The 143,138-nt window shown below is 46.6% G+C and overlaps 9 protein-coding genes and 1 non-coding gene across 13 annotated transcripts; 5 read left to right on the top strand and 5 right to left on the bottom strand.

Moving 5' to 3' along the window:
- The first annotated feature begins 9,350 nt into the window (after positions 1 to 9,350).
- Trnap-agg (transfer RNA proline (anticodon AGG)) lies at positions 9,351 to 9,422 on the top strand. The gene has a single exon. It is a non-coding gene; the product is annotated as a tRNA-Pro (tRNA).
- Positions 9,423 to 19,487: 10,065 nt separating this feature from the next.
- On the top strand, positions 19,488 to 20,561 carry LOC131262076 (cell cycle control protein 50A-like). Its single transcript, XM_058263996.1, has one exon. It carries the CDS (start codon positions 19,488 to 19,490, stop codon positions 20,559 to 20,561), a length of 1,074 nt encoding a protein of 357 aa, XP_058119979.1.
- An 8,480-nt stretch (positions 20,562 to 29,041) lies between these two features.
- On the top strand, positions 29,042 to 32,168 carry LOC131265535 (uncharacterized). The gene is made up of 5 exons (XM_058267817.1): positions 29,042 to 29,085; positions 29,675 to 30,464; positions 30,970 to 31,344; positions 31,423 to 31,547; positions 31,641 to 32,168. The coding sequence occupies exons 1-5, from the start codon at positions 29,042 to 29,044 to the stop codon at positions 31,855 to 31,857; spliced, it is 1,551 nt and encodes a 516-aa protein (XP_058123800.1). The 3' UTR covers positions 31,858 to 32,168.
- A 252-nt stretch (positions 32,169 to 32,420) lies between these two features.
- On the bottom strand, positions 32,421 to 33,442 carry LOC131263418 (large ribosomal subunit protein uL10m). The gene is made up of 2 exons (XM_058265614.1): positions 33,346 to 33,442; positions 32,421 to 33,267 (listed from the first exon to the last, which is right to left on the bottom strand). The coding sequence occupies exons 1-2, from the start codon at positions 33,365 to 33,367 to the stop codon at positions 32,537 to 32,539; spliced, it is 753 nt and encodes a 250-aa protein (XP_058121597.1). The 5' UTR covers positions 33,368 to 33,442; the 3' UTR covers positions 32,421 to 32,536.
- A 343-nt stretch (positions 33,443 to 33,785) lies between these two features.
- Positions 33,786 to 35,068, bottom strand: LOC131263790 (uncharacterized). Its single transcript, XM_058266048.1, has 4 exons — positions 34,726 to 35,068; positions 34,438 to 34,648; positions 34,024 to 34,369; positions 33,786 to 33,950 (listed from the first exon to the last, which is right to left on the bottom strand). Exons 1-4 carry the CDS (start codon positions 34,783 to 34,785, stop codon positions 33,806 to 33,808), a joined length of 762 nt encoding a protein of 253 aa, XP_058122031.1. The 5' UTR covers positions 34,786 to 35,068; the 3' UTR covers positions 33,786 to 33,805.
- Positions 35,069 to 35,968: 900 nt separating this feature from the next.
- On the bottom strand, positions 35,969 to 125,544 carry LOC131262068 (protein split ends). The gene is made up of 13 exons (XM_058263983.1): positions 125,409 to 125,544; positions 58,416 to 61,768; positions 57,666 to 57,920; positions 57,596 to 57,611; positions 54,993 to 57,538; positions 44,751 to 54,944; positions 42,281 to 44,407; positions 42,057 to 42,193; positions 41,791 to 41,874; positions 41,520 to 41,599; positions 41,263 to 41,405; positions 40,297 to 41,174; positions 35,969 to 40,223 (listed from the first exon to the last, which is right to left on the bottom strand). Exons 1-13 carry the CDS (start codon positions 125,489 to 125,491, stop codon positions 39,936 to 39,938), a joined length of 20,184 nt encoding a protein of 6,727 aa, XP_058119966.1. The 5' UTR covers positions 125,492 to 125,544; the 3' UTR covers positions 35,969 to 39,935.
- Positions 125,545 to 130,244: 4,700 nt separating this feature from the next.
- On the bottom strand, positions 130,245 to 131,699 carry LOC131263955 (uncharacterized). Its single transcript, XM_058266241.1, has 2 exons — positions 131,564 to 131,699; positions 130,245 to 131,501 (listed from the first exon to the last, which is right to left on the bottom strand). The coding sequence occupies exons 1-2, from the start codon at positions 131,638 to 131,640 to the stop codon at positions 130,280 to 130,282; spliced, it is 1,299 nt and encodes a 432-aa protein (XP_058122224.1). The 5' UTR covers positions 131,641 to 131,699; the 3' UTR covers positions 130,245 to 130,279.
- Positions 131,700 to 132,066: 367 nt separating this feature from the next.
- Positions 132,067 to 133,789, top strand: LOC131263956 (inhibitor of growth protein 4). Of its 4 annotated transcripts, none has more exons than XM_058266245.1 (5): positions 132,067 to 132,238; positions 132,320 to 132,679; positions 132,758 to 132,924; positions 133,353 to 133,505; positions 133,577 to 133,789. In XM_058266245.1, exons 1-5 carry the CDS (start codon positions 132,202 to 132,204, stop codon positions 133,676 to 133,678), a joined length of 819 nt encoding a protein of 272 aa, XP_058122228.1. In that variant the 5' UTR covers positions 132,067 to 132,201; the 3' UTR covers positions 133,679 to 133,789. The 4 variants fall into 4 exon arrangements, with proteins under 4 accessions (XP_058122228.1, XP_058122227.1, XP_058122226.1 ...); XM_058266244.1 differs by having other exon boundaries at positions 133,350 to 133,505; XM_058266243.1 differs by having other exon boundaries at positions 132,758 to 132,963.
- A 535-nt stretch (positions 133,790 to 134,324) lies between these two features.
- On the top strand, positions 134,325 to 136,541 carry LOC131263954 (serine/threonine-protein kinase RIO3). Its single transcript, XM_058266240.1, has 2 exons — positions 134,325 to 135,920; positions 135,993 to 136,541. Exons 1-2 carry the CDS (start codon positions 134,466 to 134,468, stop codon positions 136,368 to 136,370), a joined length of 1,833 nt encoding a protein of 610 aa, XP_058122223.1. The 5' UTR covers positions 134,325 to 134,465; the 3' UTR covers positions 136,371 to 136,541.
- A 414-nt stretch (positions 136,542 to 136,955) lies between these two features.
- On the bottom strand, positions 136,956 to 140,314 carry LOC131263953 (zinc finger protein 227). Its single transcript, XM_058266239.1, has 4 exons — positions 138,995 to 140,314; positions 137,468 to 137,744; positions 137,290 to 137,390; positions 136,956 to 137,225 (listed from the first exon to the last, which is right to left on the bottom strand). Exons 1-4 carry the CDS (start codon positions 140,312 to 140,314, stop codon positions 136,956 to 136,958), a joined length of 1,968 nt encoding a protein of 655 aa, XP_058122222.1.
- Positions 140,315 to 143,138: the final 2,824 nt, after the last annotated feature.

Here is a 143,138-nt window from a genome sequence, read left to right as displayed (position 1 = left end):
CGCAAGGTGCAACGCACATCTCGATGTTAGTCGATGCGGACGGGGCGATTAGAATATCCGCACAACCCGAAAAAGGGAAAACCCAAAGGGACCGAGGCGAACCCGGTGCAGGCTGCATCATTTGCATCAGTTTAGAGTGAAAATTAGAGGCACGCCGGGAATGGTTGACATGTTTTTGCAGCCGGACACCGTTCCGCACTAAGTTACGAACGTCAATTAAAATCAATTAAATTGCTTGTTCATGGGGTAAACGGGGCGAGTGATTTTTGGGTGGTTAAAAATCAATTACGTTTTGGTTTGTGATCAATTACTAATTTACTGTGTGGCCTGATAATGAACCCTGGACAATTTATATACAATTTTATCTTCGCTGTTTTGCATCGTATCGATGCGGTCACCTTTGAAGATTTAATATCATCTGTAGCTCATGACTGATGACAAGTTATTTTTCAAAATTCTTTTCTGTAATGAATGAAAGACAAAGATTACAATGACAAAGAAAGAGGTTTACGTAGGACGTAGACATGGCAGCATGGAACCTTAAGCGACACTTGTAAACTCAAGTTACCATAGCAACGAGAAAAATGTTTCATTCGTTTCCAAGTTTCGATTTTTAACAGGTAGTTTGAGGATCAAGATACGTTTAAAAGTTAGCTTTATGTGAATGTTTAAAAGAAATTATCATACAATTGTTTTTTTCATTTGAAACTCATCTTAAATTTCGAATATTTCTACTAAACCAAACTGGTTATCACTGTCGAAAAAACTTGAAGACAGCATTATTAAACCATTCAACGTGATCCTATACAGAGTCAAATACATTTTCCTCCTTCTATCGGAGCGGTTTCCAGATCTCTAATCGATTTTTAATATACCAGAAAATAAGGCACCTAACACTTCTCAGTGCGCTCATAACTCGTAATTAACCAAAAATCTATCATACCACGAAACAGATGCACCCGGCAGCGGCCTGTCAGAGCGGGTCCTAACGCTTGCTTATGTTTTTCTTCACTTTCATCATACTAAGCCGATGATAAGCGACTTCGCGTTCGTAAGCAGATGCTCTCGGGTTTGGCGTGTAAATTGCGTGAGAAGTGTTGTTCCTGTATATTTCTTTTCTCCCTACCCAGTATCGTGTTCGTCGAGCAGGATAAAAACCATCTGCAAGGGGTAGGAGCTGCACAAGAGTGCCTTCTAGATAAGCGGTAACGGCGAGGGTAGGGAAGATAAATATAAAACTTATTATTTTTTACCAAACTCTTCAGAGAAGTAGCACATCCTGGGGTGCGGGGAAAAAAGCATGCACCTCCGAAAAAACAGACAGCATCGATGGGCACAAAGCGTAACATTAGTACGCAGGCCGTTTTACAAGTTTACAAGCAGTAATTGGGTTTCATTCATCACCGGTGTCGAGCTCCGCGCGACTCGACCTGCATCGGCGAGGGAGACGATCTACGGTCCCGCCCAGGGCCTCCCTACACATCCCTGCCGTCGGTTACACATTCCAGACGCTTTGTTACGAACCAATTAACGCCCGAGGGCGCGAGATGCAGTGTTGGGCAATGTTGGACCCGCTAACCACCCGCACGAAGCCGCGTGGAAAATGGTTTACGTCGAATGAAAAATGAACCGAGAAAAGCGATCACACTCGTTCGAGGGGGTGATGATGAGCCCTCGTCGGAAGCTGCCAACAAGCGCGAGGGAAACGCAGTTTTCCCCCGAGGAGGAATCTAAGAAACCGTCCGTTGAAATTTCTGATGAATGGGGTAATCGATCCTACGAGACATCACTACCGAAACCAGCCTCCAGCAAACACACCGGGCAGCCATGTGGCGGCATGGCGTTTCTTCCTGTTGTTTCGCTTCCTTCTTCCCGCAAGGGAAAAACAACCTCGCCGGAACTTGCACGTTTTCCTCGGCTCGCGCTCGGAAATCTCGGAACACTTCTCCGAAGCACGGAAGTATCGAAACACCCGGGCCCAGCAACGTGCCAGAACACCCTTTCGGCGCGGTAGTTTTCCGCGTTTTCCGATCGACGGTCGCAGACGAGGAGAAACATCTGCTAAACATTTCACCGCCCCGCACAGCACCGTCACCACGATAAGGTTGCACGGGCGGCTGCACTTAGGGCGGCCAGGGCGTACTATTTTTATGGCGCGCGTAGTGTGTTTCGAAACATCCGAACGACGAGCCGGCAGGGAACACCCTTTCGAATGGGATGCCGGCATTTTTTTTTTACTACCATTCGCTTCCTCTAGGTTTTGTTTGAATTATGCTCGTTCCTCGGAATGATGGAACTACCATGTGTGTCATGTGCGACGTCTCAGAGCGTTGATCTTGCCACGTTCCAGCAAGGCGCGCACTTGCTCCGCGGACGAGGCGATGGATGACGGCCGGGAATAGGAAGGCGCTTGCCATCGCCACTGAAAAACAAATAGAATACACCATTAAGGGTGAAACGGGGATTTGTGGTTAAGGGGGGAGGGGGGGGGGGGATGGGGGAGGGATTTGTGGTCGGGCAGAATAACATCGCGGTGCCAGACGCGACGTGTGATTATGATCGGCACGCAAGATACTCTCTATGGCGCGTTAGAAAGTGCAGCCCTCCAAAATTGGTTCCCCCTTCGAATAGGGGAGGAGGAGGAGGAAGAGGAGGATCGGTGCAAGTGGCGAGGGGAAGGAAAACACTCAGACACCACTTCCTGTCACGAGAGTACGGTTCCACGGACGACCCATCAACCGTCGAAGGATTTTCTGCTCCACGGAAACCGGAGGGCTTGCAGTTTAGTACAATTTAGTACAACCATTCGGAAAAGGTGAAAGGTTGAGAATCGTTTTGAGAATCTTCCCAACAGATGTTAGATATTTTAGGAAATCTATTTTTCATAGATTAGAAACACCAGCAAATCAAAGTGAAAACATCCATTCCTTCGTCTGAATGATCTTGAACCCTTTAACGCCCAAACCACATCTGCTCAAACTCCTCCTTGGAGTGAGTGTCATGATCCCATAAAAACTCCAAACTACATGCTTCCGAGCGAACTCCCTCATGGGTGGATCATTGGCGGGGTTCATTCATTCAATGCCGGTTTTGGTAAAACCAACAACAAAAACCCGCAGCTCCGAAGGCAAACGGCGGAAGAAATGCGTGTCTAAAATTGGCGTAAAACAAGCGACCTCCACCGGCGGTCGAGGCATGCGGCCTTTTCGGCCGGTTTCGGTGGCGACTTTTAATAGATTTTAATGAATAACATGTTCGTTCGGTCGGTTCGGCGCACGTTCCGGGCTAGTCCTGGCTGGAAACCAAGGGGGGAACTCAAAGGAAGAAGGGGAGCGGGAGAAGACATCACCCGTTTCAACAGCCGGCAGCTGGCGGTTTGAACTACATCCGTCACTACATCCGTGCGGTGCGCCGGCCCTGAGGTCGGCTCGGATGACGACTCATCCACGGTGTGCGACCGCCCAGAAGACTTTGCCTAGTGTGTGCGCCTTGTGTGAGTGCCTTATTTGGTGGTTAAATATAAAACGCAACCCACCCACCTCGAGCCTTCCCCTCATCTGCTAGGGCAGCTGAAGGTGCACCGGCGCATACACGAACGTCTGGCCAAGCACACGCCGCCTGTGCCTGGCGCGATGATGGATATTTCCAAACCGAGCGAACAGCGATGACTATGACTGCAAACCATCCGTGCGGGATGGGCCCCCGGGTTGTAACGTTCGGTCCTAAGAATGCAATCCTAGAAGTGGCGACTGCACTGTGGTTGCATGCGTCTCATTTTATGGTCACAAAAATATCTCTATGCGGATTATCTCATCAAAGAATGTTTTATCTAGCAGGTGAAGAATAGAGGGTCATAAACTTGTTCACATTACTGTCGCCGAAGAAGCAAATAAGTGAAATAAGTGAACGATTAGACAGATGAAATGGTTGAAATACATGAAATACGGTCCACTAGCGCCAGGACTCACCACCTCGACGGCGTGGGTTCGAATCCCAACCGAGACCGGACCCTCCCCTGTACGAGAGGGAATGACTATCCACGTACTCAAAGGGAAAAAGGCTAGTAAGCCCTTAACGGGCAGGCACGACCAACTCGGGGTCGTTACGCCAAGAAGAAAATGTTATTTGATTGAATCTATTTCTTCACCTTGTTTCTTTCTTTTTGTTTTTCCTCTTTGAATTCAAACGAACATTTTACTATCAAACGATCTGTTTTATTCAAAGCAATTGTTGTGCATAGTAATGCTTGTATCAAACTTTCTATAATTATTTTAATTTAATAGAATTTAGGGAAGAGAAGGAACAAAGATGCTGCAGCAGATGAACATCTTCACTGTGAGGTAATCGATTTATGTTTGCGTTAATTAATGATATCGCGAATCATCATCCGCGAGTAAGACAAACCACGCCTGTCGTTCTTGAAATAGTACCACATCATCGCACTACCATCACCTGTTGTGTTCTGATAACGTCCGTTCAAATTGGAATTGTAGCAGCTATCGTACCACCAGGCTCCGTGCCTATGCTCAGCACAATTAATGCCATCCCATTCGTCATTGTCGCGATCGAATGTGCTAAACATTTCATCCTTGTGGAACTCCATCGAATCTCCTGCAGTCCCTGAGTATGCCCCTAACTTCTTCAACAAATACAACTCCGATTCGTCCCCTATCTCAAACTCTCCATACTTAGCGTATCCGTAGTTTCCATGAAAATCTTTCATTTCCACCAGCAGTTCATGCGGTCGGTTTTTGGTAATTTGATGCACGTATTCTAGCCCGAGCCAGAATTCGCCATTTACATTCCCGAATCCATTACGATACTCCGTCCAGTTCCTATAAAAGTCAACTGAACCGTCATACCTATGCTGGATTACTGTCCAGCCACCATCGAACTTAGGCATTAAGCTAAGCATCCTAGTGTTTAATTTTGTTTGCGTATTTATATTGCGTACCGAATCCGTCAACATGTCAAGAGTTTTTTTGTTCTCTCCAAGTTGCTTCAGCTCAGTTTGGGTCTTTTCCTGGATGGTTTTTGTTTCAGTCATCAGTTGTAGCTGCATATTGTCTATCCTGGAAATCAATTGATTTTTCACTTCTGCTAAGTTGGTTCGTGTATTCTCTTCGCTTGTCTTAACACTCTGCAAAAGAAGCAAACATCAATTTAAATAAAATCGATCACCTGGATTTTATGGACTGGATCTCCAACACCTAGTGGACGCTTCCTTACCTTTTCCAAAGAGACGATCTTTTTGTTAATAGTATTTTCGTGCTTGGTTAGCTTCTCCTGTAGACGATGCTCCGTTTCCTACAAAGAGTCGATATTTTTCTCCATTATCATCGTATTTTCACTAAACTTGTGCTAGGTATTCACCTTCAGCGAACTTTTCATAGTTTGCTCCACCTCTTGCAATTTGTCTTGCAAGTAATCGAGCTTTGTCATTAAAAGCTCCATCTCGAAACCTCCTATTGCCATTGTCAGCCGGGATGATAAAACTACACCAAAACACAGCACCAGTATAGAACTAATATTATTCATGACTTTCAAATTGCTGTAATTCAAAGCACTCAAACGCACGGTCAGAACGAAAGATGAAAAACGACTGAGCATCGTGGGGATTCGTTTGGCTCGGAAAGGCAAGAAATACAAAGAACTACATCTGATAATGTGTTCTGAGTGATAACGCGTGCACAATCATCACCAACACTGAGCCAATTAATCGCAAACATATTTTGCAAAAACATAATCATCCTGGGTAACCCACAGTTGTATGGTACACATCAGCTCGCCTCACAAACTGAGGCGAGAGCGTGAATTGATTATGTTATCTCGAACGGCGATTCCAGGGCTTCGCTTTCTGACTCGTCAAACGCTCAACACTCGTTGGAGTTCCGCGACTGCCGAGCGGTTTTTTATATATTTTTCAGAAGGAGCCGAGCGGTTAGAAATCTTGAAACTTAAAAAAAAAATCCAACCAAATTTTGAATAGTTTGAAATTCATCTCTTCTCTTCTTGTTCAGATGACACTTGCGGAACCAAAAACATGGTCTACATATTTACCTACAACTGTCCTACAATTTGATCGGTCTTTGAGAATTCCCCATCGTGCGTTGAATGACGAAGATAGAAGAGCGAGTGGTTCAATCGGCGTAAGGTAACGGAAATATCAATGGTCCTCGAAACGTGCCGTAAAGGAAAAGGCCCACGGAACCAATCGGTGGATCCTGGTGTCGCGTGCCCCAACTGCAGCGTGTCCCCTCCCCCCTTATGGATGAGTTGGAGAAACGGATGAGCCACAAACGGTGCACACTTCCGTTCTGGTCGGAGACCCCGGGGTTCCAAAAACAGAACAAGTCTGTAGAGGCACAACTCCATGGTTGGAGGTGAGCGATCTTGAGGAAAATGGAAAAATCATTTAAAACCCGAGAACATCGGTAATAGGTTGTGTAATAAATGTAACGACAGAAATATATTTATACTTACCCGCTTTCTTCCCCCTCCCCTCGGGTCTGAGGACCCCTTGACTTAAGGAAAGGCACATGGCAACTCTCGCTTCGGATAGGGACCTGTTCCGATGGGACCCATTTGGTGCAGTCGAGACGGTGGATGTCGCAATGTCGAATGCAGCGTGTGTGTCCGAGAAGAGAAAAGAGAAGGAAGAAATGACGTCCTGCAGTAACCTCACACCCAGCACAAAGAATGCATCGTTAAATGCACCCGGGGAAGAAATAAAAAATAATGGATGGCCCGAAGCACTATACATAGACCGCTTCCGAATGCGTCGGACATTTGCTCCGTAGTACGCACGTTGCTCGTTAGGAGAGTGAGGTGTCTTATGGGAGTGGGACAAAGGTGGCATAAGCCCCGAGGGTTGGGCACCACCCGACTCGATGTCTGGCGTGTCTAGGTGCCGGTAGTCGGTCAGATTAAGACATTGTTTCCGGTTCCGGTTTGGTTGTTTTTTCTTTCGCCTTGTCGTTCCGTTTCAATCGGAGCTGTAAAAATTAATGTAACCAGCACTAGGGAGGCATGATTTACACCGGTCTCGTGAGGTGCTATTGTCCTGCTTCAAAGGTTCCTGCATGCGGAGGAAGAAGACATTCCGGAACCTCATCGAAGGAAATTCCAGCAAAGCTTGTAAAAAACACGTTACAACCGTCGTTATGGGAAACGAATTGTTTTTCTCTCGTTTTGATATTCAATTCCCGCATTGCGGAGCTGGGGTTCCATTTGTATGGAAAGGGTTCCTTGTTGTAACGATCTAATGTCGCTGTAATGTTCTCTACCGTCCATAAACTTTCTTCGTTTTTGGAGTATGCGAGTGAAACTTATCTTAACAAATGTTTCGTTCTTAAAATGTTTTGTTTTAGTTGAACTGAACGTTCCAGAGTAAAAAACAACACTCTCAACATAAATACATTTTCATACACCACAAATGATTCATGGTGGCCTTTAAACTGGCAATTTAACGAATCATAAATGGCGACGAACTTTTTTCCCCAATTTCACCTCTTGCACCATCCGACCGCATATTGGCGAATAATTAAACCATTTGGCGAAAGAACCGATAATTTACGGCTCCCGCAGAGGGTTTAACCTTGACTTTCACTCGTCCACAACCGCAGCTGAAGCATCCGCACCGAAGAAAAATCCCAAGGAACAGTCGCGAACTAGAACCGAAACCGCTTAAGCCAACGCTGTCCAATTGGATCGCCCCGGGGGTTTGGCGAAGAAAGCAATTGGTGGCGATGGTGTCGCTCGATGTCCTTCCGTGCCAAACCTCGAACCTTCGATGGAGAGGGTGGAGGAAGAGGGCTACAATTTGTCGGACAAACGCGGGCACACACTCGCGCGCACATGACGACGGCGACCATCTTTACGATCGCCATAACTCATCCTGTCGACGGTGATTAAAATTCACTTAATTTATCAAAACGGAAAAATAATGATCCATTCGGAAACCGTCGGTGTGGGGAAAGGTATGGGAGGAGGAAAGTTGAAGGAAAACAGCGAAACACATCGGGATGTCGCCAAGTGTTTGTAGAAGGAGAAAGGCGCTTCACGCCGATGGGAACTCTTGCACGAAAATTCCCAACATGCGATAGACGACAGCGTTTGAAGTCAGTAACCTGTCCCGCGGAAGCACCAATTTGGTTTTCCCAATTTTCCACGATGACGGAGAAAGATAAACGTTGCATCTGAGGCAGAAGAGATTGCAATGGCAAGCGCAGAGATGGCGAAGTAGGGGGGGGGGTTTATTGAAAGTGATGGCAATCAACGCGTTGTGATAGCGATGACGTGGCAGCCCGAAATACAGAAAAAGGGGGACGCCGAGCCGGTTTCCAAATTTAAATTAGTATGTTTATTTAACAACATTTGCGACGCATCACCAACCCGTGGTTGGGCGTTTCAGAAAAGACAGACGTAAAATAAAACCCCATCGAGCGTACTACCTCGATGCACCGGGAACACACCGTACGCCAACGAACCGAACAGTGACTCGACCCAACCCGAGGGGAGGCTGCGAAACCGAGCGGAAGAATAAGGACTCACTCCCCCCCGGAAGGATCCCGGCTTTCGGCGTTGCGTTGGCTGCACGCGCGAAGTGCATCCGCGACACTCTAATGGCTTTTCACTGCTCTTATTAGCCTACTTACGAACCCGCCGAGCCGTGAAACCGCCGTCGGCCGGTTGGGAGGGCCCGGGTGTGCGTGCCGCCGTCGCCCGCGGATACATTGTGCAAATAACAATCTCACTTTCCACAACGTCTGCAATAGGATTGCCGGCACATGTACGGCAGGATGGTGGCTTTCGGGGGCCGAATTTTCGAAGACAGTGTCACACGGGGCGTTTTGAGTAGCGAACCGTTGACAAATGATTTGCCGAATATACGGTTACGGTATATAAAAGTGTCTAGCGGAATTGTCTTACACTTCATCACGTTCGGTTTGGATGCAAAAATAATACATTTTGTTAATTTAAGAGGGGGGAAGCGTTCCAAGTTGAAAGAGATAGAGAAAATATGTGTATAACCAGAGCAAACATTTACTGATAAAACTCTTTAATCCTCCAATCACAATTTTAATAGGTGTAAGAATATAATGCACCATTTTTCAATTAATGACAGCAATCACAATCGTTCGAAAAGATTCATTTCAGAAGAATTTCTCTACTAAAAGAGCATTATTCCGGTTGCTAAGATGTTAAACTTGAGATTGTTAACCTGTTTTCCCGCCGGTCGATTCGGTTCCACTTCCACATCGCATGTTCACTTTCACTGGAACGGTAAAGCTGTCGCTCAGCACTTGAAACGAATACCTGCACGCAACAAGACGGTCAGTAATAGCACGGGCTCGTTGGTCTAGGGGTATGATTTTCGCTTAGGGTGCGAGAGGTCCCGGGTTCAAATCCCGGACGAGCCCACCGATTTGGAATCTTTTTAGTCGACATTTTGGTTATTCGAAGCCTTATCCCATAGTTCTGATATAGTTGGTGTACGTTCAGCTGTTTTAGACCGCCCGACCACCCCTCCTCCCGTTCTCTCCTTCATCTTCTGGCTACCATTGTGTAAAGTTTTATTGTTTAATTTAGTTTACTTTAAACTGGATCACTTAACCTATTCAGTTATTAAATAACATTCTAATTATATCGTACATTCAATGTTATCTAAGTTTGATTGAACTGATTAAACTGTTATGTTTTTTTTCATTACGTCAAATGATTCTTCAAGATTTGTGGATCATTTTTACACCTTCAAACGTCTTCACTTCTACTCCTCTTCTACACTCACTTAAACGTCAAACGTCTGAAGGTGTAATAACGAACCATGGTTTAGCATGGGGAATAATTCTGGGCTTAATCACTAACCCCATCCACGGCGCGACAACATGTATTTAAATTTACAATGCAATTTCGCTCGCTACAACTTCCTCAATAACCACGTCCACGCCTCACTGCTTCCCGCGCCGCTCGACATCCACGCCGACATCTGCAGTCAGTACGCCAAAATCACGCCATTGCCTGGCACTTACGCGGGCCGCCCACTGCCACGCCTGTCGTTAACCGAGTCTGCCACCGCAACTCCCCATTCCCATCGCCCTCCATTCCCTCGCTCACCCCACCACACCATTGACCATTGCAGCTGACTTGGCGAACCGTTAAACATCTGTGAAAAATTTTATTTTCGTTTCGAATGAAAATTTAATTTACTGAATCCGCTACAGCGGGGCGGCCACCCTCCCGAGTGTCATCCTCGCCTCCGGACTCCCGCCCACCCTCCAACAGGCCCACCCAGCGGGGTGTCGTCATGGGTGTGTGTATGTTCGTTTCGAGTATGGTGCGGCGCGGCGGTAGAATGGTTTTGTTTTTTAATACATTTATTTTCTCGCCATATTATGTGTCATTGTCGTGCCGGCCGGGAAGTGAGGAGATGATGGGACCGGATGGGTACGTTGTGACAACTGGGAACTGTCATCGTGCGTATTTTTGCTGTCGCGCGTCGAACAAACCCGCCGCCCAGACGGGCATGTCTTCACTTTCGCTTCGCACAAACGTTTTGGTTGGCGCGATGTTGTTGGGCAACACCCCCCCCCTCCCGTCGTGAACAGTCCGGTCAACACCGGCGCGGTGCTGGCTTACAACGCTGTGAATTAACAAGCGGTACCACCTCCGTAAGACAATCTCGTGCAACGTTGAACGTCGCTTTAAATTAACGGCAACGATGAGCCGGTGGAGGGTATGGCCTCCAATATCCGAGTTTTCACTCACCTCGGTGGAAAAACGCGGAAGAAGGACAACCGTCAACCGACCATCAGCCCTCGAACGGGTGTTGTCAATTGCTTGTGTCGGTCGCTGCATCGCCGGCCGATGGGGCGACGAAAAATATCACCAGTACACCACAACAGCACTTCCTGTTACCCTCTTCGCCGGGACCGGTCATTTCCCGACCGAACTGCACTGATGACCCCGATGACAGCATCTTCGAGCCTTTAGGGGAGACCTTCGCGATGATGGTGTGAAAGTGAATGTGGCCAGATCGAACGATCGACATTCCGGAGCAAGGTAATACCGACGACTCCTGGCGAGGTCGGAGCGGGGGCCAATGTGGGTCGCGCGGGACGCGTCACTTACTGGCGGGCGGGCGGTAACAGTTGTCATTCGAGACTCACTTGACAAAACATGGTCATTTGATCCGAGTTGGCGTAATCAGGCGTAAGGAACATCTCTTCCGACCATTAGAACATTTAAAAGCTGGGTTTGTTTCTCATTGTAAGATAGTTTAACTAAAAGATCTAAGTAGAAAAATCCAAAATTTTGTGTTGCACACCTTATAGTTTCTTATGGAAAATTTTGAGTAATGATGTTAACTAAATAATGAACCAAAATAAAACTTAAATGTTTGAAAACCTTGGTGAAATACAATGAACAAAATTAAAACCGAATGTAAAGATAAAAATAGTAGAAAATAATAAAAGTAGATGGTAGAAAATAGACATTTAGCTACAAGTACCAACAATCTTGCTACAAGATGTTGAGGCATGCTTAAAAATTCCAAACTGAACTGTAATATTACAACCAAATATTAGAAAATTTACCTAAAATTAACTGCATTATAAAATATTCGATTATACGATTTTGCTCACTGCTCGTTATTTTATTCCAACGTAAAGTAATTATCTTGTTAGCGATAAGTGGCAATATATTGCATTTAATAGTGCTGGTTTAATAAGCATTGCAAATAATTAACAACAAAACTAAAAAGTGTTAATAACATGGTCTCCGACATGTTAAAAATTCTTATTCAGTTGTCCATAGTTTGTCGGCCGATTAGATGCAATTGTTTCAACGCGATGGTTTAATTTACCTTCCCATCACGCCAGGCGCATGTTAGACTCTTTACTGATCCGTTCCAATTACTCGCCATTTGCCCGCCATAACCCCATCATGTTGCTCTTCCGTCGGTGGACATGACACGTGCATAATTCGTCCATTTCGTTGCACAAAACGACGCACCCGGGGTTGCAATTTATCCCGAATGAGATCAATTTAAGCTGAACGAAACGGACACGAAACGGCCACTGATGGGCTATCAAGAAAAACCGGCGCATACCTTTTTTTAATTGCCGAAAATCTTCATCACTCTGCAGGAGCAAGTGTCGCACTCGTTCGGTTTTCCCCACTGGGTGCCTTCGGGTGTTACCCATTTCCCAGATGGATTTTACGATGTGCATCCCAATGGCATCCCCGTCCCCCTTAAACGACCGAAAACGCCTCGAAAATGAACGCAAACACACATCACCGGCTCATCATCGGGCATCACCTGTTTTTTATGTGTTTCTTTTTTTTTTTCGAAGAACGGAAAGGGGCATCTCATTAAAAACACTTAACCTTCGCAAACCGCCGCGTACATTCGTGCAATCGCGAGTGTCGGTGAAATTGTCCGGCGGTTTTTTTTTGGTTTCTTTTGCTTAAAATGTGTATCATAAGTTCGAATGTCGGTTCGAATTTTGTCGGGAGGGTGTATGGAAAGGAAAACTCGCCGTGCGCGCAAGTAATGATTATCATTATCTGCTAACAAATGACCGTGTGGTTCAGCTGATCTCGGAGCGACCGGTGTGTCCGATCCGCGCGCACGATGGCGGATCTCTAACGGCGGAAGTAGGGACAAAGCGAACGAGGTGTACACGCGCCCAAGCATTAGAGCTTCCATCTCATCATCAATCGGCATCGGTTTCTTAAGCGCAATCCAACCTGAACGTTGCAATTACTTCAAGCTGGAGCGTTTCAATTGCCCTGTCCCCGGTTTATGCAGCCCGCGACGTCCTTGCGCAAGAATGCACGTGGTGTGCCCGATCATGACGATGATGATGATGTGTTCCATCTATATTAGAGCCCTTTCCCGAACCCCTTTCGTGCACCTCGTCCTATCACGAGACACAAGAACGGAAAACGTCGCCTCTTCCTTGACGATCATCAAACTTCCGCCGATCGATACGCGCCAATTACTTTGCTCCTGCCTTCCGGGGGAATTTTCTTCTGAGGGGGAGCGGGCGGGTAGAAGACTCCCGGAGTGGGTTTCCCTTTCGCCCAGCGTAACGTCGTGTTCTGGAACCGTTCTGGTGTTTGTGTGCGATGGCCATTTGCAACCTGCGGCGGCTGCAACCGTGTTCGTAATTATTAGGTTATCGAAAGGAAAACCCGGCAAACGGGGACGAGACAAACGACTGGCGAGGGGGAGGAGGGGAGTCGACCTCCCTTCCCACCCCGGGAGGGGAAAGCGGAACCCATTGGTGTGTGTGTGCGCAAGCGGGGAAACATTTTGGGCAAATGTTGGCGAGACATTTGCGAGACGGCCTCGAGGGTCTCTTTCGCCGCTTCTTCAGCCCTTCGCCGGACATGTCGTACGCCCCGATAAGTGGTGGACATATTTTGTATGGCGATGGTGAAAAATTCACTTTTATCCCTGCGCCCAGCACAAGTACCAGATGCTTCTTAGCAGTGGCCCGGGTGCATGAAATTGGCCACGTTTCATGTCACGCCGTTTGATGCTGGCAAGTGGTTTTTGATCCACTTTCCACGCGTGCCTGTGTCTGCGTGCACATGCGCATCGGGTGTGTTTAATGCCCCCCCCCCCCTCCCCCCGCCACCCTCTTCAACTGCCATCCAACTCGATCCAGGCGCTTCCGATCAAACGACGATCGGGACACTTGAGGTGATCATGATCTCACGCCCAGCACGATCGCACCATTCGCAATGGGGTGTAATTATTTTCTCGCTCAAACATTGGGCACACATTTGGAATTTGTTGCAATTCTTTTTGTTTTTACTGTTCCACATCCTAACCTTCCACTTGCAGCAAAATACTACGTGCATGTCGCTACAGCTGTCCCTTAGGACGACCGAACCGGGCAGCATTGGTCTGAAATTAAATAACGCCCTACAATGCACCAGCTTTCTAACACTCTAATAACGCATCAACGGGAGCACATGCTTGCACCAACAACGGTGAACGCGAAAACAATTTGCCACGCTTCTTAGAAGAAGTGCAGCTGCAATTTGGGGTCGTGATAAAGTAGAGCGAAACGGCTGCGGTCCGAGACAAATTGAACAACAAATTGAATTTACCAAGCGCAGAATACCTAACCATCTAATATGTTCATTGCTGATCAAATGTTTGATTTGTTTATATTACATTTACGGGTTGGGCCCATGATACTAAGAAAAAACGTACAACAAAAGTTTATTGGTTACTGTTGTGCAATCTTTGAACGGAATCATATTCATTTTAAGAATGAGTAACATATTAGTTGGCGAAACAGTCAATTACTTGGTCTCATTCCTATGTCCAATGCCCAAAGATTTAAGTAACGCAAAACGATAATTGAATTCCATTCATTAAAAAATAACTTCCACTAGTCTACAAATTAAGAAAAATCATCTCTGGAGCCATATTGAAAAAAACTTGTGTCAAACCAATTCATCAGATAATCACACTAGACTAAATGTCAAATGTAACTTTGGTATTAAGAAAGCCAAGTGTTGATGTTTCCAATGAGATTCTTCTCTGTTTTTCACTTCGTTATTCCAAACACATTCTTTAAAATTAAGTTTATTTTTGTTTTATTCTTCAATTATTTATTGCAAAAAATTTCAAGCGATAGAAGTGCTTGAAAATTTAACAAATTTAGATAATCTAGTAATCTATGCTTCCTTCTTCTCCCTGCAAAACAATCTATCGAAAGAGGGCAATACAAAAAAAAACCTTGAGATACTTAAAAGTGGTTCCAAAAAAATGAAAAATTTAAAACAATTCCCATTATTTACCCTTCGTACGATCAAAACCGATTGCAAAACGTCACGATCCTTACGATGAGTAACGTCTTTCCATATCCCGAACCGCGCACCAACGAAACGTTGACCCAATTAATGCGTCCCTCTCTTGTCTCTCCAACGCCTAACGGATTGGCCCCTTTTCCACCTGTGGAAGTTCGCGCTCGGAAAATGGCACACCATGCGCACATTTCGCTTCCATCCTCCCTTCACGCCCGATCCCCCAGAACCACCCGTCGGTAAGTTATTTCGATAAACAGCGGATCAGTTTGCTTGACAGTTCGGCATGACCCTGTTTTCTTGTTTTCGGTCGCAGCTCAAACCGAAATGACCAAAAACAAACCATTGGGGAGGTGGGGGGGAGTAGAAAAAATGCGTCCCCAGGCGTGGAAAACTTCGCGCGGCTTGTGGGATCGTGAAAATCAAAACCGTCCCATTTGTCACACCCGCCGCGTGAACCGCTTTCAATCCACCAATCTGTGCTCGCATCCGAAGTGGTAATATTTTCGATTCCGACTTGTTTAAAATATCATAACTTTTCCGGACCGCGGCGCGGGGTTGTTAAGCGCGACCGCTTAACCTTGCGCCCTCCGCGCGGAAAACTCTTCTCGAGGGAGGTGGGAAAACTCGACGACATTGGCCAACATCGAAAACGTCGCTTTCGTTTATCACTGACAGTGGGTGTTCAGTGACCCCCCCGGCCCACCCCAATGTCGCGAAAGGAACGAAAACGCGCGATTGAGAGGAAGATATTTCATCACGCAACTGCATCGCCTTCCGATGGGATACCGATTTCCAACTGCATCGCAAATAAATCGTTCCCATTGTGGAAATGCAAGTTCCGGCGGAACGTACGTCTCCGAGGACCAATGCGTCAAGATTCTTTAGCGCAACGCCGGTCGTAAACTGTGGCCCGTTTGGGAGGTGTCAAAACAAACGAAACTTTCTCACTTGCATGAACGATGTGTGTGTGTGTGTACTTGAAGAATTATTTATGCCACCGTCACGAGAAACAAATTCTGAGCGAACCGTAACCGATGGAGAAGCAAAACAAACGGCAAACAGGGACATCAATTTAAAGCTGTTTTCAAACTTCCTGCAGTTGCAGTAATTACTGTCACCTTCAGAGAAACACCTACAATTGAGCGCTAGAAATCGGAAACGATAGAGCCAATTTCGCTTCGCAAGTAACCACTTCCTGCTAATCAATCACCTCTACAACTCTTTTTCTATCTCCAACACAAATAGAGAGAGAGTCCACCACCCAGTTGCGGAACACTTAGGAAACTGTGGAAGGACAAAACACAAACAAAGTCTGATACAACACAGTCGTTGAAAATAATGCAAAAGGACAACATGTCAAAGTGAATGCAGATGAATTAAATTAAGTTATTTCGCCATTCGCCTGTTTCCTATTGCAAACTGTTCTTGCGCGATTCGTAATGGGAAAAGTGACGTGTTTTATTTGATTGATATGTGTTTTGAACAAATTTTATTATTTGATTACATTTTTATATTGCCAGACCTTCATATTTGTTACTTGATGATCCAATGTTCCGTAGCATTATTGAAATTTGGCTTCAGGATTGTTGGTTACTTGTTTGCGCTAATGTGTATTGTATAGTTTGAGCACAGAAAGAGGATCAATACTCATCGAAAACACATAGATGACTTATTAGATTCAAGAGATTTTACGTACTTAGATTGAAGAGGTATAACAATGGATAAACATATGATCACATTTAATTGAAGAAAGATAAAACTTGAAAAGCATATCTAAGAAATGTTGGATCATCTTTCGATTCTAAATACTCTTCCCAGGACATATCACTTCATGACAGTGGCCCCGATTTACAGCATCATAGCGCAGGGACGGAAGTCCCCAAGTCGGAGACTTGAGCTCTCCCTCAAGGAGAGCGAGTGGAGGACGAAAAATTGCTACATCAAGTCTCCCCCACGGTCCTTCGCCATTCCCCCGGGCCCTAAGGCAACTCTTCTGCTTCCGAGAGTGCCAACAACCAGTATAAGAACACACACAAAAAAAAACTACAATATTAACGTCTTTTTAATATGGCCATTTCTCTTGGCTTATTACTTTATGCAAATGAAACAGATGTGCACTTCATCAACCGGGGGGGGACCGGGTTTACTGCCACTGGCGCACTAGCGCTGCGGTTCGGGCCTTCGCCACGCCGTTTGCGATGTTCTATTGCGATTTTGTACCGTTTGGTTTTATTTTACTATAGTTTTACAACGCGCCCTGCATCGAACGCCCTGCGGTCCAACGAAGAGGAAGGAAGGGATGCACGCTGTCGTTGCAAGAGAAGAAATGTTGAGGCATCTTGTGGTCGTGTTCATCTGGTCGCGGATCTGAATCTCACTCTGGACAGTACGAAATGGCGAATTCCAACGTGGAGGAAAACAGGAAAGCATCTTCACATTATACTCGCAAGAGATTTAAATTACAAATTCTGCGAAAGTGTCGTTTAGGTTTGAATTGCTTACAAGAAAAATAATTGTAGAAAAAGCGTTCCTATTTCATAAAAATGGACACGTGAAAAACCTATTCGCGATGCAAAATAACTAAGTTTTGTAAAACTACTTTAAACTCTCAATTATTATTTGTTGCCGAAATTAGGTAACATCATTTAAGTAAATAATTTAGTAAAATTAGACCACGATACCGAAAACAAGTACAAATTGAGGGCCGCGACAAAGTTGGGTAGAAATCATTAGACAAATCGCTCCGGTAGCACTCCCAGAGCTAATAGGGCTTTTCCCGAGTGGTTCAATCTGGCGTCGTTCGCTCCATTAGACATCCGTCAACGTCAGCTGGCACTGTTGTTGGCCATGTTTTACGCGGGGCCGCTTTACGGACGCTTTACGCTCCTCAATGTGTCCCATTTCTATTTCGTTCGTCCGCGGGAAACTCCACCGGGACCGACGAATCGGTGCGGTACGCCACGCGCATCGACACCAACTGTAAATAGGAAGGAGAATAATTGCACAACCCAGGACAGCAGCAGTTCGTCCCCCAACCCCCCACCCCGGTTTGTCCATTGTTCGGTGGCGGAGGAAATTCAATTTCGACAAAACTGCAGCGCCCCGGGAAGACGCGCCCAGGATGCGGCACGGCTAACAGATGCGTTCCGTCTGGTTGGGCATGCCGTTCCGGATGCTTCCCGTGCCGTTCCGAGCCATTCCGAGCCCTTATCGAGCCACTGAGTCGGACGTGCTGTCGGACGAGGAAGCCCGCGTAGATTGGTTGGTTGTTTCACCTTCCCCCCCTCCCTCATCCGACGGGGTGCCACTTTGTAGCTACAATGTAACAATTACTTTTGGACTGCCTTCCATCGCGGACTCGCCACGGTTTGTCCTGCAGGATGCGCAATTTTGGCAACCGTCGCGTTCACAAATGCAACGCAATGTCCTCGATGCAGTAACCCGGTTTTTATTCCAAAATTTGGAAGCAAACACTTACAAACTCTCCAAAGCCACTCAAACTATTCAGCAAGAAACGTTCTTTTTTATTTCACTTCTTTACTCTAGTTAGCGCTCAGCAGTCAAGAATTCCGCATCGGACTTTTCCGACTGAATGTACATCATGCGAAGTTTATGAGTGTGCAGCACATAAAACAGAAAATAGTAACGCGTTATTTCCGCTCCTGCTGCGTCTGGACACCAGCGGACATTTTTCTCTCCCAGTTCTGGTAATAATTTTTCAATTCTGAATTCGAGCCTTCATGGCCTTCTTAGGATCCAAACAGAGATTTTTAAATTTAAACTTGTTTGAAACGCAACACGAAAATTGGTTTTTATTTCTCTTTATTTTGCAGTATTTTGATAAGCTATTTCCTGTATAATGTTTTCTAATATTTCGAATTGGCCTTTTTCGCTTGTTTTAGCTTAAACATTTTGTTTAAACTTTCCTCATTCAAGGCGAGTCATGGATTGTTTATGGCGACAACAGTACGACAAGCATGTTCTCGGAGAAAGCATACCGTTGTGAGTAAAAACTAAGTTTCTAACCAACATTAACACTAAGACGTATATAGGAAAAGTACTAAATTATTTCGATGTAGCTCACTAACTGGAACTGTAACTAACTGTAGAGTAACTTACTTGCTCCGCAATCTAAATCCAACTCACAAACGAATCCAAAACGCTTGTTGCTAGTATAACCCTTATCAAGCAACCATTTCGTTCATGAAGAGACTCAAAAAGATGAATTCAGTGGTTCATGCTTCAAAAACAAACATGGCAGACTCACCAGAGGGGTTCAGAAAAAATGCGAACTGATAATCTTCACCAGCTTCGTACGCACACGCACACTGGCATACTTTTGATTGGCATGACAATTTTAAAAGCCTTCTGCGATGATTGGAAATCAGTCACAAATCAAACCTCATACAATACAGTCCGTGCGTCCCGCAGAGCGAACCGCTGTTGTTGTCTAATCAGTATTTGTTTACGGACATTTAGTGAGGGGTTTACTAATCTGCTTCCAGTGTGACAATTCGCTTCCGCTAAGTGGTTTTTTATTTGTTGGGCACACCCATTCGCAAGCCGGAACGAACACAACTGCATTCAACGGCTTCAAAGATATATTGTGTTAAATACTATGCGATTAAGTTAGCGATTCCCAACCCGAGGTTGAAATGTCTCGTATCGAAACGAATCAAGAAGCAGGTCGACGTATCGGACGACGTCGTCCAGCCGAAAGTGCAATCTACCAGCAACGCCTGCCCGCCTGGAGCCCAAATTGGAGTCCCCAAGCCGTTTGGCCTTTTCTGATTGGGTTCGGAATTGTGTTTATTGCCATCGGAATGTCGCTGCTGCATGTGTCTTATCAGACGCCGGAGTTTACCCTCGACTACACACACTGTCCAGCATTGGACGATCGTGCGAATAGAAGTTGCGCTGAAATCATCAACCTACGACCGGGCGGCTCGTGCAAGTGTGTCGTGAGTTTCACGCTGGATCAACCGATGCCGCGGGCCGTTTACTTCTACTACGCATTGAGCAACTTCTACCAGAACCACCGGACCTTCATGATCTCCCGTGACGATGGCCAACTGCGTGGTGATGTAGCGAAGAACCCGTCCCCTAGATGTCATCCGCTGACACACACCGTGCGCGACAACCGGACGCTTCCGGTGGCACCGTGCGGTCTGATCGCGAACGCCATGTTCAACGACTCGTTCGTCCTGGAACTGACCGCACCCTTCAGCCGGGTGCCCCTGGTCAGCGGAGGATCCGCTTGGGCGCACGAGCGTCGGCTCAAGTTTCGCAACCCGCCTGGCGAAGACCTTCGCGCTGCGCTGCAGAACGTCTCCCGGCCACCGGCATGGTCCCGCGAGCTTTGGGAGCTAGATCCAACCGATCCGGACAACAACGGCTTCCAGAACGAGGATCTCATCAGCTGGATGCGCTCACCGGCGCTGCCAAACTTCCGGAAGCGCCATCGGCGGGTGGACCACTCCGTGGCCCCGTTCGAACGTGGCCTGCCGCCGGGAACGTATCGACTGATCGTGCAATACACGTACCCGGTGGCCGCCTTTGGAGGCGGTAAATCCATCGTTCTCAGCGCCCCATCGTGGATGGGCGCAAGGAATCCGTTTCTTGGCTTTTTGTTTTCCGTCATGGGAATTATCAAGCTGCTGCTAGGTTGCATACTTTGCGTCGTGCGATTTTTCTTCAGCAAAAGTGACCCCATTCGGGAACGAGAATAAATTATTGTGAAAATTGAGAAGAAGAAACCCGGAATGGGGTTGATTTTTAAAAACGGCTCAGAATCCTAACTTACTCGCAGCTGATTTCATTCATAAATTCATACGCTAGTTCCACTGATCAACGATGAACTGGGTTCGATTTCGGAAAGAACCGGAACTGGTAGGGGAATTTACAGGTTCGTGGTATATTGTTAATTGTTTGAAAAACTAAACTTCGAAATTCACAATTTTACAATATTTTCGATTCTAAGCATTTCTGAATAACGAAAAAATACGATATGAATCGCCAGATTGCTACTAACAACTCTTTTTCGTTCGAAAAATGTTCAACACAAAATCGAACGACCCAACTCTCCTTCACTTTAACTCCCACCAATGAGTAAGCAGGATGACAGTATTCCCTTGTTTCCCTTTCGTAAACAAACTGTCTCTCTTTCTCTCACACTTCGCCGCGAACGTCATCCGGGTACCTCCTCTTCGCTACCAGTCGCACCAAAAACCGTCTACGCCATTGGCCGCCGGTGCGGATGTATTGGAGTCCTAGAAAACAGCGCGGGAACGTAAATCGGTCGCGCGCTACCTGCTGCGGTCCTGCGAGCCTGCTGCAAATATCGGTAATATGATGCAGAAAACTCGATTCACTTCTCGAAAACGAGGCCGGTGTCCTAATTTCCCGGCCCGACTGGGGGGGCTACCAGCACGATCGCATGCTCTCCCGGTTTATTCAGTCAAACAGTTGTATCACTTTCGTTTCGAACCTCGCCGGCGATGTGGATGAGGCCAACGCAAATGTCATCATTTCGACACCTATTCAAGAGATTGCTGCCATGCTATCCAAGAGATTTTCTGTGTCATCTCAAAACATGAAATAATATTTAAAAATAAGACAGCTGTATTAAATATTTTGTAACTTTAGTCTGGAAAATTGTACATGTTTTATTTTATTTTCGAGTGGTTTCAATATTTTCATGCTAATTTATAACAATTATTAAAATTACCATGAAAATTATTAACCGTCCTTGCCAAACAATAACTGAACAACAAGCATAGAACAGTAAGGTGGGCATTTTCACTCAAAAACATTTAACAAAAAAGTGCCAACTGAAATCGATTTGAAATGAATTTCGCAGCACAAAACTAAGTTTCAACGTTGAAAGATCGGATCGCAGTGGGCAATGAAAACGAATTGCCTGAAAACACCGTTCGTTGCTGGGTTGCGGGCTACAAAGCAATTTGGCGCGAACCGTACAACCCGTAGGGTTTCGTTCACACGTGTAGCGAAGCCGACTCTGCACGCTCCTGCTACCCTGGTTGAATTTGTGTCCGAATCCTGCCTGCTTCACTCAGCGACTGCGGAATATGCTCGGATTGGTCGAAATTCGCCTGAATCCGGTAAACAATCAGAAGGGTGAATTTAGCGTAATCTGGTTGTTGATTTGATTGATTTTGTTGATTTTATTTGTATGGTATTTTTGCAAAGTATGGCAATTTATTAGTTCGTGAAAAGGTTTATTTTAGGGGTAATTTTAATAAAATATCCAAATTTGCTAGAAGTTTTGAATAATCCGACCATTGATTATACCTTGATGACAGTTGATTTGTTGGAAAGAAACGTCATTTCCAATCGCCCTAAGTTCGGTTACCAGGAAAGCGTTCTCTTGGGGGGAACGAAACCGCACTCGAATCTTGAGGAGACTGCCACAGGGCACTGCCAATGTCGGCAACCCTCGGGTAGCCCCAAAAACCGGATGGCCCGTCCCGAGGTGCACATTTGGCCCGCTGCCGGTCCTGTGCTCCGGATACATTTCGTCCCATTGTCCCGATTTTGACGTCATTTGAGGCCGTCCTGTCGAAGGCCGATGGGGCAAAACCGGTGAACGCGACCATCGCGAGCATTCGACGGCGTACTCGGTTTTCGGTCAGTGTTATCCTCCGCTCCGTCAAACGCAAACCGATTCCACCACACACGACACGGCCGCCCATTTCGATCGTAGAAATCAACAACGACCGCCGCCTCCTGCCGGTGCTGCCAGCCTGTTCAGTAATCGAAACCATTTTCCGTCTACGTGTCTACATTCGGATCGGAACCAGACCCAGTCCAAAGTGGGGACACGTTGGACGAAAAGCGCGCGCACTTTCCATGCGGAACACACATCCCCATCGGCAACTCCTGGTCGCCTGATAGAAATGCAAAAAAACTGTTGCCATTCGCTGTCTAGGCGCGTCGTCGTCGTCGGCGAGAAACGTCAAGTCCATCACGTTGGGGCTTTCCGGTTTTTTGGCGGCAAAAACACAGCTCCTGGTAACCGACACTCCCTCCATCTCACCATCAGTGAGACGGAACACGCATGACCAATCAGAGAGCTCCGTTTGTTTGCGTCTTCTTCACTCCACGAGACGCTGAACAGTGGTTGAAAGCAATCGAAATTTCCCAAAATAAATTGGTTCTCGTTGCGCTTGAGAAATGCAAATATGGTTAGACGAAAGCGTTTAAACTTTGGGAAAAAATAAATTACACAAATATCATGAATTTTATTTCCTTGAAATAAAATAAAATCGGCCGATTATGTCCGTAAAGCGAAACCCATCAGAGAGATTCTTATTTTGTCCATCTATCGCAGCGTACGATTCGTAGTGCCGCACACAAACGCCCCGAAGCAGGCAACCTCCTAAACGTCATGCCGCCCGGGTAACGATAAAAAGAATCCGATCAGAGAAGGCACACAATCGGGCCACAATCGTTTCGAACCCGGGCACAACGGCACCGTCCCGGTGCGGCCTTCGGCGCGAGTCTGCGCGCTTGGTGGCAAAGGAAAAGTTTTGAAAGTATCCGCCGTGCGACGAACGCCCGCACGTCGGAACGGTACTGAAAACCGGAACCCGTGTGCCGCCTCTGCTGTGTGCGTTAAGACACGCCTCGTCTCGGCGTGCGTTCGAGTGAGAGCGAGACGTCACCCACGGTGTGAACGAGAGAAATGGGCAAACACCACGGCGGGTATCCTGCGCCGGTTGCTGCGATCCTGGTAGAGCACGAAATTGAAATTGATCACGGCAGAATTTGCCCGCGAACCGATTCCGGCCGGCCGGGGTTTGTACTAAACGTAGCGCGGGCCCCGGGTTGCCTGCCGCATTTGCTGCGACCCTGTGAATAAAAGGAACCTAGAACGACCAATGTGGGCACGAACGACGAAAACTCTCTCTCGAAAAACGCTTTATGTCCCTCGACACGATGGCTGGCTGGCTGGCTGGCTGGGCGGCCCGAACAAATGGCCACACACGGGTCCCGCCGCCAATGGATCCATTATTTCCACCTTCGCAGCATCGCGATGGAAAATAACATTGTGTTTGCCCGCCGATGTTTGCTGGTTCGAAATTGAAGGATGAAACGGTCAGGGGAACAGCTTCATTGGAACCACGAGCGCGCGCTTGGAACTGGCGCCAGGTTGTCAGTTTGGCGAATCCTCCATTGCGTTCCGGCGACCCTGCTCGAAGCTGCACGTCGAACGAACGTTCCGCAACGATCGACGAGCGATTCCGGGGAACGGTCGTTCCCGTGGACGCGCCACACTGACACACACAACAGCGGGCAAAAGCGGCAACAGAGCAGTACCAGGCGGCGCAACAAAGCTGTCGTCCCGTTCACTCGCGATAGTCGACACCCAGCGGCGAGAAAGGGATGGCAAACACGTGCTTTGGTCGACGAGTTGTGCTACCTCCTGCTGGGTTCTGGTCGCCTGGTAGAATTGAAGCTTGAAAACTTCCGATTTTTGACATTTCGTCGTGGCGCATTTTTCAATCGGCGATGCTCGCTCGTGCGGGCGCTAGCGGAGTTTTTAATAAATGTTTTCAGATATTTAGACGAAACAAATGGATAATTATTTTTAAAACGCAACGTTTGTATTGAGAAACCTTTAAAAATATTTTATTATTCGAAAGAAACTTCATAAACCATAGAATATATGGTTCATTGAAATCTTTCGCAATGATTTATAATTTATCATTTTTAATTTATCTTTACGCAAGTAGCACACAGTTTTCAGCTAAAAAATCATCCATATTTTGTGGAACATTGAAAATATTATTTATTTATTTATATACACATTACATAACTTGTTATTAAAATAATTTCGCGAAGACCAATAATACAAACCAAAAGCTATCCCACTCCGGTAAATTTTGTGATATCTTCTTCTTCTTCTTCTTCTTGGCGTAACGACCTCTTGGTCATGCCTGCCCGTTAAGGGCTTACGAGACTTGTTTCCCTGTTGTACGTGGATAGTCAGTCCTCTCGTACCGGGGAGGGTCCGGTCTCGGTTGGGATTCGAACCCACGAAATTTTGTGATATACGAAAAATATATAAAACTTTCGGATACAACTGAAACTAACACTCGTCTCTTTACTCTTTTATAATGTTTATTAAATATGACGTTGCACTGATTTTAATGGAAAAATGGCCGCTAAACGATTTGATTATGCTGCCTCGAAGAGCAAATTTCATAACAAGGTATGTTACGTTGCTCCAAATCGCAGAAAAGTGTCCTGTCTTGCGTTTTCTGCTCCTCAGGCGATCCCACGGCAAATAGTATAACCTACGTCAGAGCAAGATCAGCGCAAACGGGAATGATCGACGCTTGGATGACGCTCTTTTCCCCACCCTTCGAGGCAGCGAAACACATCAGGAGGACATTGACACAGATTCTTGAGTGTTGGGTGACTAACAATGTTTTGAACCCATGCTGTGAGCGTTCTATTTTGAGCTTTCATAAAACTAACGTTACATAGAACCAGCTTGTTTTTTGTTACCATCTTTCCGAAACAAAAATGACGCAAAAATTTGCAAAAATAAGTCCAGCACTGTTTGCTTAAACAATGCTCCGATGGTGTTCTTCGGTGCAAAACATAATATAACATAAAGAGATAAAAAAACATACACCCCGATCCGAAATGTCGCCAAAAAACATGATCATGTAATCGTCACGCGAACCAAAACAAGACAAGTAGCCAAGAATACACCATATCAAACATCCGGGGAAGCGCATCCATCGAAGCAGGCGATCTCGACCATCTTCTCTTCTCGCTTGATACACATATTTCGCGCGCACTCTATATTTATAAACCACGACCGACGTGGGAGAGGCGCTAACCACCGGTGGGGGTTGATTTTCCTCCTCCTGCTCCTCCTATCCGATCTATTTATTTATTTTCTCAAAGTCAACGCGAGTGGTGGCGCGCATGAGCCGAGGACGTAACCTGCGTTATGATCACAACGATCGTTCGGTCCCTCACGCCTCACCGTCCATCGGATAAGATCGCGCAAAGGATCACCTTACTACGGTCGGGAAAATGACAAGCACTCTCTCTCTCTTCCTATCACTTTCTCTGTGACCCATTGTGGCCTTCTCACATTTCCCGAAAGGATCGTCGCCGAGGAGAGGGTCTTTCGAGTCAAGTTCAACGCGGGGAGAATACTGTCCGTACCTTTTTCTAAACAACTCTCACTTTTCTCCGGTTCGAAAACCCCCGGTGGTGACGGTTAACTACTTGTTTTACTTAGTCTATAAAAACCCCTAACCGAGCTGCGGCCCATACGGGGAGGATCATTAAGGGATGATTTACTCTCTTTCTCTCTCACGGTGTCGCTATGAAACAACTGTTGATCAGCCCCAAAGTATGGCGCACAGCTGGTTCGAACGAAACACGTCGTGACGCCGCACCGAACTACGAATATGTACCACCGATAAATATCATGTTTTTAGTCGCCCCGCATCAGACGGGGGCTCTTGAGAAAGCACGCACATGTTTTCTCCTAACCCGCGGAGAAGGCTTCTCCGATCTCTTTCGACACACGAAAAGTGTGCGAGGGGGACGAGGGGGCGGTTAGAACACACAGTCACGGTACGGAAAACGCTTGTGTCCACAGATAATCCGACGCACACAACCGAGAAACCTCCGTGGGATTCGAACCAAATCGTTTTGGCGCTCCTATCAAAAACGTGCGGTGGGGTAAGTGATCATGGGACGGCCCGATCTACCCGATGGTATCCACCGTGATCATCTTTTCGCTCTCGCTCGCCGTGAACCGTATGCTTCTGTATGTCTGTGTGTGTGCGCGATGTCGTGAAAGATGAGCACGGACCGGGGCCCCCACTTGGTCAGATGTTGATCAGATTCTCGCCGATCGTGCAGAGGATCGTTTCTGTAGTTTCCTGTGCGTTCCCACGGAGTCGGGTGTTTAATCGTTGTCTAGTGTCATCAAAAAACGAGCTCCTGTCGAATCCTTCCAGCAAAACAACACTACGTGGTACGTCTTTACAGTGGGCTGATGTGAAATTCCGACCTTGGTAGTGCTCCCGGAGGGGTTCCTGTTGGCCTATTGCAGAAAAAACGAAAAGAAATAAGCTGGTTAGCTACGGCTATGGTGTGAAGAAAGGACTATTTTTATCACGACTGTCGTGTGTTCCCTTACCTTCAAGCGGCACGGTGGTCCTTGCGCGAACGTCACTCAGAACGGCCTTTGAACAGGTGTTGGTGTTGAAGGGGCTGCTGCAAACGATCCGTGGGATGGTTCGTAGATACCTGACAAATTGATCGTGTTTGGTGTGGTTTACCCAAAACAAAAACTGTGCTAGATTGGGCCCCTCATTGAGGATATGATAGACATAAATGGAGGAAATCTAATGCCTCTTTTTATGGCCCGTGCTATGATACGAAGCTACTGAGCTGAGAAGTGCAAAACAAACGAATCCTTCCCGCAGGGGGTGGCCTTTACAAGATCATGTTTTTTCCTCAAGCTGCCATTGACACAAGAACTCGCTTGGCCACATAATGATGATGATGACGATACTGAGCCCATGGTGGTGGAAGTGGTGTGTTGCGTCGTTCCGTGCTAAAAATAATAATGCCACCCGCTCTCGCGATCCGCGTCGTCCTCGGCTTCCTTCACAAATGATCGTGATCCGCCAGGCGCCTCCATCGTCTCACAAGAAAGGCAAGATTCTTCCCGCTCCCGATGGAATGACCCATCCTCAAACGAGGGGAAGATGAAGTGGTGAATCTAAGAAACATGAAATAAAAATAAAGAAGATTTTAAGAGAATTATAATCAAACTAAAAACAAAACAGTAGATCGGTTTCCCTCTCCCGTAGGGTGAATGCCGTCTGCTCTCTACAATCATCGGATGGTCGTTGCATCCGATCATTGACGCGCGGTTGGCGGTGGTGGTAGAATCTATCTTTATCCGCAAACACTCTGCTAACACCTCTGACCACCAGCGCAACCAGCAGACAACACAGAAGACACAACGGTCATGTTTTCTATACATGTTTTTTGGCTTTCAAATCTTTTGTCGACTGAAAGCGGACGGAAGTGCTCACCGACGGATCATTGTCGGAATAAGTGTTTTTCCCTCCTTGTGGACGTTTTTAACCCTTGTTGGGAGGGTTAAAATTTTTAAACTCAAGATTCACATTAATGGTGTCTGTTTTTTGTTTATAAAATTTTGTCTCAACGAAATATAATTTTAAACAACATCTATATCAATTGCGTGATCTTTTCTAATAAAACAAAATATTTTAACATGATGAATCGATTCGACTGAAGAATGCAAGAAACTGTGTTCCATTCTTCCCCGAAACTTAAAAGAGTTCAATACCATGTTTAACGAGTGTTAGAAAATATTGTTCCTCCAAAGGTTAAACACGTCGCGGTTTAGTTGTACAATTATGCATCCGCTCGATGATTGATGAGTACGCTACGATAAACTCTACAAACAGACGAAAGACTTCTGACTTTCAGCTAGCCAAGAACCACCATTGCGAAACAGTGCATACACCTGCCTCACAAAACTGCTTATGATTGCCATATTTATGAGGCAAAGAAAAAACAAATCAGATGCAATTTGTCTCATAACTCTCAATGAAGCAAACCCACACGTGTTACTGGGTAGCGCTATTTTTGTACAACACTAAAGAAAAACGTTTACCTTTGCTTGTTAGAAAAACAGGACACAAGCCACACACAAAACAATAGTGGATTTAAGCAACTAAAAATATCGCCCGACAAGTGGAAGGCCGCCAAGGTTGTATTCTGCCCCCCGGGATGCTGTTAAACTCTCACAAAGACTCGTTCGTACCCGAGTAGGCTTACCAGAAAGGACTACATATCTGTGCTGGTTTACTGAAGAAGAATTCTTTTGGAATGATTACATAAAATGGCTTACAACATGCGCGAACAGCCGCGATCCCGTGGCTCGGTCGATAACAATTGTACAACCATGTTTAAAGTGTTTTTTCATCTCTTTTCCGTTTGCTCTTTGCACATCTCGAAAGGTACACATACACTCGCGGCGACGTTGACCAGCGTGAAAATTCACACGGAATTCGGCCACCGTGGGGCGGGACGCATCCCACCCGACGAATCAGTAGCACCCGCCCCCCTTTGTGAATACATCGAATTAGCGCCATCGAAGCGACCGAAAAACATGGACAAACCTTCGCGTCCCGTGCGAAATCGTAAGCGTAGTAGGTTCGTGACGTGATGTGGTTTGCCCGGTTCGTGTGTGTTTGTGTGTGTGTATGTGTGCTTGTGTTCTTGTACGTGCTACACAGCCGAGCAAATGGGGAGAGAAAGTTGTGTTGGCAAAACCCCGTGAAGATTCGCTTGGTGAAAAACAAGGATGATCATGAAGAACCTAACGCGATCTCACCAACGCCATGTGTTTGAAATTGTGTGTTTTCGCTTCTAATGTGTGCGGCATGCTATTACTACTACCACATTCGATAATTAACACCAACAAAGATCATCATCATCATCATCATTAGCGTATCATGCTACATCCTTGTTGTGATCGTTGGTTGTTCGCGAAACATGAGACGTTGATCATTGGGAAATGCTTCTGTCTGCGTCAAGCGTGTATTGTGTAGCGATCCGTTGCTGGTCCTTGGATCTCTCAAGTGAAGACAACAATTACACATCACCGAAGACAGGGTTCCACAGTGTGTTATGGTGTCCTTGCGTACGAGCATGACGTTAGTGTTTAGCGCAAGAAAGAAAAAAAAGCGAAAGCATCAAAGAATTAAATTATAATTTTCTCCCGCATCTCTCTGGTCCACAGAAAAGCATGGCCACCGGGGGACACGCATCGTCCCGTCAAACGCCTCTTCACGCCGGAGATTAAGCGCATGCTAAAGGATTGGCTGGTGCGACGGCGGGAAAACCCGTATCCAAACCGGGAGGAAAAGAAACTGTTGGCCCACGAGACGGGCCTTACGTACACGCAGATCTGCAACTGGTTCGCTAACTGGCGCCGGAAGCTCAAGAACTCCGGCAACGACCCACCGACCCGCAAAACCTGGGGCAACCTTATCAAAAACTACAACACCAACGCGCGCGGGAATGTGGAACAGTTTAGCATTTGCTCGAGCGACAGTATCTGGGGAGAGCATGGTGTGGGGGGTGAGGACTCGCGTGATTCACTGTCGCCGGACTCATCCGGGGATGAAGTGAGTGGACGGCTTCGACCACAACAGGGACCGCCGGTGGGTGGGGGTTACGGTGGACAAGTAACGTACCTAAATTATGCACCCCGGGGAGGAGTTGGAGGGACTGGGACACCGTACGAGGTGTATGGTAGCGCCACTGGAGCAGGCCACAGCATCATCGTCAACAACAACAACAACGAAACGTGTCACAATAATAATCTCATCGAAAGAAAATATGTAGACTACGTACGATTGAGCGAGTTTGAGCGTTTCAATGAGCGCACGGAGAACGGTGGGGGATCATCCCCTCGAGAAGACGTGCGGGAAACCTATCCGGCCGCGACTTTCTGCTTCGATCATTGCTACACCCCACGCAACTATGAAACCGTGTTCGGCATACCGGAAGAAACAAGATGCTATAAGGTAAGAAAGCACTCGTCTCATCAGACACTTCAATTATTTGGGATGGACATTTACAATGTGTAAGACTAAGGCATTGCATTAAATTGGATCCTGAATGTTACTTCCATTGTAAAAACATCATCGGATGGCTCCGTCCTTTAGTGAAGTAGCGTTGATCGTATGAAAAGGATGTTTAAAACTCTCCCCCAAAGTGTAGATATTAAGCGCATTGATATGCGACAGTTAGTTCTTCTAGTGAGGATTCTTAAGACGTAGAACTTTAAGTTGATAAACTTACCAAGCTGTAGAGGACCAACATTCTTTCACGGAACAGTTCCTTATTTGGCTTTAAATGTTGTAGTTTTCTCAATTCAAATGCATTGAAATCCAGATGACCGCAACTAATTTCAAATATGATGATTCTAATCCTAAAAGTAATTAAAATAGTAAGGGTAAAATATTAATAATAATTCGTCAAACGATAATGGACATCATCTAATCTAGAGACTGAATTTTTTTCCCAAAGGTCACCCAAATCGATGGAAAATACGTTCCAGAAAACGGAACCACCTTGGAACCACTGATACTCACGACGGCGGCCACTTATACCCATCCTTACGGCAAAGAAGTGCAGACAAATGGTACGCTCTATCTAACCCCTACCACCACCCTATCGCCGGCGGTCGGACCCCTCGTGTCCGCCGTTCCGAACGCACGATCATCACGATCGAGTAAGTACAAAAATAGCATTATGGAAAAGTACCTGCGCGATCTCGGCGAGCTGGAGGCGGCCAAACAGGAACGCCCAACCGTTGTGCCGGTCCTGATGGCGGCAATTCCGTTGCAACAGGCGCACTATCACCATCACCATCCGCCCGAGTACGACCAACAAAAGCATCCTGTGACTCTTTCACCATCACCACCTGCGCAGCAGCATCAGCATCAACATCAACAACAACACCATCATCTGCACGATCAGCCACCAATCCAAGTGGGCTGTGAGGGATCCGTTTTGCGAGGGCCTCCGTCGCTTTCAAAGTGGCTGGAAAGTACCGCCAAGTTTACACCCTCCAAGCACAACTACATCGATTGGGATAGTTCTGGGTAAGAGTGTTGCGAATTCCGGCATTTGTTCTATTAGAGCATATAAAGAAAAGGACTTTTAGATTGCATTGAACGACCTTCGTTTACTTCCAGAAAACAATCGGCCAACAAAAAGCGGTGTGATTCGGGTGGCACATACTTTGGCATTTCCGGTGGACCTCCGGACTCGACGCGCGAGGACTCTCCACCAACCACCAGCTACGGTGAAATGGCGGAAACCGTTCCCCCAAGCCATCAGAAGGACGAAATCGACGCCGCCGAAGCACTGACCCGACTGGCCAATAACTTTCGAACAAAGTTCTCCACCTAGTGACCGGTGCTGGGGGAAGATGGGGGGAAAGAGTTAGAAGTGAAGTGTTTGCTTTTGTCGTTACAAGTTGTTTGTGCAAGTGCATTCCTTAATTTATGCAAATAGTTGTAGATCGCGAGGAACTAGAACCGGGCGGCAGAATAGTGGCGTACTCCATCGAGTCATTGACCCTTTAAAGACTTTTTAGACACTTTGATAGGTAACACAATAGAGGTATACTGTTCACCAATGCTCAGGGCTCAGGTCTAATTGTAAAGAAATGGAATATTCTGTACTGCGTTGAAACGATCGCCTAGTCAATGAGGGTTAATACTGTTACCGTAACCTTTGAAAACGTTAGTTCAAATGGAAATAAAAATCAAATACCAAAATATGAGCTGTTTAAGGGTTACACCATAACGTTAGTACATATTTATCACAACCACGCCACCAAGGGATTCAATAAAAGTTATGCTTCGGATATTTACCAGGCTTTGTAGATAATACTACGCAAACCTCCAACAACTTAAACCGAAGGAGAAGTATACACAATTATTTAGGGACCACTTATTATCTGAACGGTGTGTGATAATCACCACTCTTGGTAAATCAAGTATAAGAACATATCTTTTGTATTAACCCTTTATATTAGGACTTTTTTGCACTACTTTAAACTTATAGCCACACTAATTTACACGGTTCAGCTTTCCACTTTCTCGCCAGCGTCAGCACTACTGGCTGGATCCTTCTTTGCGTAGGCATCCAACAAATTCACCAGCTGACTTTGGTGACACTGCAGATCGGCCACAATCTTACCACCGGCACTATCGAGTACAGCGGCTAGTTGAGCTCGTGTCGTCGTCAGATCGGGCATGGTTGCGTACGACACGAACTCGTTCCTGCTCAGCAGCCGACCCTCGACGATTCCGGCCAGCAGAACAAGCTGCGGGGTTTTCTTCAGCACACTCAACACCTGCTTTATCTTTTGCGGCTCGGGTGCAAACACAATCGCCGTCTTGGCTTCGAAGAGTGGCAGAATCGTTTCGAACTTGGTGCCAGCGAGCGCTTTCCGCATGATCGACTTTCCGTACACTTTCACGGAGATGTTGTGACGATGCAGAACCACTTGCGCTTTGAACATGTCCTCCTGGCGTATCGAGTTGACGTGCAGGAAGGCGACCAGGTTGCTGTGATCGAACCAGTTGCGTGCCTCTCGTGCGATGATGGTTTCGTACGGATTGTCGAGATTTTTGCTTTCATTCGCTTTCTGCGCTTCGATGCAGGGGGCATTGAATTCGGGCCTTTTGTAGACAGGTTTGATGACTTCAAGCACCCGTGCTCTTTCGTAATGCGGAGCTCGCGGGCGCTGGATGTTGATCTTCCCCCGGAACCGGCGGAATGTGAGCAGTGGGTTGCGTGACTGCAGCAGACCTGTGGAGTAGGATGATTTAGAGCCTCGCAGGGTCTAGAAAACCACCGATTACCGATCTGCAATCATTCACAACTTACCATTTATAACAAAATTCGACATTTTTGCTGCTTTTACCACCGGCAGGCTGTGTGTTTTGCTTTGCTAATTTTGACAACAGAAAAATGACAGACGTTCTTCACAATTTATTATCAAAATTGCGGAACGGTCGGACTTACTTAGTTCAATCATCCACTTGGAACGAACCTAGCGTTTGAGCAAAGAATTTAAAAAAGCTGTTATTTTATAACAAATTCAAACACTAAATATTTACCTAAGTACTAGTTGATTTTTTAGCACAAACCCCTCAACTCTTACCCTATCTAATAATAGAGTAGAACAATTTCGTTGGTTTTTGTTCAATTTAAGTTTTATTTTATTCAATTTATTCCATAAATGCACCTTATAACTAGCCACTCATTGTTAGTTTATTATAATAACACTCATGTTTTATTTTTTAAAAAATCTCGACCATTTAAGAAGTAGTCGCGTAGTAGAATTTTATTCACTTTTGGCTAATTGCTGGTCCTGCAGCGCCACACGGTTGGTGAACCCGTCCAGCTTTCTTATGATGTATTGGAAGAAAGCAAGAATGGAGAACGACATTCCGAGCGGCATTGAGGAAGCTTTAATCCAGGCCCACAAGCTACCAGAGGAATGTACCCATTTATAGTCAGATCCAAGTTAACGAAGATCACAAGCAATCGACTGCTACTTACTCGTACGGATCATCCGAAACGGTGAACGGACTGAGTACCGGAACATCCCCACAGTCGTCGATGATGACCGGTTTCACCGGATAGTCGTCAGTGTCCGTCCGCACCTGTTCCACCTTGTGCACCACGCCATGGCCGTCCATCACCTTACCGAAAATAACATGCTTGCCGTCCAGCCAGGGTGCGGGCATGGTGGTGATGTAGAACTGGCACCCATTGGTGTTTGGGCCACGGTTTGCCATCGCAATGAAGCCTGAGCTGGTGTGATTTATTTTGAGATTTTCATCATCAAAGTATTTCCCGTACATGCTGATCGCTCCGTGTCCGTTACCCGACTCCACGTCGCCACCTGCGGGAAGAAGCGCACACAAATTTAAAAAATCCTTTCCGATCCTTTCAGGGTACCATTTCATTCACCTTGAATCATAAACTTTGGAATGACCCGATGGAAGCGACTTCCCCGGTAGCTGAATCCGTCCACGCTAGCGGTGCACAATTGGCGGAAGTTGGCCACCGTACGTGGCGCTTCCTCACCGAACAGCCCGATGATTATCTTTCCCATCTTTTCGCCATCGATCGATATGTCCATGTACACCTCGGACGTGACGGTAAAGGTGGCTGCATTTACCTATGAAAATAAAGCGAATAATCTCCGGGTGCTTTTAGTATAGATCCCTAGCACTTCTAACCCATACCGAAACTTACGCTTCCCGGGAACCAACACGTGCTCACCGATAACAGCAATAATCCAAACCAGCACCGCATGTTTCACGATTTTATGAACAGTTTCCGAAACTTGAGTCTTCTCTTCTGGTCAAAAATAATGCGCTTTCCGACGGCGTGCACTCACAACTGATCGCGAAAGCATTCGACCGTCCAATAGAGTGGTTGGCCTGATTGTTTGAATTTCCTGCGCTAGCACGTAGATAGAAGGATACCTTAAAAGTTCTTTTCACTATTGATTTTTCCTCGACAAAATGGGGATGCGCCCTTCGGTTTGCGTTCGAATAAAAATTCAGCGCAATAGGGACACACAATTACATCACCTTCGCGTGTTTATATCGCCGAAAATTACATCAGAAACACGTGGCCGCCGTTGTATCGAGGGGAGTAAAAGTAATATTTGCCGAGTGTATGTTGAAGCTATTCCTTCGTAACATATCAGAAATAATGTTTGTCATCATCGTTTCCGCATGCATTCGCGTTCATTCGTTAATTCGAGTAATTTGGGTTACTTTTATTTTTCTGCAATTATCTCCTAATCTATATTATTAATTCATAATCAATCTGTTTCCCTTTTTTGTATCTTTGCTGCATTTCCCATACTTGTGCTCTATTTTGTAGCAATCCTCCTCCCTCTCGGTATGGTTTCGTTTTGCTAGCTTTTGCTCTTGTTTGTTTGTTTGTTTGTTTGTTTCGTTTTTGGTAGCAAATACATACAGCTTCGTTATTCTTTATGACTCTATTTTTGTGGGATTTTTCTCTCATATTTCTCCAGCAATCATTTATCTTTTTTCCTTTTTTTCTCTCATTTTTAACCTCTTTTCCTTCGTTCCGTTTTTCAATCGGCCTCCCGCGCTCTTAACGATAGCTATATACAGAATATACAAAAAAAGGTACATTTTTTCTCTCTCTTTAATTTTTGATGATCACAATTAGTTAATAATAAATTTTAAATCTTTTTCGCTATGTTGCATTGGTTGGTTTTACTTGTTTCGTCATTTTGTTTGTTTGTTGTATTATCGTTTAGTAGTTTATTAACCACCGTTAGTATTCAATGTACTGCTGCTTTTCCTCAGTTCCGGGTAGTTAGGGGTTTGCTATTACTACTACTCTGCCATCGTGCCTATTTTTGTCAATTATTCATTTTTCATGTGAGGAAATCCATTCCAGACGAAGAATTTCGTTCTCGATACTCAACGGTAGGATTGGGCAGGTCATTCCTGCATTTAATTTTTATTTCGTTTTTCTTTTTTTTTTTTTTTTGATTTGCTAGTTGCGCTACTTTGAACCATTATTGTTTGATGAACCCTTAGAAGGGCGAGAGCATGAATCCTATCTTTTACATTGGCCGATCTGCTTTACCTTTTGTGATTGGGTTTCAACACTTTCTAGTTGGTATTAGAAGGGTTTCAATCAGCAAATCAAGGAAATTGAAAAAAAGAACCTTTCACCAAACAGTGTCGTGAAATTGGACACCCATTACATATATTAGTAACTTTAGTGCTATTAATGTGGCAATTATGCTATCTAAAATGTCCATATTAATATTCACTATCCCTTGCGTTCCAATAATGCACCGTCGTACAGCGCGCGGGGATTCCATACTACCTCGGCTTGGTTTCCTGCATAAAAAAATATAACTCTTGTAAGACCCTTCAAGAGCTTTCTTCCGCCCTCGATTGCGATCGTGGAAATCGATCATTGTCCAAAAAATTAAACAATGGAACATCATACCCTTCCGTTGTCCAACTTTCTACCATATATCTCATACGATCATGTGTCGCATCTCGAGAAAAAAAAACAACGTTAAAATTCATTTCCACCATGTGGAACTCCATGATTTGGACTTTAATTTCTGTACATACTTAGAAAGAGTGCAGGACAAACAAACAGAATAAACAATGAAAAATTACATTTTACGGCCTGGTACGTGAACGGTGAAAACAAAACGAAAACAAAACAAAAAACCAAAAATTTTCACATTCTATGCCCATCAGGCTTTGCCGTATTTTAAGTCGGTTATTTATGCGAACAATCGTTCTTTAATCTGTTTGTTATTTTACACAGGTAATTTATCTCATTATTCATACGCTTTATTTAATTTAGTTTCGATTTTTACGCACCGTTTTGTTTCACCGTGACGTATTATTCAAACATTTGTATTGAGTCACAAATCAAAAACAGCAACTGAAAGCAATAAGAGAAGAAAAAAACTTCCGCGAGGGCAGGGGGGGGTTTGATGGTAATTCGCAAACCTTACTGACGATTACTTTCTTTCAGTACCACAACAGTTTTGCTTGATGCCTTATTTTCGTAGTTTCAATAGCTGTGAGTTTTAATTTTTGTGGGTTTGGATTTTTATTTATCTCATCTTCTTATAAAGTTTATATGTACAAAGATTTTATCGATAGTCATTTAAAGTACTTACACATATTGAAAAACAAAAGAAAAATAATGATAACGAGTAAGAATGAAAAAAAAAACTATCGGGGGAGGGGAGTTGTTTAGTGAACATGCCCAAAGGAAGTGTAAAAAAAACGATCACTTCCACCGCTCCTCCTTAGGGGGAGGCGAGTGCGTGGGGAAAGAAAAGCCTGCGCACAACTGCTTCTCTTCTTCTTTTTCATCGCCATCATTTTCATCTTCGCATGCAAACGGGTCAAGGGTGTTGCTCATGACAAGGGATTTTTTTCTGTCTCAATCGTGTCGTACAGAGATGCTTTGTTTCGTCGAGCATTTTCACCCCACACCCTTTTTCGTCCTTCCCGTTCCATTTGCCCACGTTTTCCCCGCTATAGGCGCTTAGTCTCTAGCTATACTACTTAGTATCGACGGAGCGGAGGGGCGGGATATTAGTAGATTACGTCGTGGCGAACCGTGTCGAACAGCCCATGGCGCGCGCCATGCCAAAGTCGTATCCTTTGTCGTTCTCGTGCGTGTCCTCCCGCGCAAGAAGCTAGGATCCGACAGCGGGTGCTATTACGCATGTTCGCCTACTCTAAAGTAACCCCAAATATTTCTCTTTCTCTATTTGTATGTGTATATATATATATGTACGTGTATATATATAATAATGAACGTGTGTTTTGCTGTTTGTATCGGATCGTTATTGCGTTAATAATAATATTACTAATGCTCTTCAAAGTTCGTACACCTTCTTTCGCTAACTTTTCTCATACACACACATACACACGCACATACTCGTAGGTATGTGGTATACACAACATATCCCTAGAACTCTCTCTCTCTCTCTCACTCGCGCTTACCGTCGTGTGTGTATTATTTTTCCCTTTTCTATTAACTTTTCTCGCACGCGTAAGTCTAACGCTACACAACATCATTATATCGAACCTTAGACACTAGGTATATGTTACCAATGCATTTGTCTCTCCCGCCCCCACCTTCCTTCTTTCTACTTTTTACAGCACATGTTAAAGTTTATTTGTCTCCTTATAGATTACTTTTTGTTTTCCTTCTTTCTGTGTGTTAGTCCTCTCATACGTGTGTTTATATTGTTGCTGCGTGTGTTTGTTGTTTATGTGTTGTATAATAAATTTGCCTACCATCAACCTGTTCATAAGAGCAAAGGTGGTGCTTTGTTTTGCTCGCTATTGATTTTGTCCTCTTTTTCTCTTCATGTTCCTCGTCGTCTTGATTCATTGTCGTGTCCATTAGTAGTAGACGTAGCCAGTATTAATAGTAGTAGTAGTAGTAGAAGTGGTCACCGTCCTCAGTAGTGATTAATTAACTGTGCTATCGATGATTTTGTTCGACCGTCGTTAACATGTAGCTTTACGTTGTACAGTTGTACCTACTATTGTGACGTCCTCACAAGTATACTCATACATACACACACACACGCATACATTGCCAAAAGAGGTTGTCCTTTCCTGGGGTGTAGTCGTCTCTGTGCATGTGTGTGAGTGGGGGGCATTTCTCCCTTTAACATTTAACTCTACCTCTGAGATAGAGATCGTTTTCGTTCGCGCAAACAAGCGGTAGACCTTTCTCACTGGTTTGCTGTGTAGGTATTTCTACATTCTTTCCCCCCGCATTACTATTATAAAACCAAGATTTACATGCAACAGCCAATAATATTCCGCATTCTATGCGAATGTATCGTGACAGAGCAGCTTGGTAAGCGCGCGTGTCCGCCTCATTTCTCTGACAAAAAGAAGCAGAGCCTATCGTCACAAGGGAAAGAACCGCTTTGCAATTGGGTTAGCATTACCGCATCTCGTGTGTCACAACAAATTGTGATTCGGTAGGAAAACCAAAGGCAGGCAGGCAAAAGAGGGTTGATGACTTTAATTTCTGCCTGACCTTAATTATTAGGCTTGGAGTTTCCCGATGTTCCATTGTCACTTTGCTATCTGATTCTTGCAAGCTCCGTCTGTTCACCCCCATTACGACAATTTTGCCCTTAACACGGTTCGCGCCTACCCTCTCCTTTCTATTTCTCTCGCTCCCACTACCGTTTATTGTTTTTCATTAACGGTTTCAAGCGTATTACGTTTTTAAACTGTGCTAACATTGGTGGTAGTGCTGGTGGTATCCTTTCAGAAGTAATACTTAAGAATATGGATAAATCACAGTTTACACCTTTTTTGTTTTTGCTTCATACCTTTTCGCTCTTACTATGCATTGTTTGTGGTTTGCCTGTGTGTTTTTTTTTTATTACTGTACAACTAGTTTCTTTTTTTCTTCTTCCATTCGTCACTTTGCAGATGGACACAAGTGGCATTCCCATTTTGGGGGAGAGGAATCCATGTTTCTATCTTTTACTTCATTGATGAGATGGCATACACACACACACGCGCGCGCGATGTAAAATAAATATTATTTTCTCTCCATTGCCTACTACGCCTCCCTCCTGTATATTTCGGTTTTTCGTACCGTTGCAGCTTAAGCAGTAAACATTATGAGTGAGTTTGTGTATTTGGTTTGGTTTTGTTTCAATCCAAACTGACCCCTAATCTGAACTCCATAACCTTTCGAAACAACCTTTTTCGTCTTCTAGTGTTGAAAATGGTGGTGGTAGTGTTTTAGAGAAGTAGAAGTAGCAACAATAGTAGTAATAGTAGTTGTAGTAGGTAGGCTGGTTAATGTGTGAGAGTGTGTCACATTCGGTATGTACATACATCGAGGTCACCGAGGTTGGAGTGGCGGCTTGGAGGCCCCCACACATCATCTTACACCGTAGCAATGACGATCAGCAGGTACTGGATGTTGGCCACCCGGTGCATCAGATCCGGTGCGATGCGGGCCAGATTCTCGTTGGCAAATTCGCACGACGGAAATATGTGGACCACATAGGCTGCCTGAGCGCTGCCGGGAGCAGCAATGTTGACGATACCGGCCGCCTGTTTCTGCTGCAGGTAGGTGATGAAGCCGGTCTGCAAATTGTTCTGCTGCTGTAGCACATCCATCCGATCGCGACCACACGGCAGCGCCAGCAGCATACAGTGTTCGTTTACCATCTGAAGAAAGTAAAGAGTGTGATTAGGCGCTTGTTGGAAAGGAGAATTGAGAGTATGTCGCAATGGCACGTACCTGCATCTTTCGAGCTACCCCGTCGATCTGTGCCGGTTCCAAGCGCATACGCTGGGCAATGCGCAACGGGGGCGTCGTGCCATCGCTGTTGCTTGGCAGCGAACTTCCTGCCACGTTGGGATTACCGTAGACGAAGTGCATCTGCACCGCGGCCTGGTCGTTCTTGAGCGCGAGCAGTCCCTGCCACATGACCGGATAACGCTGCAATAGCGCCTCCAGTGAGTCCGTCTGCAGCGGCGGTCCGGGTGCCGTTACAACCGGAACAGGCACGGGCACGGACATTCCTGGCCCTGGTGGGGTGGCCACCTGGATGCTACGACCGGTGACAATCGGCACTCCCTGCGAACCCATCACCGACACTGGTAGCAGGCCACCCGTGTGAGCCGGTAACGGCGCTGAAGCGCCCACTGACGACGATCCGTGACCTAGGGCGACGGGATGAAGTTGCTCAGTTAGCTCGTGTTCGCCGTCGCCGGTACGATAGTAGTAGCTGCTACCTGGCGGCGGCGGCCCGGACGACACGACCCGGTCGCCTACGAGCCGCTGGCCAGCTGCTGCCACTAACGCGGCCGCTACGTGCTGTTGTTGCTGCTGCTGCTGCTGCTGATCACGTTCACGCTGCAGCTGGAGCATGGTGGCGGGCGAGGCCGATGGTGGTGGCGTTGGGCTCGGGGTGACCGAGTACGGAGCGCCGGTGTACGGTGCAGTGGACAGATTGTGCGGTCGGTGCGCTGGCGGTGGTTCCGTGCTGATTGCACGAAGGCCTCCGTTTGGACCACCGATCGTTGGTTCGTAGTAGCGCGCGTTCAGCGTATCCGGAGGATAGGGATGCGGAATCCTTGCGCTTCCCATGTAGACCTGCGCTCCTTGCGGCGAATCTGTGGAATGTAAAACGAAGCAGGTAACACCATTAGGAAATGTATGCTCAAAAACCGACCGAATTTGGTTTGGAAAGCAACAACTTACCGGTTACACGATCCCCTGGACTCTGCAGACTGAGCGGTACGGCCGTGGTGTGCGGCGGGCGACTGGATGGTCGGCGCAGCTCGAGCGGCGGACTGGCGGCCACCGTTTCTTCCATCTCCGGCAGCTCCCGCATGGGTGACCTGCTGAGGGAGACAACAGAAAGATCGATAGAACCATCGTCCGACCAGCGACGACGAGTGCGCGACTCGTCATCCGGATGTTGCTGCTGCTGGTGTTGGTGGTGGCCGGTGTCATACCTCGGTATCGGGATGTTGCTGCGATATATGTACTTCACGTAGTCCCTCGGCATACCGCCCCGGAAGCCACCATCTGGGCCCTGTTTGTGTCCATTGGATAGGGTAGATGACGATCGAACGAGCATAGAGATGTGGAGAAAACAAATATCCAACAAATGAATTAGTAAAAAGCACATAAAAACGAAACAAATATCAAACAGAAAACCATGAAAATTAGTATGAAAACTCAAAGGAGAACAACTTGAAACTCTGGAACGATCGGTGTTCGTACGTGAACTGGCGTTATGGGCGACATTTGTTGGTGTGCCGGCGGAGGACTTTGGCCACGGTTGATGAATCCACTCAGATCTCCACGCTGTTTGGTAATCGAGGTGGAAGACGAAAGAGCAGCGTCCAAGCAGAAGGAGAGTGCGAGTAAAAGCTTGTGTTATTGGACAGCGTGGTGATCTTAAACATTCGACAGTGTTCTTTTATACGCGGGAAGATGGGGAGGAGTTTTGGTGTGTCAAAGGAGAAGGAACCAGTTGCATGACTTACCAGGTTGGTCGTTTCGTAGACGGTACCCTGCGGTGTGAGAATGTGCCGTTGAATCGATGCCTGCGGTGGATGGGGTCCTTGCGGCGACGGACCCTGGGGACTCATCGTTGGCAACGCCACCCGTGTGCTGCTGGCTCCTGTTATGTGTTACAAAGGAGAGTTAAGAAAACAGATGTTAATTGTCTCTGTGAAGGACGTTTACAAGCATGCGTAAAAGGTCGTACCTGTCACGATCGGTTGCTGGCCCTGCAGATGCGACGGCTTCAACGGTGGGCTAGCCACGGCACCGGTCATGATTTGCGGAGCTTGGTGCATCGGATGCGGCGACATTCCCTTGATCGGGGGTTGCGGCTGGTGTTGCTGTGCCGGAGGAGACGGTGTCGAGACGTGATGATTGGATAGCTTCGTCAAGCCGACAGGTTGCATCAGCTGTTGTTGCTGCTGGCTAGGCATAACATTGGGGTTCGATTGGATCTGCACAATTTTGCCACCTCCCATCGGCACCTGATGGATGATGGGAGTCTTCCCACCGATCATGTGCTGCATCTGTTGTTGCTGCTGCTGCTGCGAGTGCAGGAGGTGCTGTTGTTGATGTTGCTGCTGCTGCGCGTTCACCATCTTCTGTTGCACGGATGCTATTGGACCCTTGTGCAAAATCGGTTGCTGCTGTACCGTTTGGTAATGCACAGGAAGCACTCCGCCGGGACCAACACCACCACCACCGCCACCTGCGGCTGATATCTGTATCGTCGTAGGGTGTCCGGTCGTAGGGTGTTTGGTGATGATCTGCTGTTGCTGCATTTGCGATAACATCGAGCCGGGTGGAGGAGGTGCCACCGTCGTCGGTGTACCGGCTTGTTGTATGATTTTCCCTCCACTCTGCAGGACGGTCGTGTAACGGTCGTGGTGCTGATGCAATGGGCTCGAATCGCCACCACCACCACCACCAGCCGCCGTTGCCTTGCTCCGGTGGATGATGATCTGCTGCGGCGGTGGAACTTGCTGCGGTTGTTGCTGAGGTTTCTGTTGATGTTTGCCCGCATTGGTAACGATCAACGGCTGCTGCGGTTGTTGGTGTAGTCGTGGAGACATTTGGACCGCGGTCGCCGGATGCATTCCTGGCGGGATGTTCAGTAGCAGATTTCCCGTGCCGGTGTGGTGATGCAGCTGAATTCCGCCCGTGGATTGCTGTTGTTTTCCACTAACGATGGTGGCTTGTTGCTTTCCAATAACCATCGGATGCGGATGCTGCTGTCCTGAGAGTGCATTCTGTATGTAGATGGGCTGTTGTTGTTGCTGGTGACCGTGCAATGATGACGAGGCGTTGGTGGTCAATTTGAGCGGTGTCGATATGGACGTAACAGCTGGTACCGCCGATGGGTGCACGGACGACGCCTTGCTGGTGATCGTTGTCGTCATTGTCGTTTGCATCGGGGGCGTGCAGGTTGCGGCCGCGTATACTTGCTGCTGTTGCGACGTGATCACACTCGGTGCCTGCTGGTGTTTTATTACAATCGGTTGCTGCTGGAGTACCTGCTGAGAGTTCAGAACGTGCGCCTTCAGCGGGTGTGGTTTTGTAGTGGTCTGTTGTTGATGCACGACTATTCCACCCGGCTGCCCCACTCCTGCCATCGATGGGATTGTGGTCGCCTTGCCACTGCCGATGATGATTCCACCGGACGATGTTGGGGTCGGAGGGGTGTTACGGTTCGGTGGTGTCGGCGAAGAGCCAGTGTTGTTGGGAGGATTGGGTAGTGTAGATGAGGCGGAGGTAGCGATAGCGTTGACTGACTTCAGGTGTTCGGCAGCGGCCGCACTTTGTATCGCCGCGGCAGCAATGACCTTCTTGAGCGGTTGCGGTGCATTCGGTGCCGGAGGAAGCGGCACGTACTGGCCATCCTTGGTACTGTGGCGCATCAACTCGCCCGTCACCGGATCGATCAGCGTGAGGGCACTCGGTTGCGGTAACATTTCGGCCACCGGCGCCTTCGCTTCATCGGCCGTCGGTTTGGATTTTTCCTTCGCTTTGTCCGCTAGCGATGCTGTTTCGTTCGGGCGTGTTATCTGCACGCTCGGTGTGACCGGTGTCGTTGCAGACAGGCTTCCTCCACCACCACCAACGGCTCCTTGGGCTACCGCCGCCGTCGTCTGCTGTTTTTCGTCACCCTTCGTCACACCAAGTGGATCTTTCAGACCACCCACCAACGTCGAACTGCCAGCGGCGTTTGCGATACTTGTCTGCTGCGGAGGAGGTCGCTCGTCACTGCTATCGGTGGATGTTTCGGAGATTTTACGATCCTTGGCCTTCCTTGTACTGCGTGGCGATTTGCGCATATCTCCCGGTCCGGTAGCTGCATATGATGGAAAAATCGGAAACAGTATTAGAAAATGCTATTGAAAGAAATTTGTATGATAAACTACAGGATGTGGGATGAATTTTTGCAGTAAAAATGAGTACCAATACCGTTGGCCACCGCCATACTATTTTCCACCAAGTATTGAAACATTTCAACAATTCTTTTTCGAAATTCCTGTTACTCGAAAAAAACCTATAACGACTATCAAATTTATCTGAACATTGTAACGCAAAGATGTGGAACAAACGTTTTAAAATTTACTGTAAAAATTCATCCCGCACCATTTACAAGTACAACAACGCGTGAATATGGACAATTTCTAACGAATAATGAGAACAATTACCATTCAACGTAGTGGCATTTTGGCGTGTGGTGCGACGAGTTGGTGCAACCTGCAAGGTCTGCTGCTGTTGCTGTTGGAATTGCTCGTTAGCTCCCGTCGGGGAGGGTACGTGTTGCTGCTGTTGGTGTTGAGGTACTACCAACTGCTGCGAATGCATCGATCCTACGGCACCAGCACTTGTAGCCTGCTGTACGCTTACAACGGATGGTGGTTGTTGTTGCTGCTGACTCAATGCGATACTATTGCCCGCCTGAGAACCACCTTGTGCAGACAGAGGAGTCGCCGGTTGTTGCTGGGGTCCAACAATTATTGCTGCTGCTCCTCCGGCAACCTTCGGTGACGGACCGTTGCGGATGACATCCTCAATTATATCATCTACCGTGCTGCGGCCATCTTTCTCCAGCAGACGGCGGGATTTCCGTGTATTGGCTGCCGCAACTGCTGCTGCAACTGCCGCCGGTGACATTCCAACCACCGACGCCGCCGTTGGATGAAGTACGCCCAGTTCTTCCTTGCCAACCACCATCTCCAGGACACCGGTAGCTGCTGTTGGTGGCTGCTGCTGCTGATGAACCGAAGCAGATTCGCTGGCAGGGAGTGACAATGGCAATGTAGGTGCCACCGCTGGTGTTGTTGACACCGTCGTAGTTTGTTGGGGTGTGGACACCGTAGAGATGCTTACCACCACTGACGGAATACTGGTTGAGACGTTCGCCATCGCTGTGATCACCTGCTGGTGGGTAACCGGGACGGATGTTGTTGTCGCAATGGTGCCCGATGGTGTCGCTGTTGCGATCACCGTGGTCGGAGTTGTGTTGGTCGCAGGGGCTGTCGTTACGGCCGCCTGGTTCTTGATGGTCAAAATTAACCGTGGGCGAGCACCGTCACCACCGGAAGCCGGTGACAACAGTTTGTCGGGATTGGACACATCCTCACCCGAGTCGTCATGGAACTCGTAGATATCGGACGACGATCCCCCAACTCCGGCAAGAGCCCCCCGACCAGCGGCTTTCGGGGTGGAAGTGGCCGCCGGTAGTCCTGCTGACGAACCGGTCGACGATAATGCTGCGGTCGGTCCCGGTAGGTTCGGTGTAGCAGCAACATGTTGCTGCGTTGTACTGACCATAGCTGCACCACCTCTCGCACCACCTCGTCCTCCACGGCCCCGCTTGCCACCACCGGGAGTCTTTCCTCCACGGGTGCGTGTTTGTATTCCGGACTCAACCGTCTCGGCCGAGTTCTTTTCGACAACCGTCGTGTGTCCGCTCTCCGAGCTCTTGCGTCCACCTCGACGTCCTCCCCGTTTTCCCGTACCACGGCCAACGGTTTCTTTTTCCATGGACTCGATCGCACTGCTTCCACTCGACTGTTCGTCACATTCTTCCTCATCCATCGGCAACGGTGTTATTGCTGCCGCAATCGCTGCGGACGTTGCTGATGAAGGTAACGTCACGTCTGCACCGGAGATAACGGCCATCGGTTTCACATCCGTCACTTCCTTCTTGGCAGTACTCTCCTTGGCGATTGGATCGAGTTGTTGCTTCACCTTGGTCTCCTCCAACGCACCGACCGTACCCTTGGCCACCAGATCGATCGTGGAAGCTTCCTTGTCCAAAGGTTGCGAAACTACCGATTCGTCCTCCGAGCAGAGCGCATCCACCTTCTTGATCACCGAGTCTATGTTGATTTCCTTCGCCGACCAACAATCGCTGTCCTCTTTCGAGTCCGTTTCCTGCTCGTCTAGCGATGTGACCGTGGTTGGTTTACCCTCTTCCTTCACTGGTGTCGATGATCCTGGTTGCTTGCGCGATCCAGTGTTCTCCTTGCCCGCGTCGGACTTCAATGCAGTCAATTGTGTAGGACTGGAGGACGGTTTGCCAGATTGCACCACCACCGGGTCGACAACAATCGATTTCGCCACCACGACGGTCGGTTGGTGATTCGGGTTGGACATGATCGTGGAGATCGTGTTATTTCCAGACACCGCTGCCGCCGCTGTTTTTGCTAGGACAATGTTAGGTGAACTGATGGTTGTCGCCACCGGTTCAGTTGCCATCGATTTCTGATACACAGAACCCACAGGACTACTGGTGGTTGTTACCTGTTTGCTAGCAGCAACAGGGGGGATTACTGAAGGTGATGGCTGCTGTTGGTGAGCCAGAACAGTTGTCTTGACAGGAATCGCCGCAGGAGATGCTGTACCCGCTCCTGTCGATGTCACTACAGCCGGATGGATGGTCTTCATAGACGATGGATCTAGCGGTTTTCGTGGGGTTGAGGTTTGCATGAGATACGTCGACGGTGTAGTGTTGAGTACGATGTTCGGTTTGCTTGGATTTGGCTCTTGCCCCCCAACCATTGCTGCTGCAGCACTCGCGGTGATGATACGAGCCACCGGATTACCCCCTCCTTCTGCCGACGAAGGACTGTATTGGTTCTTGATCGATGGATCGTTTACCTTTCCGGGAGTTACCAACGCCGAGGGTTTCAATGGTGTTGTACCCGCAGCATGAGGCATTCCCCGTTGCGCGATCGAAGCCGGGTGTAGATGGTGTGGATGGTAATGTTGCTGCTGTGGCGATATCACCTGACCACCACTGCCAGGACTCGACACTGTCGGCTTTTGATGGTACGGTGATTGTCCACCACTCGGTGTGGAGGAAGAATTTGGCGAGTGCACTACGATATGCCCACCATGGTGGATGATCATAGCCGCCTGAGGACTTCCTCCTCCGGGTGATTGTTGAACCACAGGACTGAGCTGCTGCTGCTGCGGCGAATGCCGGTTGTTGGTCACCATTATGGGATGAGGCCGTAAGGTCGTGGTAGTTGGTGAGGACGTTCGCCCTCCTCCGAACGGTGAGTGTGGTGAGGCTATCTGCAGCTTTGGAGATTGTAGTCCCCGCGGGGATGACGAGTCCACTGCCGCCGATGGCATCGCATGATAGATGATCGGATGCTGCTCGGGAATGGTGATCGTCGGCGGTGTCTGCACAACGTACTGCCGATGAACGGTGGTTGTCGCGGACGTGGTAGTGCTGGTGGCGATCGCTGATGGTGGTGTCGTTGGGATCGAAACACCACTCCTTACCACGGTCGATGGTTGAGACGCTGGCTTAACCGAGGTCGATATCTGAGGTGCATATCCGACGGTGATCGGTTTCAACTCCGTTTGCGGCACAGAGGGCACCATCGGACGCAGCTGTTCCTTTATGATCGTGATCGTCGACGCTGGAGTTATGATCTTATGATGACTCACAACGGACGGTGCACCCAAAGGAGAGGTTGACACTTTCGTCGACGGCTTCGACTGTGCCGTCGTCGTTGCGTCCGGACGATGGGAAGGTGGTTTAACGACGACACTACTGCTCGTGGCTTCATCCGCCGACCCTTGTGACGGTGAGTCGACATTCGCCAGTGCCATATGCTTGCCGGGTGTGTCAGGCATTTCCAACCTTCCAAGCGAATCGTCCTTCTTGCCGCCTGCTGTGCCTTCCGCCACCACCAACTTGTCCACCTTATCCGCTTTCGCACCCTCAATCAACGGTTTGCCGATCTGGCTGAGGTCGACATCGGGCGTTTTCGGTGGATTGTCGAACCGCAGCAAATTACCACCGGTATGATCGTCATCGAGCGCATCATCCGTGTCGGTGTCGATCTGCAAATCTTGCTCCGACTGGGGTGTGTCCGGTTTCAGCTCCTCCGCGTTCAGGCTCATGATCGCCTTCTTCATCTCTTCGTCGTCCTCCTCCGGGATCTGCGGTGGTTCATCTTCGGTGTTCGGCGACTTGAGCTGCTCCTCCTCGACCGGATCGCTGTACATGTCGGAAAAGTCGGGCGTATTGGACGTGCCGAAACTTTCACCCAGCAACGCCGCCACGGCGTCTTCCGTTTCCTCCTGCGAAATGACGACACGAGACTTTTCCTCAAGCAGCAGCTTGGCGGCCGCTTCATCCGCTTGCCTCTGTTTCGCCGCAGCCGTCAGCTGCTCGTCATCGTTGGAACACACCGTATCACCGCCACTGGCCACCTCGCTGCTGCTGGCCAACATCTCGCCAGAGATCGACATAACGGCCTTCTCGTGTAGCTGTTGCGTCTGTTCGTCGAGTTTTTCCGTGCCGGACGACGTCGTTTTCTTTCGCTTCGCCGTACTCTTGCTGGATGTTGTTGTTTCATCAATCGATGCTTTCTTCTCGAACTCATACGTTGGAGTGGAGCAGGTCAGCTCACGCGTGCGTACACCATCGACACCCGCAAGCAACAGCGACGAAGGCGACGATGACCGTTCCACCGGGGCGGCGGTTGTACTGGCGGCCGAAGATGGTGGTGTGCTCGTCGTCTGTGCCGTCAGCTGCTGTTTGTTCGACGGTGGTGGACTTTCGTCCAACAGACACGGTAAACTGGGCGACGGTTTGCTGAGGTTGTGCTTGGAGTCCTCCTGCTGTGCGGAGATGATGTCCAGCGACAGTTTATTGATGGAAGATGGAGTAACCGGAGTCGTGGTCGGAGGTGGATGTCGGTTTGTGGTTTGCAGACCACCACCGGAATTTCCACCGATCGGCGAGAGAACGTTGCTACTGATGCTTCCGGTGGCGGTATTCGTTAGAAGGGTACCGGAGGATTTCGTCACATTTTCGCTGAGAGATGTCGTGGTAGACACACTTGGGGTAGTCGTTCCAGTGGAATTGACGCCTCCACTGCTGCTTCCACTGTGATGGTGCTTATGCTTTTCATCCTTACCACGCTTCTTTTTCTTCTTCTTCTCCTTGCGGCCATGCTCGGATGATGACGCACCCGTCGTGGCGGTGATCACAGAACCCGACAATGGGTCTTTCTTGTCGCCGAAAGACATCTCCATACTATCGTCACCGTCCGTGTAACGGAACACGTCCAACATGTCGACGGACGTGCGCTTTTCGCCAATCAGTGTAGCTCCTCCACTGGCCACAGCCGAGGCGGGTGAAACCTCCACTTCCTCGTCCTTCTGCTGGTCGGTATCACTCATCAGCTGCGCTTCCAGTGCTCGGCCGGCTTCATCGAGATCAACACTGTTTTCATCCTCCTTCAGTGACGCTGCGGCAGCGGCGGCGGCGGCCATTGAAGCACGCTGCTTCTCCCGTCGGCGCTTTTCTTTACGTTTGCGCGACTCTTCCTTGCGCGCCAGCTCCTTCTCCGTCAGCTCACTACCGCCTCCAGCGGCCGAAGTCGATGATGTGGTGTTCGACTGCTGATCCGGCAGCTTACCAGCGTTGCGAAGCGCGGAACCGAACGATTGTTGTGGTTCTTTTTGTGACTCTTCCATCGTGCCGGATTTGTTTCCTATCGAGAGCGACGCCGCCGTCGTTGGAGGTACTCTATCTGCAGGCATGGCGGGAGCGCTCGGGTTCTTAGACGCGGGCTCGTTGATGGGAACATCCGCAACAAGCTGCTGATCCTGCTGCTGTTGCTTGGAGCTGCCTTTCGGCACTTCATCTTCCATTCTTGGCCCTTGGTCGTCTGGCTCGAGCGAACCTTGCTTTCCACCGTGTGATGCTTCCGTTTCAACCGAGGAGTGCTGCGACTCTTCGTCCGATATCGGCCCAAATAGGTCCATGTCGAGGAATTTGCTAGTGCTGCTGTTACTACTTCCACCACCTCCAGCACCACCGCCGCTGCTTTCCTTGTGACGATTTTTCGATTTCTTCGATCGGCTGGACGAAGAGGACTTACTTTCGTAGTCCTCCTTGGAGCGATCGCGTCGCTTGTCTTTCTTACCGCTGTGTTTCTTCTTGTTGTAGGACGATGACTGATGATCGTCAGCCAGTTGCTGTTGTTTCATCTTCATCGACTCGTCGACAGTGCTAGTTGTCGATGCTGTCGTCGGGACGTTTGCAGAAGAAGGTGTGTTGGCCACGGGTGCATTCGGAACAACGGTTGCGATGGTTGCTGCCATCGTTGCCGAAGCGCCACTTCCACCGTCGGCCGCCAACGACGCGATCGAAGCTGGAGTTGTGGTCGCTCCAATCGATGCGTTTTCACCACTTCCTGCTTCCGTAGTAGACGAGGGGTCCTTTTCCAACTGCTCGAAGCTTCCATCCAGCGTTTTGTTGCGCTTTTGCTTCTTCTTATGTTTTCTCTTGGAATCGGAATGTTGCTGCTGTTGCTGTTCCGTTTTGGGTGTCATTTGGTGCGCCATTAGATCACCACCGTCCGAGCCGGATTGATCGCAAGCCGGTGGTGGTACCGATGGTTGGTCACGGTTGCGCTCCTTATGCTGTTTGTACGTCGACGCTACCATATCCTTTGTTTCCTGCTTGATGACAGCCACAGTCGTGGTCGGTTGTCCGTACTCCGACTTGACGACCGTTTTCACCAGATCGTCATCGGAAATGTCACTGGCAATGAGGGCAAACGAGCCAGCCGTCGTCATCGCCGCAACCGATGGTTTTTGTTCCTTAGGAGCCCCGGACGAGGAGCTCAGGTCCATCTTGACGGTCAACGATGACGGCGGTTTCTTATCTTCGACCAAGTGCGAAGAAATCTCATCGTCGCTTTTGAGTTCCTTCTTGATTTTGAGCTCCACATCGGCGGTATAGGGGGTAGATCCGGCGAACATACGTCCAATTTTATCATTGATTCGATCAAATTCGGCATCCGGAATCATGCTATTGCTGCCCATGGCAGCAGCACCGCCGGTTGTGACTGTATTTTTCGTACGATCGTTCGTCCTCGTCCCTTCGTCGTCCGTTTCCGTGTCCGATTGGATGCGCGTCGAACCTCGGGAGCCTCCCTTGCGGGAGGACGACTTTTTGTCCTCGCCCGAACTGCGCCGTGAGCTTTTCTCCTGGTGGTAGGAGGTTTGACGTTGCTTTTGCACCTGCTGCTGCTGCTGCTGCTGCTGCTGCTGGAGAAGCGGTCGTTTGTCCCGACCGGCGGTACCGTGTATGTTGCCACCACCTTCGCTGCTTTCATCATCGCACAGATCATTCAACCGGTCCCGATTGAAGATTGCCCGATGATGATGATGCTGATGCTGGTGATGGTGACGACGATCTTGCTGCTCGCGATCGCGTTGGTGATCCGTCGTTCCACCCTCGTCACCCGAATCGGACGCCAACGACGACTCCTTCAAGTGATGATGGCGGCGTGACGACGAGCGAGGTGTCGTCGGAACGCGATCCTCTTCGTCGTCCGTTGTCGTCACCATGCCGCTCTTGTTGTGCTCCTTGTGGTGGTGATTGTACTTGCTGTTGACCGTCCCGTCCGAGTTCATACCGTCCTCCGAGTCGGACTCATCGCCTTCTTCCCAGCTCTTGGAGCGATTCTTACCCTCCCGCTTCGCCCGGCACTGCTTGAGCTGTGAGAACTTGGCCCGAATCTTCTTCTCCTCCTCCTGCTTCTGCATGTTCTTGCACGAGCGTGCCTTCACCTTGTCGTACATCGAGATATTCGGCCCGAAGTCGTCGGGAATGTCGAAGATTGAATGCTTCTTCGGCTCGTCCGAGTCGTCCGTATCGTCCGAGTTGCTGTTCGCCGGTTTGCGGCTACTATTCGAGCGGCACTTTTTCTTCTCCCTCACGGCTCCTCCTGTCGGTCCACCAACACCCTCCTCAGCCGATGATTCCGCACGGCTAACGGGCTGTGATGATTTGCGATCCGCACGGCTACAATTATACTTCTTGTAGTGGTCACCGCCAGGGGTAGTCGCACTCGACGCGTCCAGTCCCATACCGCCGGCAGATCCACCACCACCACCGCTCGAGGCGCTGTGGTGGAAGCGTTGCTTTGCAAACTCCTGCAGCTCCTTGCGCTCCTTCTTGTAGCGTATTCGGCGGTTCTGCTCTTCCTCGTCGCTGGTCGACCGGTTTTCACCGTAGCTGTCCGCGGGGAAGTTGGCGCTCTGCGTGTTCTCCTTGTCTCGCGAAGGGTCACGATTTTTCTTCGACTTGTGCTTCGACTCGTGGTACCGCTCCTTGCGCTTGTGATGGCTTCCACCACCACCTCCGCCGCTGCCACTACCAGCACTGCTGGCACCGGACGGCGGCTGATGGCGAAGATGATCCTCACCGGAAAGCATGATCTCCTTGCGGCGCTCTTCAAGCAGGAACGCTTGCTGTTGCTGCTTTTCGGTGGTAGTATGGTGATTCTCGCCGCCAGGTTGCTGCAGGTACTTCGAGGACGCGTTGTTCATCGAGGATGGGACTTTCTCGGACGATGGAGTAGTACCACTGCCGGACGACGTCTTAGAGGATGTTTTCTCCGATCGATGGTTGTGACCGTTGCCGCTCGTTTTGTGGTGATGTTTGCCACCTTCCTTACGACTTTCCTTACCGGAATCACGCCGCTCGTTAATCTTCGGACCCGTTCCCGTCTCTTGGCCGTCCTGGTATACATTGGAGCGAATTTTCTTCACCGAGTTCGTTTCTTCCAGGGTCGATTCGATGCTATCCTGCGAGCTGAGCCGTCGTTTGGAGGAACTTCGGGCGGGAGAGCCGCTACCGGTTGAGTTTACCCGATCTCGTCGATCTTTATCCGATGTGGAGCGCTCCCGGTGATGGTGATGATGGTGTTGCTGTTGTGCGCCCGGCTCATCGTGGTGATGATGACGGTGAAGATGATTCTTCTGGTTCGCCGAAGATTCCCTCTCCACCGTATCACCGGACGAAGCCACTGCACCGCCCTTGGCCCTACTACTACGTTCCTTTTCGTGTAGTTCCTTCTCCATGTCATCATCGCGCGATTGCTTACGCTGCTCTTTCTCCTCCCCACCGACCAGAGCCGGGGTGTCCTTTTCCCGATCGGTCGATGATTTTCCCTGCCGATGTCCTTGTTGATGTAACGCCGGCAGTTGCTCTTCATCGTCTTTATTATCCCTTCGCTTGGAGGAAGAACCTCCGCCAGATGGAACGATGATATTAATGTTGTTCGTACTTGCAATCGCCGTTGCTGCAGCCGCCGCAGCCGCCTCCTGCTTCAAGCGATCAAACTCGTCCCGATAGGCACTGTTGCCACCACCGGCGGCAAAGCCTGCAGCAGCACCTGGAAGATGCTCCACGTGGTTTTCTTTGTTGTGAAGATTCTTTGCTGTACTGCTACTACTGCTCGTACTGCTTGTGCTGCTCACGCTGTCACTGTGATGCCGGTGGCCACTGCCGCCTCCGATGCTGCCACCACCGTGATGGTGATGATGGTGGTCCTTGTGGTGGTGCGAATTCGATTTGCTCGACGATTTGCTCGACGAATGCTTGGACGATTTGCTGGCCGACGTATCCGACGATGGTACCACCGATGGAGCGGCATTGGCTGCCACTTCCTCTGCCGGTTCATCGACCGAACTTGCACCCACCGCCATGGCAGCAGCGGCATTCGGTGACGACACCACACTGCTGGACGAGGTCGACGAGGTAGACGATGCCGTTGATAGTTTCCGTCGATCTTTGTGATGCTTGTTGCTGCTGCTGTTGCTGCCTTTACTGCTTCCACCACTGGCCACCGTCGCGTCACTTTCCGTCGCCTTTCCGACTCCACTGCTAAGGCTGCTACTACTGGAATGCATGTGCGCCGCCGCCGCTGCCGCCGGTGGACCACCGTCATCGGAACCACCCTTAACCGTGCCGACGTTCGTGCTCCCCGGGGGTGGTAGTGATGTCGATTGAACGGCTCCTCCTCCGACCGCATCTTTCACAACCGATGCTCGACTGCCGCTGGCGGACTGCTGCTGATGTTTCTGCGTCACGCCACTATTATTACTCGATGACGACGACGACGACGAAGTTGAAGATGAAGAAGAGGACAGATGATTTGCACTGGCTCTACCACCACCGCTGCTGCTGCCGTTGCCGCTACCACTAGTAGTTACACTATTACTATTGTTCATTAAATTATTATTGTTGTTACCGCTAGCGTTTGTACTTGTTTTTTCCGTTAAACTAATACTTTTATTTAAAACATTGGTCTTTGGTTTACTGGTTGACGACGACGACGAGGACGATGACGAGGACAATGTAGTAGCAGTGGAAGTGATGGTAGTGGTGGTTGTGGTCGTCGTTAGTGTCGTCACACCGGCCGTTGTTGAGGCAGCAGCGCTTGTCGAAGGTATTGTAGAGGACGTAGTCGTCATAGCAGTACCGGAGTGTGAACTGCTACTGTGTGTCGTATTACTAGTGTTATCTTTATGATTAACGGACGGGGACGACGTAGCTGTTGTTGTTGTTATTGTTGCGGTACTACTGCTACTACTACTACTGCTGCTACTACTGCTGCTGGACTCTCCATTGTCACTGCCAGCTGCCGCCGTCGTCGTCGTCGTTGCTGTTGCAACGGTGCTTCCAGAAGACGGTGGAGAAGAGGAGGCGACGGTGGTTGATGGTTGACCTGATGCTGCCGCAGCCGCCGCTGCTGCTGCCGCTGCAGCCGCCGCCACCGCCGGTGGGTGACTGGGGAACGGATACTGGAGAGTGGACTTCACCGAAGGGTTGGGACTGTTGTACGGCTGCGGGCTGTTCATCGGCGAAACGGAGGTGCTACTGCTACTTCCACTGATCCTCGGTAAGCTGACGGTCGTCGGCGTGATGGGGGTCGTTGGAGCCGAGCTTGCCGTAGTACCGCTTGGCACCGCCGGAGCAGCAGCTGCGGTTGGTGCCGTTTTGAGCGAACCCAGATGAACAGGTGATTGGCTGGCCGAGGGTGTTGTCGCGAGCGTAACACTATTCACCACCGGCGATACTGTTGCTGCTGCTGGTCCTCCCGCCGCCGCCGCCGCAGCGATCACGGACGCTATGCTGTTGCCGAGCACGGTCGCAATGGTACCAGCGGATGCGGCCACCAGTGCGGTGCTATGCTTCGAGTAGTTGGAGAAGTCGCGCGGTTCGTACTTGTCGTCGATGTTCTCCAACCGCTTGAGGTCCTCGTCGAAGATGGACTTTTTCGACAGCACCGACTTGACGATGTCCGACGGGGGCAGCTCGTGCACGTCGAGATCGAGAAACTTCGTGCGAAACGAGCTGCCGGCGGCCGAGGAAGACGAGGATAGCGGTGATGGGGACAACGACGACGCTGTCGGCTGGTGGTGTTGGTGAATGTGATGATGCGGCGGTAGGTGGTGATGATGGTGGTGGTTCAGCAGTCCCGCAGCACCTACGCCCGGATTGTGGAACGGAGACGCATGCTGTTGCGGCAGGTGGTGCTGGTGGTGGTGGTGGTGGGAGGATGAAGAGGAATGGTGGTTGTAGGACGAAGACGTCATTTTCCCGGACGATCCGTGATGGTGGTAATGGAGTCGATCATTCAGTCCAAAGTGGAGCTCGTTCGCGTTCCCACTGGTACCGCTACCAATCGGGGGGACTGACGCATTGACGCTGCCACCACCACCAAGCCGAGTGACGGAAGCCGCCTGGGTACTACCGGACCACTTCTCGAACTTTTCGTCCAGTGTCTTGATGCGCTCGTCCAGTGACATGCCGAGGTCGCTAGAATCACTTGACGTCGAGCTAACGGAGGGGGCCCGTGGCGGTGGACTTGCCGGCACCATTTCGCTCACCGACGACTCCCCGAGCAACGGCAAACCACCAATGGACGCAGCTCCTCCGGACGACTTGCTGGCCGACGCGGCCACTGCTACTGGCGGAGGACTCGTGAGGGCGTTGCTGTTGCTCTGTAGTAGACTAGAATTCGCCGCCAGCGAAGAGAGACTCGGGTTGATCGCAGCGGAGGAGTTGGTGGCGGCCGATTGTGATCCAGCGGAGGTGCCGCTGCCGCTGACCGCGGTCGAAAACGGGAGCGGGGTTGTTGGCGTAGCGACGGTGGACGGTGTCGATGGTGTCGCGGCTGCCGAAGACGACCCGGACGAGATCTGCCGTTCAACGGACGAGGAGGCGTTGACGACGGTTGACGGCACCACCGCAGACGAAGTTGAGGAGGAAGCTGAGGACGAACCTCCTCCCGCACTACCACTCTGCTGCTGCTGATGGATTGCATTGAGTCGGTTCTGCTGGAACACCTGCACGGCAAAGCGGGGCAGTGGGAGCTCCATCGGCTCCTGGTTGTACGATCGTGCCGTTGGTATCCGGCGGGGTTCGCTCGGGAGCAGCAAGTTTTCCGGCCGCTCGTCGCATAGGGGCGTGCCGGGACGCGACCCATCGGCACTCTCGCCCCCACTAGCCTCGTGAGAATGTATCGAGTGTAGCTGGTGACCTCGACCCCGCGAAGAATGGTGATGTTCGTTGGAGGTTGATAGACTCGTCCCTGCTGTGGTGCCCGCATTCGCTGCCGCCCAAGAAGAAGACGATGCCGATGATCCTCCCGTTGCCGTGCTACTACTGCTGTTGTTATTGCTGCTGTTGGCCAGGACTGTCGCAGTTGGTGCCAGTCCATCACCGATCATTTTCCTTCGTTTGCTCAGGTGATGGTGCGGCGAGTAGAGCGAATGGTTCGTGGTGGGTCCTTCCGTCGGCAGGTGGTGCTGCGAGTTATTACTGCTGGAAGCATTCACGTGCCGCTGCTGTAACGAGCTGCTGTCTGTGGAAGGTCTCCTACTGTTTCCACCCACGAGCGAACCCGCCGATGACGACGAGACGGATTGCTTCGACTGCTGGATGTTACACTCGGACAACCGGCGCACCTCCATCGACTTGCGGTGGGTCAGCGCAGACGATGACTGGATGCCACCGATCGATCCGATCCCTCCTCCTCCTCCTCCTGTCGTACCGCCACCACCATCACTGTTGTTGCTACCATGGTGCGGATGGTGGTGATGATGGTGGTGGTGGTGGCTGTTGTAATGGTGCAGCATATTGCCACTCCCGCTAGCGTTGCCGGCATTAGGGCCACCGCTGCTGTTGATCGACCCACTACCGCCGGGCGTATTGCCGCCAGCCGCTCCACTGTTAAAATGGTGACTGCTGCCAACGGTGCCACCAGGCGTTACTACACCGGTAGCTGCAGAACCGGCGCCGGCCACAACAATGACGCCAGGGGATGGATCGCGCAGATCCCGGTGGTGGTCACGATCGGAATCGCTTCCTCCGTGGTGATGGTGGTGGTGATGGTGATGGTGCCCGTCCGAGTTGTATTTGATACGCTTCTTTGGGCTCACCAGCTCATCGCCACTGGACGGGCATTCTTCTAGCTGTTCTAGTATATGTACACGCTCCTTCTGCAGGTAGCGTATGTTGTTGCTATCGCCACCTACAACAGATGAAAACACGAAAAGCATATTAAAAACGGGTTGAAAATAATGTTGTTATATTCGTGAGCGAAAAGAAACACCGGAATCTTTTTATGAGTAATCCTAAATGACAGTATTGATATCAGTAAGTTTTACTCTAGTTCAAGTCAGATGTAGGATCCATTGTAGACTAATCAAAAATAAAAATAGTAATAAATAAGCAATTACAAAGAATCCTGTACCAGACATACAACAAAGACTTGAGAATGAACTGAGACTTAATGCGCCGTGAATAGAATGTTTATCTATTAAAGGATATCGATCTATACAATGGAACGATTCAAGTGGTCGAAGGAAAATTTCCTCGACACAAGGAATGTTTTCAGACGCATCGGAGAACCTTGCAATCATACAGGGGAGTATGACAAAAAAACAAGCGGAAAATCGGCTTAGGAAAGCTCTTAGATGAATTCGTCAGAGACACCCTCTTTCGGTTGGTCCTGTTTATCACTTACCTGAACTCTTTTCGCTGCGTTTCCGTAAACTGCTGCCGCCAACAGCTACAGCTCCACCGGTCACCTGAGCGGATGCTTGGAGGTCGGTCTCACCTAACCGCGATTGTATCGTGGAGGTAAGACCGCCGCCACCACCGGGCAACGATCCTCCCGCCGTGGGCGAATCGATCGACCCAACGAGATGGTGTAGGTGGTGGGCGAGGCTGGCCGCACCGCCAGCCAGCCGATCGATGAGCGTACTGCCAATGTTCCCGCTGCCACCGCTGCTGCTGCCGCGGGTCCCACTCACACCACTGCTGTTGTTGTGCTCGTGGTGGTCGTATCGGTCGTCCTCGTGCGTAGAGCTTGCGGCCGACCCCTGGCTGTACTCGTCGTAGCTTCGAAATCGCCGCGGCGCTTCGATCCGATCGCCGATGCCGGCGGCTCCACCGGCGTTTCCGCCTTCCGAGTAGTAGTCCTCGCTCGAGTACCGCACGATCCGCGACCGCGACGAGGACGACGAGGAGGAGTTGACACCCATCGGGCCGCCAACCCCTCCTCCACCCCCCGACCCACCGTTGCCGCCCCGAGCACTACCAGCGCCTCCCCCGGCACCGAGCGACGACGACAGCAAACCCGTCGACGAGGCGGTGGCGGAGGACGACAGCGATAGCGGGTCAACGCGGGGCGAGGCGCCACCAGCGATGGCACCAACGTTTCCGACGGCGGTAAGCGGATTGCTCGGTCGACTGAAGGACGACGAAGAACCGCCGCCACGCTCGGACGCGCGATTCCGGCTCAATGAGCTATTGCTGCTGCTGCTACTGCTACCTTCCCTATTACTATTACCACTACTGCTATTGATTCCGGCGGCACTGTTTCCACTGTGGACACCGAGACCACCACTACTACCGTTGTTACCACTAGCACTGTTACCACTATTGTTGCTACCGAAGCGGGGCGACCCGAAGGACGACGATATCCGTTCGGGACCGCCGCCGCCGCCGCCTCCAGCCGCCGATTGCTGCTGCTTATCTAACTTATCAAAGAACGCCTCCTGGCACTCGCGGGACGCAAAGTCCACCTGCAGCTTGCGGCCGCGCAGCGTCACGCCGCGCATCTCCTTGACGGCCGCCTGCGCCTGCTGCACCTGCTCGTAGTAGATCAGCGCGAGCCGGCGCTCCCGGTCGACGTTCACCTGCGAGACCGTGCCGAAGTGGTTGAACTGGGCGACGAGATAGTTCTCGCTCGCACTGTCCGCCACCCCGTCCAGCCACACGCAGTTGGTCGGCATCGACTTGCCGAAGCCGAGCTTGATCCGGTTCGCGCCGAGATGCTCGCCGTCCATCTTGCGCATCGCTTTCACTACACTCACTATGTCCGAATATTGACAGAACGCGTACGCGCTCGCACCCTGCTTCTTAATGTCTATCTCAATGATCTCGCCGAAGCACTCGAACTGCTTGCGCAACTCACTCCCGGTAATGTCCTTCTCGAGGTTGCCGACGAACAGCGTGCGGGTCGACTTCGGATGGTACTCGTCCAGCTCCGCCTCGTACGGCCGGAACTCGTTGTCGTCGACGTCGTAGTAGCCCGCGTACGGGGCCACCTCTATCTTGCAGCCGAAGAACAGCTTGTCGTGCGACACCTCCAGCGCCTTCTCCACATCCTCCGGCTTCTTGAAGCAGACGAGCGCGTACCGGTCGGTGTTCTGGCCGACCACCTTCACCCACGTCACTTTGCCGTGCTTCTTGTACTCGTGGAACAGGCCATCCTTGAGCGAGGTGTCGGACGAGCGGGCGGGGAGATTTCGCACGCAGATCGCCAGCGGCCGGTTGTCGTCCGAGTTGAAGTTGATCAGATTGCTGTTGCCGCCGCCGCCGCTGCTGCTGCTGGCACCGACTCCGCCGCCACCGTTGCTGAGCCCTCCACCTCCACCCGCACTCGCTGTCGTTGGCTGCTGCTGCTGCTGCTGTCCCGCTGCGGCGTGGTTGATGGTGGTGGCGGTGATGGTCGGTACACCACCACTTCCTCCCGCTGGACCAGCACCACTGGAATGATGATGGCTGGAGCCACCACTGCTACTACTGCTGCTGCTGCTGCTACTCGAGCTGCTCGAGCTACTGCTGCTGCTGCTGCTGCTGCTGCTGCTGCTGCTTCCGATTGGACCGTTAGCTGCATTATTAGCGTTGCCGCCGCCACCGCCTCCCAGATGTGTCGTCGTCGACGAGGCCGCCGCTGCTGTTGCTGCCGCCGCCGCCGCCGCTAATGCCGCCGCCGTCGAGATCGCCGACTGCAGCAGGGTCCTTCCGCTGGCGAGTGGTGGCAGCACGCCGCCGCCTATTACTCCAGCCGCGGCTGTGGACGGTGCGCAGCTTGCGGCAGCATCGCGGCCATAGGACGACGGCAGCGATGGCAACAAACCACCAACCGAGGACGGCGGTAGACCAGCTCCTCCTCCTCCTCCGCTGCCACTGGTGCCGCCACCGACGCTGTTTCCTCCGCTGCTACTGCCGTGCGTGCCACGTCCCGACAGGTTCGTCGTCGTGCCAGCGTCGTGTTGCGAGTGGCTCGCAATACCGCCGCCCTGGCTGTGCGACGTCGAGGACGAGCAGGTGGACGAGCTGCTGCTGCTGGGCGATCGCGACCGAGACCGGGACACCGACCGGCGCTGGTGGCGCTGGTGGTACGACGGCTGCGCGTGGTGGTTCGGATGGTGCTGCTGCGGCGCCGCCTGATGGTGACCGCTGCCGTCCCCCCGGTGGTGATGATTGTGGTGGTGGTTGTGATGATGCGACCGATCGCCGATCACACCGCCGCCACCGGAGGAAGGATGGTGATGATGGTGGTACTGCTGCTGCACCGGCGACGCGGTCCGCGAGTGGCGATGGTGGTGGTGCTGGTGCTGGTGCTGGTGCTGGTGGTGATAGTGGTTGTGGTGGTGATGGTGGTTCTGGTGGTTGTTGTTATTGCCGTGGTTACTGCCGGGTGACTCCGACCCAGAACCGGACCGGTGAGATGACTTCGGGAGTGATTGTTGCTGCAGTTGCTTCTTCTTTACGGCATAGCCATCGTAGCTGTTGTTATTATTATTATTGTTGTTGTTGTTGTTTACGCCCCCTGTTCCTCCGCCGCCTGGTGCTCCACCGCCTCCTCCGCTGTCTGACAGCTGTGAGGGTGCTATCGAGCCAACGCTGCCGCCGAGCGGTTGATGGTTGATGGCGTGGGGCTGCGAGATCGATATCTGCTGGCTGGTATCGTTGCTGGCGGTGCCACCGCTGGGACCGCTGTACCAACCGGCTCCTCCACTGGTGGTGGTGCCACTACTGCTTCCGCCAACGCCGCCTCCGGACGACAGCCGCGGGTGATTGGATCTGTTTTCGTGAAAAGCATAAAAAACAACGTTAGAATTACTCTCTTTTTTGAAAACGGTAAAGTTGGCAACGATCATACTCTCGGCGACTTTTTTCGCGGAATATGCACAATAGAATTGAAAAACATTCATTACAACCAATATTGACAGTTGACATTTTGACAGAAATGTAATTAATTACATGAATATGTCTCCATTGCTTCACTTTGAAACCGTAGTAAAAATGTATATTATAAACAACTTTATCTTGTCTCGTAGTGAAAATAATAACCTAGTGGTATTAAAATACAATAAGTCTTGAAATTGCGGCATTCAAAAATGGCCTTTACGCAATTGAAAAACTTCAAAAGGAATGTTGCGAAATTAAAATTAGGTTTCAATTGTAAATGTAGGTTGAAACTCTCAAACGTTATACTGTTTACCACAATAGCAACGCAATAATTATTGTCGTAATATTTAAAAATTAGCAAAATTACTCGACAAAGACACCCAAATCAAATAACATTTAATTGTGGTAACAAAAGTCAGAAGAATCACAAATGTACTCTGTTAATCTTACCACCTGATAATTACACAAAATCTAAAAGTAAAATAACATAAATGTAAATCATAAGCTGTAAAACTTAAAATATAAATAACAATTAAAATTAGCGCATGGAAAAAATAAATCAATACGACACATTTTACCTGTTTTATTTGAACCTTACAAAGAAAAATCGAAAAAGTAAAATTAAAATAAATCATGTGCAGTAAACAAAATGTTTGCTACGAAAGGACACAGTTGTTTAGTCCCTATAAACAATAATTGGCAATAAAAAGATAGCTGCCTTAATCGAACTCACAACGCAAAAGAGCGTTTGACCTATCAAAATCAAATAAGTGAATTCATTGAGCATTCGCACACATCGTCACACAGCAGATTACTTATTCTAATTGCCCTTTAAAAGGACTTGCCATCCTTTTTTTAGCTCTACGTCAAATTCTGGATATTTGGGTTGGTTTTGGAGCCAGCCAATGGTTGATTGAAGAACTACTGGAAGTCGTCGAAAACGTTAATTTGATAAACTAAAGACCAAATCATAAACAGCACTCTAGCGACGGTGGATTCGACGTAGTCGCCCCACTCACCTCTCGGCCTGTTGCGAGGAGGACGATACAAACGCTGAACAGTCCGTCGTTTGCAGTGGGATCCTGTCATGATCTTTCCGGATCGAGCTAGGCGAAGACTCCGAGCTGAAGTCCATACGCCATTCCTTCTCGGTGCGTCTTCTTCGACTTTTGCGAGAGTTCAATCGATTCACGATTGGGTCTTTGATATTCAAATTTTCGTTATTTTCGTATGGAGCAGCATAGTTTCCTCCAAGAGGATCGGAAGATGTTCTTGACGAACTACTAGAATGCATGCGCTCGTTAGAAGAGCATCGTAAACTATCTTTTTCTATATAGGCTTTAAATACATGTCTAACGATAGTAGTATTGCTTTCTTCTATCATGTTCGTTGTGTTTTGGTCACAAAGGTTCTCTCTGGCATCCATCATCTTCCACGATTGGTTCAGTTCCTTTTCGGAAATGCCCATAATAGATTCGTTACTTAAAACGTCACTATACGGACCATCTGAAAGGTTCTGATATCCTTCTGGTTCATAGTATTGGGTAATTAGCGTACGTCCGTTGAACTTATGCCCGAATCGGAGAGCTTTCATAGCTGATTTAATGTCGACGTACGATATCGTTGCGCAGACGCTTCCATCGTGTCCTTTATCAGAATCACAGGCTTTACCATCCCTATTGGTAATGTTTTCTATAGATACAAAGCCTAGAACTCCATTTCCACTGCTCGAATTATTGGATCTATTGCTACGTGTAAGGACATGGTCGGTGCCGTTATCGTTAGACTTTTCGGTTGCAATTGTGTCTTCTGTTGTGGTTGTGCCAACCTTTGCATCGCTTTGACTAGAATCTCCATTCGTCTGTCGATCAGCTTCGTCCACTACCAACCTTGGGGGACCAGTGTTTTCCCATCCTTTCCTGTCCGGGTTGCCAATAACATACGAAGCATGCTGCCCTTCGTCGAGCGTCGCCGTGTGACAGTCTTTTCTAGCGTTAACCAGCGAGGCCGTAGGTTTAGCTACTTCGATAGGACTTTCAACCGGGAGAACAACCGAAGTGGTGGCACAAGACAGGGACCCTGACGATGAAGACGATAGGGACGATGACGACGGACATGAGGGCGATGTCGACGGCGGGGGAGCCGGATGATGGTTAGGGATGTGATGGTGAAATGCCGGAGAAGTGATTATTCGAACACTTTGGACTCTGCCATATCTGCGATTTTGAGAAACACGGGAAAGAGAGAAGAGAAAGAGAGGGAGAGAGAAAAAAGAAAAAAAAACTTACAGAATTTATACTTTGGAACTAGCGAGAATAACTCGCGGACTAACTAATAATTGATAAAAACAAAAAAGAAAAGCAAAACAAACAACGCAAAAAAGGAGTTGGGTGGTGTTCTCTTATACCAGAGCAAGGGTGTATGGGCTGTTTTGAACAATAAAAAACTGATTAAATAACTAACGGCTAACCAAAAACCAAGAAAATCAACAAACAAAAACCATAAAAGAAGGAGTAACATAACAAAACTATTAAATACACATTAGACAAAGAAATAAAGAAAAACCAACTCAAACAAAGAGGCAGTTGTGTCCAAGGGGAAACGTGTTGTACAAATGACGGAAACAGCCATATGGAGTCGTAAATTCAACGAGTAGATCGTAACGGATGACCAAAGAAGAAATTTATGTTGAAATGATGTACCAAATACTAACAAGAAATGCCCAAAAAGAACTGGACCACACAGATGAAGGGCTTAAGAGTAAATTTTGAGCATCTTTAGCTTCTATCGTTAGACTCAACTGAATACAAAGACAATTTTGAATAAAACCATAAACGTTATAGAACTTGAAAGAGCAGTCGTCGCTTTTCGGTTTTGAGCTGCCAGCTGCCGGGAGCGTTAAGTTGAGGAAATCAGTTGATAGACCTTGTACCGTTCTAGGAGAAGATCACTAATTCACACGCACACGCACGGACAAACACCACACGATTCCACTCGCATCTTGGCTACTACATGAAGATTTGATGCTTCCGATCGAATCGGCGAATGACAGAATCGGAAAATTCGCTTCCGAGTGATAGACGCAAACTGCGTTTGCAGCATTACAATCAAACGTTGAGCCAGAAGGTGAAATGTTTCCGATTGATTCCGGTCATTACGTGTTAGTAAGGAACTGTCATTATTTACAAACAAGTTAGTACCTGGTTGCTGTATGTAAGCAGAAGTTAGTTGCAAGTCTACAATATTTAAATTTTATGTGAGTTCTACTAAGCTTTTTCGTTGAATCGTGCGAGCATGCAAAATGTATTTTAAATAAACCTTTGAAGTGTACACCTGTACATGTGGGGTTTTTATCATATACCACAAAGATTGATGTTCTAAAAATGGACTTTTCATATTAACTTCCTGCATCCAACATCTATCAGATTTTTATAGTTTGATTCACTTTAAAAATTGAATTGCAGAGAAACCTTCACGAATCTTAATCAGAACATACCCGTAATTACCAAGAAAAAAAACAGACCCATTAGATGAATCCTATTTAGAGATTACGTTGTCCAATTTCTATGCTTTTGGGTTCGGTTTTTCCGATCTCGATTCAATCTGCCCAATTGGAACCCCGGACAGCCGGTCTTAAGTCAGGCGCTTTAGGTCCATTATGTTGAGCAGCTTTTTGGCCCGAAAAAAGAAAGGAAGAAAGGTAAGTTGTGCCTCCCTAAGAACTTACTTGCCGCCTCCCAGAAGAAGCAATTTTCGTTTTCGCCTAACGAACCCCCCTAACGAAGTCTTTCCCAACACACAAATGGTAAGCTGATTTACTGCGGAATCCGTACGTTTCGAACGTTTACCGATGCAAAAAAGGTTCGGTTTTGTGTGTGCAGTAGTGGCCATCGTCGTTTTTGTTGAACAATCTTTCACACGGATTGTGTACTCGCCGTGAAGTCGACGGCAACGACTTCCCCATTGGGCGATTAATGGCAATCAGTCATGTGCAGCTCATCAGGCAAATTTGAGGCTAGGTGTGTACCGCATTTGATGGTTGGGAAATTTTGGAACTTTAGAATCCGCACCAAGAATCAAGTAACCGGACCAGCAAAGCAATGAGGCCTGATGTGTTCATTCGTTTTTAACGATGAGACTCGCCTAAGGCGAACTACCAAACAAGTCTGGATCATTGTAAAAAAAAACCAAGCAATGAGTGTACGTTTCGAGGAGGTAAAATAAAGGGCAGATTATCCGGTGAAGTATTTTCCAACCGATTCGAAACGAACCAAAAGTTCGTAACCAACTAGGGTATCTTTTTGTCTAGGGCGAATTTCCCGGATGAAGATGCACACACACACAGACACAGATACATTTTTTTCCTCCTCGATCGGGAGCAAACAATTTAAATTCAATGGAACGTAAGTAACCAGTGCTTTTAGTTCGAAAAACAGCAGTGTGCATTTAAGTCCCCCGCATACATTATGCAAGGAAAAGGGACGAATATTATATGTTGGAAGGGTAAAAGAGGCGAGGGAAAAAAAACTATACCAGGGCAAACGATCTCCAAATTTGGTTCCGTCACATGTACCCCCACACCTGTCCCAACGTTTTTCCCTATTCGGGGTTTATGCTCCACATTTACCCCTAACACACACACACACCGAATCACCCGACGAGTGAAGTACAAGGCGTCTCCATTTTCCGGTAGTCATTTCTCAAACCCGGCAAAACTCTCGACCGAGCCAAAAAGAGGCTTAAAAAACAAATCACTCTCGGGCTGAAGGGAGGGTGGTGAAACTGGGGGGCGAGGGAAAGACGAGCTTGATGCGATTTCACGTTCAACGACCATTGCAACGACGTTTTCGAGCGCTTTTCGATGGTGTGTGAGTGGGGTGGTGGTCGGACGGCGTAATACCACGTGTGCCACACGAACACAAAGCGCTATGCACCTGTATGAGGAGGCACAAAGTTGTAACGTTTTACAATGTATATACATAGATATATATACCGTGGGAACGGAATATACGAGGATGGCGACAAGAGATAGAGAGAGAGAAGCGCAGGGAAACGTAATGTGTCGCGGGTGGGGATATGGAAAACAATGACCGATGGGAAAAGCACCACCCCCGGGGGCTGGAAAATTGGAAATAAAACAAACCGAGGCAATATTTTAAGGAATTATTTGTCTTTGCTCCCTCGGAAAATCTCCCCGGGAAACGGGAGGGATACAAAACCTCCTAAACACAAAAAGGATTCGTAAAGGGCGAAAAGTAGTAAGCTTCTTCTGCAGAGCAACGAGCCCCGGGTCGTAATCTGGGGAGCTTAAGAAGAAGAAGAAGAAGTAGAGAAAACATCCGAATACCATTCTCCCCGGAACAACTGCCAACAACCCGCACGAAGGAACACTTGTGCAGGGGATCGCAACATCATCATCGGTTTATCGAACCATTCTGGCCAGCAATCCAGCGAGCGAGCGTACGAACGGAAGAACCGAGGGATGGACACATCCATATCCACACACATACACACACATCTCGGGGCCTCGGGAGCAACCACGTCGGAGTGCGCATGTGCGCCAATGTCACTGCCCATCCATAACCGACCCATAGTGGCTTTGCCTTATTTCTGGTATGCCCAGGGCACGATCCTTTTCGGTCGTTCGTTCCCGTGCGAGCTTCCTCGATGACTACTACCACTACTACCGAATGCAGGGGTGGAAGTGTCAGGTTGGTTCCACCGCCCCACCCGAAAGCCCTTTGCGGTGTATATAGGAAAGCAGGTAGGGCACACTACCCTCCTCTACGCGAACCCAGCGAACCCAGCGAACCCAGCGAACCTAGAGAGCTTTGGCCTAATCCCTTCGTGTCGCGTTCCGTGTTGGGAATGCGGAGTTTGGGAGGGTTTGTAAGTTGATGAGCACTCCCCCACCCTCCCCCGGGGGTGAAGGCTGGGAAATCGCTGGGTAGGTGAAGTTTTCCCGTTTTCGGAACGGTGCACTGAGCACAGCTGATAAGAGGATATTGTAACCCAGGGCACGCGCGCTACTCGCGACTCTTGCTGCTCAAACATGGATGCGTGTTTGTGTATGTGTGCACGCTCATGCCTGTGTTTATGGTTTCCCCCTTGGAGTGCCCCTGCTGTGTGTCCCTTCCGGCCGGGTCGAAGTGCCACACAGTCGGTGCCTGAATGTGTGTGGAAATATATGCAGCTCGGGGTCAGTGGTCCTGCGCAGTCGTGCGCCCTTTTAGGTCGTCGTCGTCGTCGTCGTCATCGCCTACGATGGAGCGATGCTTTATTATTATCATTATTATGGTCGTTTTCTTTTTGGAGCTCTCCGGCTTGAGACCGGCTGCCGAAAGTAATGATCATCCTCCACCTCCTCCTTTGGCTCGAGCGTTCCACGTCATCGAACTCCAACCCTCCCCGTATTCCCAGGGTACTCCTCTGACGAATGATTACGGGGGAATCATCGCCAGGTGAACTCCTGAACATGAGACACCAAATGGAATAAAATCCTGACGTCAGTCAGAGTAAACACGTACCCCGACTTCTCTGCACACCGAGGTTCATTAATTGTACTTGGAATATGTTATCCAGAGGAATACCAGAGACCTATTATATGACAAAAATGACGCTTAAAGGAAGACTAGCTTCTGCAGAAGTCAGTACAGTCAATATCTGGAAAAATCATCTATGACTTGAATTGTTCCTTAGCTTCGGATATGGTAGAAAGCAATATTCTATACCATTCAACGTCATTTATGGAGTCCTTCACACAAAGGACTCTGAATCGAACAAACTTTGCACAACTCTCCTCCATCAGCCATTCAATAGCCTTTAAGAAATAGTTGGTTCCCTACAAAAGAGGCTGGGGTTGAGTGTTGGAATAAACGTGTCAGGTGCAAATGGAAACGTGTGCCTTCCAACCCCCGTTCGCTCGCTGCTGCCACTAGCAAAGGACCGGATTCGTCGCGAACGTGCGCGCTGCTGCTGGCATGACGTGAATGATGGTAGTTTCCGGTGGTGGCAGCAGCAACACTAAGAAAACTGCAACCGGACTTCCCGAAGTTTCCTTGCATGCGAACCGTTCGACTGGCAGCAGGTTGCTTTCATGCGGACGGAAACGAACGAAGTTCCAGAAAGAACCCCTACGATCGCTCTCTTTTCTGTACTTTTGTGCAATAGTCCCACCTCTTGGCGTGCGCTGTTCTTTTTCTTCTGCCGCTGAAAGGATTATCCAGACTAAAAGACTCGCCATTTTCTTGGGTGTTAACAATCGTTCCATTCGGTAGGGCTTCTTCCCCGGTGCGGAAGAACTAATGCACAGACGGGTTTCTTTTTGCACGCTTATGCCAGCTGCAACTTTTTCTTCTCGTTTTAAAGTTTCATACTCGAAAACTTTGCTTTGCTGCTACTATGTGCAGTATAGTTTCTTCGTACCCCGTCCGTGTCCACAAAGGGTCAGCGTATGAAGTGCACAAGGAAAACTTACTCCTCTTAAGCCCGTGGAGGTTGATATACTTTTTTGGCTATTTAATCTATTAGAAAAAATGTCGATCTTTGCTGTATTCGTCAGGGCAATGCCTCATCCCAGCCTCACTGAGATGAGAGCACGGAGAGATACGGAGCGAAAAGAGGTTCCTCCCAGGAGCTTTATTTTCTTTCCCGGGTAACAAACCGGGGCTCGTTTGCTGTTCTTCGAAAAACGCTCAACATTACGGAAAGAGGCAAAAATAAAAATCCTTAGTATATTATTAGTCATTCTTCTAGAATCTTCAAGTATTTAGTGCTTTAAATTGATGGATGAAGAAATCCTTAAATAGAAAATCGTACAATTTAGTCCAACGTTATTCGGTGTCATTTTCCAGGTTTCTTTTATTTGAACCTGAACTCAAATAACAACGCTCTAGTGTAACACAAAGGATCTGGCTGGAAATGTGCAAAAGTACATTAAGCATACACAGACAGAACGACCAAGGAAACTCGATCCCCAACTGGACACGAAAAGCCATGGCCCAGAGATTAAGGAAGCAAGGAGGTGGGCCGGGTAGCCCTGGCAAAGGCTCGTTAAGAAACGACTACGGAAAGATCGCTTTTGGCCCGCATCCATTAAAACCTACTTTATGGAAAGACGGGCAGGACACAACCCAACCCAGAGGCTCCCCTTTTTAGAGAGTGCTGTTTTATGGAACGTCGGAAAATCGACTTTATTCAGAAGTGGAAAGGACGATACCTTTCCGGAAAATGAAATGAGGTGGAACACACTTTTAAATGTTCATTCTCTAGCCCATGGCATGTATAAATTGAGCTTTTATTATCATTAAAGGTGAAAATAAAACGAACAATTACTTTTTGTTAAAAAAGTATTCTGGTAAAAGAATGTTACAATTAACAAACTAATAAAAGTATTTGCGACAACGAAATTGAATGTTTTCCTGCAAATTTTTGTTGACAACTTCCTATATGGTTGCTAAAAATGTCGTCTTTGCCCACAGATTCCAATACAATATTCCAATACAACGAACAAAAGAACAAAATCGAGGAAACGATGGCTCCAACTAAATGTTAATAACGATAACGGAAAACCAGTGTAGACCATTATGGTATTTTTGGCAAAAACGTTTCGTAAAAGAAAAACTTACAAGACAAGCAAAAAAACACGAGATGACGGCCCAAGGGATTTTTTTTAATTTGATGATCCAATGGTTTCCTCGTAATTGCCAACTATTGTCAGTTGAAACTTTACAAAAAGCTTCAGAATGTTCTAATGGGTTTGTTACACTCGCCAGGTCCGTTTGAAAGGGTTTGAAAGAGACCCCAACCATATACCAGAATAAGAGAGAATCCTGATGCTGATGCTCCAAAAGATAAGCTTCCCCCTCGCCCCACCCGACGGGGTGGCAAAGGATATGATGCGCCGGGCCCACACAACATCAGCATAGCCCCGGGGAGCACGTGTAGCTGGTAAAAAGTTGTTCGTACATAAGGAACATTCCACAACCGTACACATACCCCGAAAAACGGAACCCCGAATATGCTATCTCTCGCACACCAAAAGCTCCCCGAGCTTCCCTTTCCAGTGTTGTCCAAAGCGAGAGAGAAGGCTGCTGGTTACATGATACAGTAAAACTCAACACTAGAACTCTCACCGAAGAGTGTCCCTTTTTCGGAGTGGAATGATGCTGTAGAATCGGTTCTGGTGCCAAACTGCCCGAGCCTTCGACTCATCCTGGCCAGATCCTACCCCCGAAACACACAATTACATTGCTGCAGCAACCAACGAGCGAGATCGTTCCGAGAGTAACGTTCTTGTGTTCAATGCTGGAGAGCGCACATTACATCACACAAATACCATCGCGCAGGATGAAAAATTTTCCCGGGATGATGAAAATATGTATCCCTTCCGCCCATACCCTACCCGGCCCATACACATTCCAGCCGGGGGACGAATGCAGACCCTTAAAAAAAAGTAATGAAAAGGACCAACAGCGGCTCGACGCTTTTATGCAATGTATGCGGGACTATGTTAACTGAATTTTTCATTGTACAAATTTCTGTAAAACTCGAGGAAACGAAGGGAGAAATGCGCACAGGAAGGCGTACGAGGAGCCTGCAAAGTTCTTTCCCATTAGAGCTGTAACCAACACCAGATACACCGTAGGACGGTTCGGTGTACACGAAAAAATGTTTAGGAAAAGTATTATATCATTCAGGAAAACAGTTTGCTTTAGCTATTACGCATCATGCCCCAGAGCCAGGAGGGGAGAAGGGGGAAGCCCGCATAGATGGGATAACGAGTTTATAAATATAGCTCGTTAAATGATGCACAGTTGGCGGATGATGATGTACACACATTCGTAAGCGATGAAATAGAATGATAAATAATGAAGCTGACGCATCATGTGTAATTTAGAAAAAGAAAACACAAAAACCACCCGAAATTTAAAAACAAATTGAAGTAGCTTCCGCTTCAACACAGCACTTGCAAAATTGGTTCCTATACCAACCAATACTTGAAATTTAAATCATCTACAGCGATCGTGAGTCATTGGTAAAAACGGGAAACATTACCGACATTCTTCGGGAGTAGAAAAGAACGATTAAAAAGGCGTAACATCAATTCAAGATATATAAAATGAAAAACCATTCAACGACGAACGATTGCTAGTTATACAAAGACAAAAGTCGAAAACATACAATTTCCATTGGGACTAATGGAAGACTGTTTTCTTTATTCACGGGTTCTAGACAGACCCAACTTACAAATGCAACACGCGACACTATGTCCTACATTCGACGTCCTGCTTTGCGGAACTATCAAATGTGTTTGTTCGATCAGAAGGACAGAAAATCGAACATCAAAAGTACTATTGATTTCGCGTCCCAAACAAAGTTCTTCCTTGCCCCAACTCTTTTAGGGAGTTATTTGGAAGACACATAAATGTCAAAGAGTTACAATTTTTGCTGTCACAGCGGTTATGGTAATAAAAACCTCTTCGATCAATCTTACATCGATAAGAAATAGACTACGGAAGGGTACTTTTATGTGCAAAAAGAACGAAAACCAAGAATAAATTGTACGTGTGGGTAAGTTCAATGTAAAACAAAAACAGTTCGATTGCTTGGGAATTAACGAGTCTCTATTCTACAACCTATTTCGATTGATGTTTCCAACCCAAAATGCCACGGTAGCAATATTATGAAACAGAACAAAATGCAAGTTTCTACTTTGATCATCATAAACCCAGCAGAGTTACGAAACAGTTGCTTGATTTCCCGGATGGCCAGCAAACCAAAGACGCTCATCGTTCTTGTTTCAAGCTTGTGCAATAGACTGGGATTGAAAGTTATCTTTATGGCTCAAAAAACCTCTATCTAAGCAACGCGACCCCTGGCTAAAGCCCGTTGGTGTTTCTGACAAGCCAGAGTGTCAAACAAGCTTTACGACAAACAAAAACCTCCCGTTCCAAGCCAAGGTAAGCCACACGAACACTCGAACGAGTGGGGTTTTTCGCTCACACGAGTCGTTCATGTGCGATCGAAAGATCGAGTGCGCCTTGGAAAGCCCTCTAACGGGGCATCTGAACCTCTACGGCTGAGCTGGTGGTCCCCCAAAACAACTCCAGACCTGTGACACAACCCCATTTGCTCGTGTGAGGTGGTTTACGGGGGCAGTTCACAACTAAAAAAAAAAAAAAAGACGCAGACATCAAACATAAGAGAGCCTACAGCAAAAGCCCCTCGTCGCCTTGGCGCGCAGCAAGTGACTACGATCGAACGAATCTTCAGACGTTCGGCAGCAACGGCAAACACCACGGGGCGGGGAAAGCGCGAGACACCGAAAAGGGGGACAAGCAACGGTGGGTTCAATGCACCCGAAAGTTGTCCAAGGCCTTCGACGTTCGCGCGGCAAAAACGGCAGCAGCAGCCTCGATGCACACACGGTAACCCTCCGCTCGACTTACCGGCCGCCACCACCACCACCACCACCATCTCACAACAAGCACACCTCAGAAGCCAACGGGAAGGAGAAGAGTGAGACAAAAAGAAGGTGCACACATATCTTTGGCGCGCGCAACTCGCGCGTCTTGCATTATTGTGGTACTACCTCATCTGGGCAAAGACTCGGCGCTGCCCAACCAACTTCCGAAGACGAAGACGCCCGAAGACAGGTGATCGAGGAGTAGGGGGGAGAAGGCATTGTTTTATTGCACCGAGCGGTAGGTACCGTTTGGTTATTGATGTTGGTGCGTACCGCAGGCAATAAAACATGGCGGTGGCATCGTCCATCTGAGCAGAAACATATGGCGACACGCGGGGCCGGTATCCGAAGGATACGCGAGCCACGAACTAATGCAACGGGATTATAGCAATAGGTTGAATGACACACATTCTTGAACATTTTAAAAGACATGTAAAGTGCATATACGCTATGGGATTTGTACGTTTATTCCCTGCCACATTTTGAAAGAATAGAACCCGAATTAAATTGCAAGTGCATGTTTCCAATCGTTATCGTCACTTTTTTTTACGATTTTTTTTCATTTAAAGTGCTTCGTCGAGTGATTGAGCTTTTTTAATCAAATCAATAGGAATAATGATGGTCTTATGAGAAAAGGAGCGGTGATTTGAAGATGTACTCATTTGAATGATTATTTCCTTTGCAAAAATGATATACGAGAATATTAAGTTTATGCCTGTGAAACCATTCTGAAAGCACAAGCTTTGATAACAACCGCAGCATAAAAAAAAGCTCTCAAAACAATGCGTCAACGAGCTGTTTCATGGACTTTAACATTAGAAAAATGCCCATAATTGGACATAAACTGCAGAACTGTAAAAGAATATATAAATAAATTAGTGTTGACCTTAATAAATCTTTTGACGAGATTCATTTATATGAATCGTTCACTTTAGATTCATTCTGATGGATTCATGAATCTTTGCGGATTCGCATCTTCAAAGCTTAATGGATCTTTCTAAACCTTAATGAATCTTCATGAATCACTCTTCATCAGTTTGTGTGGAGATCTTTGGGATTCATGAATCTCTGGACGAAAGATTCATGAATCCCTAAAACGCAGAAAATCATTCAGATTCATGAATCTGAACCTGGTTTACACAATTGCAAAATTAATGCAACTTCGCTGAGATCTAGCGAATGGATTGGTGTAGATTATCTAAACTCAAATGATGTTTCTGTTAGCATAAATTTGCGATGATTCATTCGATGAAGTATGTGCATTTCAATATAAACAATAGCACCAACCTAATGACATTCAGACCCGTAGACTCGAAGTGCATAGCGAGGCATGCTTCCACACTTATGTATTATGTATAGACGAAGTGTTTCGCGACCGAACTAACACGCGTAAATCACTGCACAAAATCGCGCGCCAAACTTCCCAACTCTCCCAAGCTTTAAGAGCGAATGAGGATGGGGATGGCAAGGGTTCGGTGGGTGGGTGAAAGACTAGCCTTAAACCGCGAAGCAAATCCACAAAGCCGGGGACAAAGTCTACCCCGTCTCGATGGCCTGTAACCCAGTCTACCGTGCCCACTCTCAACGCCCCATCATCCGTGCAGCGAGGTGAAAAGTAACATGAACTCAAACGAAGTCGAGGACGCGCACACGGTGCACCAACGGCACAACATGTGCAACAACGGTGCAGCAGCGAATGCGAGTCCCCTTACACCACACTCCTTATTCCCTTCCCTTCGAAGAAGCCGGGCTGTGAATACCAACTAAACACACACACACACGGACGGCGGCAGGCACACGCATTCGGGGTCGGCAAGGATTGGTGCGTCTCGTGCTGAATCACGCGCGCGAACCTCCACAACGTGCAGCGGGTGAAGAACACGCGACCACGGTGCAGCCGAATGCAGCTGACTAACGTCGAGCATCCACGTACCTTCCCCCCTCGTCAAATACCCGATACTCGGAAAATCATCACAAGACTTCACGCACGGGCAAGGCAAGGAGGAGTAGTCCCACCACAGAACAGGTCTCTTCTGTTCGATGATCGGCAACAGAGATCGCTCGCTTAATTGATTGGACCTCCAATCCAATTCCCCCGCCTAGACCCAAAGTACTGAGGGGGATTAAACATCCTTTCCTCCCTCACGCGAACAGAAAGAAAACTTAAACCCAGACAAAGATGTGTACTCTAATGACGACAAGCCTTCAATCACCGAGCCAAACCAAATTCTAATGGAACGGACCCCGGGAATGGGCTGATTGACAGGCGGTGGTAGAGAGAATTTTACAGCACACCAGCACACCGAGAGGGAGGATGCAAAATGAACTCTTCTGGGCTCGGGATTGACATCCGAGTCACGACAGCATGGATGGACGGATGGATAGATGGATGGATGGATGGATGGATGGGACCCTCTTGCCTCCTTGTGTGGAGGAAACCAGTTTTTGTTCGCCAAGAAGACCAAACCAGAAGAGTGCAATGAGTGCTGTGAAAAGGGTCCACACGACGACTCCATCCTCCGCGTTACCGTTAGCCTTTACTCTGACAGCATCCGAACACCCGAGACGTTGAGTAAATTCGTTGGAGTAAAGCTGTCCTCTCCCTTAACTACAAAGTACCGAAAGGTTTATTCTTGGCTGCTACTTTGTCACCATGTTTTAAACATTAACTTCGGGCAGTAAAAAGACCCCATAGAGTTAATTGAAGCGGCACAAAACGGAAGGCGGCTCAAAAACCGTACGGAAAAAAGACCTTTCAGAGCCTTAAGCAAACAGAGCAGCCGAAACCGGCGTTGGCAAGACAAATATACATATTCAAGTGTGGATGCTGTGGAGGGAAGCGAATATCATAAACGTCATACATTTACGACCAATTACGGACCCCATCAAAAAGGGATGCCCCCAGAATAGCATATACAACAACCCAGAGCGCGGAATGGGGCAAATCGTATGCATATGTATTCTTAACCCGGGCAATAAAATCTCCACAAATCTCTCTTCTTTTCGCATTCCGCTTTCGCTCCATCTCCAGCTAACGCGAGTTCATTCTGCGAAAAGAAGAAATGTAAATTCTTACCTTCCTTTTTTACGAACAGCCTAAGGCGGCGCTTTGTGAAACTGCGGGGAAAAAGAATCCACTCTTGTGGGGGCCTCCCTCTTCGGCAGACCAGATAATCTGGCTGGCAAACCCGATACACCCCGACACCGGGTGCAGGACGCGTGGCGGCGGCGTCTGCTTTATGAGCCATTAACGAATACATCAGCGCGCCGTTTTGTTTCGTGCAAAAAACAGCTCAGTCGTCAATCAATCGCTTCCTCCAAAATGGCTTCTTCAACCTTCACCAGATGCACCCATGGTGAAGTGGCGACCGGTTCACTCTGCACATCTGGACGGGACTGTGCCGTTCCCGTTTAGTAATAAAAAATAATAAACATGCAGCAAAACACGCCCGCCTTCTTCACGATTTCTGCGAGCAAGAATAAGACCATAAAATCAGGCTGCATTAACGAGTGCAGGCCGGGTGTGTTGTAGTATGCAGTTCATGATTGGCGAAGTGCTGCAAATAAATAAGCCCCCGAGCCAACATAAGCATAGTGTGGGAGACCTAAGGAAAACCATCATCGGCAGCGAAAGGAATTATCTTTCCAATCAAAAACACATGTTTCACCAAAGGAAGGTTGGCTCTTGGTACATCATCGAATGGTTCTGCAGCAGATTGTTTTGCAGATAAATATTATTTCTAGCGCAGCACCTTAGGTTCTAGCTCTGGGATGCAATTACCCATATGTTTCACCCCACGGGGATAACCTTGGAGGCAATAAAATCGATAGATATTGAGGATCTAGCAAGCCACCTTGAGAACTTCACATGCTGGAGGAGTGCTGTTTTATGACGTTCTAATAATATAACGACTTTCTTCAATGGTCTTTCGACAGGTCTTTCCAGATTCATGGAAGAGAGAACTTAAAATACAACCGAGTTCAAATCATAAAACCGGTCCGACAGATGGAAACGTGAAGCATGCAAAACGAACGAGCATGGCTTGCATCTTCTGAACTATTGGCTTGATCTCTACGAAAACATAGGTACCGTTCATAGATCAGCTGAAGATCAGCTGACTTGATGACCGCATCTAAGAGCATGTTTCACATTTGCAATGAGGCCATCGCTATGGTAACGGATGCTGCCTTCAGTAGTTCGGATGACGAGCGTGTCCGATTGGCGCAAGCTGGATCTACCGACCGGTTCTTCGGTCGTCGCGCTACTCAATGGATATATTAGCGTCCGGATAGCCAACAACTCCACTCCCGCCGGTTTACTGGTGTACGGCCGGGCCGTTTTATTGGCGATAAATGATGCCTGTGTATCCACAAACAGTCCGTCAGTCCCGATGGTGTGGCTACCAAGTTAGAAGATCACGACTCCGTGAATGGAAACCACACACAGCAAAGCATAGCTCTCCAATCAAGGGATGGGGGGGGGGGCCTATAGGGAGTATTTATAGCCTTCACTCATTAAACGCCATTATTAATAGACTCATGTCGCCGGCAAAGGCGGCGTTGCCCATGGCGACCCTCGATTCGACACGTCGGCACCGAGTCTATCTCGGTAGCTAAGCGCCCCGGCGACCGAAGCTACAGTAAGCATTTGGGTTGGGCTAGGTTAGGATCTTGGGCGCACTGGAAAGGTTATAGCCCCCGCAGCACGGCAGTCGGAGATACATTCTGAGCTCCAGTCACAACTGACATTAATTAGGACTATAAATACCGGAGAATTTAACTGTGAAACATGCTGGCTTTGTTTCGGTTAAGGTTAGGACAGTTCCAGACAAAGGGTGTGTGGATAAAAGGACTTCTGCTACCTTATAAGAATGACAGAACCTAATAAAACGTAGACGCGATAAGATAATTTATTCAGTTCGCCTGCAATATTGACTTCTCTTAACTAAGTTACACGACCTTAAATTCTTGTTAGGCATCATGTCAGGAAGAATACTTCAGCGATAACCAAATGGTCTTCTAATCCATCGGAAGCTCAGTTCGTAATATCATTGCTGTTTATCAAATACTCATAAATCCCAAGCACTACACATTATGGCTGGTAAAGTTCACTTTCGCGTCTAACCTAGCCTCCGTTCGGTGAAGTCCTCACCCAAATGGAAACCCCATAAACTTTGATCGCGTGACATTCAAAAAGCGAAACAACGAGCCCTTTTTCTTCCCCCATCTAGAGGGTCCATCAATCCATCCGGGTTTGCAATGACTTGGAGTGCACAGGCACTACCGTGAAGTATGGAACGCCCCTGGGCATCGTCCCAATTCCGTTAGAAGTCCATAGTCATCCCCTCGCAGTCAGGGAAGAGCCGGAACAACACTGTTTTCGCAATGATGCAGCTGATGCACTCTTCGCGGCCCAGAGAAGTTTGTGGTTTATCCCCTTCCCCCCCTCGCGGTTGGACTTTGGTAAAACGTGAGCCAGTGAAACATTTAATTAAATCCGGGGCTCGACGTGTGTTGCAGGGAGCGGTGCTTGGCATCGGAATCGACATTGTATTGGATAAAGCGGCAACTCCTCTTCCTCCGGTGGTGAGTGGCAAGTCACGGAGTCACTTTTCGGTGGCAGTATACCGGTTACGAGACCTGTAACCTTTTGCAAACATGGATGTGTCAGGAGAGGCCACAAAAGAGGACAGTGTGTTTGCTTTAGAAACCACGAACTTAAAGCAAACATCCACTCAACAGGGTGTTGTCGTCGTCGGCTGGATCCGTTTTTAAGATTAGACTTTACCGATACACCCCACAGCAGGCCGTTACCACCTTTCCAGAACAACAATAATAATGCCAAATTCAGTATATAACTCGCATCGGTTGGCAATCTCAGCCGATGTCTACAGCGCAGCTTCAAGCGAAACATCAGGCACGTGAGTTCGTGCAGAACTTCTGGCGTTCGCCCGGTGCACGTTGCCGTTGATGTGCTAGCTTCCCATTGTGGTCCTGCGTCACTTTGAGCCCACGATGTAATGTGTTAAATGTCAAAAGTGACCAGTCAATGGCACATTCATTAATGTCCAGCGCCATTACATGGTTAGGGTTTCATCGCTACCAGCATAAGAATCAATTGGGCACCACACTTCGAACACACATTTGGCGGGCAATTGGTTGTGGATCGTGACCAACCCAAGTTACGAAAAACTGACGTAAAGGTCACTCCACATATGTTACAACGTTACGCCAACATTTTAGTTAAATCCGGAGAATTGGAAAATATATTGTAAAAATTCTAAAAGATTCGCACTTTCATAACAACTTCCAACTAATTTATCAGAAACCTCACTACCATCTTTCGATCGCCGCCATTCGATTGTCTACACAAACACGTTGTAAAATGAGTGAATACTACACCACAAATAACTGAACAGATGTTGCTGGTTAGTTTTTAGTATCTAACAGTAAAATATCTTCACACCGTAGGAAATGGAGGCTTTTTAATGTACAGTCTCGATTGCACAATCTTTTGTGCGTTTCGAGAGCACAAGAAGTTCATTACTTACACACAAACACACACCAAACATCCTTGAGTATGATTCAGAAAAGTATTTACCTGCAATTAAAAAGAAAAAAGAGAGAAACGTTAGTTTAATAAAGTCAACAGTAATGTATTCAAAAAAGATGGATGAACTAAAAGATTGTTTACTTTTAAGAATGTTTTATTAAGTCATCAATTATTGTTTGTTAATATTTAGAATAACATATCCATTTAAGTAATGTCAAGATAGCTTCAATGTTTGTGAATTAACTAAAAAACCAACCAGCCTAGCTTTATCAGAAAGAAATGGTGCTTGTTTGCCAGATATGAATCGTTTGCTCTGGAAAAAGCATTGTTTCTTGAACACAATTTTCCCCACGGACGGGGGAACGTATACATGTGCCCCGTTAGGTCTAGCCGAATGGGAACGGATTTTTGCTCTTATTTTTCTGCCCGAGAGTGTCACGGTACGACGTTCGGCCCGCTGCTTTCCGGATTGTTTCAGGTAACCTACTAACAACACATAGCAAACCCACGCCACGCTGTTCATGTTCCACAACCATGCGAAAACCGACCGTGGCGCGCAAAACCATCTCGTGGTACACTATCGGTCTGGTCTAGATAGGTTGCAGGAGCAGGACCTGGGAAATTGTAATACTGGACCAACCATACCAACCACACAACAATACCCCGGAGGTTTACCCCCTCGCATGTTTCCGGGTGTCCCATTTCGCCGTCCTCTGCTAGAGCTAGGCCATTCTCTGCTTTTCGGTGGTGGAACAATTCAACCCCAAGGTGCAGGAGGTGCTATTGTTTTCCAAAGTGTGGATGGTGAAGATAATTCCACCATTTATGAGACAAGCCTGTTTATAAGTGTGTTTTTAAGCGTTGGACCGTTGGGCGGTTTTTTTGCAATGGAGTTTGGCCACCCTTTTAATATCTCTTACCAACAAATTGCACTCGATTAAATCCTGCATTCTAGCCATTAGTGACAGCCAATGATAAACATCGTTAATGAAATAAAACTAACCGCGAGGAAAATAGCTCGAAAGAATACTCGTTTATGTTAAATTATTTTGGTTTATTGAAATTAAACAAGATAGGTACTTGTAGAAGAATATTTGGACCGACTAAGAATAGAAAAATCATTTAGAAGCTTGACGAATACATGCAAAGTAGACAAGCGAAAATTCAACACAATGTGTTTTCACAAACAAGTAATATAAAACTGCAGTTGCACGCATTGAAAACACGTTGTACCCATGACGAAACGGTTCGTAGGAGGTAAAACTGATGCGGCACGCGGTTCTAAATGCATCCCCCGCCCTTCGCAGTTGGCACCGAGCCGTGCCGGAAGTGCACTCGCGGCAACAATGTTGCACCACCACACAAAAGTAATACCTTTTTCCCAGCTTCGCCCCGTAGAGAACCGCTCGTGAAACCGTTTTTGCGCACGTGGTCCACGTCCTGTCTGTCTGCTTTAGAGCAAACGGTTGCCGTGGCCCAACAAACTTGGTCCGGAGTTCGCTTCAGCTACTTTTATTCTAATTACCCTCGGTTGAGCCGATTCGTGGCAATGTAGAGTGCACTTTCTACATTGTAGCATTTATGAAGTGGTCTGTTGGTATTGTAAAGCACAAAACATCGCATTGTAAAGCACACTTCAGTCTCGTTGAGTCGAGTTTTCACCATCAGAATTTAAGCACTGGACCAAACCAAACGTTGGAGTTAATGGCAGTGAGTTCTATGAAGAACGATACAAAAATTGAAACAAACAACCAGGACAAGTATCTGAAATCAGTAAGTGATGTTTGATGAAAGCATACCCATTTTTATACCCATAATGAAAACTCCCCGGGATTTGTGTTACATAATGTTGCGAAGAAAATTTACGACTGCCCCATTCGGCGATGACGCGAAACTGGTTCTTCAACGGATCACCAGATTAGCAGGAAGAAGAACCCCATTGCGCCAACGACGCAAAAGCAGAGAAAAAAAATCTCCTCGTGGTATTGCACGTGTTTGTGATTTCGTCGTGATTGCGTCCAATAAACAGCGGGAATGTATTTACACACGCTTCGTCGTCCATGTCAGTCCGCGCTTGCGATTATAGGCTGATGGGAACACTGATGGTTTCGTCTTATTATTAACATTTCGCGTGGACAAATCGGTGCCGGGGAGCACAACTACCATCAATATCCCACTCTACCACGACATTCTCCCATCGTTATCAGGCTCGGAAATAGCGGACGACAGCAAACACAACCCAGGGTAGGACACTACCGTGTTTCTCATCTTCAACAACTTTATTTGCATGACAACAGGGACTTTCGAACATGTTTTTCTTTGTCTGCTGCAAAATCTTTAATGTGCTGGAAGGTACGTGTTTCCGTATGAATAGTTTTACCAAGTGTCCACATATTATCCTTAAAAGAGATTGATCATCACACCTCAAGTTTTAGTCATTTCATTAAAAATCATTGGACCCTTCTTTTCCAGTACGTTGAATACTTTGAATGTCTCGTGTTTCTTGGTTCCAAACATTGGGATTAAAAATAGAATAGTATCTCGTATAGTAGAGGCGTTGCACAACTGCCTAGAGACTGATACGGATCATGAGAAACACGACGCCACTTATTAGAGGGCCATGTGAGCATGGCACATCCGGAAAACAAACAGCCTCCCCAGCTCCAAAACGTCAGATGCAAAACAGTGACAAGGTTCTGATAAGGAAGGCCACATGGCTGTCATCTGTTATCGATCGGGGGCCTTTACTACTACAAGGCACAACGCAGTGCCAGTTTCGGAAGCACATGGCCAGATGGAAGCAATTCCACCTCGGATTCCGTTTGCCTGCATGAGATCATACGGGGAAATACCAGAAGTCGGTTTTGTTGCCTTTTAGCTGAGATTACTTGGCCTTCATACAAACAAGTTTATTGTCGTTCATATTCTCTCGAAGCATCTTTACGTTAGCAATGCGATAAACTTAAAATTTTGCAAAAAGAAGAACAAATTAAAAACTAAAATTGCTCTCCTGGAACAGAAGTATCAAAATAAACGCTTACAGAACACCACTTGAAAACGACCTTCCGGCTGGGAGTGCTCTTTAAATTTCGATTGAATCAATTAACAAGACTTCTCCCGCCCTGGTGGTGACATTTGCTAATGTCGTTCATGTAAGCTGAGGCGCTGATGGTTTGAAATCCCGTTGACATTTCGGCCCTCGCAAAAGGTTGTGTTGGTATTTGTTTTCTTCCTACAAGAAAACCACCATTTACTTCCCTTATCATCTTCCCATTCCCGTTTTCTATACACAATTCGATGAGTCGTTGTTGTAAAGCACGTTTACAGCTTACATATTCCAATATAGCGAAGGGAATATAGTGCACTAACACACCTGGATCGATGTTAAGTAATGAATAATGAAAGATAACAGGACAAAAATAAAACAAAAATACAATGACGAGGTATGAAAAAAGCCCTTCCTATCAAACAGCAATACCTTACACCCTTAGTTAAGGGAGAGAGAGGTTAAAGGACCATAGGGCGGGTGCACTGACACTGACGCGAAACGACAGCAACATGTAACGGGCGGCCATTTTATCTTGACAGGTGAATCGATTAGCTAACAAACGCCACACCAAGCCAGGTGAAGGATCCGATTAAGGCGGGCTTTGAAGCAAATCAATTGCCTGGCGAAAAACAAAAAAAAACAAAGGAAAAACAAACAGGCCCACCCCGATGATGGCATAACGCGAATAAACATGGGTTGGTGACCAGCAGGCTGACTGGTCCTGGTCCTGGTCCGGTAGAGAGCAGGGAACGACGACGGCACATCGACAGTCCAATGTACACTCTAATCTGAAAATGTATGACTGTTGCATGCCAGATTACCTTCGGTGGACGAATTTTATCTATTTTGCAATCTTTGCCGCATGCAAGTATGGTGCAGCACCAACACCACCATTGACGAACCTCCCTCCTATGACCAAACAGGTAAATCTGGAGGAAGCAAAAATGCAGTGCTCTACATCATTACCAGCCGTCAATCAATCTGATAATACCATTGACAAGCGTAGCGGTACGAAAATAGCTCTTCACTCGTTTTCTTCCTCGTCATCAGAGTCGTTCGCGGACTTGGGAACCAGATTAAGAAAGCAACAAAGCCAGTTGGCAAATGGACCACAAATTGCACGGGCTTGGTTGTGGGAGTAATCACTACTAACGACAAGGGATGGGCACATCATACGAATTATTTCATTGTTAATCCACGACGTAAATTGGACTTAATTTTTATATTCTAATAATTTCTTTTCAACCGACTCGATTCACTAGAAGATGTATTACTAAAATGAAAGAAAAGAAATAGTTAAAGTTGCCGGCATTAAAACGAAGGATTATAAAGTTTAAACTCTAAAAACTGAGCAACATCTGGATAATGAATTTCTACTGGACTAAAAACTTTTAACTCACTGTTTGTGTGTTCGATAAAATCATCGATCAAAACATATACCAAGATACAGCAAAAAAACCCATCATTTCCTTATTCAAACCATCTTTGAAGATGCACTTGGTCCAATCGGCCACTTCCTCTATATTTGCCATAGTTGGTTAGTCCGGGGATGGGCACTTGCGACTATTTACGAGACGAACAATTTCGAAGCAACCACTACCGACCGGCGACGTCTTATGGGCGAAATTGAACCAAATTGATGCCAAGTTCCTTGATCCTGTGTGCCGCTCTTTTCTCGTCGGCGCTCCCCAGATAGGCCGATGGTCGAAGAGAATTGTTGAGTAGGGGACCGTTCAGTCGAGGCGAATGGAAAGCTTTCCACTTTGCTCTCCCCCGCGTACGAAGAAGAGCAGCGCGCCGGATCGCTAATTTCCATCAATTGGTCAACTCAACAACGAACGCAAACTGTAACAAGACGACGGATGGCAATTGTAATGTGGACGCACACTACGAGAAGCTTGAACATTTTTGAAGAAAAACAAAGAAAACATAATAACATTCTAAAGTTCCAATCAAGACCATTTTGCCCAAGTCAAACAGGATTCTAACGAAAAGTATTAGTTGTGATGAACCACTCCTTTTTATTGAGATTTTTTTTCAAAAATTATAAAAAAATCTCCTTAAATCCTTAGCTCCCAGTTTGTTAAAAGAAACAAAATAATATTTTCTTGAAACTCTGCATTTCCTAACGACACACGGACCACAGTCTATCATTAAAGACGAGTTTAACCTTTCTACTTTTTCCCCAAGGCATATGAAGCCGCAGGAAGCTGTGTAAGCCTGTTAACAAGACTTGAACAGAACGAAAGGAGTTACAACTCAGGATAGAGACCCTTAGAAGTTTCGTTTTCCTTTCCTTTTACGATGGTCATACTGCCAAGAAAGAACGAAGCATCAAGAGCTGCAGCATAAACTTCACCGCATCAACGTCAGCAGTAAATATACCTTCATTTTTTCTCCTTTACCTTTCACAAGCCTCAGGTTTAAAGAAAGTACCACCGTCTTCCACATTCGTCTTCTATTGACAGTATTCTCGTGGGTGTGTGTGTATCCACGCTAGTGTTTATCTTTCTCCATGCAATTCAAGAGAACTAAAAGAAACCTGAAAACTAAACGCCCAAGAACCTTCTGCTGGAATGTTTAGTCAGTCAACTGGGCGTAGGAAAAAGAAACCGACTAAAACAAATGGTTCTCAAGAGCCAGCCTACGATCGAGTACACGTATGCATCTGTAGACACAGAGAGATGCGCGTGTAAACATTCTTCAGCCAGACGACTGCTCGGGGAACGCATTTACCAAGGAAAACAATAACCCGTCAGGGGATGGAAAATGCACGCTGCTGGAAGGGAGCTGGATGGCGGTGGCACGATGCTGCAGATGTTGCTGCAACAACGTATGCACTTACCTCCCACATCGTGCTGGAGAAGAGAAATTCACTTCGATTACAAAACAAAAAAACTGAAACGACCAATGAAAAGCTGAAGCAGTTCAATGTGTGTTGATGAATAGGACTTTTTTTAACTCCATCAATCCCGTACACCAATACCACGAGTATCGAGAAGTGCATCGGTGCATCCCGGGTGCATTACCGGGTCGTCTGTGCATCATTTGCATACAAAAACCCATCCACGGTGCATCATCGTGAGGTTGGTGGACTCGAGAGGAGGTTAGGTAAGGAAAACAATGTTCCGTTTATGGTAATTGGAAAACGAAAAATTTACATTCCACAAATACACCCCCACGTGCTGGGAGAGGTGTGTTTTGGTTCTATTTTTTTAATCGTTTTCCGCAACCCAACCGACACCGGGCGGGGGAAATGTGTGTTTTGTTTTATCCAAGGATGAAGAATAAAAACACCACCAAAACCCGAAAGTGCATCAGCAGAAACACTCTGCGTCGGCATGCGCCACGCCTAACACAGAGCATATGGATCAATTTTAATTTATGGTGATGTGTGACGGAGATTGTGGAGCGGAAAAATGTCTCCTTTTGCATATCCATTGTTACGTTATTCATTCACAGCTATTTCGCACACCAGCCGTGTTTCGTGTCAGAATTTAAACAAGTAATGTTTAACTACCTTTTTTTTCTGGTAGTTTAAAGCAAAGAAAATACTCCCTTTTTCGTGCTTCAAAAGCGGGTTGGAAAATCTATGTTCAGTACTCCTAGCAAAAATAAGCAAAAGAATCACCTAAACAAAACAACTTTTGTTACACTGCCATGGTTTCTATTGTTTTATTCATGAACCTGGTCGAAAATATGCGAGTGTAGGCAAACCGAACGTCCCACTACGACGTCCCATTTTATCCATACTAAAACTACTGCACCCGTTTCGTTTTTGCAACAGGAAACGAGTGAAAGATTGGGGTATGCACTAAGCAAAGGAGATACTTGAAGAAAGTGGAGCACATGGCATAAACAATTGGAATTTATAAACACTTGACGGTGACATCAAAACAGCGAAAGAGTAAACACGTAAAACTTACAAACAAGGCGTGGACTATGATTAACGCTTTGAAGTGGAAGCCCAGACAGTGTTCGAGAGTGTTTCGAAAAGTATATTCTAGGACAATGTCATCACGACATCACGAAATACAAAACATACGCCTACAGATACACTGTGCCAATCGGTAAGTGGGACGGTCAAAAAAAGAACACTTGTCTGACTTTGCGATCAATTTTAGGGTACTTAGAATTGATAACAATGAATTTCGCTTATCACATCTTCTTTGTCTATCTTTCTACGAAGCATGTGCAAAAAGAGAGAGTAAAAATCGGTCACCAAGCGGCGCAATGATCGAAAAAGTGCAAAAAATCATAATTTTGCCAGCCAAACGTAAAGTTGGACACTTGCTTTTCAGGTTTAATACGTGGTTTGTTGAACTATTTCCAGAAGTTTTTGGTATTTAATGTTATTTCTGTTATAGTCTATGACTGTTTGTTGATGCTTGACAACAGTTTTTTCTAACTTTATTGGACATTTCTGCTTAAATTTCTTCCTATTGCTGTTTTGTTACCAATTTATACTATACAGTGTTTGTAACATAGGATACTGTACAATTTTACTCAAATTGGCTATTGGATTTCATACTAAAGACTCAGAACGATTCTTCTGAACTTTGAGGCTGATTTAGAGTAGTAACTTTTGTGTTATTCGTAGCTTATAGTGAGTATAGTTAACCTGGCGGAACTCTTAATCTTGGAATAGTCAAACTATATCAACAACATCTGTCATAATTTTCTTCATCATATGAACGTTGTGATGGGTACTTATCGTACTTTAATTATAAACAAGTTTATTCAGTTCATTCTGATCACATAAACACCTACAACATTAACAAATGACCTCCAAGGAATAGAAGTTAAAACAACAATTTTTTTAAAACTCGTCAGCTCCGTTTTACGTTCTAAAACTGCCTGCCTTTCTAACCAAAAGTGTATATGTTTGCTTCATATGTAAGTCATACTTACTGTGACGACAATTACCACATTAAATGAATGCATTTGAACGAGATAGGGAGAGTACCTTTCAACATAATCTAAAATCATCGTCTATATAAGGTTTTGAAAAGTAAAGGCGTTGTTTGCGGTTTCTGCGGGTATGTTCTGGAAATAGTTTGGAACTTTCTAAATGCTTTCATTGTTTTATTAAATTCTTAGACATCTATAATTGAGGAAAAGTCTTCAATTCAGTTGGTTTTTTGATGAATCTCACATCATCGTCCTTTAAGTTTATTGTAAGACGACCCATTTCAAGTTATATTTTTGACAATATGGGCTTTTTTATCGATTGTTAGTGTATCGCAAAACAGTAACTTTGGTTAAATTGATAAAACCTGATAACTTTCGGCATTTTTAATCGATTTATATGATAAAAAAGATAATATTTCATTCCTTGCAGTGGTGTAACATATTTCAACCACAAAGTGTAAATAATTTATCAAAACTCATCTTTTTTATACATATAACAATAATTTAGTATATCATAGATCATCAGAAAATGATTTTACGTGCCTAAGCTAGCTTCCATAACACTTCAGCCGCAGACATTCTTAGGAATCCTAAGTGTCCAACTTTACGTTTGGCTGACAAAATTTTGACTTTTTGCACTTTTTCGATCATTGCGCCGCTTGGTGACCGATTTTTACTCTCTCTTTTTGCACATGCTTCGTAGAAAGATAGACAAAGAAGATGTGATAAGCGAAATTCATTGTTATCAATTCTAAGTACCCTAAAATTGATCGCAAAGTCAGACAAGTGTTCTTTTTATGACCGTCCCACTTACCGATTGGCACAGTGTATGTTAGAATTCAGTTTTAAATTTTGGAATTCGGAATCAGAACTGGAGCAATCAAATAATTAGAAACGAATAACAAGTTGATACTTGCGTGAAAAAATATAAAATTATTTGACGGTTTTTGGTATTTTGAAGTTTATTTAGTAAAACGCTACTTTAAGAGTGTGTACCTAAGCATTGGTTTGTAAAGCAGAGCCCATTTATTCTTACAAAACACAAAACCAATGAATAATGACTACCGGGAAAATATTCGCTTTTATTTACCATTTTCCTAATTCACTCGGTCACGAAGGATCCCGGCAAGGGCACGGCGTGAACGATACTGAAACGGACCTAACATTAGTATGGCTGCAGGAGACTTTACTATCCAGTTGGGAGCATGATACCTCCTTCCTCGGGGAACCGATACTTTTTAGCCCCAGATGGTCATTTCTCAAGACAAACCCAGTCGATGTATCTTGTTCCCCCCAAGGGACGGAAATGGGGGCTCTCGCCGTGGGACCCGAAGAACTGATGGCTACCGCCTTCAAACGAATGCCCGAGCTACTGCACAAGAAACACATTAATCTAGCCGACCCCGAGGTCCGAAATGAGGAAAAATCACGTGCAAAGCTTCAATTTCTGCACACAGACAAACTGACAAACCATTCTCCACTAACAGCGATAGTGGTTGCTTCAGAAGTTCCGGAAATGATACCCCTGGAGTAAGATGTCGGGGTTTCATATACCCGGGACCATGTTCTTTGGTCTTGCAGAACCGCTCTTGCACATCGCAACCGACGGAATGAAAAACTCGAAAGACAAGTGGGTACGTTCGTCGGAAACCATTCTCGACCGGAAACACAGCTCGAATCCGACAACGGGAATCACCACAAGCGAGAGGAGGGGCACAATGGACAACGGCGGTGGGATGTTTAAACATTTTTCTGAAGTTGATTTGTTGGAGGTCGAGAGAAATAGACCACTTTGAAATGGGTGAAAATTCTGGATGAAACATCTACCCGTTGGTTGACACCCTATTTCTACAGATGAACCAAAGTATTCGCTAAAATATTGCGACCCTCAGGACATCCTAAGGATAAATAGAACTTTATCAAATCCCACTTTAAATAGAAATTCACAAGTTCCAGTGCGTAGAACTTTGGATCGCTGGCAACTAAAATATCGGACCAGAAAATCAATCTCCTCTTCATTGACGTGGCGACGCCGATAACACGCACCGTGTCGTATTCAGTCGAGCCCTGCGTCGAGATCCGTGTTGTCTCGTGCGCTTTTTCGCTGACATTGATTCGTGATGTTGATTGACAGTACCATGGAGGAGTTTATGTCAGCTTCAACGCCGACGCCCCGAGTGTGTCTGGGATTTGGATCACGCTCCGACCGAGACCCACACGTGCGAGATGATCCTTGTATCGTACACCGTTGTCCAAGGCGCGTCCAGGACGACTCTGGCTTGTTGTGCTGTCTAATCTGTCATGGATGAGTTTTCATGGCTGATGACCATCACTCACGCGAGGACTTTCTGGCGGCGTACATACATTCTGGCACGCATTGTTGCAACCGACTGAAAGGAGCGTTGAAATGGCCCAGTAAGGAATTATTTATTTTATTTTATTGAACCTGACCAGTACATTGCCTAATTACATATCCAGATTAAGTTATACGTAATAAAATCGTTTCCTAGAAGATTCCATGTAGTATAAAGATGCATTACAAGATATCACTACCGAAAGTATACTTTTTTAATTGCATATGAGTTCGTCATGACTCACAACAGCCCGCGAACGGATGAAGGACCCCCTTCGTTTGGAGAAGGTGGTACCTTGATTGGCGAAAAGGTGCCCTGCGTCTTGTCTGAGCATTCGAGACATACGACCACGGCTTCACCACCACAAAAAAGCCCATCAACATAAACGCGAGACTAGCACAGAGACAGACACAGGTAGGTGCTATATGTGGAGCACACCTTAGCCGGGGCTCCAGACAGGTCAACCTCGTTTCCTTCTCGTAGGACTTTTGTTGTGTCCTACTGGACGGGATCGTAGCCGGACCAGACGGAGCAGAAGAAAGAGCAGAGGGGCGAGAAACTGAACGTTGAGGTGCAAAATGTGACATTATGGAACCATTGGTGGTGGCAGCGAAGCACCACCTCGTGTAGTGTATATGGTACATGCATCATTTATTTCCCGCCACACATAACCCCATGTGTCTCGACCGGCCGGCATCATCGAACCCTTCCTCCCTCTCCACCCTCCTTGGGCTATACGCCCTTTTCCCGTACGGTCGAGTCCCAAAGCCGGCAAAGGGGGTCGTTCGCCTCACTTCCGTCTTTCATTGTAAATATGCTGAGGTGAAAACGTGAGGATAGGTGAAAAAAAGTCCGAAAGGCGTAGACAAGAAAAAACGTAAGTTCAATGCGTTTGCTCAGATTTGTAAGTCGCTGTCGTCGGGATTTATTGTTCCCCAGGTGAAAACCTGTACATCATTTGAATAAGCAATAAAATGATAAATGGGACCAAAGATTATGCTAACAATGTTGAATTCATTCATACTCTAGATGCATACAAATAGAAAAGAGTACCAACAGAAGAGTTGATGTAGAAGCTTCAAATTTCAATATTTTGTAAGATCAGCTGAGACTATACAATATCAAGAAGCAACTTGAGTGAAAATTTGAAACTAATTGGAATAAAAAAGGAATAATAAAAACATTGGACTATGTGAGGTTTGAATTCAAATCTACATGATATTGGAAAACGTTTCAAGAACTCATGAACCAGTACGTCATAGTGTATATCGGCCTCTTTCCACTCTTCGTTTACATAGCAGAGGTCAAGTGTGGGGACCAACGTGCTCGAACCCGCGCGTGCACTGGTTAGCCGGTCTGAGGAGTTTACTGGCGGAGCAGGAAGAGAAAGTAGGCCGACGTCGCCACCGGCAACAACCAGCCAGCCAGGCCAAAGAGCTCCAACGACTTCGAACCAGCTCGAACGAAGTCTTCGCCGCAAACAATCGACCGATTGTCTCGCGCACCAACGCGAAAACATCGTGAGTCAAGCGTTTGTGGTGAAACGAAAAAACAACACTAAAAATCAATGGCACGAGGGTTTCCTACACTCTTTCGATTCGAAACGAATAATGGTACCGCACAAGAATATCCTAAGAAGAGACGAAAACTACTACTAGGAGCCCACCAGACAACGTTCCCCACAGATAACTACGTTGCGAATGGACACAGGGGGCTTCCATAAGAACGTTTGGCAAAGTAATACACACAAAACCCCCCGGTGATGTTTGAGTGTGACCTAAACTTTCTATGCAAATTATGCTCATTAGTGAAACCAGTTCCAGTGTGAGGTGTCGAGGAAGGGTCAGCAGACAGAGGCCCCAACCACCGGCGACAGTTTGTCGCCAGGACAGATACACAACGCAGCAGACCAATCGATCACAATCGGTCGGCGCTTCTTTTTCAACCTGTTTCAAGGATTTTGGTGATTTAAATTATCGACCGCCGAAAACGATGCACATTCGAGACAATTACAATCACATCTATTGAAGAAAGGTTTGTAGAATGATAAATGGAAAGTAAAGCAAACAGGATACATATTAGAGTCAAATAGTCATAATGCAGAAATTATTTGTCAGTGGAACGAATGTAAGATTTACTGTCATACATTCTTTTATATGAAAATCGCGGTATCTTATTTAGCTAAGGAAGCTTCCAACACGTGGTTAACAGTGAAAAAAGGATCACTCCACGGTATAGAAGAGCAACGCGAATAATACGTACAGAACATTTGCTAAAGCATGTAATCACTTAAAAGTGAGAAGTCATTCATGCATTATAGAATTCACTTTACACTCCAGAGAAATTCCAAACATATTAAATTAGGCTTTCATTTTTCTTTTAGAAACTAATACAATAAAACCCATGTTTTGCACAACACAACATGAATTGGAATGTCACCTTCATGTGGTTTCATTCCATTCCATTCCACTCCAGATCGTTCCAACTTCCGCTTTGGTTTGCAAAATGCACTTGCGCAAGCGTTGCACTTGTGTGCATATCGCCAACATAAACAACATGGTGACCGTCGTTTCGAAAACAATTCGAGAGCTGGGCAAACTTAATTGTGCTGGTGAAGTGAAAAAATGTTAGGGACCTGCCCTTGTTTTGTGAAATTTCAAAACGAATAACAAAACCTTCTAGTTAAAGAGCAAATAGCGAGTTGTGGGAATCCTTTCAACGAAAATTTAAAGAATTTTAACCGCATGTAATACACTTTTGAACTTACAAACCATACATACCACGCCTTTGTATAGGACATAAACTAAAAACATCGAAAACAAAATCAGTGAATGCACTGACAAGTATGAGAAGAACAAATCGCAAATTAAATTACGAAGTCAAACGAGCACAAATGAAACAAGCACGCCGGCTTTGTGGATCGAGCCAATCAGCACCACAAACCGGAAAGCGGAAATTGAAGCTCTGACGAACGGACAAGAAAAAACGAAAAACATTAGCGGTAAATTTACGAATGCCTCGTTTTCAGCACAACAAGAAAACCGCAACAAACGACGTTGAACAAAGTCGGTTTCTATTTCCCACCCTGACGACTTCAAGGCTCCTGCGAAAGGCAGGCGCCGTTTGGTGGAGCTAGTGCCAAAAGATTTACTACTGTTTTTCATGTTACGAACGGAAAAAATGCATCCAAAATAACATGGCAACCGGAGGGTAGGGGAGAAGGCCGCTTCAGCTGATAAAGCAGCAGCAAACATGCTGGCTTTAGGGCCTTCGATCAGGTCATCCCGGCAGTGCCAAAAATAAAATCCCTTCTACGGCGTTCGCGGCTGTTCGGAGCTCCATCCGGATGAGACTTGCGCGAAACGAACAGAACCGAACCAAACCGGTTTGGGTGGTTTGTATGGTAATGTCGAAGAGGGGAGAAGGTTTCCTTCGGGATGCAGACAACGATGTTGATGTTTCGTAACGTTGAGTGAATTGGTTTCGTTCTTGCAAGGCAGTCAGAGTTTTATTTAGAGCTAAAATTGCAAAAAGTGACAATCAATTTTATTATTTAGAACTTCTATGCAATAATGCATCCATAAATCATTAAGTTTCTTATAGTACAATGTTGAACTTTTTGTGTTTCCAAAATCAACCATTGATCATTTTTAAATCACTTCATTTTTAAATCACAAATTCATTGATAAAAACATACGGAACGAACCTACACCAAAACCCTCATATAGGTTGCAATGGTAACGAACGTAACGTAGCTACGTAAAAAAAACCCCAAGGAAATCCTGGTCATTAATACGCTACAAACCTCCACGGACGCATCGGATTTCACTTTGGCGTCGGTAGGTCGCCTTGCAACTGACCACCAACCATGAAACGGCAGCAGGCCATGGGTATATGACAGAAATGTAAAACGGTAAACAAACAGTCAAACAAACCAACCACCGAGAGAGAGAGACATAGAGTGGGGTGATATTACGACCATTTCAACGAGACGAAAAACAAGCAAAGGTATTTCGACAGCGCGATCAAGTGTGGAAGGATGTGTGTTGAATTCGACGTAAACTTTCCACCCGAATTCGATGTGAGCGGCCAATAATGGTGATTGTAATCGACAACAAAATTACATTCATTAAAAACCTGCTAAACCTTGACACATGGACGTTCTGAAGAAGAATCAATTGCGCTGCTTCCTTCCGAAAGGAAAATTTAAAAACATGAAATTCTTCAAAACAACCTTCCCTCTGTCCTTTCGACTGGTCGCAAGTAAAAATAGCTTGGACTATTTCTTCAAGTGAAAACAATCCGTTTAATGCCACTCCCTTCAGGTGGATAAATGCAAAAGGAAAGAGTCTTGTGATCAAACAAACAACATCCCATCAATAACGAACCAACTGCAACCGGCTTCCGTTTCGTAGACCATCATCATTTCGTCATCTTTAAACACAAAAGTAAACGAAAGCATCTTCTGCGCATCCTTGTGTGGCCCGGTCTTGGCAGCTTTCGAAGATCTTCAGGCGACGATCACCCCATGGGCGATGTCGTTGTCCGTTTCCCATTGATTTATCGAAACAAACCAGTGATGTCCCCGACCAAAAACAACATCAGAAAATCGTGGCATAAACTCTCTACCACTATCGTGACAATGGTGTCACGTAGACACTCCCCGAAGAGACATGCGTCGACAACAACACAACCCCCCTCCTTGACGCCCACGGTGCTTCGTTGTACAACTCTTTGCCTTCAGTTTCGATGCGATTGCAAACATTAGACTGTCGTCAATGAACTCCTAAGTGGTAAACGTATAGTGTTAGACAAAAAAGAAAGAAAGATTTACTTTGAATACGTCAATATTTTAATTTGTCGTTATACCGAACACTCCCTCCCTTCCTTCTCATCAACGACGTTAATTCGATTGTGTAAGAGCTTTCTACAATTTCTGTCGTTAGTCTGTGCAGACGAACCATTTTGTCACACGCGCGTCGTAATGTTTCCGAGCGCAACATTATGCACCATGTCTTCCCATCATGTAATGTCTACCGTTTGCTTCTTTCTCTGCTTGATTTACATCGCCCTGAACAGGAAACGCGATCGTACGTAGGTGGTTGGCACGTAAGTTGGAAGATATTCGGGAAAGTAGTATCTACAGGAGGAGAATACATTTTACGTAATTCCATGAAATCACACTCTGCTGCTGACGTATTCATGTTGTCTCTCGTGTCCAATCGGTAGAGCTTTGAAGATCACAATTAGGTTACAAAACATCGTGGTTTTGTTTTGTAAAATTAAGTTGATGCTAATTTATAAATTTTTACAAAAATCAACTTATAACAACATGACAAATTTACCAATAGATAATTGTATAAAATATATGAAAATCAATTTGTAAATACTATCAATTATTAATACTATGATAAAGGCTCTTAAACAAAGCACAATAATATCAATCTGAAGCAAAAACTATGTTTTTGTTTTGTCTAAGATGATCACATTCTGAGCAAAAACTGAATGTCGGTATTCCGTCCTTGTTACATCTTGTTTCTTTTGTAGAATCGAGCACAAACACATGCCGCAGAAGTATTTTGCAAAAAAAATTGTCCGACTTTTCAAATCGCTTGAGTAAACAACCAAAAACTTCCTTCCACGTGCTTTGTACGTTGTTTTCGGCGCTGTCAGAACAATTCAACGTCATGTGGCCATCGATACCAGTGCACGGTACTGTTGGCGAAGTAAAAGGTGAATATTTTTAGAGTATATTTAAATTTAAAAAAAAACACCCCAAGCGAAAAAAAATTTACAAACGCATGATGCTGCGTCATTCGACAATCCTCTCTCTTCACGAAACACGAAAACATTACAGACGCACCCACACCATCCCCTACATCAGATTGCCGGCGAAAGATTGCGCCATCCGTGACAGAGGAAGGAGGGTGCCGAATACGATCGGATGTTTGTGCGTCCTGTAAGATACTTTTCTTATCGAAATTGTTTCGAAGATGGGTATCTATGATTGGCGAAAGAGTTATATTTAAGATTTTAGAGTACATAAATAAAAAAGTATGTCTGTCCTTCAGAAATACCGATCAAGCAGATGGAAAAAGAAGAACCTACCAACGACACACCTGTCTGAGTGGTCTGGTGTTTGGTTTTTCCTGTTGTGGGTATGTTTTTTTTCTCCAAGTATTAGTGACCGCGAACATACGTATGTTTTAAACTAGACGTGAAAACGGGGGCAAACGGGCGAAGAACTGAGACGTTACCAAATGTAAGAAGAAAAAACAACATAAATTTGTTACCACAGACACACCAAAAACCCAATTGACGAGTGGTACACAAGTCGCACGAACGGGTGGAAGAAGGTGGGTGGGATGATGCTGTAGAGCAATATAAAAAGGCAACGATCGACGGACGGGAAAGGCGAGAGAAGGTAGAGGGAGTGAGAGAACGGACAATTTGATGCGAAAAATATGGCCCAAAAAAACACAAGGAACGAAACCCGGCGGATCTGGGAGAAAGCAAGCCACGACACGCTCGCGAGTGAAAGACGAACAAATGGAGGGAAAAAGGCATTCAAACGCAAACCGAGGGAAGGAAAGAGAAGAAGATAAGCACACGGACATCAGGCAGCATTAAAAGAAACGAAAAAATCTCAACCACGCACACAAACACTTCCTAACGTCACAAGTGAAATAAAAAAAAACAATTTCTTCGAGTGGTGGAACCAACTTCAGTAGGAAAAAAAACCGAAACAAGATCGTGCCCAAGGTTCATTGACCGTATCGTCGTCTCGTGCCTACAACAGCGCGATCGCGAGTATCGTGAGTATCGCAAGCAAGAAGCATCAGACAACGAAGAAACCGAAGAAGAACAGCGGGAGGAAACGGGCTGGTGGTTTTAGCTGGCCAGGTTGGCCCGTGTGTTTAATTATGCTAATATGGGCCCGCGAGAGAAAGGTGGCAACAATCTCCCATCCCTCCCAGCAACACCCACCAACCCCCCAGCTGCTTCTCTCCTCTGCTTTAGTGAAGCTCCCAAAAGCCAACCATGTGTGTGTGTTGGTGTGCAGTCTTCGAAGATCATCGATCGGGCATTGGGCAAAGCGAGAGGGCTACATCCGGTGAAACATATTTTCCAACACGGGCTTCTTTTGTTGTTGCCCTTGGCGATGGACGGCGCTGGTGCGGTTATAGAAAGCCATCAAAACAACAGCCACAATAAAGAAATCTCAAGTCTTCCAGTAGACCCGTCGATTAGAAGGTGATCGAATGATGGGACAGGGAAGAAGAAAGAGAGCAGGTGGAGTGAAACGAACCTCGAGAGTTGTTAAGACACAATCAAAGAAGCGCCAAAACGCAGCTGAGCAAACAACATAAAATCATATATGATTGCGTAATACATATTTTGCCAACGCTGTTTGGATCATGCGTGTATCGGTTTCTTATGCCACCAATAGAAGCATCAGAAGCAGACAGACGATAAGTATGGGGAAACGTATAATATGTTTATGTTTTACTTTATATCTTTTCTACAACAAACCTTTCGTTGTCAAGACGACTGATGAAAGTATGTAAGTTGTACAATTAGATTTCCCAGATTAACCAAATTTGAGCTATCGAAAACTTCTCAAATGGCGCCCCAAAACATTTAAAACTACCAACATCAGCTGCCTCCACCAAGGCGTCTGCAATGAACTAAGCACCGGAGAGTTTATGAGTTCGACAAATATCTGGTGCATGGTTGGAATCAAAAACATCGCAATTGAAGATCTCATCTCAATCTGGAGCACGGTACAGGAATCTTCCATCAATCGACCCGCCCGTTCACTGTGATCTAAACCAGCGCAATAACTACCGAGCTGAATCAGCCCCACTATTCATCATTGGAGCATTAAGAAAAGGAATGCAATTGAAGTAAGTCTCAGTATACAAACAAACGCGTGTGCTACAGGCACTTACGGAGGTCATTGATGCAACCCTAATGAAAACTGGCACGAAAAAAGGGGTTACGAAGATCACTAGCGGAAGTTCACTCAACTCCGTGGGTTGATCATTTGAAGCAAGAAAAATAGGACATTTCCAAAAATATGCTGTTTCATTCATCAATAATTGGTTTAATGTTGTGTTTTAGGCGTTTCATAAACATTCTGTCAATTATTTTAAACACGCACACGAAGGCGTTTGTGAATGTGGCAAATTAGCCGAATAATACAGAGTATAGAAACAATCGTATAATAAAAAAAATACACTTACAAACCCATCACGTGGCACGTTAATCCTTTTCTTCTTAACACTTTGCCGGTAATCATACACACCTGGAAGGAAACATAAAAATAATATGTTAGTGAAAATTACAACACTGGTGGGCAGTAAGGACTGAATGGTAAGGGGTAATACGATATTCTGAGCAGACGAAATAACACGAGCATAAATGCGGAGTGCAGTTAAGGGTGTCGAAAGCACCATTTAGGAAACCTGCCGAAGCGCTTCCAGGCATGGCTAAGGAGCATACCGGATGTGAAAATAGAGTTACAAAGAAATATTTTTCCCTACACAACCATCAAAACGTTGCTTACCAAAGCATCAAGTCAGATCGGCCACTCCGTTTCGTACGAAAATAAAGTAAAATTATGTGCTCCGCTTGCAGAGTGAGAAACGATTTCGAGTTGAGGTTAATTGTATGTAATAAAAACCCTTCGAACAAATTACACCGTACGCCGCGGGTCATTCAGGGTTTCTTTGGAGGTGTGAACCCCTTCGGAGAGGGACTTCGGGTGCAAGTGGTTGCAAGGACGAACAGAAATATATGCAGCAAATGCTAATAGACCAGAACTGGATGTAAGGGAGGAAAAGGAATACAAACTGCTTATCGTAAAATGTGCTGTAACGAGAGAAAATGGTAACAAACAAATAAGTACCCTACAAAAAACTGAAGAAATTTAACATGCGGCAGCCTAAGAGTTTTATCCAACACATCTGCTCGTGTCGAACCATAATTTACGAATGTTCTAGCTCTTGGTGGATAACAAACAATACTAGTGCGCGTAAGTGAGGTTGGCAGAATTCACAAAAAAAACATGCTAAAAAGGAGAAATATGCTTCATTCATCCCCACAAACAAAACGAAGAAAAATAGCGCATTACGCCATTTGCTGTGTTGCAGGAAACGCAAATGGAATCAAAAGCAAGCAAACTCTGCAAAAAAATATATATCTCAAACAGCTAAAGTTAACCGACGTTTGCCAGAGCCAGGACACACCGAGTGACATAACGATAAAACATCTCTCGAGGGACATAACCGGGGTGAGAAATGGCAGCATTCATGGAGAGAAAAAAGGCGAAGGAAACATGAAACATTGATGACAGACGAGGAAAGCAGAAAAAAGGGGAAAAAACAAGCGAATATAAAAACCTCACTCTGCCAAAAACACTAATGGAAACGCTAATTGAAAGCACGGGAATAAATACGCTAAAGTACGGCGGTTTTTTGGCACACGGACAAGAAAGGACAGACAGACCACAGGCCAAACCTGGCAAGACCGATTCTGACGTGAAAGGGTGATAGGAAAGAACCTTTTTCTGAATATCTGCACTGATATATCAAACGACAACAGCAGTCCACCACATGTGCACTCTTTTGCTCGTGTCTGTATTCGTTCATTAACGAATTTTTGCGTTACTTAAGAGGGTAATTGCCAACCAGCGAATTAAGGAAAATGTAAAGAAAAATCGGAGTGTTTTCTTGGTGGATAAGAAACTTCATCCCTCGTTTCTACACAAACAAAAAAACCCGTTAGTTCCTTTTATTTCCTTATTTTGGTGAGTTCTATTCCTTAAAATCATTCGATCTACAGCGGACATAGCTAAAAGGTCATATTTTTCTAAAATATACACTTGATTTACAACTTTACAACACCCAAGCTGCACCTCATACGTGCTAAATACCCTTTATGTTGGTTTGAAAAATGGTTTCATAAAATTCAAGACCAAATTTCATCTCGCAAAGCAATATCGTCATCGTTCTATCATGTGGCATATTCATCATACACACACATCATGCACAAAAATTACCTTCCTCTTCTTCAGTTGAGGCTGAAAGAGATACCACCGCAGTAAAAATAAATCGCGGGAATTTTGTCATTTTTCAATGCTTTTTCGAACCCTCTGAAGCAGTTGGGTTGATGGGTGGTGGGTTGAAGATTTGGCGGCAATATTGCAGGGTGGAACGGAATCGTCATCTTCGCCGAAACAGAAGGCCTTACACCGCACATCATAACTCGAGCTGTAAGACTAAAAATAAATGGACAAGTCGTTCCGCAAGGCGACAGACGCGACCGAAGAAGGTATGAAACCCACACGTTACATGCATTCTTTTGAAATACACCGGATGAAGGGCGGCATACATGTTTTATCCCCTTACATTTTTTTTTCATGAAAAAAATGCTCTGATGTGAAAAATATTAAACACGCTTATATTTTTGGCCAAAGTTAGGGAAGAAGACGAAATAAAAATTGCCAAACGTATGCTTGCCAAAAAATCAATACCATTTTTCTTCAATGAAAATTCACCCAAGAGAACAGTACCTACATTTTTCTATCGCAATGTATTCCAACTAGTGTAGGAAAACACAACACCGTGAAAGTAGTTGATAGCACGCGGAATGGTGCACGTGACTCAACCCACGCGCTATGCGATCTTCTTCACGGTACATCGCAAGTCTATTTCCGGGCTGTAGTGCAACGGAAATTATACGCCGTTGCGTCAATTCGTTCAGAGATTGTTACGCAAAATGGAAAAAATAAGCCTCTTTACACAACAATCTGTGTTTATGCTTTTCCAATGATACGAGTATGGTATCAAGTCGCTCAAGATAACAAAAGTTAAGGTCATGAGGGATAAACAACGTTAAGCTACAACAAACAATAATCGGTTGCTAAAGCAAACCGAAGACGAAAAATGCAAATTTTATCAAACTAACTCTTTGATACAGGAATTTCCAAGACACAGCGCACACATGCCAACAGACATCTAAAAAAAACCTTCAGATGTATGGTCGGTAGCGTTTGCAAAATGAGAGGAGATATTGGAACAGTTTCCGAACTTGTTTTCCGATTTTTTTTTTCTTTTTGGAGTTTTCTGTTGCTTTCTCCTCGGCTACACTTGAAGCCAAAAATAACTCAAATATGATCGTAAAAGAACATCGTGTGAGCACACCCTGCTTTTGGTGAGAAAATTGCTCCACGCCAAGTGTAAATGGATGAAAGTTATGCAAACACCTTTCCCCCGTAGGAATCAAAATTAAAAATTGTATTACTCTTCCGATTGATATAGGTTGAATCAGTTTAAACGTAATACAAGTACAATAAACAGTAACAGTGTTGGGAAAACCCTTGTCAAAACCAGCTGAGCTAGCGCAAAGTTAATAGAATAGCCATGGCTGCCGTGTTGCCAAGTCGCAGACGATCATTCCATCATGCAACTAAGTACGACGACGCGACCGGGCTAGCGACCTGGCAGACCAACACGGCCACTTGACCAAAAACGCGTTCAGCCTCAAGCTTGGGCGATGGGCGGATGGATGGAAACAGATGAGTTCGACCGTGGAACAACAAGCGGATCCGTGGTCCGGCCATCTACTTTGTAAGAACACGCAAGAGAATGGACAACGATCCGCTTCATCCGCGTAGAGAGTGTGTGTGTTTGCGCACTGTTGCCAACAAGCGGCTCGCACAGATCCCTGCCTCACCTTTCTCCTGGGGCGCAATAAACCTCTGTGGATGGATCGCATTAACTTTCGGCAACGTCGGGGGTTCTTGTGCTGGAGTTAAATTTTCATTCGCCTTATCTAGCGATCCCGGCAGATCTCATGATACGCGAACGGGCAAGTCAGGAATGTCAATTCAATGAAAAAAGGGCATCTCCATCAGCTGTCTCGTCAAAACCGATCATAAAGGGGTCGGTTATGGCCTTATCACACTGGTCACCAATGGTGGCTTTGCAAAGCCACCGAACTGTCAAAATTTGGTTTTGGCATCCAGTTTGACATACTGGTGCGTCTTGGTAGTGTGATAAGGCAGGCCACCTGGGAGTGGGAGTTCATATAATTCACTTTCGGTTCATGCGGTTTCCGGCAATTTAAGATTAAAATACCGAAATTTTATAATCTTATTATGCTTATAATTGATTATTAATAAAATTAATAAACATGACTCACTTTCAAATCAAGCTTAACATGCCAGATACACCAAACTCCACACAATGACAGCTCGGTGATACGGGCAAGCTCATTCACCAACGGACCCCCAGCCACTCCAATGTCATTCGTTTTCGATGGTCGTTTGACAATCCAGTGCTTTTTCCATGCCACCATTGGTGACCAGTGTGATAAGGCCATTACTCTCCTGCCTTAGGGGAAATTATAAATAGGTTTAATTACAAAATTGCTGGGAAACTTCTAGCAATTAGTAGCAAGTTCCTCGGCCATTTTTTAAAACACGAAACAGGGGAAAAAGGTGTACAGACATTAGAACAGCTACTAACGTTCCGCGAACGGATGATCTTCTCAGTGATAAACGTGATACGATCGTTTAGAGTTTAGTGTTAGTGTAGCATCAGCAGAATGGATTTGTCACTAGCATTAGAAATGCAAACTTTTCCTATACCAGTGTGTGGATACATCTTCTTCTCGCACACGACTCCATGCCCTCCAGGTGTTCTAAGTGGCCGTTGCTTCCCATCGCCATTTGCGTCATCAGCTAGTTTAGAACAGAATATTATCAGATCATATACGGAAACCGTACAATCGACGTCGTTCGATGTGAAGTAAAACATGAAAATGATTCCATAAAACAACCCTAGACACGCAGACACACACAACTACGATATCGGTAGCGAATTTTCGCGGTGCTAAACAACAACAAAAAATACTGTACAAGCTAACGAATGCCCCCCTTTACCCGACCCTCCCCTACTGTGAATCATTTCCACCTTTTCCTGAATGGAATCAACCAAGCCGATTCTAAAAGTACACATAAAAGAAAGGAAATGGCACACACACACGAGCGCGCCGCGAAAAAAAAGAATTCACTATTCTATAAAAGCATGACGGCAAGGAATGGTTGTATGGCAGCGCAATAGAGAGAAAGAATAGCGAGCGAAAACAAACGAGATTTCTTCGCATAAATATAATTGGCTCATTAGATCCAACCATCAACCGACCGCCAGCCAGCCAGCCTGCTAGTCCGAACCCCCATCATCCCAAACCATTTCCACACAATCGAGAAAAACACCCGGTTTTGCCCACTGCCGGGGCTTTCCATCGTCATCTATGATGTGATGTGTTCCCTCGGCAGGCGCGCGCGCGCGCGTCTCCCTTATTCTCCACTCGCCTCGTTCCAACAACGTGTGCTGGGGTTGTTGCTTTTTATTATGCTTTTATTTTCCCTATTTATTTATTATTTTTCCGGCTGGGCCACTGGGCCCGCCGTTCGTTCGCACCGCACATCTGGCTAAGCCCTTTTCGCCGTTCGTTCCCTACGATCGAATCAAAGAAGAAGCTGCGCATTCGCGTCTCCCTCCATATTCCGGTGGATTGCGTCGTCGGCAAGTGTTCTATCGACGACTGGCAGCAGAAGTGGGGGATTCAAAGTCATCTTGGTACGAAGCTTGTGTGTGCTGTTTTCTTATTTTGAACGCCCCGAGTTATGGCGGGAGAATTTCATAGAGTAGGAACACCGCCCTCAAAGACGCTGTAATCCGTTGGTGGAAAAAGGCAAACTTGGCAGTCAATTCTCGACGATCCAACGATCGTTGCAGGTATACGTGTTTGATGATGTTGTGGGTTTTTATTTAGTCGATCCAATGATCACAGCTAGTAGCGACCATCGTGTCTTGGTTCCATCGCAGCAGGCATCACAAACACTGAAATACCATCGGTTCTTCCACTGGCAACGACTCGGGGCGCAGCTTGAAAACGCGTTCGCCGAGAGTAGAGTCAGTGTGCTCACACACGATCGCTGCTAACCCCGTTCGGCGGTTTCCCGTGCACCGTTAGTGTGAGCGGAAAGGGTCAGAGGGGGGCATTTCGCCGTCACGCCGAGCGCCATCACAGTTCCACTAATGTGGTCCGCGGGAAACAGCGCAACAGCAGCAACAACAAAAGCCCCAGCCCCATCCAAAAACTAGCCGAGCGAAAAACACATCCCATCGCACACAGCGAAACGCACTATGTACGCGCTCTTGCTAGTTGTTGGAGCCTGCCCCCATGGGTGTAAAGGTCCGCTTGGCAACAGCGCATGACAGCGCACCGTCACGCTATCGAAGGGAACGACATTGTGTGTGTGTGTGTGTGTGTTTCATTTTTTTTCGCGCACCCCAGCGAAGGGAAGTGAGAAGTGGAGCAGCGCGCGGGGGATCCATCAGCACGGTGCGACGCGACCCGCGCGAACGTATGTTGTGTGTGAGAGCGCCACAATCTGCTGCCTCCATCGCGGGCGGTAGGGCGGGCGCGGGCAGTAGAGCGCAAGCGGCCAGCGAAATATACAGTGCGAACGATAAACGTGGCAACAGCGCAGAGGCCTGCTGCTGCTAGCGCGGACAAAACCGCGCTCATCTCGCGCTAGCTCCACACACAGCCAGTCAGTGCCGCGCGGTGCCGTGTCCACGGAACATCAGCTCGCTCAGCTGCTACCGAGCGAAGCCACGTTAAAAACGACCCGGGGACGGTGTGTGTAAGCACAACGATGGAGCAAAACTTCTTCGTCAGCGTTTGAGAAACCCCACGAACCGAAAGAGCCGGAACTGTGGCCGCGTGTCATCGAAACGGGGACGGGAGGGGATTTTTTTCCTCCACGACCCATCAGTATTCTTTAGTTACTTCCTTTGCCGATGAATGAGAAAAAGAGAATACTATTGTAGAATTGTGGGAATGTTCCCCTTTCGGAGTGCTATTTCGGAGAAGCCACACTTAAGCTGCAGCCACCATATCCGTCGCCCCTCGCCCTTCGCTGTGGTCGTATCGATTTTTGCCCTTTTCCCGCGTCACGGTGCACGCGCGGGGTTTTCATTCAAATAAAGTTCCATCTTACGCAATGCTTACGACACGGACGGGACCACATCATACCATAATGGCGCGAGTCCTGGTTTCAAATTCTGAAATTAAACGTTAACAGTCGGAAACACTTGTCAGGATTCTTTTGCGCCATCATGGGGGGGAAACATTGAAAAGGGCAACCGCAACCGCGCCATCCACGTGGGCAGAGAGACCTGCTAATGTCTCTAAAACACGTGTTTCTTCCATCGGAGTAGTGTAGGGGAGGGAGGGACGAAACTGTTTTATCGGAAATCAGGTCACAGGGAGGCCAGGGAAAACTTTCTTCACGAAAGGGACAGTACTGTAGAATACTTTTGTTGTTGCTGGATGGATGTAAAGTTGTTACGTATTTTGTTACAAAATTCTACAAAAAAAAAAGCTACCCATGGGAACAGGTGAACGAAAATCTGCCAACACAAATGTCACTGAAAAAAGGGAGGATACCAATTTCCTGCTAATTTCCGTCTCCAACCGTTCATTGGGGCCATGTTTTACTTTCAGAACGAAAAGAAACATGGGTGAAAACAAAGTTTGTGCATTAACCAAACGTTTGTAACACGTCCATGTGGTATTGTTGCTATCTGTTACTTAGCTGATTGCGGAAGAGTGTTAAGGTACAGTCTTTTGCTGACGTTGAACAGGAACATCAATTAATTTCCATATCATTCCAGGAACTTTAAGTAAGTGCAATTATCAAAACATTATTATTTCTCTGCCCTTTTTTTCAAAAAGCTTCTCATCACCGCACGGAAAAGAAAAAGGAGGAAACTGAATAATAGAATGTCACTTCTGACCATCTCTAAGCCGAAGCCAGCGCGCCAACGAATGCCGCGTGGCTTGCGTGGAAAATTTTGCCCACTTACTGATAATTGGACTCCACGCGATCGATGAAAGACACACGCGCACACACACACACACACACACACATTCTGTTTGACATCAAACCCATCCCCCTCGTCCAAGCAGCCTCGAAGCGTACTTTTCCAGGCCCTTCCGTAACATGATAAGAGTGGAAGCAATCGAACGAACCGCCACAACGTGCACAACAGCACACCAATCCGGAGTTCTATTTCCTTCCTTTCCCGCGGCCAGCGAGTCGAGTTGAGTGTGTGTATCGATCGAAGCGATCCCATATTCGACTGCGTGGCGCAGTCAGTCAGTATAAATAACTGTCCCGCGGCCTCCGGCTGTTCCGACCTTAGAGAGGGAGAGAGGATGGCAACATCGCGACACATGGATACACATTCCTCGGCTTCCCTCGACCACACCACCGTTGGCCCTCGCGCGCCCAACCGAGCTGACTGGCTTGCTATTTAATTAAAACGAACATTGCTAGTACTTCCACCGCAACCACACACTACATCTCGGCCCAATCCAAACCCCCTTCTCCTGGCGGATCAATCATCGTCTAGTACGCGCCGAGTTTGTGTACTATCAACACCTCGCACACCACCACCCTAGACGACATTCGCAGAGGAAAGATGGTGATGGCATTTCGTTATTTGTTCGGGTATTTCCCCATTGATGGCAGGCAGGGGCGGTTAGAGGAGGCGCGTTACTGTTTTGGGTTGGGAAAATTATTTGCTTTCCATTCGCATGCCCATTGGGAGCGTGTGTTTCTATTGCCATTCCAACGAGGTATTGTCATTGGGTCACAATTTAACTGACGTATGCGTCACAAATAGGGAACATTCATTTTGGGAAATTCTGCAAAACATCTGTCAAGCGGGGGATTTGATAGGACCCTGTTTATTTTCTAATCTTCTAAAACACTTCTCAAACGGTGGGTTGTATATACTAGAATGTATTACGATCATATCAAAACAAGAATTTGTTTATCTGCTTTTTTTAATAAAACAACCATTGCCAGAAGATTATTGCCAAAGTTGGCCAAACGTAGACTTAGAATCCAATGCAATTTTTTTAGATATTTCATACAGTAAAAGTTTGGTTTTGGATGTTGGCTAATTATCCATCCCTACAAAATGTGGGAATATCCCTCAAACCCCAAATCTAGATGTGAATATTTGGTCCTCAATTAAAATCCAAATGCCAACCTCGTCCTAATCCCTATCCTTCCATGGACTCCAATAAACATCCCAGATCGCCTAGAATGCCCAGATAAAATGAATGTAATTTTAGGGGACTCGCTTCTAAACAATTTACACTGAGTTCGTGTGATCCCATCCAACCCCGGTTCCCCGGTGGCAAGAATAAACCAGTATCTGTACTTCCTGCTTCCTCCCCTTGGGGGCACATCTGCATCCCGCGCGCGCTGCTGTATTATCCGAATCCATTCCAAGGCTTGGTATCTCCAGGCCAAAACGCAGCACCGCAAAGACATGATTTTGCAATTTGCAACTTTGTTGCAACACGACCCATCATACCCACACGCCGCAAACGTCCGCGAACCACCGCCGGTTCCGCCGGAATTTTCGTTGGCTGGTGTTGGAATGGCGCGCGCGCGTGTGTTGTTTATGACCCCCACTATACTCCTTTTTTCATTTGTCATCACCACATCGCCATCAAAACCAACGTTCGTCAGGGGATCGAGCGGAACAAGGGGCCACCGGTTCCGGGAGCGTACCCTCCCGGAGGATCGACAATTACATTGCCCATCATTCCATCGCATTCGCTCGTAAGAAAGAGCATACGACCTCAAATTGATAGCTCGTTGCAGATTGGCACTGGAAAGCAGATTACTTTATTTATAGCACATAAACCCGGTCTCATTCGGCAGGCCAAACCCAATCGGAACGATGCGCGAATCATTGTGACTTGCACCAGACACAAGAGGAGAACCAGCTCCAGACGTATTTAGGCCGACTCCGCTTTTAAGTCTGGAACTTCCCATGTAGCGGTCTGTTCTATGGTTTATGGTGATCCAAGGCTGCAGCGTAAGGTAAACTCGATCAAGAGGAGTATCGAGCAGAAACTTTGCCATAGACACGAGGGAATTGTAAATCATAATCAGACATAATAAACTCGATCACTTTATTCGCAAGTATTTAATTACAAGCATGCCAAAAAAGTAAAAGATCTTACAAAGACCAAAACTTATCAGACTCGAAAGTTAAAGTCGTTCAAGTTGATCTTTTCATAATGCGAGAAGAAAAAAAGGGAAACCATAATAATGCGATACCATAATTAAAGCATATGCCATTGTAAGTAACAATCGACACCAATTGAAGAGCGAGGATCACTCATATTGGTGGCGAATCGTAGACACCAGGCAACACAGAAGAGACCTTCATCCTCCATCTTCCACAAAGGCGTCGATCCTCCGGGCTTAAATCACGATCGATCAAAAGAGTATACTACAACAAGCTCGACGTGCCAAACATAATGTTGGAACTGATGATTGTACAGCAGAGTAGGTTGGTATTATGTTGCTCGGGAGAGTATTTTCTTTTCGCTCAAGGACCCTAGATGGTGATCTTTTCTGGGCGGCAAGTTTGTTCCGCAAAAGAGACGTAAACCGGTCTCGAGGTATGGAAAATGGTATGCTTCTCCATCTCCTCCCGGCCATTTGTGTGGCTGGTCTTTATTCTGCACAATTGGCCTTTGTTGTTTGAATGGGTAGTGCTATTGTGATCAGATCACACAAACACACACGAGCAACCGTGGTCACGCGAGATCGTTGGATGCCCTTTTTAAGTGTCTGGTTTCGTTCAGAGTGGGCTCTTGAGGAGCTGCTCATTTAATTTACCATCCGGAAGATCGAGAAGAAGGTTCTCCACTCATCCACCGAACAGATTGACGAGCGCTGCTCCGTCATATGCGAAACCCTTAATCAAGGATTATTTTACATTCAAAGCAGAATAAAAACTGAGGAAGAAAAAGTTCAGTACAACAGTATGCCAAGGCGGAGGATAATATCTTAGGAAATAAACCAAACCATTTGGAAATACTGATCTACGATCATCTACAGATCGATAAGAAGGTAAAGAAATGCAAAACAGTTAACGACACGTTCACCTGTCTTTGCCGAATAAGAGACCGTCCGTTTGGCGACGAGCGTTGTCTATGAAGCGCAATAGAAGGATAATAGATCGTCAGTGCTTACCTAAAGAGAAAGGGACGAGAAGAAATGAAGACGATCAAGATTAGTAAGGTTGATTAAAGAAATGGCTCGCGACGGGAGTACGGCGAATGACAAAAATACACATACACACTTAACCATTAAAGAACCCCAACATAACGGAGCCGATCGGCGAAGACGAGAAATCGACGTAATGAAGGCGATGCAACGCCAACCAGCCTCTTAAAGTGTCAGCAACGGTACAGAAAGAAAGAAAGAGGTGCTTCTCGCTTCTACAGTTGCATTTTCGACACAACTCTCAGCACCGACATTCTCGTCGGGAGGAAAAACGGAAAACGGTTCACCGAGCTCGGGGGACTCTTCCCCATCGTCAACCCATTCTTTCCTCGTGTACTAACGCAAAGATTTTGCGATCGGCAGGGATGATCTCGTGGTGTTTGCTTTTGCACGGTCACGACTGAAACATATTTCACTCGGAACAGCGAGATAGGAGCGCCCAGATACAGGGAAGGAAAACCAACCTTCTCGCGAGTCTTCTCGCGTTCAAAGAAGAAGTCAAAGAAACGGCGACAAACCAACGGAAGGTAACGAGTTTTGTCACGTTTGTCTCGCGTGCCAAGCAGCACCCGTCCGTCGCCAGGGTGCATCGCAACCGACCGTCTCCTACTTGGCACGCCATCTTCGGCACAAAAGAAATGCCATCATTCTAAATGTCATCCTGCGCTGCAGCATACATTGCAAATAAAAAACGAAGGAGTATTTCTAATGCAACGAATCAACGGTGCAACGCTCCGACGACTTTCTATATTGAAGAAAGTGCAACAAATATGATCATCATATCCATATAATATTGGCCCTTTATAAAGACCTGGCAAAACCCTGTTAAACGAGTGCATCCTTAAAGCTATTTATAAATTCTCCCACATTGAGAAAATGGTAGCGTACAACCAGAATTGTTTCAAAATGGGTGCGAAGTAAAAACAAAAAAGTGCATCCAGCAACACTTTAGAGCCGCAACACTTCAGTGTAATTATCCTCGGGGACCGTTCATCTTACTTCCGGTGTTGTATATCATGCTCCAGCTGCCATACAAATATTAGCAGTTGCATTCGACTCGGCAGAGGACTTTCTCCGGGTGTTTGAACGTTATAAACAACGATAAAAGCTGGTTAAAAACGTTGTTTAATGTTTAACAGAAACAGGTGCTCCACACCGCGAAAGGGATTAAATGCAGTTGGTTTGATAATTTCGTCAGCGCTACATAAACCACATTTTGCCTGCAGGCGACTTAAATAAAACAGCATTAAGATGGAAACTCACAGCCGCCTGTACTATTGGATTGTAAAAAACATAAAACAGGTGGTACAACAAAATTGTTCAAAATAAGAACATTTGCATAGAAAATTGACAGCGCTGGTTTCTCTCATTGGAAAGGAAGAAATCATCCAAGCAAAACCGGAAGACAGAACTAGAGAATAATTCTAAACCTTCCACCGGAAAACCATCGGCTTGGAACACGACTCTGTTTCTTTCCGCTACTTTGCTCAAGATTTCTCTTTTATTTCACTGTTCCTGTGAAGTTTCGAGGTTTCAGTATTTATTACCTTCCCCCTTTATGAAAATCCTCTTTCGATCTTCTTTTCCAAAGGGCAGATACTGTATCTTTTACTTTTTCCAGCATTAAACTAGAAATCTAGTTGCGAACACGCCGAGACACATCCGCCAAGTTGGTAGAAGAGAAAAAAAGCGTGTACCATTGCATTTCCTCCCCCATGAAAAGAGGAAAACCACACCACAGCAACACAGAAATGCTTTTAACAATTGGTTTATATAGCCTTCTCTTGTAACATGTTACGTGTCAGTTTAAAATTTCTAGAACTTAGTGGCGGACGAAGTTTGATAATGAAAGTTTTGGGAATTAATTATGCAATCCAATGGTAGGGCCCTCTTCTTTCTTCACGAAAATGACTACGTTCGTTGTTGTAGCAATCATATTTTTACGTCATCTATTACGTCGCCGTCCGTCTTACCGAAGCGAAAACCACGATGGCGGCAAGAAAACTCCAGAACAATCGATCGGAAAAACACACTAGCGGGCGAGTAAAAGCCCGTATGATTGTCCGGACGTACGTGATTTTTTTATCGTTTTCTTTGGGGTCGATGTATTGCAAGCTAAGGCAATACTTGATGACGTCGTCTAGCGACCGATTACACAATCACCTGCATCAGAGAAATTTTCAAACCACGAAGAGATGAGGAGGACGGCAAGCAACTATTTTCCGCTGCTCAAGGTCTAGGTTAAGCAACAAACGACAGAACAATTTGTCATATATTTGCTAGGACCAACAGTAAAAGTTCAATTACGTAGATAACAAACATTAAACTTAAAACTACATAACTAAAAAATGAAATGACATAAAAATAGAAAAATAACTCTCCAAAGGATGCTAAGTATATGAGTAGAATTAAACCAGCAGATACTGTCCAATGCAATTATTCCACCTCAAATAAATCTACCCTTTCCAACGGATATTACCGGTACTAATTGACAATTGATTGGTAATACGCTTGTGGTAAAGAAAAATTGCTTTGCATAAAATTAATTGCAAACACCGGCAGTAAATTCATGGAATAACATGCATCATTTGCAGAGTTCGATCCAATGAGTCCCTGAGTAGCATAGCAATGATTCATTTATTGCACGGTATCTTCGGCATCGAAACCGTAAAGAGTTTATCACAATTAGTAGCAAGAGGCTACCACTAGTTTTATGTATGCTTTAGCCGTTAAGCATCGTTCCATCTACTGTGGAAGAATAAAATTCAATAAAATGAAATTACTCCTAACCATAAATATTTTATTTCTTAAGTTACCGGTGGTCTGCAGGGGTTAATTCTCTGTATATTTTAAAACATCTTTCCTTGATTTGCTGCTGCCCTGCTCGACCTAGCCCTTCCTTGGTTTCTAACCAACCAAGTACAATAAAAACAGCTTGAGAACGAAAAAGATAAGAGAGTCTGAACACGATTATCACATCACATACTTCTTTATCGTGGTTCGTGGAACATTCGTTTATTTTCGAGATTAGAAATAGTGATTAAATCCAATAGAAAAGGTATAGTAGAGTAACTTGGCTATAACCTGTGTGACTCAAGCGAATTGTAGCCTCAAATTTTGATTGGTGTACAGACTTTGCAGTAAATAACTAATTCAAGTAACACATTTGTATCCAAGTCAAGGATCCACTAGGGAACAGGAAGGAGAACTTTCTTTGAGTCTTGAATGAAATTGTTCAAACGTTTTACATTAATTTAAGATTCAGATTAATTCAATAAATACATTAAATTGTCCGGTATAATCGCCTACTAAAATGTTTGATGTATAATTCAGATTCTCATCAGCAAGTTGAATGGGAGTGTTCTAAGGCGAATGGGGGTTTAAGATAGATTTCGAATGAGTACCACTCGTATTACTAGTAGGCACACATTTCCGTCCACCATTTTTCCAGATGTCCTACGAAACCTTTACATGAGACTGGTCTGACCAACAAGGACGTCTGAAGTGGGTGCCAGAGGTGAAGAATCGGTCCAAAATCGATACACAGCCGGACCACAACAACCGTGGAGGTCTTGGCACAACCAAACCAATACAGTAACACACTTTGGATAAGTTTTCAAGGACTTTCCCTCACGAGGGGGTTCACCGAGGGCACATCAGGACCAGGAAGTGTAAGTGAAACCCTTCCTGCCGGAAGAGTGAGAGAAAACGAGCAAACCGCCATCGACGAACTCCGCGACGCAGTCGAGCGTGAACTTAAATGCGTCATTCTCCTCACGGCGGAACGGAGCGCTTTCACCTGCCATTTTATGTTTGTTTGGCTCACATTTCTAAGCCACTGTTCTAATTTTTCACTACGTCATGGCGATATGTTACAATTATGACAGGTCCCTACGAAATGAGGCACATTTAAACGACAACTCCATTGCTCAGGGAGCCCTAAATATATTATCATTAGTATTTGTGAAGAAGATAATTGAAAAATATTCAAACAACTGACTTTTCCTATTGACAAAACATGTTCTATTGAGTTAAAACAAACAAAAACAACACACCTTCCATTTGTGGTGGGGTACAAACTAAGACATCTAAGACGTGGGTGTTTGCTTCATTTCGTATCTTAAAAGTTACCATTGGATATGAATAAACGGTCGCGCCTGCAAATTGTCGACTCAAACAAGCTTCTCCAAACCGGATCCACCTACACACCACCTCATGGAAAACCTTCAACTAGTACGCCTTCCTGGTGAAGTACAGGTGTTGGTGCCAGGCTGCAGGTAGTAGGAACAGTAGTGGCGCCTCCGCCCTCGGGTGAGGACAGAGGATGGCAAAAAACCGGCTCAAATCTGGTCTGGGCCAAAGCAAAAGGCGCTAAGACCCGGTCCCACAACTAAATCACTCTCCTAGAGTGGTGTGTTCCCGTTTGACCTAATAAAGAAGTTGAAGTCTAGAGGGAAAGCCTTCGCTGGAATCATTAGCGTGGAGAACATATGCATTACACATCGATCTATCAAAACTGCGAAATCAAACGGCCTGGCATGGAAAAAACACCTGACAAGAACACCTTTTAAACATAATAAATTAAAACACTTGGACATCAGTCTATACAGATCATTTAAGGTATGTACACCACGCAAAAACGACATTGTGCCGTCCTTAATAAAATATGTTATTCTAAATCACTAAATAATTTTACTAACCTACCCAAACGATTCAAAACACAAGGAGTTGAGAATCACCAATGGTCCATATTTGTTTTTAAAATACCAACCTATAGTGGTGTGCTTTTCGAATTAATTGAAACAAACAGAAAACACAACCGTCTCCCACGAGGGGGAAAACGTACAAGCAAGACTAAAAATACCCTGCCTCTAAACCGGATGTGTCGGATGCAGCGATGCATGTCTCTCATACACACACACACATATTTTCGTTACCAACCACAATGGAAACAGTGTAGGTTGTCTACAAAAGGGTTCAATGTCAAATGCAAACGCGAAGAAGGGCCACATAGAGCCCTACTCCAGCCTTCGTACTCAGTTCTTATAATGTCTGTGGCGAGATGAGGTGTCTTTTGAGTAGTGCCACTACACAGACGACGCCGTGCAGATGCAGACCGAAGCCACGGACATCAGATCTGTCCGGTTCTAGACATTATACATGAAGAGACTACCAACATCAACGAAGTGAGATTGATAAATTTAGTATAAATAAAAAATGTTGGTATAAGTCAGGTAGTCCTCCTTAAGTTTTAGCCATTCATCTTCATGGAACTCTAGTGGAACTAACTTGAAAATCATTAACAACCAGGTTCACGATGTGATCCATTTCCTTCACCGACCAACCATTGCAAACCGGCCGGAAAATGGCTTCCACGTCCTCTACACGAATGAGGATGGAAAGCTCAACCATCTTGGGCCAAACACGAATCATAATTCTACCGTTGTCCGAACGACGGAACGGAAAAAAAACATCCGATACAGGGCGGATGGAGTAAAAACCAAAAAAACCCTCTGAATAAGTTAACTACAACTCAGCGGAAGCAGTCGGTGTAAAGCAAGTTGTACGTTTGGGCTACGTTTCCAAAAATGTTTAGTACTAGAAATAAACAAAGAATGATTTATTTGAAACCATTAAGAAACATTGCAGGTATGTTTTAGTGCCTTGCTATTTGTGCTGTAAGAATTCGATTGTGAAAAACTAGCTTTCCCAGTATCAGTATCTTATGGACGTAACTTTTTTTCTTCAATGAGTTTCTCAGAACCCTTTTCCACACACAAAAACAAATTGTTATTATATTTCCTTCGTCTTCGCATAAAAACATTTATGTTCTCCACCCTTTTTATCGCGACAGGAGAAAACACACACACACCAAAGAAGCCCTATCATTTCGAAGGTTCCGTGGAATGGTTCCCTTCCATAAGGGCATAAGAATAGAAAGGATTTTATGAAAGAAAGAATGAAAGAATAGGTTCAAAGTGCCCTTCCCCGTGTCAGAGCAATAAACACAGCAACGCCTGCCTCTGCTTACTTACTAGGTTTCATTGAGAATTCATTGTGGAAGAAAAAAAAATGTCCAGAGAAAATAAAAGGATAGAGTCCACTGGTTCTCCCGATGTCCGCCCAGTCAGCATATCCAGCCACACCCGGATCCAAACCCTTCGTTCCAGAACCCCGAGTACCATAGTAATAATAATAGGCCGGCGCACGGCCCATCTCCACTCCGTACCATAAGCAATAGGAGCCACATACGCGCAGAGACGCGTGGACCTGCTTTTTTCCTTGGAAATCGATTCTTCAAAGCACACGTATGTACGTGTTTCTTTGGGGAGGCAGAAAAAAGAAAAAATAGCCCCCCCCGAGAACGCCACGGAATGGTGCGATATGGCGTTACGAAACAAACACACGCCTTCAAGGCACAGAAGAAACCCCGCACGCACAACACAATCGAACGCCTCTATTGCTCGCTGCTGCTGGTGGTGGTGGTGGTGGCGGTTGTTATTTCTTAGCTGAAAGCGCCTACTGCGGCGTTCGCTTGAGGATGAGTTTGTATTCGTCGATGGAATAGTGAAGAAAAACCACGAACGCAGGCTCCAACAAGACATGATGTGTCCGCCGTTCGTGCGATATTGCTCTCATGCTCATTCGTACGCAGAGCAGACAACACACACGTCGTCGTTGTAGCTTGTTTCTCATTTTTTGGCTAGTTGCCGCGCGCGCTGCAGTAAGCTCGGGCGCGAGTTGAAGGGCATTATTCACGCAGGAGACGATGGAACGAGCGGTAGTGCTGGGAAGAGATAGAAGGGGGGAACCAGAGGTCCACCAGGGGGTGGAAACCGATGCGCACCGGTGCGGAAGGGACTACCAACGAGACAGCAGTGAAGAAACGTACCTCTATCGAGAGCCACACAACCTCAGAACCCAAGGGTAATAAGAAAAGCATCTCGCAAAGATGAACCTTCGCTTCTCCTCTTCGTCAAGGAAAGGAAGGGCGCGTACGCACAAAGAAATGACCGGATCGTTAGGTTCAAGTCGAACCTCGAACCCGGCGGGTTGTTCGCTCCACTGCGCGTCGTCGTCGTCGTCATCGCGTTGTCATAACGTTTTGCTTCACATTTTGTTGCCCGCACACAAGGGAGAGGCGAGGCGAAAAAAAAATGCATACACGAAAAATCAGACGATCGCTCAAGTGACGTGGTGCACAGAGAAGAGCGCAGCGCGGTGAAGAAAGGTGCGAACAACGCTGATGAATAGAAGGTGTTGGGGGGGAGGGTGGTGTTTGGTCGGGGTTTTTTTTTATTTGCGTCGACTCCCTCTCTCCCTCACACCGACGGTGAACGTTTGGCGGGCTCGCTCACTCGACCGTGTAACCTCTCGAGAAAAGCATTAAAAGCATCACAGTCAACATTGGCTCGAAAGAAAAAACAACCCCAGGATAGACAACGCGCAGCGATATCAGCCCACTGATAGGGAGGTGGTGGTGTTGTGTGTCGCACACAGGACACGGGCGGGGGTCGAGTGGGGTTCACATGCGATGCATACTCCCCACATTCCCTGGACAACAACGCGGGCCCATCAGCAGCAACTTTATAAAGACGCAGAGCAGCAGCAGTAAAGAGGTAAAGAGCCGCACGAACCTGAAAGTCCGTCGGCGCAGACGACCAACAACATATTTTCGCTGTTTCTATCCCGCTCGCACCCACGGGGTAGTGAGCGCAAGCGCATGTCTCCGCTGCAAAAGAGACACACACAAACCCCTCTCTCGTTGCGTCGTGCTCACTCCCTTGCACGCGAAGCCAGGCGAGAGTCCAATTAAAATCATTCCTACTAACCCTACGGAAAACATTGGTCCACGTAGCGGCGTTTTTTCCCACTCGCTCCCGGCTGGTCGCATACTCTCTTTCTCTCTCTCACACACACGCAGGCTCAGTCGACCAAAAACCAGCTCACCAACCTAACCTCTTTCCCATCGACCATATCGCTACGGCACACCGTACCACCCCAGCCGTCGCCCCACGATGTGGTCCTACAAATACACAACACACCACTACTACATCACGCTCTTCTAGCCAGTTGTACGATAGTTTTTCTTTTATTTTCTACCGCAAACCACTACCGCCGTTCGTTGCCCGTATGCTCCACACAACCCACCGCCCCGTACACCCCTCTCCCAGCATATGTTGTGCGTTGTTTTGACGCTTCCTTTTTCCATTCGAACCAGTCACTGAGAAGATATTGAACCGTGCCTGTAACTATCGTCCATCTCGTACTAGCGCACACGGTTTTCGGCGGCTCCTCTCGGTCACTCTTGCGGAAAAGAAAGAGCCACCAATGCCAGTGAGGCCTTCCTTGTCGTGCTGCAGGCCAATTTCACAACCGATGGCCTCATGAAAACGCTTGCTATGACGCACTTCTCGCCAAGCAGCACACCGCAAACATATCGTGGTCACTTTGGAGCCTCGATGTTGTCTCGGGAGGACGACGTCGTCGTCGTTGGTGTGGTTCGTTATGCCAATGCCGCCTTGCCAATGTTGGCCCTCGGTGGTGTGCGGTGGGGCTATCAACGCAGCGGCGTTGCCTTTTCTAGAAGGAAATCGTCCGACGCGAAGGCTGATGACGACGCAACGCAATGGTTTCCGGAGCGAAAGGAGCGGCGCGGGGTACAGAATCGCTCTCTCGAATACTAAACGCATGACGAAGCGCATCCGGGTTGGTGTGATAGCACACCACACGCACACACCGGGTGAGAGAGAGAGAGAGAGAGAGAGACACGGGCAGCCACTAGAGCGAAGCACTTTGCTTCGCCCGAGCAACAACAGAACAGGGAAGAAAAGCAAGAAAAAGCATACCAGCGGGGGTAGTGGAGGTACACGGATGGAGGAACAAAAACGCTACCCAGGGATTTTTCGGCTTCCTTTTCTGTCACCCTAACGCACCAATTTTCTCGTGCTACTTCTTTCACTCTGCAACACTTCGTCATCGCTCGTTCTTTTGCTTAGCGTTAGAGGGACGGAGAAAGCCAATCGCCCATTTCAGTCACGCACCTTGGGACTTGCGAGAAACTCGATCGAGGACAAAAGAAAAACACACATCTCTAGTCGATTGCCCCTCGAACGGGAGACGGCGATGACGATGGTGGTGTGATGCGAAAAGCAAAACCAAAAATTTTACCCACGGGAGGAAAAAGGATGCAACGGAAAAAAACCCGCAACCATATTCGGCTTCTCGCTCCGTCCCATTAAGCTAGTTCTTGCGTCCCAAAATGGTACTGTTAGCTTTTGCATTTGATTGAGCCCTCTCCCTCTCTTTCACCTTCTCGTTTTTTCGTCTATTTCGCTCACTCTTACTTGCTGCTTTTGTTAGCAATTTCGTTTCCTAACGCGTAGTAAGCGAACGGATGCAATGTTGGTTGGTTGGTCTGAACGTGTATGCGTGCTATTCGATCGCCACACAAGGATGGTAGTGGTGTGGTATGAAACGACGGTACAACGAGGATTTTGTACACGGCTGATAGGACTTGCAAAGGACTAGGATCTTTGCTGCTTCGAGCAGGAGACACACAACATTTGCCATATTCCTCGACAAACTGTATCTGTACATGACGCCGTAGCGCAAATAACACGGCTGGACCATATTGTGTTGAAGAGGCTGTTGAAACCGGTCCAGAATAAGATAAAGTAAACTTGTACTCTATATTAAACAGCACCTCGATGGGGAGCAAAAGCAAGATTGGAGGCACATGTCCTCGAGCAGGCGACAAAAAGCCACTCACATCAAACGGAATACGGAAGAGCATGTCCTTTGCAGACACGACGATATGGCATGTCCTCTCGCTGGCATGGGGAGAAAAGCGACAGCGTCTGTAACGAACAAACATCCTTGAGGCCAAGTCACACAACAGAGTAAAAACGAACCTTCGGGAAGTACAAAAATCATCACTCGGAAATGAGCTCGCGGCAGGAACCTGGAAGATAGGGCATACAATTTCCCACCTTTTCATCATAATCCGTAGGCTGCGGGTACAATCTCTCCGAGTCCTGCCCAAAGTTGCGTCCTTTTAATTCATGATTCAATACAGGGACTATGGACAATCTCCACAGCTAGCGCCTTCAGCCGTACAACACACGGTTGTGTGCACTTGGGAAGATTAAGTTTCCTTCCTTTGCGTATTTTTTCCCCCTTTAGTTTCGTTGTATTTCCACCCAGCATCGTCCTCTCCAATCCCCAGGAACGGATGTACCCAGGACACAGTCGTCTGGAGTAAAAGTGCGACGTTCGTTTGTCCCATCGGTAATCAACCATGTGCGTGTCGTCTTTCGTTTCTCAAGGGTATGATGGGAACGTCTCTGAAGTGCGCTGGCTGGCGTTCTCATGACGAAGCGTTGCCTGTACACGTGGAGGGAAGATTTTCGGTTCGCCCTATCAGGCACATTACATTCCCGGACGGTGATCACACGCCACGGGGTAATATAAAAGACGCGAGGTGCACGAAATTCCACCGGGGAATTTATAGAACGTTTTCGTCTACAAACACGCCTTCAGCAGTAGCCAATAATACCATTTAGAAGCACAAGTCTGTGCAGCGAGTATGGTGTGTATGTGTTCAAGTTCTTCTTTCTTACGGATTTGGCAGAAGATATACCGCCGCGTTGATTAGAGCAACCAACGCGCTCAAACTGCTACAAATACTGCGAAACCGGGACCGTATGTGGCCCGCAGCCCCGCTAGAAAGGTGGTTAACGAAAACATAAAATCGTTGCCATTGAAGGTCATTTTTAGGACTTCAAAGACCCCGGAATGCCAAGGAAATATGTGACCTTTCGTTAGCCAAAATTGCGGGACACGAGCATGATATAACGTTAAGGCGATTTAAGAACGCTAGGAGACCCTATTAACTATAGTTATTCAACTTTCTTGCAATCTAGCTTTACGATACAATCCATGAAGATCTAACCCTGGGTAGGGATTCGATCCCACGATCGTTGGTAAAAGCTTTTTCACTGATATTGTAGGTTCCAATTGTATGAAAAACAAACTGTATGTTGTCATCATAGTCTGACTACAACTAGTTTATATTTTTATGAATATGAAAGAGCCATGCTAGCGGGACAATAAATTTACAACTCTTTCCTGGCCATTTTCAGAAGAACACATCGCCAAAATATGGCGTTACGGAAATATTACATCACCAAATGGCAATTTTACCAATACGTAAAAACTATAGTTTTTCAGCAGAACCTCGTTTGCCACGGCAGACTGCTTTTAGAGTGTTGGAAATTCGATACATGAGACGAGTTTAGCCGCAGGGAGCTGAACCATCGTCAGCGGTTCCATCATTTTAGTTTAGTTTGCGACGACGTCTTCTGAAATAAACCACATTCTTCGTATCCGTGTCTCTGGCCAAATGTAATAGTAAGCCGCGAGTCGAAAGCATTTTCTTCCCCCCCTTTTTGCTGCAGGGTGAAGTTTTTCTCCCCCAGCAGCTTTCCAAGGGGCAAGCGAGGAGGGTGGGGGGTGGGGGGAAAGCCACACACCGGCCAGCCGCCCCAGATCTTTGTGGAAAATAGGAAGCCAGAAAGGAGTGTTTTCTCGTCGGTATATATTAACAGGTGCACACGACCGGCATATGGATGGGGCACAGCGGCCAGAGCGAGAGAGGACGATATAACGAGCATGTTTTTTTAACGCAGGTAAGAAAGCAAACAGCATGCGGATGATGCCGATTTTATGCCGCCGTGGTGGAAAAATATGGCCAGGAAGAAGAACGATACACACGTAGAGCGAACAGAGATGGTCTCTTCCGCCCTTGGAATTAGAATGAGGAAGAATGTGAACAACAATGTACGCCGGCGGGAGAGGGCTAGATGAACGGAGGGAAACTAAGCTAAAAAAGAGCGCGCAGAAGTTCGATTATAATCGAACGGGCAAAATTGAGCAAAACCGCGCAAACGTTTTTTCTCTACCTAGGAGCGAAAGAAAGGAAGGAATATTGCCGTCTTTGTCACACTCGCATTCGATTTTAAAGAAGAGGAAAAAAAACAAAAATCAGGGCGCATTCAGCTCTCGTGACTGCTCTGAGCGTGCTTGCTGAAACGTTGCCAGTTTCATCATGGAAGCGTCAAAGGACACCAACACATTCAACCATTTCTTTGTATGTGTGTAGTGGAACCGCTGATGAAATGCTGGCACAGGATGCCGGGGAGATCGTGTGTGATCCTTGTTAAAAGCCATCTAAAAGTGTGTTGGTGCTAGTGCTGCAACAAAAAGCACTTAACCAGCAGCCCCTCAGCAGGGTAATCTGCGATGTGGGTCCGCAACGACGGATAGTTCCTTTATGAAACAAAAGGTTTTTCTCAATTGAAGGCATAAAAAGTTTGCTCTCTGAAAAAAAAGCAATACCATGGAAAGAGACACTAAGAAAACAGAATAAGCCACCGTGGAAAAGTTCGATGTTTTCTGCAATTTTCCCTGCAAACAACGAACACTCGAGGGCAACCAAACACATTCAAATACACCCCGTCGTCCCAGCGGTATACTTTATACACACAAACACAGCCTTGTCCAGCACAACCCCATTTTCCCTCCATTCTTGTGCTCTTTTCTACCCACTTCACTTACTTGAACGAACGCTTCTCTCTTTCGAGCGCATTTGCTTATGCGCATTCCATCTCTTTCATCCCCGTACTATCTTATCTTTTCCCTGGCATACATACACTCCATTCTACAAAGGCCCACACATACGGAACACAGGGGTTGTTCACGCTAAAAGCATTCGAGGTGGATGACGAAAATAATACCTGCAAGAAGAAGGCCATTCGACGGGGTTGGAGACGAGATAGAGGGAGACCGACAAACCCCATTTGCTCACGTAACACTATCTCGCTTCCACTACCGACATCGGTGCTATTCGTTTCGTTTCGGCAAACGGTGTATTCAAGCTTCTTCTCTATCTTTATACTCTTCTTTTGCTTTTGTTCGACGCGGGCGGTCTCGCTCTTTCCCGTTTACCACACAGAAAGTGTGTTTATTCGGCTGTTGCGTCGTCGCAACTTGGTGCACACGCACACACACACACTTACACAAGCTACGAACAAACGAACCGGAGCGACAGCTTCGGACGCGCTGTGGGTAGGATGGAGATAGACAGTACGTTACCGTGGGCCCAAGAGAGATGGCCAACGAACGAAGAGATGCTGATACAAATAAAATATACTAACCCTACGGAAAACATTGGTCCGTGTTATTACGTGTGTGCTTTTTTTTTTATTCAATTATTTATCGATTTTCAACTCCAAAATTAGTAAAATTGTATAATTCCAATATTCTCTCTCTCTAGCTAGACACACTAAGCACTAAAATACACCCAAGTCCCCACGTACAGGCTGGATGAGCTGGCAGAATGGAGAGAGCGGCCTCGGCCCTAGCAGGAGCACGCAAAAAATTGCCGGCTAAAGGACTCGGCATTTAGTAGGAGAAATTTTCTATTTGGAAAACATGGAAAATTGCCCCAAAAATGGACCCGTGAATTAACTGACCGGAAAAAATATCCCACACACGCTGTGTCGATGATGTTGGCTGCCTTGTATAGTATTTTAAAAGTGGATACGTTTCGCTAACACCTGGAGGTTTGTATATTTTCAGCAAGAAAGCAAAACAATCAATGGGGTTTGAATCGACAAACATTGAAGCTTCATCAAAAGAAGCAAAAATGTTAACTATAAGAATAGTAGAAGACAATCTAGTTCAAAGAGATAAGACACAACAAGATGATTCCATTTAAGGTTTGTGGCACATATCAGTGATGAAATAGGAAACCAATAAACAACAACAAAAAAACCACGCTCATCTCCAAGGTATTGGATAGCTGGCAATAGGTTTCTACATGTTGTGAAATTCAGCTACTGGGCATGTTGGGCACTAGTGGGTCCACCTGTAAAATCGGACATTAATCTTTCATGAAGGCTATGGCGAATGATTTGCAGTAAATTAATCGAAAGGTTTTAGTAGTAATAAAAGAAAATGTTCCGACGTATTCTGCCCGCACATCATGTAACATAAACAACTAGAGGAAGATGATCAAATACTAGCCCACTAGCTGGAGCATTTGATCTATAAGCCACCACCTTTGATCGATCAGGATGAATAAAACAGCAGTTAAAATTCAATAAAATCTGCTTTACGGCTTGCTACTCCCGGTCTTGAGCATAACTGCCGTGTGCAAGATGCATCTCGTGCCGCATAATGCACCTCAACAGCAGCACAATTGGCTGAAGAAAACCGACCACATGGTGCATTAAAAAAGGTAACGCGAGGCATGCTCCAGCCTCGGGACCGTGTTTATTGTTGTTTGCAATTTTATTGATATTTTACTAAATAAAACTGAAATGGACGTCATAAACCCTATGACGGGAGATCGTGGCTATGATTGTCGTATGAACCAACGGCCACAGCAAAAGCAGCCCGTTTTGTTCCAGTCGTTCCGGGATGAAAAAGCTGGGAGCGGGAAAATAAAGCAAATTTCTCACCCCTAAAAAACCGGAGCGAGAAGCTTGGCGTTACTCATTTTCCGTTCGGGTGGGTGTGGGTGCTGCTGTTGCTGAAGGAGCGAAGAAAAGCGAGCCTTAAATTTCCACGAATTGGCAATATGGAAAATACTGGGCACGGCTCGGAGATGAGGGTTTTACTGGGAAAAACACAGCTCGTGGCCCAGGACTTTCATCTGTTTTCGTAGTTCGAACCGGGAGTTTTCAAGACGATCGCAAAGGACCACGTAGGAACTTTTCTTTTGCGGGCAAAGCGTTTACAAATGATTCATTCGAAACTGCAACAAATAAACAGTGCAGTAAATCAATGCGTTTGATCAATCGTCCTCGTGAATGCGAACATTCAGGTATGTTTTTCCAGATGCAAAACAGCCGGTAAAAGGTGATATGTATGCATCAACACAATCACATGTGAACCCCCTTCCAAGCATCGACATCTCATTAACGAAAGTAGACGAAAGCTTAAGAAAAAATACCTAAACTACAGAGGGAACGATGTGATCTGGAAAAACGGAACTGAGAAGGCTTAAGAATCGGAAGATGGTTGATTTATTTTTTCCCAGGATACCCACTGCCCGGTCATCAATCTCATCGTAGCAATTTTCCCCCCAGGCTAAATCGTACATCTGATTTTTTGTCTGGCATCTTGTGCGCCGTATATCTCGTGTCTCAGGTAGGGTCACCAATAATATATATCCAAATTTCATCCGGTCATACACTTTTCCCACCAGCACCACCGGGGAACATACAAGGACGAACGAAAAAAAGGGCGTCGTACATTCCTCTGCCAAAACCTTCGTTCTTTTCGCCCTTGTTAGGAGGCAAAGCCTTGCGAGTATATATTCGAGGTTTTAACCCCAGCAATGTTTCCATGATATCGTAGAGCATGAACCAGATTAGATGTATTTTTTTCATGAAGGAAAAATGTACAGTCAGTCAAACGTTTATGCAATTTGTCTCATATTTTAAGTTTGGAATCCAATACGGACCAATTTGATTGTGTTTGAATACCATTTCCACTTTCATTCGTCATTTTTGAAGATTTTTCTGATCTTTAAACGGTTACTGTCCAGATAGCCATAGATAGTTCGGTTATTGTAGTGTTCGGCATTGTAGGGTTGAATGAAAAACAACCACAATTTTCCGGGATATACAGTGACGACCTAGAAGATAGCAGATGCATAATAATACATATTTTTGGGTAATATTAGTGGTTTCGTCAATATCATATCAAAATCGTCAATGTCGTATCGTCGACTCCTTCGTCTTTGGTGTAAGGACGATCTTCGATCATTCCTGCCCACTAAGGAATTACTAGACTTTTTTCCCCTTGTTTACGTTGATAGTCAATTCTCTCGTACAAAGGAGGGACTGGTCTCATTTGGAATTCGAACCTACGCCTCCAAGTAGTTGCCCCAAATAAAACTATAAAACAATCAAATAAAATATAAATTTTGAAGTAATGGACTCACCTTTTAAAATGCTCCCTTAGCTTGTCCTCTCGTACCGTTTCGGGCAAGTTTCCTACCCAAAGATGTCGAGTCTCGCGTACCATTTTCTAGCCTCTGTTCCTTCATGGAGGCGGATCGGTGCTGGATCGGTCGTTAGATGATCGGACCGAAGCGGCCAGGACTCTGGAGAGCTGGAAGGACTCGTCGAGGGCAGAAGTGACCGGGAAACTTCTTTGCCACGTCGTCGCGCGGTTGTTTATTGCACTGGAGTGTTTACACTTTCTTTGGACAGGGACCCGACGCGACGGTTTGTACCATAAACCGCGTACTACACGATACGCGAGTAAAATATAGAGGACAGAGATTGGAGCACGAAACCCCTTTTGCGGCTTAGAGGCCAATAGATGAAGAAGAAAAAGGTGGCTGGATGTACATAAGGATGGGAGAAGATCCCACCTTTCTTACAGGCTTGTTAGCAGCGCTCAACGTAAGAAGAGGTTCGCCGAAAATCGCTCCGATGATGACGACGGCGGGATGGTGAGAAGAAAATAGACGCGCTCCCTTCTAGAAGGATTATTGCGTGGACTGTGACTGTAGAGGGATGAAAAATCCAGGATCAGAAAGCAATTGACAAGAGGCGATGTGGAAATCGGTTCATTGGAACAACATTTGAATAATTGGAAAACAATGATCGCAGAAGGCTTTGTAAATAGGGAGAGCAAAGAATCTACTCGCTAGGGTTTCTGGAGGGATCTTTAGAAATACAAAACGAAAAGGGGTCTGCCTGCTGGTAGGGTTTCAATGATTTTTGTCTTGACTTAGTTCCGTTCGTAGCTAAGAATCGACGATACTTCGCGTTTGCAGAAACGGGAATTTAGAGGGTTACTTTTCTTCGAACACCAACACTATCCGAACTTGAAGCCAACTATGATGCGCGCGTGGGCGTGCTGTACACAATCACTCACTCTAGAACACACTTACAAAAAGATCCAAAGGATTCGAATTGACCTTTTGCGGATGATTATTTTCGTGCGGTAATCTGCATTTTGTGCACTACTTTAGCGACAATTTTATGCAGCGATGTTGATACTGCACAGTTTTAGCCGATGATGTGCGCATTTTGCGCATAACACTGTCGTTGTTATTATTGCCCTTAGGCCGCTGCGTCCCTCACGATGATGACGATGATGATGACGATGATGATGGATCAGTGGTTATTGTGACCACCACCGGGATACCGCTGGCTCCTTTTCAGACCACCGATTTTGGGGTACCAGTCGTGCGCGCGCACGCATGTATGTGTGAGTAGATGTATGTACGTGTGCTCGTTGTTGGGTCGTTGTTACCGTTGGTAATCTATCTCGGCGAAGGGTGTCCTGTGGTTACCCCTTCATCAGGTGCGACAGTGGTTAACGCCCGCGATCCTTCCTTGCCACCAGAGATCGCCGACCAAAAGAGACACACTGACGACGCCCCACAACCACACACGGAGGCGCCATACAGGAACACATTTTCAGTGAAAAAACCAGAACTTGACACACCTCACCTCTACTTCCGTATTGCACTTCAATTTATCCAATAGAACCAGAATCAGCTAGGCGTGTAGGAACTGCTCGTACACAAATGCCCGCTCCCCCTCCCTTCTCACTGCACTTACCCAAACACTTGGCCACTTTTATCCCAACCATGAAGCGGAAAATAATACGGGGAATTCGAATGAAAATTACAGATCAATCGATTTCGAGCGCACTTACGGAAACGGAACTACTTTTCTTACACTTTGAGGGCTACACACAAACGCACACGTACGGGCACAGGGCTCCGCGCTCCGTCCCGCCGTACACACTCTTGAGACGAACGCACGCACACACTTTCGGCGGCGGCGGCGGCGGTGGCGACGGTGGTGGTGGTGGTGTTGGCAGATCGAGGAAAGGATCACGCGCTGCACTTTCAGGACGAATTTGACACTTACCAATGGAACGCAAAAAGAAAAACCGAAAACGACGGACGCGATATGACGACGAAGACGGCGGCGAAAACTTCGAGGTTGATTACGTTACTGACGGCGGGACGGTACTGCATACCACCATGGGCACATCATTTTCCGGATTGGATCGAAGAAAACTATCACGGGAACGACGTGAGAGACCACGCACAGCCCGGGTTTTCCTTTTTCCTCCTGCCAGCCACCGACCTCCAACCGAAACCAACAAGCCCTGCGCGCCTTTCGAGCCACACTCCCTTCCTTCCTTCCCTCTTCCACTCTTCCTTCTCTGCTTTAAACCGACACCATCTTCTACCCAGCACAATAATCAACAATACCCTGGATTTCTTCTGGCCCGCTCGCTGAGATTGTCGTCGAGAGGGCTTTTCCTTCGGGCGAAATCTTTACTCTCCTCGAAGATGGCCAGACCCGTAAACAGCACAAAAAAAAGAAGGGCAACCCTGTTGGGCCCGGGACGATTTGAACGACAGAGGGACGACGCTACGACCACAAGCTTTTTACGCCCTTTCATCAGCTTACATAAATGCTCGCAGATTTTTACCTTTTCGCTTACTTCCGATATCAGCCGAAGATTCTGCTGCACTGCCCAATTTATGATTCACTTCTTCTTCTTCTTCGCGGGTGGAGCAGCTGCACCTTGCCTTGCACCACAAATGGGGGAATTTTCACTCGGTAAACTGCTCGCCGTTTTCCGAATTCCGTAACTAGTGGCAGAAACATTCACACAATCACATAATATTATAATATTCGCTAGCAAAAACCGGTGAACACAGATTAACAGCTGCTGAAAAAAGAAATACACATTCAGAAGAATGCCCCTGGAGAAGGCTTTTTCAAATGCCTACTACTACAGGATTATTTTATGGGAAGGTACGAGTTTTGGTGCAGTGAGTTTTTTGCAAAAAAAAAAACTTGCGAATCTTTCGCAGTGTGCTGGTGTTCTTGGTGTTTTGCCTGCCGTAGAAGAATTCGAGTTCTTTACTAAATGTTCTGCAACCTCTCCGGCAACTTTCCTGTGAACAAGGTAGAGAGCAAAGTTTTACAATAAATTCATCGCCAACTGGAATAACATGTTTTAGTTTTTGTTGAAGTCAAAATGCAACCGAGAACAATGGGGAATTCTTTTTGGGCTGGACGAAAAAACACTAGGGAGCCCATTCGAAACTCGTGCGGACACGACACGCTCTTTCTCTGTGTGTGCCATGCTCACTCGACCGTAGGAGATATTACTGCAATACATGGTTGTGTGGCATGGGTGATTGATGGAGCAATATGGCCGCATTGGAAGCCAAATAGATATTGAACGTTAGATTCGGCAAAAAGACGAGCTTGATTGCTTCTTCATTGTCAACAGCTCGTCATACGCCACCAACGAACATGACGTTGCCCGCATGCTGTTTGAATTTCAGGGGTGTTTCCGGGAACACGTCTCAAACTCAAAAGGAATTCCGCCATTCTACACAGCGCATTACAACATTATTTCATACTATTTAACACATGACTTCATTGGCCGAGGGGAGGTTTAAAAACTTACCGCCGCTTGCGAGGCTTCGTAGAAAAAGTGGCGCTTGCTTTTTTGCTTCCCATTAAACAGTTGCCTCCCTTCTTTTCCACTCTTTTCACACCCAGGACAGGAGGGCCAACGTTCGCTGCTGGGCACCGTAATTCCGTAGAACCAATGCCGAGGCAAAACTACACATTGTACATTTGGCTTCCTATTCTTCTTTTATTCATCGATTGTGTTCGCCACACCACCGTCGTTACGGCGGCTTCTTCTTGCTAGCGCAAAAGAGGCAAAAGAAAAAAAAACTTCCCTTCAGTTTGTCCCTCTCACTCGCACCAACACTCTTCCTTCTCTTTTCCACTACCCACCACGCACTTCGGTACGCCTGTGTGGATCAGCGTCTCTCAGTTGGCTCTGGCGTTTAGTGCACACTTCACAACGGTTCTTTTTATTTCCCTTACTTTATATTTTTTCCACTGCTCCGATTGCCACTACACACGTTGGTGGGTTTAATTCTGCTTCTTCTTTTTGCACTGTAATGCACTGCTGCTGCTGTTGTTGCTAGTATTACTTTTGCTGCTTTTACAGTAGTTGCTGTTGCTGGAGAAAAACAACGTTGATGATGACGACGCGCTACATCGACGATGTTCTCTCATCGCGTGTCTGTAACTGACTGGTGTGTAGTGTCTAGTGTTGGCTGAATCGGGATTCGGAAGATTCGAAGACTAGACCCCTTGACGGATTCTACCGGATTGAATCCCCTTCGACGGATTCAGATCCGGAGTGATTCGTTTGAGATTTGAATAGATTGAGTTTTTTGCACGATTTGACTTAGGTGCAAGAAAAAACCATAAACATGTTTTAAGCAAAGAAATGAGTTCCATCCAAAAACTAAGGAATTTGGATTAAGATTCGTATCCCACAGGGGTTCGATTTTCCCATCACTAACGTGGCCCGTGCAGTAGTTCCAATTAGCTCCGGATTCTTTCCGTTCCGGATAGGTGAATGAGGAACCGAGTTCCGAAAAGCTGTTGGTGTTCGGTTTTCTTGACCGATTGATATTGTAAAAAATCGTTTGAAAATGCTGGTGATAAAGAAATTTTAACAAATTTTCATTTTTTTTGGACCCCGACATGTTATCCTCTAAAAACCCTACATAACAAATGTCTTGAAAGCTTTCATATGAATCTACTGAACCCAGTAGCACATGGAGTGGATTAAATACCCACCACTACTTCTTACGCACTTTTACCGGTTCATCGGTACGTTATTTTCACTGGGAAATTGAGGATTTTGAAAACAGTTTTCATGCATTCTGTAAAAATTTAAATACTTTGATAAATGCACTTGGAATTTGATTTATTCTTCCGACACCATTTTACTTTAACGACACAATTCTTCTGGCGGCGGAACCGTTGGAATTCGTCCCAGCTGGAATTGATCTGTATTGAAGGCAGCTAACTGATCAGGCGTTAGTTCTTCCATTTTGCTGTACATCCTTTCTGATATAATTTGTCGGCTGGCGGACAGCGGGTCGGATGTTACAGTACCGAAGGCGCTTTTTCCATCCGATACTCCAAACGCAGGTAAACTAGCAGCGGGAGTGGGGAGAAACAAATTTTGTGATGAAGGGTTGGCCGGAGCGTTCGGCTGCATCGAAGCACCAAACTGTCCGAAAGAGGAAGCAGTTTGGGTGGGGCCAAAGGAAACGGAGTTGAACAACCCTGCGCCTTGCTGGGGTTGTGCTGCGACAGCCCCGAAGCCGGTTGCTGGAGTGGCCGCTGCTGCGCTGTTCCCAAAAATGTTTCCGCCACCGAAAGCTCCGCTTGCGTTTACCGGCTGCCCGAAGGCGTTGGTTGGTTGAGCTGGTTTTGCGAAGATACTACCTCCCACCGAAGGATTCGGTTGTGCGGTCACTGAGCCAAACAAGGGCGTAGCGGTTGCGGGTTGCTGCACACTACCGAATAGTCCACCACCAAGTACTGCAGGACCGCCGAAGATACTGTTGGTCGGTTGCGACGGCTGGGCCATTCCAAAAATATTGCCCTGAGTCTGGGAAGCTCCAGCTTTGGCAAATATGTTTCCGGCAGTGGAAGATGCTGTCGAACCAAAAATGTTACCGCCAGATTGGGCAGCTTGGCCAAATATCCCGCCAGTCGTACTGCCAGATGGATTTGTTCCGAAACTAGAACCGAACGCAGTACCACTGGTTGCTCCTCCGAAAATACTCGAAGTTGCACTGCTATTGGTGCCACTGGTATTGTTGGGTCCTATCGAGGCAAAGGGATTCGAGGGTACGCCGGTCTGTTTAGCGCTACTTTCCTGTTGATTGTACAGTTCCACCAGTGCGCCAAGGACCTCCCCGTTCATTGTCGTCAACAATTGGAGCTTCGTTTTGGCATCGTTTATCATCTGCGCCAGTTGCATCTGATGGGCTGGGATATTGTTCTGCGCTTTGGCCTCCAGGTATATCATGCGTATCTCTTCAAAGCTTTGATCTTCGATAAAGTTTGGAATACAAGTACGTTCTTTGAACGGGCCAAAGCACGATAAGGGCCACTGGTTTCCTTTGAGTGTCACTTCCACCTCGTTCTTTACTATTCCGCTGCAAGAAGCGAAGAAATTAGTGATGAAACCTAAGATGAATGAATAGTTTTGCTAACCAACCATATGTCTATGTGTTCGTTGTGACATTTTGAGCCAAATCGGCAATTATTGTTAAGAAAATACTGGCAAATAACCATTTTGTGTTGCTTTAGTTCGCAGAACGCTTCCGAAATGTATTTCACTGTTTACCAGATTGTCAGCTTGAATTATCGCTCCGTTGAAGCAAGTTTCAGTTGACATTTTAAACTTCTCACTATAAACGCAAACAGATTGGTGAAATAGTGATGGGGAAACTGAATCCCTATAAGGATTCGAATCTTTCGATTCAAATCATTGTGAGTCGATTCAAATAGTTCACGCTAAAATTAGAATCGAATCAAATCAAGTCCTAAACAAATTAAATCTGATTCGAATCCCAATTGAGTCAAACCTTTGGAATCCATCAAATTGAAGAACACGTAGAATCCATCAAATGGGATTTGAATCGTTAGAATCCGTCTAGGGATTGAATCTTCCTAATTCCGATTCTGCACATCACTATCACCGAAGTCGAGTTCGTCAATGGCGACTAGAAAGGAAAACAAAGCTAGCCAAAAAGGAAACAAACAACGAATCTGCATGCGTTCTACTGTTCGATACGGCATATAAGCGCTTCTAAAGACTAAACGGGGCCTCCGTGATCAAGTGAAATATATAAAATGACGTCAGCTTTGTACTTGGAGCATTATCTAGATGGTAACAACCAGCGGTCGCCATTGCTCCCAACAGTTGTGCGCTGATTATTCCTGATGTTTTTTCTCTCTACTTTGCTGCTAGGTTTGGAGCATCTACCGAACGAGCTGAAGCGTAACTTCACGCTGATGCGTGATCTGGATTCGCGTGCCCAGGTGCTGATGAAATCCATCGACGAGAAGGCGAACGAGTTTATGAAGTCGCTGGTCAACTCGAAGGAGAACTTTTCGGACGAGGTGAAGAAGGAAAAACTGCAAGCCATTCAGGATTTGTTCAACAAAGCGAAAGAGTACGGTGACGACAAGGTGCAGTTGGCGATACAGACGTACGAGCTGGTGGACAAGCACATTCGCCGGTTAGACTCCGATTTAGCACGATTTGAGGGTGAAATTCAAGACAAAACACTCAACGCCAGAGAAAAGTCCGAAGAGAACGTCACCAAGAGTGAGTGGAGCCCTTCTTCCCGGTGGTCCAGCAGGCGAATTTTATGTAATGTTTTTCTATTCTGTACCATTTCTGCAGAGGGTCGCAAAAAGGTTAAGGATGGTAAAAATGCGGCCAAAAAGAAACGTACACATTCGTCGGAAGATGAAGCCAGACCCGCTGGAAACGGAGGACCGTCAACGAGTGGAACAAACAGTGGCGCTACGAATTCGAATGGCAAGGGCAAAAACACGAAGAAGCAGAAGGTAAATCAAGAAAAAGAAGGTCGCAAAGGGCAAAATAAGGTAAACTCATTCTTTCATCATACCATCAACAAACCGTCGCACGATATCTTGCTGTGTAATAATTTCTTTCCATTACTGATGTTGATAACGTTGTATAGTTGTTTTAACCAGCTTGTAGTTAATTTAGTATGCGCTTACAAACTATGGTTACTTTGTTAGTTTCTCTTTTCCAATTATTAATATATTTGGTACCCTTTTGACGTTGTAGTGTGAGTAGTAAAAATAATCCATTTTATTTCGCTATCGGCGTATGGAACAAACGTAGCGCTTTTTTTCTACATTCATTTCATATCGCATGCATTACGTTCAGTTTAAGGTTGCCTTTGTTGCTCCGAGGTGTTACCGTCACAAATGGGCATCTGATTAAACGATATTGTATTTTACAGAAGAATGCCGAAAACGACGACAATGCCCAAGACGGTGGTCATTCTACTCCACATCCCAGCGACGTGCTCGACATGCCAGTGGATCCAAACGAGCCCACGTACTGCTTGTGTCACCAGGTGTCCTACGGCGAAATGATTGGCTGCGATAATCCGGATGTAAGTAGTGCACCTGTCTCCCGTCGGGTGCATATTACCGTATGCCTAACGATTCCTTTCCATTCTTTCAGTGTCCAATCGAGTGGTTCCATTTTGCGTGCGTTGGTCTGACGATAAAACCGAAAGGCAAATGGTTCTGCCCGAAATGTTCACAGGATCGCAAGAAAAAATAAGCCCGGTACTGTTGGCTGCCTCGTTTGTGTAAATTTTTAGGTTCATCAACAAAAGAACATTAAACATATGGTAGTTTTCTTCTGTATTTTAACATTTCCCTTTTCCCTTATTCACCTTATTATAGAACATAATAATTTTTTAACCTGCACCTGTGTGTCACTGTTGGATTATTTCATCACGACACCCTTTGTTCTACAGACAACTGTTTAGAAACATGTAAAGGGACACTATTTAAAATATATGTTTGTCACTAGAGATGTAGGAATTTAGAGGATTCACATAAAGGTGATTTGCGGAGGTATTTTACATTGTCGTAAACGGATGACTGAAGGACGAATTCAAACAAATGTTTATACGAAAAACAAAATAAATTTACTAGGATGGAAGTCCAAATCCATCTGTGGTTGACCTTCTACTGAATGTGTTTTTTTATAATTTTATAACCCACGTTATACAAGTCGTGTTTATCCAGAAATTTGCGTTTGAGCCTAAAAAAGGATCAAAGTTTTCCACCATACTTTTCACCATTTCCTACCACAACTAGAAGTTTGTTGAGCAACCTTGTCGCTTGACGTAACCTACCAAATCATGTTCTTGGTCAAGTGTCAACGAAAATAATTTTCCTTTTGACACAAGCAACAATAATAAATTGCTCGTGCTTGTGTACTTGCCTATTTCATCATATTTTGCATTTAGTTGGTCGTTTAGGTCTGAGTAATACGGTATTGCTCACCGAAATTAATCAGTCAGTAGTCTTTATTGAGTGTAGTGCGAAGCAAAGGAAACATGTCTTCCCCTTGGGCACCAGTAAAACCAGTCGAGACAGTGGATCTGCAAGAGATCATGTCCGAGGAGTACGCACGTGAGTTACAGACGAAAGAAAATTCCCTAGTAGGAATTGATACTGGCCCGCGCATACAGAAGCCGGTACAAGCAGTTTCGAAGCCGTCTCCATCGAAGAGCACACCACCGCCATCGGCGGTGGCTGATTCGTTTGAGGAACCGGTGGCCGGTTGTTCCCGTGCGATCGATCCCGGGAAACATCCGGATACGATTCCCGCCGACATTCTGCGAGCGATCGAGGAAGCGGACCAGCAAGAACTCGACTCCGATGCGGTCATAGCGCAAATGCTACAGGCACAGTTCGATGCCGAGTACGATGCGCAGATCAAACGTGAAGAGAACCACCGAAACAAGGATTCCAAGGTGAAGGTGTCGTATAAGAACTACCGTGTGATCCCGGAGGAGCTGCTCTACGAGGAACCGGAGGACGTACCGATCGAACCAAAGTCGGACTGGGATCGGTTCGAGACGAACGAAAAAGAGCAGAAGCTTCTCCCGCGTACCGGGTTCCGGCTGAACGAGGAAGGTGAGATGGTGACGAAGCACAATCTCGACATCAGCGGTAGGAGTAACGCCTGCAAGGTAATGTCCTTTCCGCCGGAATTTTCAACCGGCGATGCGGCCGGTTTCGATATGAAGCTTTCGAACAAGGTCTACAACCAGCTAAAGTCCCACTCAAAGAAGTCGGTTAAAAAGCAGCATAAGGCGCAGGATCGGAAGGAACACATTGCCACCGCCGAGATGGGTCTGGACGAACCGACTCGGTTGATTCTGTACAAGTGGATCAACAACCAGCTGCTCGAGTCGATCGATGGTGTGATCTCGACTGGCAAGGAAGCGATCATACTACACGCCGAAACGGACCCGTCCAACCCGAACATCGAGGAGGGCGAGCCTGCTCCACCGCGAGAGGTTGCCATCAAGGTGTTCAGTACGACGCTGAACGAGTTCAAGCAGCGAGATCGATACATTAAGGACGATTTTCGGTTCGCGGGGCGCTTTTCGAAGCAAAATGCTCGAACGGTCATTAACATGTGGGCCGAGAAGGAGCTACGCAACCTGAACCGCATCAAGCGCGTCGGCATAGCCTGTCCGGAGATTGTAGCACTGAAGAAGAACGTGCTGGTTATGTCGTTTATCGGCGACAACATGATCCCCGCCCCAAAGCTCAAGGAGGCTGTGTTATCGGAAGCACAACTCATTGTGGCCTACGAAGAGATCGTTCAAATCATGCACAAGCTGTACAAGGAGGCCCGGCTCGTGCATGCCGATCTGTCCGAGTACAACATCCTTTGGCACGATGAGCGCTGTTGGATTATCGATGTGGCGCAATCGGTAGAGCCAGGTCATCCTGGTGCCCTTGAGTTCCTCATGCGAGATTGCAATAACATAAGCAGCGTAAGTCATTTTCCATGCGGTCTTGGATGGTTCCCTCTTTATTATTGTACCTTTTTCCTTTCCATGTTGTAGTTTTTCACCAAACGTGGCGTGCACGGTGTGAAAAGCAAGGAAGATCTATTCTTCGAGATCACCGGACTTGACCCGCTGTCCCATAACGCCACCATCCTCGAGCGGATTCACATGAAGGGTGAACCGGCGCACATCGTGTCTGGTATCGATGACGCAACGCCGGATCAATTTAAGCCGATGGAGTATCCGTTCGAGTACGCCTGGCAAAAGGTGGAGTTGAGTAAAGGGAAGCGAAAATCGCAGGCTGGTGGGTCGCAGCCGGGAACCTCCTCTTCGCACGACCAGCAGCGTCCCTGCCGGACCAAGTCCGAATCGAGTGGTAGTTGCGCGTCGGATGTGGAGGTTGCGCTGAAGGAGGAAGCCGTTGCCGTTGCTTAAATTAATGTCCTATTCGAGTGCCGAGGTGTAGGAATGGGTGCAACTTTGCACGGCAGTATCATCCAGAGTGTAACAATAGTCATCGGGTATGAAACGGTGATAATATTTAATAACTGTCTACAAAGGATTCGTTTATGGAAAATATAAGCGTCTTTGTTGATAACGCATGAGAACAGATTATTTTGTTTGATGAATCTACGCAAAGTTTGACTGGCCGTTGGGAGACATCAAAACAGTATGGAAATGCATTTAAAACAATCATGACAAAATTATCCATAACAAAAACAATATGGGAGTACATCTTTATTCGATTGATTTAATTATTTAGCTACATACATCTCTCTTTTATTTCGACATCGCAAAGCATGTAAATAATTTAGTTAATCTACAATTCGCTATCTTCATCCGATAGAATATCACTTGTATTCGGTGAGACCATCCTGTGACGAGCATTTCTACTTCTTGGCGTAACGGTCGTCTTCGGTCATGCCAGGCCCATGTAGGGCTTACTAGACTTTGTCCCTTTGTGTATGTTGATATTCAGTCCTCTCGTACAGGGGTGGGTGCAGTCTCGGTTGGGCTAAATCAAACAAATTCGGAATCGGGCGGTTTGAACTGACACTTTTTCGCGTGCGTACGCATGTTGCTCGACTGAGTGAAGCTTTGGCCACAGTTCGGGTGCGGACACTTGTACGGTTTGTAGCCGGTGTGATAGTTGAGGTGCGTCTTAAGGTGATGCTTTTTGGTGAACGCCTTCGGGCAGATGGGACACGCGAACGGCTTGATGCCCGAGTGCAGCCGATGGTGCAGGGTCATGTTGCTGCGATCGGCAAAGCTTTTGCCACAGACGGAACACTACACATTGTGAGAGTAAAGAAGATTAAGTTGTGCTCAGCGAGATTCACCTCATTTATCGTACCTGATAAGGTTTCTCCCCGGAGTGAGTCCGTAGATGCTGCTTGAGGAGCATTTTCCGGGAAAATCGCTTTCCACATTCGTTGCACTTGTGTGGTTTAACACCTAGTTATGGGAAGGTAAATAGTACGCCAGGTAAGAACGTGAGATTGAAGGACATTTCAATTCCTCGCAATACATACCGGTATGTATACGGACGTGCATATTGAACGCCACGCGTTGGTTGAAGGACTTTGGACAGTGCGGGCACGAATATTCCTTCTTGTTGCGGTGGATCTTGAGGTGACTGCTGAGGTAGCCCTTGTCGTTGAACATTTTGCCACACTCCGGGCACTTGGCCGCAAACTCCTTGGTGCCCCGGTGGACCGAGACGTGGTATTTGTAGTTGCGCAACTGGGAGAATCCTTTGCCACACTCCTCACACTCGAAGCGGGGCGTCTTGTGGCTTTTTTCGTGCGTCTGAGCAGGAAATCGGGGAAGCAAATGAGATTTTTGTTAAACTTAACATAACATTTTTTCAGCATTGTTTTGTTAACTATAAAGGGCTAAAGTTTGCCTACAGGGTTTGTGATGCTTGTCCAACGGTTTTACTGTTATTCTATTGGGAATTTATTTGGTATTAAACGTTTTGCCGATCCTATGTTGGAAAAAAATAAACTTCATTTACAATTTTGTGCCGGTCAATGTCCAAAGTGGACTGAGTATTTGTCGCTGTTTTCTCGAATATTGAATGTGAGATTTATAGCACGATAAGAGTATATTCTTTTAATTGTAAAACCATCGCTCGAATGTGTAACATTTTCATTCTGTGATGCCGTAAAATTGTTTTACTCTACTACATAATAAAAACCAATTGTTGTAAAAAGTATCAAGTTGTTTAAATCACCATTAAATATTTTCATCCAAAGCTACAGAATGCAAATTACTATGCACCTGATCAAATATTACTACATAAAATGTTTTTATATCCCAACAATTTCAAAGAACAGTTGCAAAATTAAGATGAGCAAACATTTTTTTTAATTTATGCGAATTGTCTATCGTTTGCAACAATGTATTGAAAGGATATGGAACTGAAATATATTTGATGCCCACAATAGAATGCATAACTTTTTCTAATTCATTCCTATCTCGACCTGATGAAATAATTATTCATCAAAAATATTAGTTTTTCTGTTTTTCTGTTTTTCTAGGCTGTTTCACTTTGCGAAGGAATCTACCACCAATATGTAGATTATTTACATATTTCCGTCGCACTGTTTTCCGACGGCAAATTGAACATTTGTTAAGATTTCATTTTGAGGTGCTTGAAACCTCGCAGTAAAACCGATTAGAATCCTCTAACGAAAAATGCTTCCTAAGGATATTTATTATGTTAAAAATATATTATACCACAAAATTAAATTGCTGTTTTAAGCTTCTACAAGAATACAAGGACTTTTTTTATTGTGAGTTGCAGATAAAATAATCAAAAGTTTTAGATAAGCTGATAAAAGAATAGTGAAAATTGGAACTCAAGCGTCTTCTAAGGCTTTTTATGTAGAGTTTTTGATTAGTATGGTGTTATACTTTTCATGGTTTCTATATTATTCAATCAATATGAGCAATTCATGATTTTTATGAATAATTTTACCACAAACGTAAAAATATAAATCGAACTTTAATTCACGAACTCATGCTTAGACAAACGAGTTGCCTGTTTCTCTTACCATGAGCGTATCCTGATTGCCGAAAATTTTATCGCAGATCGCACACTGGTAGGAGCAATCCGGGAACATGAGTGAGCAGAGTGGCCCCCCGCCCGGACCGCTTCCACCGGCCACTCCCGGCTCGTGGTGATGGTGCAGGTGGTGATGGTGGTGATGATGGTGCAGTGGGTGAGTGTGTAGCATCAGTTCGTCCGCCTTCGAGTCCTTACCACCGTCGGAGGTGGCCTCTGTCGTGCCACCGTCGGAAGCTTCATCCGCACTCGTGCCACCTCCGTGCGCTTCGAAGATGCTGTTCTGGTTTTCGTCGCTCTTCGGCTGCAGCTGGTAGAAGCTGCTGAAGAGTGCGGCACTGGCGGTGGCGAGCGGTCCGGGGCCAGTTCCGGCCAGCAGGGCCGCTGCCGAAAGGCCGGCGGAACGTGCTGAATGATGCTGCTGGTGGTGGTGCTGTTGCTGCTGCACTTGTAACGAGGCGATCGCCGGCGACGAGAGTAGGGCGGCGGGAGATGGCGTTTGTGCCAAGAGGCGCTGCTGATTATGCTGCGTGTAGTGGACGGAGGAGACGGTGGCTGCTGCCACGGCTGACGCGTACGCATTGAACAGCCCGACCGGATAGGGATAATTGATAGATAATCTGTTTCGTTCAATTACACTATTATTAGCGTACGCGCTTAGCACCACTTTTCTCTCGACTTCCGCTCGGACGAGCGATGCCGCGGAGGTGGCCGAGATGGGGGATGTACCGGGCGATGAGGTGGTCAGGCCGAGCCCGTCTTCAGGCCCGCCGGCGCTGACGTTCGCGGTGGAGTGTCTTAGGCCGCTGGTACTACAGGAGGGTCCACCGACGGGGCCGCCGGTGATGGTGAGCTTCGGATCGAACATGAGCGGACCCCGGGAGCACCAGGGATTGTCCAGGACGCGGTTCAGCGGTCTCCCGACCAGGAGCGGTGAGGCGGGCGGAGGAGTGGTCACCATCGGCGGCGTTGTTCCGGTTTCGGTGGCGCGTGGAAGAGCCCGGGGAACGTTCTTCGTCACCGTCGCCGGACAGGCGGAAGTACGATACCGAGCGACACCGGTGACATTATTGTTGCCCGACTGTTGGGACGTCGCCGGTGCTTGGACGATCTTGATGCTCGTCTTCACCGTGAGATCTACCTTCTGCTCGAGCAGATCGCTGGGGCTGGGGTGGTGCGCGTGGGACGCTGCCGAGGGCGAACCACCGTCGGCCGGCTTCAGCAGGATGCGCTCGATGCTGAAATTGGTGTGCTTCTTCGGCAGCAGGTTTAGGTCACTCATCTTGCTGCGGCTATCACTAAATCCCATACTGGGTGCGGACAGGTGTTCGACGCACTATTAAACAATATCAACATGAGCAATATTCACTAAGCATTTAAAATTGCAATTTATTTATTTTTCACTTCACAGTTTGTTAACACAATTTTCCAAAAATTAAACAATCACAATCACCCCAAATGTTGTACGCGTAATAATTCTTTCACTCACGGCACGAAACAAAACGAAAGACTCACATGCTACGGAAAGCGACGAACCCGACGGAATAAAATGTGTGATAAACTGTTCGCACGAATCTTTTAATCAGCCTGGCCGTCTCCGTGGCCACCGGGAAGGACCGATAGCGAACAGTGGACACAGGACACAGGCTCCACCGCACCGTCCGTTCTAATTCTCCTTCGCTTCGTACACTGGTTCCACGACCTAAAGCACGGACACAGGAGCGTACGCGCTCGCGCCCAACCATTAACGTCAGTTTACTTAGATAAACTGTTTGATTAGGCGCGTCCGAATCATCTGTTAGCCCAGGACGGGTCGCTTCTTCGGAACTACACACGCGCGACCACCCGACTTGTGCGCGCTCGGTTGACTGTGCGCGCGGTTTGTTGTGATTTTGTAGCGGAGTTGTCGTCCTCCATTCGGCGGGACGATGCTCGCGCTGGCGTGCTCTGTCTTTCGTACGCCGGGAGATTATTGCTTTGCCTCGCTCGGTCGCGGGATGCTGTGCTGCTTCTTCCGTTTTGCGCCCCCAGGGCTGGTCGCACGCGGACATCAAATGTGTCGCGAAGGAAGACACGTCCGGCGATCGGCGCTTCGGCACCGTATGAATCTCACACCTTTACCATTTTATTTTGAATTTGCAAAAGGTAACATGTATTGAGATATTGTGATTTATATTGTTTTTCAAAGGAAGAGTTTTTATCGGTTAAGTAATTTTAAGAATTTAATTTAGTAAATTGTAGAACATGGTAATTTGATTTTTGCATTTTACCTTCTTTGCCAAGATTATAATGTCACAGTTTTGCCCGGGCAGTTTTTGTCGCCTGTTTTGTTTCTATTTACGTTGTGCGACGTTGATTCTAAGTGCACTTGGTTCAAAAACACGACATTTCATGTTTGCACATTTTAACTCATTCAAAATTTAACAGTATTGATCTAAATCACAAAAAAATCTCAAAAAACACCGAGACTGTGAAGGGGTTAATTTCAGCCAGTTTCTTTTTTGTAGCCTTTTTGAATCTTCTATCTTCTTTTCGAGCAGACAATTATACGACTTTAGCTATTTTTATATGCACATTCTAAGGAATGCTTTATTTAAGAATGATTCATTTTTATCTTGTCTTGTATTTGTCGGACATATGTATTTTTCATTGCGGGTAGTTTATATGTGCCTATCTCACCCCTCTGGGGCGGTAGGTTAAGATCAGCCTGTCGATCTTCTTCGCCAACCTTTCTGAAGTGATGTCCCATCCGATGCGTTTGTCATTTTCTCACCTGACCACGCCGTGGACATCGAAGCGCGCGAACGAGCGAGAAAGAAGCGAACAGCAGCAGCAGCAGCATCCTCCAGCGATCGAGCGGGCCTCCGGATTGGATGATACGCGCGGACGCGGTGGCTCGCGATCGGCTTCGGGCCGTCGTCGTTCGGGCGATCGGGTATACGCGACGCAGCCCGCGAGTCGTTTTGTCTTGCGTGATCGTGAGTCGCGCGAGCTGCGGCATTTCCAGCTGATAACGCCGAAGACAAGCCTTCCGCTCCTAGATCTTTCCCGGATGCCTGCATACCCTCGCGTCTGCATTGGAAGAAGTGTTGCGTGTGTCCATTCTGACGGTTTGGAGTAGGTTTGCGTAGGCGATCGTTCCGGCCGTGTCAGTGCGATCGCGTTCGTTGGCTCGCGGTGTTGCGCTTTGGACCATTCTTCGATGATGGTGATGATGACGATTTTATTTCATTCAACCTTTCGATAAGCGACCACCGGAGGACGGAATGAAGAGGCAAAGAATGGCCACACCAGGTATCAGAACATGGTGTTAGCCGTCGGTCGATCGAGTTGGCGACGGCGGTGGTTGATGGGGCCGATGATGACGATGCTGACGATGCTGATGATGGTGATGAGGATGATGGGTGATCTTTACTGTCCGCTCGCTTGTGGCCGGCTCGTGGCGTGTGCCTGTCCCATTCGCGATCGAAAATCAAACCCAATCGATCGCTAGGAACCTTCGCCGGGGGAGGGGGCCTGCGGTGGAAGGATTTGTTGACCATTTCTCGTCGACGCTTTATCGACCGCCGGACCGACCACACGTACTACGTGGGTTTTATGGGATTTGCTTTTATTTTTTCGGATATCGCACAACGCGACATATTCGTTGGCTCTTGCTTCAATTTTTTCTTTCTTTTCCTCCTTCATCAACCGCAACTCACCCCAAAGACCAGCTTTGCATATTTTCATTGATCTATGATCTCATTTTGACGTTATAATTTTCCTCCCCAAAAACTTGTCGCGCTTTGTGTGCCGCGAAACCGTGCCCGTTTGCGTTGTCTCGTCGTTGCGTGGCATGGCGTGGCAGGATGGTGTGCTTTCTTCGAGTGACATTTGAAGTGGTATGCGAGCAAAGTTATAACTATAGATAAAAGGAAAATAAAATAAATAAAAAAATATATATATACACACTGACGAGCCCGAACGTGGCCACACAATTGAATGCCCGCGTCGTAAAAATTTATGTCACATATTTTTACGCTCCTTTTTTTCTTTCTTTAAACCAAACAAGAATAATCATCTGCCTTTTCGGTGATGGGAATAGAGCGAAAAAGGCTAACCATGTCTCATCAGGTTCAATGTCTTCATAATCA

Source organism: Anopheles coustani, chromosome 2 (assembly GCF_943734705.1).
Source record: "Anopheles coustani chromosome 2, idAnoCousDA_361_x.2, whole genome shotgun sequence".
NCBI classification, from domain to species: Eukaryota; Metazoa; Arthropoda; class Insecta; order Diptera; family Culicidae; genus Anopheles; species Anopheles coustani.
Note: the sequence above shows the minus strand (reverse complement) of the source record. Positions and strands in the feature narration are given on the sequence as shown.

Excerpts from the sequence above, each read along its gene's own strand:
- LOC131263956 (XM_058266242.1), top strand. The coding sequence starts at position 132,202 with ATGACGTCAGCTTTGTACTTGGAGCATTATCTAGATG. Across the intron at positions 132,239-132,319 it reads CTTGGAGCATTATCTAGATG|GTTTGGAGCATCTACCGAAC; the intron begins GTAACAACCAGC and ends CTTTGCTGCTAG. Across the intron at positions 133,506-133,576 it reads TTGGCTGCGATAATCCGGAT|TGTCCAATCGAGTGGTTCCA; the intron begins GTAAGTAGTGCA and ends CCATTCTTTCAG.
- LOC131263955 (XM_058266241.1), bottom strand. The coding sequence starts at position 131,640 with ATGGTTATTTGCCAGTATTTTCTTAACAATAATTGCCGATTTGGCTCA. Across the intron at positions 131,502-131,563 it reads AACGAACACATAGACATATG|CGGAATAGTAAAGAACGAGG; the intron begins GTTGGTTAGCAA and ends CGCTTCTTGCAG.
- LOC131263418 (XM_058265614.1), bottom strand. The coding sequence starts at position 33,367 with ATGTCGAATTTTGTTATAAATG. Across the intron at positions 33,268-33,345 it reads GTCGAATTTTGTTATAAATG|GTCTGCTGCAGTCACGCAAC; the intron begins GTAAGTTGTGAA and ends CCTACTCCACAG.
- LOC131265535 (XM_058267817.1), top strand. The coding sequence starts at position 29,042 with ATGGACAAACCTTCGCGTCCCGTGCGAAATCGTAAGCGTAGTAG. Across the intron at positions 30,465-30,969 it reads AAGAAACAAGATGCTATAAG|GTCACCCAAATCGATGGAAA; the intron begins GTAAGAAAGCAC and ends TTTTTCCCAAAG. Across the intron at positions 31,345-31,422 it reads ACGACCAACAAAAGCATCCT|CCACCAATCCAAGTGGGCTG; the intron begins GTGACTCTTTCA and ends CTGCACGATCAG.
- LOC131262068 (XM_058263983.1), bottom strand. The coding sequence starts at position 125,491 with ATGGTACGCGAGACTCGACATCTTTGGGTAGGAAACTTGCCCGAAACG. Across the intron at positions 41,406-41,519 it reads AGCAACATCCCGATACCGAG|CAGGTCACCCATGCGGGAGC; the intron begins GTATGACACCGG and ends TGTCTCCCTCAG. Across the intron at positions 40,224-40,296 it reads GGGTAGCTCGAAAGATGCAG|ATGGTAAACGAACACTGTAT; the intron begins GTACGTGCCATT and ends TACTTTCTTCAG.
- LOC131263953 (XM_058266239.1), bottom strand. The coding sequence starts at position 140,314 with ATGGGATTTAGTGATAGCCGCAGCAAGATGAGTGACCTAAACCTGCTG. Across the intron at positions 137,745-138,994 it reads GCAATCAGGATACGCTCATG|ACGCACGAAAAAAGCCACAA; the intron begins GTAAGAGAAACA and ends TTTCCTGCTCAG. Across the intron at positions 137,391-137,467 it reads GCACGTCCGTATACATACCG|GTGTTAAACCACACAAGTGC; the intron begins GTATGTATTGCG and ends TCCCATAACTAG.
- LOC131263954 (XM_058266240.1), top strand. The coding sequence starts at position 134,466 with ATGTCTTCCCCTTGGGCACCAGTAAAACCAGTCGAGACAGTGGATCTG. Across the intron at positions 135,921-135,992 it reads ATTGCAATAACATAAGCAGC|TTTTTCACCAAACGTGGCGT; the intron begins GTAAGTCATTTT and ends TCCATGTTGTAG.
- LOC131262076 (XM_058263996.1), top strand. The coding sequence starts at position 19,488 with ATGTCTCGTATCGAAACGAATCAAGAAGCAGGTCGACGTATCGGACGA.
- LOC131263790 (XM_058266048.1), bottom strand. The coding sequence starts at position 34,785 with ATGCGGTGCTGGTTTGGATTATTGCTGTTATCGGTGAGCACGTGTTGG. Across the intron at positions 34,649-34,725 it reads CGTGTTGGTTCCCGGGAAGC|GTAAATGCAGCCACCTTTAC; the intron begins GTAAGTTTCGGT and ends TTATTTTCATAG. Across the intron at positions 33,951-34,023 it reads GTTTCGGATGATCCGTACGA|CTTGTGGGCCTGGATTAAAG; the intron begins GTAAGTAGCAGT and ends TTCCTCTGGTAG.